This window comes from Centropristis striata, chromosome 24, assembly GCF_030273125.1.
Source record: "Centropristis striata isolate RG_2023a ecotype Rhode Island chromosome 24, C.striata_1.0, whole genome shotgun sequence".
Taxonomy (NCBI): Eukaryota; Metazoa; Chordata; class Actinopteri; order Perciformes; family Serranidae; genus Centropristis; species Centropristis striata.
The window spans coordinates 15,809,367-15,951,449 of record NC_081540.1 but is presented as its reverse complement, the minus strand read 5'-3'; the positions used below and the strand labels follow the sequence as shown (position 1 = coordinate 15,951,449).

At 38.7% G+C, this 142,083-nt stretch overlaps 1 protein-coding gene, 1 long non-coding RNA gene and 2 other non-coding genes across 4 annotated transcripts; 3 read left to right on the top strand and 1 right to left on the bottom strand.

The window, feature by feature from the left end:
- The first annotated feature begins 9,265 nt into the window (after positions 1–9,265).
- Positions 9,266–13,472, top strand: LOC131963048 (uncharacterized). Its single transcript, XR_009389996.1, has 3 exons — positions 9,266–9,377; positions 11,809–12,790; positions 13,237–13,472. It is a non-coding gene; the product is annotated as an uncharacterized LOC131963048 (long non-coding RNA).
- Positions 13,473–45,709: 32,237 nt separating this feature from the next.
- On the top strand, positions 45,710–136,644 carry LOC131963083 (CLIP-associating protein 1-like). The gene is made up of 40 exons (XM_059328219.1): positions 45,710–46,033; positions 47,246–47,630; positions 56,482–56,560; positions 57,695–57,798; positions 57,885–57,976; positions 58,086–58,161; positions 61,325–61,422; positions 63,269–63,339; positions 82,317–82,451; positions 86,326–86,408; positions 86,511–86,603; positions 88,427–88,572; positions 89,365–89,500; positions 89,618–89,688; positions 91,391–91,450; positions 94,493–94,570; positions 96,068–96,235; positions 98,474–98,520; positions 99,346–99,546; positions 102,763–102,858; positions 104,087–104,272; positions 104,600–104,704; positions 108,026–108,123; positions 109,332–109,355; positions 110,272–110,519; positions 111,307–111,370; positions 114,191–114,354; positions 115,645–115,867; positions 115,981–116,076; positions 118,667–118,819; positions 121,601–121,707; positions 123,892–124,014; positions 127,733–127,880; positions 128,728–128,965; positions 130,331–130,384; positions 131,064–131,266; positions 131,348–131,476; positions 132,340–132,546; positions 133,685–133,801; positions 135,428–136,644. Exons 2-40 carry the CDS (start codon positions 47,436–47,438, stop codon positions 135,509–135,511), a joined length of 4,800 nt encoding a protein of 1,599 aa, XP_059184202.1. The 5' UTR covers positions 45,710–46,033; positions 47,246–47,435; the 3' UTR covers positions 135,512–136,644.
- Positions 55,065–55,193, bottom strand: LOC131967589 (U4atac minor spliceosomal RNA). Its single transcript, XR_009393731.1, has one exon. It is a non-coding gene; the product is annotated as a U4atac minor spliceosomal RNA (small nuclear RNA).
- On the top strand, positions 59,497–59,625 carry LOC131967591 (U4atac minor spliceosomal RNA). The gene has a single exon (XR_009393733.1). It is a non-coding gene; the product is annotated as a U4atac minor spliceosomal RNA (small nuclear RNA).
- Positions 136,645–142,083: the final 5,439 nt, after the last annotated feature.

The following is a 142,083-nucleotide window of genomic DNA, read 5'->3' as shown; positions in this document are numbered from 1 at the left end:
TGTGAACAAAAACAATGAACAAAATAACATGCACTCCTAAAAACCAGAGGCTCAACAAGACTCTATGAAAATGTATCCTAGAAACAAAAATCACTCCAAATGAGGCTATCAAGGGCTATAAAACTAAACAGCAACGCTAAACTAATGAAAAGGTACAAACAAAAAATCACTCGTAATGGGACTAGAGCAAAAAGCAAGACAAGGGCTATACGTGGACTGTGGTTGGGGTTCATGAAACAAACAAGACACTCTAGCACAAGACAAAGGGAGACGCAGACTATTAAACACATCAGGGTAATGGGGAACAGGTGGACACAATCAGGAATCAGGGAAGACTGTCTCCCAAAGTCAAGGAAGGATCCTCAAACGGCTGAATCTGAAGGATACTACGTCATCGACATTTATCGAAGGACTGTCCCAATGTCCAGGATCCTCCAGAGGACAGAGTCCTTCTTTGCCCAAATTACAAGGATGCATGTGTGTGTCCTCCGTGTGCCCTGGGTACCCGTAATGCTTTGCGCACATCAGTCTACTGGGAGATTTAAAAATGGCGAGTGAAGAAACAGCAACGCCGGCGGCGCGATATTAATTTAAATATATACTTTTTTATATTTTGCTAAAAGATAATAAAATTCATCTTGATACATTGCCAGTTATTTGATGCCGTCACTAAAGATATTCATTGTTAATTGGTATATATGCATCACATGATGATGTACTATGCGCAAAGTTTATACGCTGCTATGCCATTCAGAAAATTATACATTTGTTTATTGTGTTAACAGACCGAAAGTCTGCTATTATCTGTTATTATTATTTATAAATAACTGTAATTGTACTGTACTTTAAAATAAAATTTAAAAAAGCACATGCTCCGCTGCTTTTATGAAAATAAGTAGTGGTCAAATTCAGCCAGGATCAGTGAAATATTCAGGTTTAATCCACTTGGATTTTTACTTGTTAAATTGTGGAGATCCAACCTGAAAGCATCTTCAATTTCCACTAATGAGTGGAAGAGTGCTGATGCCAAAGACTTGACTTTGGGATACAGCCACTCAGACCGGTGACACATGAGGAAGGGCAAGTGACCTGAAATGAGAGGAGAATTATTTTTCAAAATAAAACAGGCAGTAGTACATTTTCAAAATAACAAGGCAAAAACCCAGGACAAGATCTTGTACACTGGACTGCCATCTAGCACTGCCAGAGGTGGTGAATGCGTGGCGGCTGGGACCATGGAGCTCTCCTTGACCGGTTTGATCTGGCTTACGTTGAAGGTCCCGGAGAGTCCGAGACAAGCGAAGGCGAACTGCTGCAGGACCGATGATCTTGGTGATGGGGAATGGACCCACGAATGGAGGGGCCAGCTTCTCGAAGGGAACCCTGAGGTGGAGATCTTTGGCGGGCTGCTGTTGTGATCCACCGTTTTCTTGACCCGATCCCCTTGACCAGGGATCAGCAACCTTTACTAACAAAAGAGCCATTGTTGGCCAAAAAGACACAAAAATTTTTGGAAAGCAGCCACAAACCTTATTTGGAGCCTTATTGAAGATGAAACAGCCTACTAAGTCTTAATTAGCCTACCACCATTAACAATAGGTCATAATGAGCATTTATTAATTTGATTTTGTCATAATGTAGCCTGAACCCAAGTGCAAATTTGGTATTGAAAGCTAGCCTAGTTATGGATAACTCAAAACTACCCTTGAAGTTGACAAAATTTAGAGCTTAAAGTGCCAGGGTGCAGATTTTCGTAAGCTATGATGCACATTTCAGTTGACTAAAATAATCATTTTTTTAATGCTTTTCAATTCAATTTTCACAATTGAAGAATACAAATAGCTTTGGGCCTACACCAATGATACATTTTTAATGTAAAGGAATAACCATTTTATTTCATATAATTTTTTTTTCTTACAGCCACAGAGAGCCAATGCAGACGGCTCAGGAGCCTCAGGTTGTCAGCCGATATCTTTGGGAAATCCATGCACCTTGAAAACATCATGATCTCCGCTGTTTCCTTGGCGGAGGGCAGTTTAGGCAGAGCAATAAATCTAGCTATCTTGGAAAAACTGTCCACCTATGAGAACAGTGGTGTTACCTTGAGAAACTGGGGGCCCCGTAACGAAGTCCATGGAGATGTTGGACCATGGTCTGGAGGGGTCCATCAGCTGTTACCCGGAGGACGTCTTGTTTCCGGACCTCTGACAGATGGAGAACATTGTACTCCGAACTCCCGAATGGCAGGAAGGTAGCGAGGTGTGGGCCCAGTGGATCACCTGTGGGTGCAACTCAATGGGGAAAAACTAATTTTCTATATGCCAAGTCACCGCTCCAACCACACAGGTCAGTGGGAGGATTAGTTCTGGTTCCTTGGCAACAGGCTTGGGATCGAAGAGTCGAGACAGGGCATCAGGTTTGACGGTTTTGCGTCCCCGGCCTGTAAGAGAGAGAGAATGAAAACTGGTTTTACAAAGCGCCCACCTAGCCTGGTGAGAATTTAGTCTTTTAGCTTTTCTGATGTATTCCAGGTTCTTGTGATCAGTCCAGACAATGAATTTTTGATTGGCCCCCTCAAGCCAAAGTCTCCACTCTTCCAGAGCAGCTTTGACCGCCAGCAGTTCCCGGTTCCCGACATCATAAGGATTGTTTCCACTACCGGGTAATAGCCGGAATGAGGCAGGTTTCACTCGCTGAAATGCCCCTAAATTGAATACCAGCAGCCTGAACTGAAGTTTGAAGTCTGAACTTTTTAGTCCCTGAAGAGCAGGGTTTTTTTTCACCCCTGAAAACAGCCTGGTTACCGATTGGATAGATCACTAAGCAGGATGTGACGTAGTACTCAACATGACAACAACAAATGCCATTTGTAAAAGCCAGCAAAGCAGTGTTCCCCACGTAGCGACTTTGTTGCTAAATTTAGCGACTTTTCAGACCCCCTTAGCAACTACTCACATCCGCAATTCCGACTCCCTCCACGCCTTCAAAAACCAACTCAAAACCCACGTTTTCAAAATAGCTTACAATACCTCAACTCATAATCTCTCATCTCTGTTTAGTTGTTTTCTTCTGTATTTTGTGTTTGTGTGTGTCTAATTTCCTGTCATGTTAAGCGACTTTGAGTACCTTTAAAAGCGCTATAAAAATTTAATGTATTATTATTATTATTATTATTATTAAGAAAGCGACTGGAGACAAATACAGCGACTCCTTCTTACTCTTCTTAACGAGCCGTTAATGAGCCGGAGGCCGACTTGTTAAGAAGAGCCGCCGTTAGCAGCAGTTAGCTACAGTTACCGGACACTCTGTGCACAGTTAGCGATGCCGTCAATTCACAATCACTATGTTTATGATCAGCAGACACTCTGTCCATAATTAGCCATGCTGCTTTCAGCTGCTGACGTTGTGCACAGTTAGCGACGGCAAAAACCACACGTCACCTCCAGAGTCTCTAAATCCCTCTGGGGGCTAACTTGTAGTGGAGACACGCAGAGTGAGCGGACTTTTGAGAGGGTGTGGCCTCAGTGGCCACTTTCCCCCCAGTGGAAACACGGCTATAGTTCCGCTCTGGAACTGCACCTGAGAGGAGTTCAGAGAATGGAGAGGAGCAGCTATTGCGCTAAAGCCTCTATTGAACCGCCTGTAAAAGTTAGCCAACCCGAGGAACTGCTGAATCTTTTTGCGGCTACCAGGTGTGGGCCACTCAGCCACAGCGCTAATTTTAGCCGGGTCCATCTGCACTCTTCCAGGAGCTACGATGTAGCCCAGGAAGGAGGCAGTATCGGCATGGAACACACTCTTTTCAGCTTTGACATAGAGTTTGTTCTCCAAGAGTCTTTTCAGTACTCAGGTTACATGGTTTCGGTGGGTATCAAGATCAGGAGAGTAATCAGGATATCATCAAGGTATACATAGACAAAATAATCTAGAAAAAAAGTACATTGTTTATCATGGCTTGAAAAGCAACAGGTCCGTTGGTTAGTCGAAATGGCATGACCCAGTACTCATAATGTCCGCTTGGGGTTTTTAACCCTGTTTTCCACTCGTCACCCTCTCTTATTCTGACCAAATGAAAAGCAACAGGCAACCCCTACGATGGGCGCGGTCGGGACAGGAGAAGCAGTGGGAGCTGGAGGCTCGGGGGTTGTGGTCTTCTGGATGAGATGGTCCTGAAGTTGGGATGAGAGGTAACCCATATGATGAGCCATAGCCGTCTGAAACTCCTCAAAATGACTAAAAAAGACACAAATTGACCACAAAATGATCAAGAAAGACACACAATGACCAAAAAAGACACAAAATGACCAGAAAAGACACAAAATGACAAAAAAAACCAACACAAAATTACCAAAAAAAGACACTAAATGACCAAAAAGACTAAAACAAATTAACATATGAACACTTTAACACAGTGGAGACGGAGCTGACTTCCAAAATGATTTGGCGACCCCCAGAAATCATCTCGCAACCCCAATTGGGGTCGGGACCCCAAGGTTGAGAACAGCTGCTCTAGGGCACGCAGGGCCGCAGTCACTCCTTCCAACTCAGCTGAGTCCATACTGGCCAGAGTGTACTGGAGAATTACTTTTCAAAATAAAACAGGAAGTAGTACATTCACAACAAAAACAAGACAAAAACTCAGGACAAGACAAAACCAGAGTGAGTGTGACAGAGAGAGAGAGAGAGAGAGAGAGAGAGAGAGTGAGAGAGAGCGAGAGAGAGAGAGAGAGAGAGAGAGAGAGAGAGAAAGATAGAGCGAGCTAGAGAGAGAGAGCGAGGGAGAGAGAGCGAGAGAAAGCGAGACAGAGAGAGAGAGAGAGAGAAAGAGAGAGAGAGCCAGAGAGAGAGAGAAAGATAGAGAGAGCTAGAGAGAGAGAGCGAGGGAGAGAGAGAGCGAGAGAGAGAGAGAGAGGGAGAGAGAGAGGAGAGAGAGCGAGAGAGAAAGCGCAGGCACGAGAGAGACAGAGAGAGGGAGGGAGGGACAGAGAGAGAGAGAGAGAGAGAGAGAGAGAGAGAGAAGGCAAATTTTTTTCTGTGAAAAAGGTTCTTCAGGTTTTTCTCTTTTGGATTTTTTTTTTATTGTCATTTTAGAAACAGAACTTAATGTATATAAGTCAAGAAAAATAATTTTAAAAAAAGACTTTCATTTGTTCAGGAGATATGGTCCGAACAAGTTAAATCCAATACAGGACATTAACAGATTAGAATTGTTAAATGGGTTTAAACTGAGCCTAGTAACAAAAAATAAGCTCTTTGAAATTAGCTAGTTTTTCACATTTCTGTGTCCAGTCACAGCCACATTTTGGAGAAGTCACTTCTTGTCACAGTCACATGACCACCACACCAGGGTGATGAGTATAGGTCGCCATCGGGATTTAATGACTTAAGGTGAAGCATAAAGCTGAATATAGGAGATTCTAGAAGATTTAAAGTGTTTGTTACACGGGTGTCACCATGTCTTCTTATGGTTTTTAAATGATGATGGTGACAACATGGTTTTATTTCCTGCAGGATTACAGGTTGTTTCAGGATTTTAGTTCATCTGCTGCTCTCTCAGAAAAAAAAGATGAAACAACATAGTTTATTTCTTGCAGTGTGGAGGATATCCTGCTGCATCATGGCGTGCTTCATGTGGCTCAGTCGAACTAATAAGAGTCTAGAAACTTGGCAGAGCGACACATCTGGCTCCTCACAGCGTTCAATAAAATGAAACGACAGCAGCTTCTCCTGCAGGAGGGAGGCTACCACATTTATTCTCTCCCAACAGAAAGAGAAAACAACACACTACTCTTCAATGTTTTATCATTTGCTTGTGTTCTGTAATAAATATGTTTACATGTGCATGTGTTTATGAGTGCAACATCATCTAAAGTGAGAAAACAGCTTTTTTTTTTTTAAATACTGTTAAATGACATGTACTTATTATTAATTATTTAGTAATTAAATTAATTTGGACTACGTTAGCCCATTAATCGATTAATATTGATGTTTGTATATATATTTATAGCCTGATTTATTTATTTCATAGGCATGTTTATTTAATTTTTTTGTTGAAAGGTAGTGTAGAAATCACATGGTTTATGATAATAATAATAATAACAATAATAAAATAAATACTATATATAAAAAATAATAATAAATACTTAATTAAATAAATAAAATACATGAATGACATAAATATATATGAAATAAATGTGGCATTATGAAATAAACATCCTTTAAGTTATTTAAAAAAAGTTAAATACATTTTTTAATCACACATATTTTTTTATATAATTAATTTTAACTACGTTAACTCATTAATCGATTTATATTTATGTATGTATATATATTAATCGCCTGATTTATTGATTACATATGCATGTTTATTTGTTTATTTTGTTTAATTGTTGAAAGGTAGTGTAGAAATCACATGGTTTATGATAATAATAATAATAATAATAATAATAATAATAATAATAAATACTTAAGTAAATAAAGAATATACATGAATGACATAAATGTATATATGAAATAAATGTGGCATTATGAAATAAACATCCTTTATAAAAAAGTTGAATAAAACATTTTTTTAATTACACATATTTTTTGATAAATTAATTCTAACTACGTTAACTCATTAATCGATTTATATTTATGTATGTATATATATTAATCGCCTGATTTATTGATTACATAGGCATGTTTATTTGTTTATTTTGTTTTTTGTTGAAAGGTAGTGTAGAAATCACATGGTTTATGATAATAATAATAATAACAATAATAATAATAATATTAATAATACTAATAACACTTAAGTAAATAAAGAAATAAAATACATGAACGACATAAATATATATGAAATAAATGTGGCATTATGAAATAAACATCCTTTAAGTTTGTTAATAAAAATAAATTACACCCTTTTTTAATAATACATATTTTTTGATGAATTAATTAATTAATTAAAATTATGTTAACTCAGCAAACTATTTATATTTGCATATTAATATATAAACAATTATTAAAAATAAATAAAAGCAGTGATGCAGATAAATATACATGAAATGGCATAAGGAAATAAAAATCCTTTAAAAACTGGTGTTTATAATTAATTAATTTGAACTATGTTAACCGATTAATCTTTTCATTTTAACATTTATAGAAAAAAAAAGAAAGAAAATATATAAAAATTGCCTCATTTATTTATTTCAGGATTTATTTCATAAGCATGTTTCAAAGGCAAGAGAGGTATCGTCATTTTCAACATTAATATATATTGATTGACACAAGGAGAAGATACAGTGAAATAAATAGGAGACTAATTAAAAGTACGTGGAAAATATGGCAAATATCTGCTGAGGATGAAAGAAAAAATATTAAAAATTAAAATCAATGCTTGAAAACAAAGAACTTGTGAGTCATCTGCAGACTCTGAATCGCTCAATGCTCACAGAGACCTGACAGAAACCTCCATCTGCCAAAATAACGTGATGTACAAGTGTGAGGAAATTACAGCTGGCAAGAACAAGATCACAATATTCTGGCATATTGTTATCTCCACACAGTGTTGATGCTTCAGCTGCTGTCTGATTTGTTTGGGAGTGATTAACATCAGAGGCATCCTTAACCCTTTGATGCACAACATGGGTCTAAAGTGACCCGACAGAGTTTTTATGTTCTATGTCTTTGCAATAAATTATTTTCATCATTCAGTATTTTAGGTTTCCCTTAATCAGTTTGTTGTTGATCATCATACATCGTCATTTTATGTTTTCCTTTACTCATTTTTGAATAAAATCCCTTTTTGTGTCACTACTCTTCTAATGCACAACATGGGTCAAAAATGACCCATATCCATTTTTTTTTAACTAAGTAGCTTGCTAAGCTAACTACTTAGCTAAATTCTTGGCTAAATAGCTTACTAAGCTAAATACTTAGCTAACTTCTTGGCTAAATAGCTTACTAAGCTAAATACTTAGCTAACTTCTAGGCTAAGTAGCTTACTAAGCTAACCACTTAGCTAACTTCTAGGCTGAGAAGTTAGCTTAGTAGCTTGCTAAGCTAACTACTTTTGGCTGAGTAGTTAGCTTAGCAAGTTACTTAGCCAAGTAGTTAGCTGTGTAATAATACAAAAAAAAAATTCTTCATAAAGTATGAGAGGCAAAATGGAAATAATGATCTTTTGTTATCAAAAACAAGATATTTAAAGAATACTTGGAATATTCAATCATAAAATAAGCACACAGCAGCATTAAATTACATGGGGAATGAATGCGGGTAATTTTGGACCCATGTTGTGCATTAGAAGGGGTGTCAATATGTTGTGCATCAAAGGGTTAAGAATGCAGGAGTGACAGAAAACTATTCAATACTCTGGAGTCCATGAAAGCACCAGCACATTACTCCTTCTTCATTCTACGTCTTCATGACGTCACAATATAAAATCGAAGCACCGACGAGCCGTCAGCTTCCCTCTAAAGGATTGGCTTAAACTACATCCTAGTTTTTGATTGATGGTGATAGTAAAAAGAAGAGATTTCATATAGGGCCTATTTAGTATAAAAAGTAAAAAAAATGTTATCCTGATTTTACCTTTTTTATATAACATTTGCAACCATTTTCAACATTTGGAAACTTTAACTCACATGTGATCTCAATCAATCAATCAAACTTTATTTATGCAACACAAAGTGCTTTACAAAAAATACACACTGTGGAAGGGTGGCACAATGAAATTACATTTTAAATGTCCCACAGTCTTAAACATAATAAACAGTAGGCTGAGGTATGCATAGAACTATTTTATTTACCAAACTAATGCACAGAAGAGTGTAGTCTCCAGCATTTGGAAATTGTATCTGACTGAGTAAAATGTTTTGATTGTTTGAATGGGTTGATCTATGCTCCTGAAGACTATACTGGTGTATAACCTAGTAGTAATATATATATATATAAGTTTCGGCAAGATGAAAGCTTTGTCGCATTTCTCTTTGTTACCTTAATGAGACAGATGTATGATGATGAAGCGTAGAGTTGTGGTCGTGAACGTCATGAAACAACCGTTGTTGTTGGTTAGATGATGCCGCCGCTACCAGCTGTCAGCAGTAAACTGAGAAGGCACCCACGTGGAGGGCTAGAAAATGACCAATCATAAGAGGCCCGGGGTCAGCCTTGGCCCCGCCCCCAATGTGTCAAAAGCATAGATCAAAAGTCCTCGCTCCGCGCGAGCAGAGCTCCACCGCGAGCGAGCACGGGGGAGAATCTGCTTCACTCGGTTGCTGAATATGTGCGCTTGCGCGACTTTTGACTCAAATATGACGCCATAGTTTTGGCTTTGATGTATATCCTGTCCACTGCCGCTGGCGGGACACGGCCTCTCTGGCTTTTCGTCTGAGGTAAGACGTGTTTTGCTAGCATACTACCGTTACAATTGTGCCTTACAATGTAAGCATTTTCATATTTTAACTTTTAAACTACTGTCGAACATTTTGTGAAATGTATTTGCAAGTTATTTGAGTTTCATTTGGACGATGTTTGTCATTTTATTTTGCTAATTTATTCGCGGCTACTGGTCTTAGGTCTGAGCTAGCGCTCTCTAGCGAGCTAGCTTTAGCATCATGTCGAAGCAATTTATAAATGGTCCGTCGAGGCAGAATATCTTCACAGTTACTCCATGTTACAGTTACCATGAGGCTAACAGTTGTTTTAACAGTAGATGTGTCTGGTGTTAGCAAACACTATTGATTCTAAGAGTGCATTGCATGGTTTGACTGATTTGATGCTACTGACAGACAGCATATAATGCATTGTGAGTTGATAATCTAGGCCACAACAGTTCATGATTGCTGTGTTTTGTCTTGTGTCTATCTGGAAAGGTGTCATTATGCTAATAATAATGCAAAAAGAATTGCTAGCTTATGCTATTTTCCTTGATTAATGTTGTCTAAATGCCATTTTTAATGTAGGGTTTGTGTACAATGTTGGCCTGATTAATTTTTTTATTAACTGTGATATGTAGCTAATTGTATGTGGATTTTGATGGTAGCTTCTTGATAATAGTCCTGTTTTTTGTGAGGATGATTTGGTATTCTTATGTAATAAGGTGTAATAGTAATACCAATGTCATACTCATCAATGGCTAAATTTGAACATTCGGTGTATTTGGATAATATTAAACTGAAACTCATGTCACTTGGTAATGAGACGTTAAAAAGAAAATATAATCATGGGGATATACATTTAACCATGGAGTCAGGGCTGTAAAAAAATACTGTAATGATGAACTGGTAGTTTACTTCACCATTTAAGATTTACATTGTGTCAATGTCAATGTTACTCACTACTGTTAGCAGACTATTACCCAAACTATTACCATTTCTTTTTTCCAATTTGTCATGTCAACTGGTACCTGAAGTATGTGCTCCTGTGACTAATATTGATGTACTCTTGTGTGTGTGTGTAAGTGTGTGTGTGTGTGTGTGTGTGTGTGTGTGTGTGTGTGTGTGAGTGAGAGAGAGATTTATTGGAAGTTGAAAATGTAGGGTTAAACAGCTTTGGATAAATTCATGTGTGTGTGTGTGTGTGTGTGTGTGTGTGTGTGTGTGTGTCCTCAAGTGGTGCTGTGAAGCATTTTCGTTGTAGGCTTTAATCCTGTTTTCTTCTGATATTAATACTGCAGTACTATTTTGATAATAAGGTGTATTTGTAATACCAGAGTCATAGCCATTAATGGCTTAAATTTAGTATAGGATGCATTTGGGTACTTTTACACTGAAAGCTTTTGAAAGTATTCGCCACTATTATCAGATTATTACCTAACTATTACCATGGTGTTTCCAAGCTCTGGTGTCAATAGAATTATCAACCTATCCATTCATATTCACCTTCTTTGCAAGCTTTAATCCTGTTTTTCACCTCACAAATTTACAGTTTGACCATTTATTTACTGGAGAGTGTTTGTCAAAGACTGTTATTAACATAAACTACTTTCATAAATTGTTTTTTTTTTTTTTTTTAACCCTTGTGTGGTCCTCCCGTCAACTATATACCCATGGTCCTCAGGGGTCAAAAAGGATCCAATGACACGACTGTTTTTAGGACATGTAGAAAAAAAATATTACCAACTTTTAAAAAAAAAAATCATTTTATAATTTAAGGCAACTCATGCCCCCAAAATTAATTGATTGATATATAATTTTCATATTTTTTTTCTTTATTATTGGTCAATTTAATCAAATATTCAAAATTAGGCCTCTATTTCAAGAGAGAAAAAAGTAAAAAAAAAAACCTGGATACTTTTTTCAATAGTAATAGTGGAAAAAAATAATTCTTGATTGGAATGCACAGAGTAGGTCATGTCAACTTTTAGTGAAACTTATGTTTTGATATTTGTATATTTGAATAAAATTGACCAATAATAATGAAAAAAAATGAAAATGAAATATAATTTTTTTTGGTCATGAGTTACCTTAAAAGGTGAAAAAAAAGTTGGTAATATTTTTTTCTACATTTCCTAAAAGCAGTCTAATGTCATGAGGTCCTTTTTGACCCCTGAGGACCATGGGTGCTATAAAAATGTATAAAACACGTAAAAAATGTATGTAGAAAGTTAAAATTTATATTATCTATAAAGGATGCAGAGGGGCACATATGCTGAAATTTTTGCTATGTTTCTAGAGGTGCTATATGTGTATTTAATCCAAATTATTATATTCAGCTTCATACTGATTTTTATGAATAAGTGATACATTAATTCAGTTATTTAAAACATTAATAACACATTATTGTTACATTGCTGCAATGCTCACGGTTGTCATCCTGTTCTAGATAAACACTACTTCACCTAAGAGACTTGAGTATCCAGTTCTTCATTGACCTTCAGCATTCAGTTGTTTGTCTTCACCTTTTCAGGTAAGCAATTTTAAAAAAATGCTTCTGTAATGTTGAGAAACACTGAAATTATTATTTATAAAGAACTTTCAACCACTGTTCTGTGATGTCATGTATAGTGATATACAAATATATTTGAAGGAACGGTGTATTTGGGATAATCAATATTATTAGTATTATTCGTGTATTTATTTATTTTTAAATCAGAGAATGGGGGGAAAATAGATCCTTAGTACAAAAACTAGTAACTAGTAAAAAAAAATTGGTAACAATAATGTTCATTCATTAATTGACGCTTGGTCAAACTCTCATCTAATTAAGTATTGCTGTCTCATTAACATGTTGTATTTATTTATTTTGTAGGCTAAAACCAGAGAAGCCATCACCAAGCTGTTGTTTGTTGTCATTATGCAGATTTTTCAGCATGTGGTCCTCAATATATAGTATAGAAGTCACTGCATTTTCTGACTTTTCCAGGTTTCCTGTGTCCAGCATCTTCAAGACAGACTAAGCTAACTTTTCATATTTTTTGCACATTTATATTTAGGTTAGGAATAGGTTAGGTTTATAGTAGAGTATTTAGTTTGTATAGTTTAGCTTTTTATGCTGGTCTAGGGACAGTTAAGTTAGCAAATTAATTTAGTTCAGATCACTTACAATTGCATATTATTGTTACAATTGTGTTATTTTGTGAGTTATTGTTGTACAGGCTATTGTATATTGCAGAACCAAGTGAGACGAGGAAGACCACTGCTTCCAAGATGCCGCTCAGAAAGTGCGTTGGACAAGTCTCGACCTTGCAGATCCTGCCCCACTTAGCCCAACCACTTCCGACCATGGGGTACCTCAAAGACCTCCGTCAACCAGCCGGCTGTGGATGATGGATAACGGACCCACAACTCCTTCTCCAGTCTACAAGGTATGGGTTTGTTTTTTTCCCCATCACAGTGGACACAGACATGGCCTGATAATACAATTAGAGAGTTGGTTGGCCCCCAACCGAAGGGTTGGTGGTTCGATCCCTGACCATCGCAGCCTACATGTCGAAGTATCCTTGAGCAAGATACTGAACCCCAAATTGCTCCCGATATGCTGTGTTCATCGGTGTGTGAATGTGTGAAATTCCCAATGGTGGCAGGTGGGACCGTTTAGGGTAGCCTCTGCCACCAGTATGAATGTGTGTGTGAAAGGGTGAATGAGCGCAGTCTGTATTGTAAAGCGCTTTGAGTGGTCGCAAAGCGACTAGAAAGGCGCTATATAAGTGCAGGTCCATTTACCATTAACTACTTCCTTTGAATAATAAAATATTAATTCACAATTGAGTATTTATAATGTATGAATACATTTGGTATTGTGTGTCATCAGGTTCTGAAAATACAGACACCCCCACAGTCCAAGAACAGCTGGATGACCTCTGGACCCACTTTCCCCCGTTCACCAGTTGAAAAGATAAGCTTTTTAAAAAATTCTTTAATTGTTAATTCTGGACAAAGTGATACACAAAACATTGTCTGTATTCCATTTCAACAAACACAAACATGAAATGTATATTTAAATACATGACTTAATGCAAGTCAATCATACTAAACATCATCTTTTTTTTTTTTTTTTAAACCAACCATTGCACACATCTCCATCCAAGGAGAGGTTACATCTTGATGGTAACTTTTTAGATTAACAAAACTTTTGTGATATTTGTAATTGTTGTTGCTGGGGAGGGGGCGGAAAGGGTAAGTCTAAACATTGCATGCAAGAGACCAACACAAGCATCTCAGGGGAAAGCTATCTGTATACATAACTATCAACCTACTTGGTTGCTTCAAAATTTTATGATAGTTTTGCAAATCCTGACCCAGAGAGAACCACATCAAACAAACAAAAAAAGCAATGGTAGATTTTCAAGGCCTTTCGATGACATTAACATTATTTTCAATGACATTCATTTTGCAATTAACATTAGTTTTATCTTCTAAAACATAACTATAATGACATTCAAATGTAGATTACCACGATCACAATAGTAAACCTCAAGTCTCATTGGATAAAATGAAAAATTATTGACAGTCCTGAAATGATGGGTTAAATATCCTTGATAAGCCCGCATTAATAATATATTAATTTCAGGTGAAATATGAATTTTTTTACTTTAAATTCTAATCTCATTTAAAGAAACTGATACTATATAGTATTTTTCATATGAAATTATGTAAATTGTTCACATGGTCTCTCAGCGAGAGTCACCGGTTCACATGGTCTCTCAGCAACACAGTTGCCGGTTCGCATGGTCTCGGTGGCAGTCTCCGGTTTGCATGGTCTCAGTAGCAGTCGCAGGTTCGCATAGTCTCAGTGGCAGTCGCACGTTCGCATGGTCTCGGTGGAAGTCGGTGGAAGTTACTGGTTGGCATGGTCTAAGAGGCAGAGTTACTGGTTCACATGGTCTCAGCGACAAAGTTACTGCTTCACATGGTCTCAGCGGCAGAGTTACTGGTTCACATGGTCTCAGCGACAGAGTCACCGGTTCACATGGTCTCTCAGCGACACAGTCGCCGGTTCGCATGGTCTCGGTGGCAGTCGCCGGTTCGCATGGTCTCAGTAGCAGTCGCAGGTTCGCATGGTCTCAGTGGCAGTCGCCGGTTCGCATGGTCTTAGCGGCAGAGTTACTGGTTGGCATGGTCTAAGAGGCAGAGTTACTGGTTCACATGGTCTCAGCGACAAAGTTACTGCTTCACATGGTCTCAGCGGCAGAGTTACTGGTTCACATGGTCTCAGCGACAGAGTCACCGGTTCACATGGTCTCTCAGCGACACAGTCGCCGGTTCGCATGGTCTCGGTGGCAGTCGCCGGTTCGCATGGTCTCAGTAGCAGTCGCAGGTTCGCATGGTCTCAGTGGCAGTCGCCGGTTCGCATGGTCTTAGCGGCAGAGTTACTGGTTGGCATGGTCTAAGAGGCAGAGTTACTGGTTCACATGGTCTCAGCGACAAAGTTACTGCTTCACATGGTCTCAGCGGCAGAGTTACTGCTTCACATGGTCTCAGCGACAGAGTCACCGGTTCACATGGTCTCTCAGCGACACAGTCGCCGGTTCGCATGGTCTCGGTGGCAGTCGCCGGTTCGCATGGTCTCAGTAGCAGTCGCAGGTTCGCATGGTCTCAGTGGCAGTCGCCGGTTCGCATGGTCTTAGCGGCAGAGTTACTGGTTGGCATGGTCTAAGAGGCAGAGTTACTGGTTCACATGGTCTCAGCGACAAAGTTACTGCTTCACATGGTCTCAGCGGCAGAGTTACTGCTTCACATGGTCTCAGCGACAGAGTCACCGGTTCACATGGTCTCTCAGCGACACAGTCGCCGGTTCGCATGGTCTCGGTGGCAGTCGCCGGTTCGCATGGTCTCAGTAGCAGTCGCAGGTTCGCATGGTCTCAGTGGCAGTCGCCGGTTCGCATGGTCTTAGCGGCAGAGTTACTGGTTGGCATGGTCTAAGAGGCAGAGTTACTGGTTCACATGGTCTCAGCGACAAAGTTACTGCTTCACATGGTCTCAGCGGCAGAGTTACTGCTTCACATGGTCTCAGCGACAGAGTCACCGGTTCACATGGTCTCTCAGCGACACAGTCGCCGGTTCGCATGGTCTCGGTGGCAGTCGCCGGTTCGCATGGTCTCAGTAGCAGTCGCAGGTTCGCATGGTCTCAGTGGCAGTCGCCGGTTCGCATGGTCTTAGCGGCAGAGTTACTGGTTGGCATGGTCTAAGAGGCAGAGTTACTGGTTCACATGGTCTCAGCGACAAAGTTACTGCTTCACATGGTCTCAGCGGCAGAGTTACTGCTTCACATGGTCTCAGCGACAGAGTCACCGGTTCACATGGTCTCTCAGCGACACAGTCGCCGGTTCGCATGGTCTCGGTGGCAGTCGCCGGTTCGCATGGTCTCAGTAGCAGTCGCAGGTTCGCATGGTCTCAGTGGCAGTCGCCGGTTCGCATGGTCTTAGCGGCAGAGTTACTGGTTGGCATGGTCTAAGAGGCAGAGTTACTGGTTCACATGGTCTCAGCGACAAAGTTACTGCTTCACATGGTCTCAGCGGCAGAGTTACTGCTTCACATGGTCTCAGCGACAGAGTCACCGGTTCACATGGTCTCTCAGCGACACAGTCGCCGGTTCGCATGGTCTCGGTGGCAGTCGCCGGTTCGCATGGTCTCAGTAGCAGTCGCAGGTTCGCATGGTCTCAGTGGCAGTCGCCGGTTCGCATGGTCTTAGCGGCAGAGTTACTGGTTGGCATGGTCTAAGAGGCAGAGTTACTGGTTCACATGGTCTCAGCGACAAAGTTACTGCTTCACATGGTCTCAGCGGCAGAGTTACTGCTTCACATGGTCTCAGCGACAGAGTCACCGGTTCACATGGTCTCTCAGCGACACAGTCGCCGGTTCGCATGGTCTCGGTGGCAGTCGCCGGTTCGCATGGTCTCAGTAGCAGTCGCAGGTTCGCATGGTCTCAGTGGCAGTCGCCGGTTCGCATGGTCTTAGCGGCAGAGTTACTGGTTGGCATGGTCTAAGAGGCAGAGTTACTGGTTCACATGGTCTCAGCGACAAAGTTACTGCTTCACATGGTCTCAGCGGCAGAGTTACTGCTTCACATGGTCTCAGCGACAGAGTCACCGGTTCACATGGTCTCTCAGCGACACAGTCGCCGGTTCGCATGGTCTCGGTGGCAGTCGCCGGTTCGCATGGTCTCAGTAGCAGTCGCAGGTTCGCATGGTCTCAGTGGCAGTCGCCGGTTCGCATGGTCTTAGCGGCAGAGTTACTGGTTGGCATGGTCTAAGAGGCAGAGTTACTGGTTCACATGGTCTCAGCGACAAAGTTACTGCTTCACATGGTCTCAGCGGCAGAGTTACTGCTTCACATGGTCTCAGCGACAGAGTCACCGGTTCACATGGTCTCTCAGCGACACAGTCGCCGGTTCGCATGGTCTCGGTGGCAGTCGCCGGTTCGCATGGTCTCAGTAGCAGTCGCAGGTTCGCATGGTCTCAGTGGCAGTCGCCGGTTCGCATGGTCTTAGCGGCAGAGTTACTGGTTGGCATGGTCTAAGAGGCAGAGTTACTGGTTCACATGGTCTCAGCGACAAAGTTACTGCTTCACATGGTCTCAGCGGCAGAGTTACTGCTTCACATGGTCTCAGCGACAGAGTCACCGGTTCACATGGTCTCTCAGCGACACAGTCGCCGGTTCGCATGGTCTCGGTGGCAGTCGCCGGTTCGCATGGTCTCAGTAGCAGTCGCAGGTTCGCATGGTCTCAGTGGCAGTCGCCGGTTCGCATGGTCTTAGCGGCAGAGTTACTGGTTGGCATGGTCTAAGAGGCAGAGTTACTGGTTCACATGGTCTCAGCGACAAAGTTACTGCTTCACATGGTCTCAGCGGCAGAGTTACTGCTTCACATGGTCTCAGCGACAGAGTCACCGGTTCACATGGTCTCTCAGCGACACAGTCGCCGGTTCGCATGGTCTCGGTGGCAGTCGCCGGTTCGCATGGTCTCAGTAGCAGTCGCAGGTTCGCATGGTCTCAGTGGCAGTCGCCGGTTCGCATGGTCTTAGCGGCAGAGTTACTGGTTGGCATGGTCTAAGAGGCAGAGTTACTGGTTCACATGGTCTCAGCGACAAAGTTACTGCTTCACATGGTCTCAGCGGCAGAGTTACTGCTTCACATGGTCTCAGCGACAGAGTCACCGGTTCACATGGTCTCTCAGCGACACAGTCGCCGGTTCGCATGGTCTCGGTGGCAGTCGCCGGTTCGCATGGTCTCAGTAGCAGTCGCAGGTTCGCATGGTCTCAGTGGCAGTCGCCGGTTCGCATGGTCTTAGCGGCAGAGTTACTGGTTGGCATGGTCTAAGAGGCAGAGTTACTGGTTCACATGGTCTCAGCGACAAAGTTACTGCTTCACATGGTCTCAGCGGCAGAGTTACTGCTTCACATGGTCTCAGCGACAGAGTCACCGGTTCACATGGTCTCTCAGCGACACAGTCGCCGGTTCGCATGGTCTCGGTGGCAGTCGCCGGTTCGCATGGTCTCAGTAGCAGTCGCAGGTTCGCATGGTCTCAGTGGCAGTCGCCGGTTCGCATGGTCTTAGCGGCAGAGTTACTGGTTGGCATGGTCTAAGAGGCAGAGTTACTGGTTCACATGGTCTCAGCGACAAAGTTACTGCTTCACATGGTCTCAGCGGCAGAGTTACTGCTTCACATGGTCTCAGCGACAGAGTCACCGGTTCACATGGTCTCTCAGCGACACAGTCGCCGGTTCGCATGGTCTCGGTGGCAGTCGCCGGTTCGCATGGTCTCAGTAGCAGTCGCAGGTTCGCATGGTCTCAGTGGCAGTCGCCGGTTCGCATGGTCTTAGCGGCAGAGTTACTGGTTGGCATGGTCTAAGAGGCAGAGTTACTGGTTCACATGGTCTCAGCGACAAAGTTACTGCTTCACATGGTCTCAGCGGCAGAGTTACTGCTTCACATGGTCTCAGCGACAGAGTCACCGGTTCACATGGTCTCTCAGCGACACAGTCGCCGGTTCGCATGGTCTCGGTGGCAGTCGCCGGTTCGCATGGTCTCAGTAGCAGTCGCAGGTTCGCATGGTCTCAGTGGCAGTCGCCGGTTCGCATGGTCTTAGCGGCAGAGTTACTGGTTGGCATGGTCTAAGAGGCAGAGTTACTGGTTCACATGGTCTCAGCGACAAAGTTACTGCTTCACATGGTCTCAGCGGCAGAGTTACTGCTTCACATGGTCTCAGCGACAGAGTCACCGGTTCACATGGTCTCTCAGCGACACAGTCGCCGGTTCGCATGGTCTCGGTGGCAGTCGCCGGTTCGCATGGTCTCAGTAGCAGTCGCAGGTTCGCATGGTCTCAGTGGCAGTCGCCGGTTCGCATGGTCTTAGCGGCAGAGTTACTGGTTGGCATGGTCTAAGAGGCAGAGTTACTGGTTCACATGGTCTCAGCGACAAAGTTACTGCTTCACATGGTCTCAGCGGCAGAGTTACTGCTTCACATGGTCTCAGCGACAGAGTCACCGGTTCACATGGTCTCTCAGCGACACAGTCGCCGGTTCGCATGGTCTCGGTGGCAGTCGCCGGTTCGCATGGTCTCAGTAGCAGTCGCAGGTTCGCATGGTCTCAGTGGCAGTCGCCGGTTCGCATGGTCTTAGCGGCAGAGTTACTGGTTGGCATGGTCTAAGAGGCAGAGTTACTGGTTCACATGGTCTCAGCGACAAAGTTACTGCTTCACATGGTCTCAGCGGCAGAGTTACTGCTTCACATGGTCTCAGCGACAGAGTCACCGGTTCACATGGTCTCTCAGCGACACAGTCGCCGGTTCGCATGGTCTCGGTGGCAGTCGCCGGTTCGCATGGTCTCAGTAGCAGTCGCAGGTTCGCATGGTCTCAGTGGCAGTCGCCGGTTCGCATGGTCTTAGCGGCAGAGTTACTGGTTGGCATGGTCTAAGAGGCAGAGTTACTGGTTCACATGGTCTCAGCGACAAAGTTACTGCTTCACATGGTCTCAGCGGCAGAGTTACTGCTTCACATGGTCTCAGCGACAGAGTCACCGGTTCACATGGTCTCTCAGCGACACAGTCGCCGGTTCGCATGGTCTCGGTGGCAGTCGCCGGTTCGCATGGTCTCAGTAGCAGTCGCAGGTTCGCATGGTCTCAGTGGCAGTCGCCGGTTCGCATGGTCTTAGCGGCAGAGTTACTGGTTGGCATGGTCTAAGAGGCAGAGTTACTGGTTCACATGGTCTCAGCGACAAAGTTACTGCTTCACATGGTCTCAGCGGCAGAGTTACTGCGTTCACATGGTCTCAGCGACAGAGTCACCGGTTCACATGGTCTCTCAGCGACACAGTCGCCGGTTCGCATGGTCTCGGTGGCAGTCGCCGGTTCGCATGGTCTCAGTAGCAGTCGCAGGTTCGCATGGTCTCAGTGGCAGTCGCCGGTTCGCATGGTCTTAGCGGCAGAGTTACTGGTTGGCATGGTCTAAGAGGCAGAGTTACTGGTTCACATGGTCTCAGCGACAAAGTTACTGCTTCACATGGTCTCAGCGGCAGAGTTACTGCTTCACATGGTCTCAGCGACAGAGTCACCGGTTCACATGGTCTCTCAGCGACACAGTCGCCGGTTCGCATGGTCTCGGTGGCAGTCGCCGGTTCGCATGGTCTCAGTAGCAGTCGCAGGTTCGCATGGTCTCAGTGGCAGTCGCCGGTTCGCATGGTCTTAGCGGCAGAGTTACTGGTTGGCATGGTCTAAGAGGCAGAGTTACTGGTTCACATGGTCTCAGCGACAAAGTTACTGCTTCACATGGTCTCAGCGGCAGAGTTACTGCTTCACATGGTCTCAGCGACAGAGTCACCGGTTCACATGGTCTCTCAGCGACACAGTCGCCGGTTCGCATGGTCTCGGTGGCAGTCGCCGGTTCGCATGGTCTCAGTAGCAGTCGCAGGTTCGCATGGTCTCAGTGGCAGTCGCCGGTTCGCATGGTCTTAGCGGCAGAGTTACTGGTTGGCATGGTCTAAGAGGCAGAGTTACTGGTTCACATGGTCTCAGCGACAAAGTTACTGCTTCACATGGTCTCAGCGGCAGAGTTACTGCTTCACATGGTCTCAGCGACAGAGTCACCGGTTCACATGGTCTCTCAGCGACACAGTCGCCGGTTCGCATGGTCTCGGTGGCAGTCGCCGGTTCGCATCAGTAGCAGTCGCAGGTTCGCATGGTCTCAGTGGCAGTCGCCGGTTCGCATGGTCTTAGCGGCAGAGTTACTGGTTGGCATGGTCTAAGAGGCAGAGTTACTGGTTCACATGGTCTCAGCGACAAAGTTACTGCTTCACATGGTCTCAGCGGCAGAGTTACTGGTTCACATGGTCTCAGCGACAGAGTCACCGGTTCACATGGTCTCTCAGCGACACAGTCGCCGGTTCGCATGGTCTCGGTGGCAGTCGCCGGTTCGCATGGTCTCAGTAGCAGTCGCAGGTTCGCATGGTCTCAGTGGCAGTCGCCGGTTCGCATGGTCTTAGCGGCAGAGTTACTGGTTGGCATGGTCTAAGAGGCAGAGTTACTGGTTCACATGGTCTCAGCGACAAAGTTACTGCTTCACATGGTCTCAGCGGCAGAGTTACTGGTTCACATGGTCTCAGCGACAGAGTCACCGGTTCACATGGTCTCTCAGCGACACAGTCGCCGGTTCGCATGGTCTCGGTGGCAGTCGCAGGTTCGCATGGTCTCAGTGGCAGTCGCCGGTTCGCATGGTCTTAGCGGCAGAGTTACTGGTTGGCATGGTCTAAGAGGCAGAGTTACTGGTTCACATGGTCTCAGCGACAAAGTTACTGCTTCACATGGTCTCAGCGGCAGAGTTACTGGTTCACATGGTCTCAGCGACAGAGTCACCGGTTCACATGGTCTCTCAGCGACACAGTCGCCGGTTCGCATGGTCTCGGTGGCAGTCGCCGGTTCGCATGGTCTCAGTAGCAGTCGCAGGTTCGCATGGTCTCAGTGGCAGTCGCCGGTTCGCATGGTCTTAGCGGCAGAGTTACTGGTTGGCATGGTCTAAGAGGCAGAGTTACTGGTTCACATGGTCTCAGCGACAAAGTTACTGCTTCACATGGTCTCAGCGGCAGAGTTACTGGTTCACATGGTCTCAGCGACAGAGTCACCGGTTCACATGGTCTCTCAGCGACACAGTCGCCGGTTCGCATGGTCTCGGTGGCAGTCGCCGGTTCGCATGGTCTTAGCGGCAGAGTTACTGGTTGGCATGGTCTAAGAGGCAGAGTTACTGGTTCACCTGGTCTCAGCGACAAAGTTACTGCTTCACATGGTCTCAGCGGCAGAGTTACTGGTTCACATGGTCTCAGCGACAGAGTCACCGGTTCACATGGTCTCTCAGCGACACAGTCGCCGGTTCGCATGGTCTCGGTGGCAGTCGCCGGTTCGCATGGTCTCAGTAGCAGTCGCAGGTTCGCATGGTCTCAGTGGCAGTCGCCGGTTCGCATGGTCTTAGCGGCAGAGTTACTGGTTGGCATGGTCTAAGAGGCAGAGTTACTGGTTCACATGGTCTCAGCGACAAAGTTACTGCTTCACATGGTCTCAGCGGCAGAGTTACTGGTTCACATGGTCTCAGCGACAGAGTCACCGGTTCACATGGTCTCTCAGCGACACAGTCGCCGGTTCGCATGGTCTCGGTGGCAGTCGCCGGTTCGCATGGTCTCAGTAGCAGTCGCAGGTTCGCATGGTCTCAGTGGCAGTCGCCGGTTCGCATGGTCTTAGCGGCAGAGTTACTGGTTGGCATGGTCTAAGAGGCAGAGTTACTGGTTCACATGGTCTCAGCGACAGAGTCACCGGTTCACATGGTCTCTCAGCGACACAGTCGCCGGTTCGCATGGTCTCGGTGGCAGTCGCCGGTTCGCATGGTCTCAGTAGCAGTCGCAGGTTCGCATGGTCTTAGCGGCAGAGTTACTGGTTGGCATGGTCTAAGAGGCAGAGTTACTGGTTCACATGGTCTCAGCGACAAAGTTACTGCTTCACATGGTCTCAGCGGCAGAGTTACTGGTTCACATGGTCTCAGCGACAGAGTCACCGGTTCACATGGTCTCTCAGCGACACAGTCGCCGGTTCGCATGGTCTCGGTGGCAGTCGCCGGTTCGCATGGTCTCAGTAGCAGTCGCAGGTTCGCATGGTCTCAGTGGCAGTCGCCGGTTCGCATGGTCTTAGCGGCAGAGTTACTGGTTGGCATGGTCTAAGAGGCAGAGTTACTGGTTCACATGGTCTCAGCGACAAAGTTACTGCTTCACATGGTCTCAGCGGCAGAGTTACTGGTTAACATGGTCTCAGCGACAGAGTCACCGGTTCACATGGTCTCTCAGCGACACAGTCGCCGGTTCGCATGGTCTCGGTGGCAGTCGCCGGTTCGCATGGTCTCAGTAGCAGTCGCAGGTTCGCATGGTCTCAGTGGCAGTCGCCGGTTCGCATGGTCTTAGCGGCAGAGTTACTGGTTGGCATGGTCTAAGAGGCAGAGTTACTGGTTCACATGGTCTCAGCGACAAAGTTACTGCTTCACATGGTCTCAGCGGCAGAGTTACTGGTTCACATGGTCTCAGCGACAGAGTCACCGGTTCACATGGTCTCTCAGCGACACAGTCGCCGGTTCGCATGGTCTCGGTGGCAGTCGCCGGTTCGCATGGTCTCAGTAGCAGTCGCAGGTTCGCATGGTCTCAGTGGCAGTCGCCGGTTCGCATGGTCTTAGCGGCAGAGTTACTGGTTGGCATGGTCTAAGAGGCAGAGTTACTGGTTCACATGGTCTCAGCGACAAAGTTACTGCTTCACATGGTCTCAGCGGCAGAGTTACTGGTTCACATGGTCTCAGCGACAGAGTCACCGGTTCACATGGTCTCTCAGCGACACAGTCGCCGGTTCGCATGGTCTCGGTGGCAGTCGCCGGTTCGCATGGTCTCAGTAGCAGTCGCAGGTTCGCATGGTCTCAGTGGCAGTCGCCGGTTCGCATGGTCTTAGCGGCAGAGTTACTGGTTGGCATGGTCTAAGAGGCAGAGTTACTGGTTCACATGGTCTCAGCGACAAAGTTACTGCTTCACATGGTCTCAGCGGCAGAGTTACTGGTTCACATGGTCTCAGCGACAGAGTCACCGGTTCACATGGTCTCTCAGCGACACAGTCGCCGGTTCGCATGGTCTCGGTGGCAGTCGCCGGTTCGCATGGTCTCAGTAGCAGTCGCAGGTTCGCATGGTCTCAGTGGCAGTCGCCGGTTCGCATGGTCTTAGCGGCAGAGTTACTGGTTGGCATGGTCTAAGAGGCAGAGTTACTGGTTCACATGGTCTCAGCGACAAAGTTACTGCTTCACATGGTCTCAGCGGCAGAGTTACTGGTTCACATGGTCTCAGCGACAGAGTCACCGGTTCACATGGTCTCTCAGCGACACAGTCGCCGGTTCGCATGGTCTCGGTGGCAGTCGCCGGTTCGCATGGTCTCAGTAGCAGTCGCAGGTTCGCATGGTCTCAGTGGCAGTCGCCGGTTCGCATGGTCTTAGCGGCAGAGTTACTGGTTGGCATGGTCTAAGAGGCAGAGTTACTGGTTCACATGGTCTCAGCGACAAAGTTACTGCTTCACATGGTCTCAGCGGCAGAGTTACTGGTTCACATGGTCTCAGCGACAGAGTCACCGGTTCACATGGTCTCTCAGCGACACAGTCGCCGGTTCGCATGGTCTCGGTGGCAGTCGCCGGTTCGCATGGTCTCAGTAGCAGTCGCAGGTTCGCATGGTCTCAGTGGCAGTCGCCGGTTCGCATGGTCTTAGCGGCAGAGTTACTGGTTGGCATGGTCTAAGAGGCAGAGTTACTGGTTCACATGGTCTCAGCGACAAAGTTACTGCTTCACATGGTCTCAGCGGCAGAGTTACTGGTTCACATGGTCTCAGCGACAGAGTCACCGGTTCACATGGTCTCTCAGCGACACAGTCGCCGGTTCGCATGGTCTCGGTGGCAGTCGCCGGTTCGCATGGTCTCAGTAGCAGTCGCAGGTTCGCATGGTCTCAGTGGCAGTCGCCGGTTCGCATGGTCTTAGCGGCAGAGTTACTGGTTGGCATGGTCTAAGAGGCAGAGTTACTGGTTCACATGGTCTCAGCGACAAAGTTACTGCTTCACATGGTGTCAGCGGCAGAGTTACTGGTTCACATGGTCTCAGCGACAGAGTCACCGGTTCACATGGTCTCTCAGCGACACAGTCGCCGGTTCGCATGGTCTCGGTGGCAGTCGCCGGTTCGCATGGTCTCAGTAGCAGTCGCAGGTTCGCATGGTCTCAGTGGCAGTCGCCGGTTCGCATGGTCTTAGCGGCAGAATTACTGGTTGGCATGGTCTAAGAGGCAGAGTTACTGGTTCACATGGTCTCAGCGACAAAGTTACTGCTTCACATGGTCTCAGCGGCAGAGTTACTGCTTCACATGGTCTCAGCGACAGAGTCACCGGTTCACATGGTCTCTCAGCGACACAGTCGCCGGTTCGCATGGTCTCGGTGGCAGTCGCAGGTTCGCATGGTCTCAGTGGCAGTCGCCGGTTCGCATGGTCTTAGCGGCAGAGTTACTGGTTGGCATGGTCTAAGAGGCAGAGTTACTGGTTCACATGGTCTCAGCGACAAAGTTACTGCTTCACATGGTCTCAGCGGCAGAGTTACTGGTTCACATGGTCTCAGCGACAGAGTCACCGGTTCACATGGTCTCTCAGCGACACAGTCGCCGGTTCGCATGGTCTCGGTGGCAGTCGCCGGTTCGCATGGTCTCAGTAGCAGTCGCAGGTTCGCATGGTCTCAGTGGCAGTCGCCGGTTCGCATGGTCTTAGCGGCAGAGTTACTGGTTGGCATGGTCTAAGAGGCAGAGTTACTGGTTCACATGGTCTCAGCGACAAAGTTACTGCTTCACATGGTCTCAGCGGCAGAGTTACTGGTTCACATGGTCTCAGCGACAGAGTCACCGGTTCACATGGTCTCTCAGCGACACAGTCGCCGGTTCGCATGGTCTCGGTGGCAGTCGCCGGTTCGCATGGTCTCAGTAGCAGTCGCAGGTTCGCATGGTCTCAGTGGCAGTCGCCGGTTCGCATGGTCTTAGCGGCAGAGTTACTGGTTGGCATGGTCTAAGAGGCAGAGTTACTGGTTCACATGGTCTCAGCGACAAAGTTACTGCTTCACATGGTCTCAGCGGCAGAGTTACTGGTTCACATGGTCTCAGCGACAGAGTCACCGGTTCACATGGTCTCTCAGCGACACAGTCGCCGGTTCGCATGGTCTCGGTGGCAGTCGCCGGTTCGCATGGTCTCAGTAGCAGTCGCAGGTTCGCATGGTCTCAGTGGCAGTCGCCGGTTCGCATGGTCTTAGCGGCAGAGTTACTGGTTGGCATGGTCTAAGAGGCAGAGTTACTGGTTCACATGGTCTCAGCGACAAAGTTACTGCTTCACATGGTGTCAGCGGCAGAGTTACTGGTTCACATGGTCTCAGCGACAGAGTCACCGGTTCACATGGTCTCTCAGCGACACAGTCGCCGGTTCGCATGGTCTCGGTGGCAGTCGCCGGTTCGCATGGTCTCAGTAGCAGTCGCAGGTTCGCATGGTCTCAGTGGCAGTCGCCGGTTCGCATGGTCTTAGCGGCAGAATTACTGGTTGGCATGGTCTAAGAGGCAGAGTTACTGGTTCACATGGTCTCAGCGACAAAGTTACTGCTTCACATGGTCTCAGCGGCAGAGTTACTGCTTCACATGGTCTCAGCGACAGAGTCACCGGTTCACATGGTCTCTCAGCGACACAGTCGCCGGTTCGCATGGTCTCGGTGGCAGTCGCAGGTTCGCATGGTCTCAGTGGCAGTCGCCGGTTCGCATGGTCTTAGCGGCAGAGTTACTGGTTGGCATGGTCTAAGAGGCAGAGTTACTGGTTCACATGGTCTCAGCGACAAAGTAACTGCTTCACATGGTCTCAGCGGCAGAGTTACTGGTTCACATGGTCTCAGCGACAGAGTCACCGGTTCACATGGTCTCTCAGCGACACAGTCGCCGGTTCGCATGGTCTCGGTGGCAGTCGCCGGTTCGCATGGTCTCAGTAGCAGTCGCAGGTTCGCATGGTCTCAGTGGCAGTCGCCGGTTCGCATGGTCTTAGCGGCAGAGTTACTGGTTGGCATGGTCTAAGAGGCAGAGTTACTGGTTCACATGGTCTCAGCGACAAAGTTACTGCTTCACATGGTCTCAGCGGCAGAGTTACTGGTTCACATGGTCTCAGCGACAGAGTCACCGGTTCACATGGTCTCTCAGCGACACAGTCGCCGGTTCGCATGGTCTCGGTGGCAGTCGCCGGTTCGCATGGTCTCAGTAGCAGTCGCAGGTTCGCATGGTCTCAGTGGCAGTCGCCGGTTCGCATGGTCTTAGCGGCAGAGTTACTGGTTGGCATGGTCTAAGAGGCAGAGTTACTGGTTCACATGGTCTCAGCGACAAAGTTACTGCTTCACATGGTCTCAGCGGCAGAGTTACTGGTTCACATGGTCTCAGCGACAAAGTTACTGCTTCACATGGTCTCAGCGGCAGAGTTACTGGTTCACATGGTCTCAGCGACAGAGTCACCGGTTCACATGGTCTCTCAGCGACACAGTCGCCGGTTCGCATGGTCTCGGTGGCAGTCGCCGGTTCGCATGGTCTCAGTAGCAGTCGCAGGTTCGCATGGTCTCAGTGGCAGTCGCCGGTTCGCATGGTCTTAGCGGCAGAGTTACTGGTTGGCATGGTCTAAGAGGCAGAGTTACTGGTTCACATGGTCTCAGCGACAAAGTTACTGCTTCACATGGTCTCAGCGGCAGAGTTACTGGTTCACATGGTCTCAGCGACAGAGTCACCGGTTCACATGGTCTCTCAGCGACACAGTCGCCGGTTCGCATGGTCTCGGTGGCAGTCGCCGGTTCGCATGGTCTCAGTAGCAGTCGCAGGTTCGCATGGTCTCAGTGGCAGTCGCCGGTTCGCATGGTCTTAGCGGCAGAGTTACTGGTTGGCATGGTCTAAGAGGCAGAGTTACTGGTTCACATGGTCTCAGCGACAAAGTTACTGCTTCACATGGTCTCAGCGGCAGAGTTACTGGTTCACATGGTCTCAGCGACAGAGTCACCGGTTCACATGGTCTCTCAGCGACACAGTCGCCGGTTCGCATGGTCTCGGTGGCAGTCGCCGGTTCGCATGGTCTCAGTAGCAGTCGCAGGTTCGCATGGTCTCAGTGGCAGTCGCCGGTTCGCATGGTCTTAGCGGCAGAGTTACTGGTTGGCATGGTCTAAGAGGCAGAGTTACTGGTTCACATGGTCTCAGCGACAAAGTTACTGCTTCACATGGTCTCAGCGGCAGAGTTACTGGTTCACATGGTCTCAGCGACAGAGTCACCGGTTCACATGGTCTCTCAGCGACACAGTCGCCGGTTCGCATGGTCTCGGTGGCAGTCGCCGGTTCGCATGGTCTCAGTAGCAGTCGCAGGTTCGCATGGTCTCAGTGGCAGTCGCCGGTTCGCATGGTCTTAGCGGCAGAATTACTGGTTGGCATGGTCTAAGAGGCAGAGTTACTGGTTCACATGGTCTCAGCGACAAAGTTACTGCTTCACATGGTCTCAGCGGCAGAGTTACTGGTTCACATGGTCTCAGCGACAGAGTCACCGGTTCACATGGTCTCTCAGCGACACAGTCGCCGGTTCGCATGGTCTCGGTGGCAGTCGCCGGTTCGCATGGTCTCAGTAGCAGTCGCAGGTTCGCATGGTCTCAGTGGCAGTCGCCGGTTCGCATGGTCTTAGCGGCAGAGTTACTGGTTGGCATGGTCTAAGAGGCAGAGTTACTGGTTCACATGGTCTCAGCGACAAAGTTACTGCTTCACATGGTCTCAGCGGCAGAGTTACTGGTTCACATGGTCTCAGCGACAGAGTCACCGGTTCACATGGTCTCTCAGCGACACAGTCGCCGGTTCGCATGGTCTCGGTGGCAGTCGCCGGTTCGCATGGTCTCAGTAGCAGTCGCAGGTTCGCATGGTCTCAGTGGCAGTCGCCGGTTCGCATGGTCTTAGCGGCAGAGTTACTGGTTGGCATGGTCTAAGAGGCAGAGTTACTGGTTCACATGGTCTCAGCGACAAAGTTACTGCTTCACATGGTCTCAGCGGCAGAGTTACTGGTTCACATGGTCTCAGCGACAGAGTCACCGGTTCACATGGTCTCTCAGCGACACAGTCGCCGGTTCGCATGGTCTCGGTGGCAGTCGCCGGTTCGCATGGTCTTAGCGGCAGAGTTACTGGTTGGCATGGTCTAAGAGGCAGAGTTACTGGTTCACCTGGTCTCAGCGACAAAGTTACTGCTTCACATGGTCTCAGCGGCAGAGTTACTGGTTCACATGGTCTCAGCGACAGAGTCACCGGTTCACATGGTCTCTCAGCGACACAGTCGCCGGTTCGCATGGTCTCGGTGGCAGTCGCCGGTTCGCATGGTCTCAGTAGCAGTCGCAGGTTCGCATGGTCTCAGTGGCAGTCGCCGGTTCGCATGGTCTTAGTGGCAGAGTTACTGGTTGGCATGGTCTAAGAGGCAGAGTTACTGGTTCACATGGTCTCAGCGACAAAGTTACTGCTTCACATGGTCTCAGCGGCAGAGTTACTGGTTCACATGGTCTCAGCGACAGAGTCACCGGTTCACATGGTCTCTCAGCGACACAGTCGCCGGTTCGCATGGTCTCGGTGGCAGTCGCCGGTTCGCATGGTCTCAGTAGCAGTCGCAGGTTCGCATGGTCTCAGTGGCAGTCGCCGGTTCGCATGGTCTTAGCGGCAGAGTTACTGGTTGGCATGGTCTAAGAGGCAGAGTTACTGGTTCACATGGTCTCAGCGACAAAGTTACTGCTTCACATGGTCTCAGCGGCAGAGTTACTGGTTCACATGGTCTCAGCGACAGAGTCACCGGTTCACATGGTCTCTCAGCGACACAGTCGCCGGTTCGCATGGTCTCGGTGGCAGTCGCCGGTTCGCATGGTCTCAGTGGCAGTCGCCGGTTCGCATGGTCTTAGCGGCAGAGTTACTGGTTGGCATGGTCTAAGAGGCAGAGTTACTGGTTCACATGGTCTCAGCGACAAAGTTACTGCTTCACATGGTCTCAGCGGCAGAGTTACTGGTTCACATGGTCTCAGCGACAGAGTCACCGGTTCACATGGTCTCTCAGCGACACAGTCGCCGGTTCGCATGGTCTCGGTGGCAGTCGCCGGTTCGCATGGTCTCAGTAGCAGTCGCAGGTTCGCATGGTCTCAGTGGCAGTCGCCGGTTCGCATGGTCTTAGCGGCAGAGTTACTGGTTCACATGGTCTCAGCGACAAAGTTACTGCTTCACATGGTCTCAGCGGCAGAGTTACTGGTTCACATGGTCTCAGTGACAGAGTCACCAGTTCACATGGTCTCTCAGCGACACAGTCGCCGGTTCGCATGGTCTCGGTGGCAGTCGCCGGTTCGCATGGTCTCAGTAGCAGTAGCAGTCGCAGGTTCGCATGGTCTCAGTGGCAGTCCCCGGTTCGCATGGTCTTAGCGGCAGAGTTACTGGTTGGCATGGTCTAAGAGGCAAAGTTACTGGTTCACATGGTCTCAGCGACAAAGTTACTGCTTCACATGGTCTCAGCGGCAGAGTTACTGGTTCACATGGTCTCAGCGACAGAGTCACCGGTTCACATGGTCTCTCAGCGACACAGTCGCCGGTTCGCATGGTCTCGGTGGCAGTCGCAGGTTCGCATGGTCTCAGTGGCAGTCGCCGGTTCGCATGGTCTTAGCGGCAGAGTTACTGGTTGGCATGGTCTAAGAGGCAGAGTTACTGGTTCACATGGTCTCAGCGACAAAGTTACTGCTTCACATGGTCTCAGCGGCAGAGTTACTGGTTCACATGGTCTCAGCGACAGAGTCACCGGTTCACATGGTCTCTCAGCGACACAGTCGCCGGTTCGCATGGTCTCGGTGGCAGTCGCCGGTTCGCATGGTCTCAGTAGCAGTCGCAGGTTCGCATGGTCTCAGTGGCAGTCGCCGATTCGCATGGTCTTAGCGGCAGAGTTACTGGTTGGCATGGTCTAAGAGGCAGAGTTACTGGTTCACATGGTCTCAGCGACAAAGTTACTGCTTCACATGGTCTCAGCGGCAGAGTTACTGGTTCACATGGTCTCAGCGACAGAGTCACCGGTTCACATGGTCTCTCAGCGACACAGTCGCCGGTTCGCATGGTCTCGGTGGCAGTCGCCGGTTCGCATGGTCTTAGCGGCAGAGTTACTGGTTGGCATGGTCTAAGAGGCAGAGTTACTGGTTCACCTGGTCTCAGCGACAAAGTTACTGCTTCACATGGTCTCAGCGGCAGAGTTACTGGTTCACATGGTCTCAGCGACAGAGTCACCGGTTCACATGGTCTCTCAGCGACACAGTCGCCGGTTCGCATGGTCTCGGTGGCAGTCGCCGGTTCGCATGGTCTCAGTAGCAGTCGCAGGTTCGCATGGTCTCAGTGGCAGTCGCCGGTTCGCATGGTCTTAGCGGCAGAGTTACTGGTTGGCATGGTCTAAGAGGCAGAGTTACTGGTTCACATGGTCTCAGCGACAAAGTTACTGCTTCACATGGTCTCAGCGGCAGAGTTACTGGTTCACATGGTCTCAGCGACAGAGTCACCGGTTCACATGGTCTCTCAGCGACACAGTCGCCGGTTCGCATGGTCTCGGTGGCAGTCGCCGGTTCGCATGGTCTCAGTAGCAGTCGCAGGTTCGCATGGTCTCAGTGGCAGTCGCCGGTTCGCATGGTCTTAGCGGCAGAGTTACTGGTTCACATGGTCTCAGCGACAAAGTTACTGCTTCACATGGTCTCAGCGGCAGAGTTACTGGTTCACATGGTCTCAGTGACAGAGTCACCGGTTCACATGGTCTCTCAGCGACACAGTCGCCGGTTCGCATGGTCTCGGTGGCAGTCGCCGGTTCGCATGGTCTCAGTAGCAGTAGCAGTCGCAGGTTCGCATGGTCTCAGTGGCAGTCCCCGGTTCGCATGGTCTTAGCGGCAGAGTTACTGGTTGGCATGGTCTAAGAGGCAAAGTTACTGGTTCACATGGTCTCAGCGACAAAGTTACTGCTTCACATGGTCTCAGCGGCAGAGTTACTGGTTCACATGGTCTCAGCGACAGAGTCACCGGTTCACATGGTCTCTCAGCGACACAGTCGCCGGTTCGCATGGTCTCGGTGGCAGTCGCAGGTTCGCATGGTCTCAGTGGCAGTCGCCGGTTCGCATGGTCTTAGCGGCAGAGTTACTGGTTGGCATGGACTAAGAGGCAGAGTTACTGGTTCACATGGTCTCAGCGACAAAGTTACTGCTTCACATGGTCTCAGCGGCAGAGTTACTGGTTCACATGGTCTCAGCGACAGAGTCACCGGTTCACATGGTCTCTCAGCGACACAGTCGCCGGTTCGCATGGTCTCGGTGGCAGTCGCCGGTTCGCATGGTCTCAGTAGCAGTCGCAGGTTCGCATGGTCTCAGTGGCAGTCGCCGATTCGCATGGTCTTAGCGGCAGAGTTACTGGTTGGCATGGTCTAAGAGGCAGAGTTACTGGTTCACATGGTCTCAGCGACAAAGTTACTGCTTCACATGGTCTCAGCGGCAGAGTTACTGGTTCACATGGTCTCAGCGACAGAGTCACCGGTTCACATGGTCTCTCAGCGACACAGTCGCCGGTTCGCATGGTCTCGGTGGCAGTCGCCGGTTCGCATGGTCTTAGCGGCAGAGTTACTGGTTGGCATGGTCTAAGAGGCGGAGTTACTGGTTCACCTGGTCTCAGCGACAAAGTTACTGCTTCACATGGTCTCAGCGGCAGAGTTACTGGTTCACATGGTCTCAGCGACAGAGTCACCGGTTCACATGGTCTCTCAGCGACACAGTCGCCGGTTCGCATGGTCTCGGTGGCAGTCACCGGTTCGCATGGTCTCAGTAGCAGTCGCAGGTTCGCATGGTCTCAGTGGCAGTCGCCGGTTCGCATGGTCTTAGCGGCAGAGTTACTGGTTGGCATGGTCTAAGAGGCAGAGTTACTGGTTCACATGGTCTCAGCGACAAAGTTACTGCTTCACATGGTCTCAGCGGCAGAGTTACTGGTTCACATGGTCTCAGCGACAGAGTCACCGGTTCACATGGTCTCTCAGCGACACAGTCGCCGGTTCGCATGGTCTCGGTGGCAGTCGCCGGTTCGCATGGTCTCAGTAGCAGTCGCAGGTTCGCATGGTCTCAGTGGCAGTCGCCGGTTCGCATGGTCTTAGCGGCAGAGTTACTGGTTGGCATGGTCTAAGAGGCAGAGTTACTGGTTCACATGGTCTCAGCGACAAAGTTACTGCTTCAAATGGTCTCAGCGGCAGAGTTACTGGTTCACATGGTCTCAGCGACAGAGTCACCGGTTCACATGGTCTCTCAGCGACACAGTCGCCGGTTCGCATGGTCTCGGTGGCAGTCGCCGGTTCGCATGGTCTCAGTAGCAGTCGCAGGTTCGCATGGTCTCAGTGGCAGTCGCCGGTTCGCATGGTCTTAGCGGCAGAGTTACTGGTTGGCATGGTCTAAGAGGCAGAGTTACTGGTTCACATGGTCTCAGCGACAAAGTTACTGCTTCACATGGTCTCAGCGGCAGAGTTACTGGTTCACATGGTCTCAGCGACAGAGTCACCGGTTCACATGGTCTCTCAGCGACACAGTCGCCGGTTCGCATGGTCTCGGTGGCAGTCGCCGGTTCGCATGGTCTCAGTAGCAGTCGCAGGTTCGCATGGTCTCAGTGGCAGTCGCCGGTTCGCATGGTCTTAGCGGCAGAGTTACTGGTTCACATGGTCTCAGCGACAAAGTTACTGCTTCACATGGTCTCAGCGGCAGAGTTACTGGTTCACATGGTCTCAGTGACAGAGTCACCGGTTCACATGGTCTCTCAGCGACACAGTCGCCGGTTCGCATGGTCTCGGTGGCAGTCGCCGGTTCGCATGGTCTCAGTAGCAGTAGCAGTCGCAGGTTCGCATGGTCTCAGTGGCAGTCCCCGGTTCGCATGGTCTTAGCGGCAGAGTTACTGGTTGGCATGGTCTAAGAGGCAAAGTTACTGGTTCACATGGTCTCAGCGACAAAGTTACTGCTTCACATGGTCTCAGCGGCAGAGTTACTGGTTCACATGGTCTCAGCGACAGAGTCACCGGTTCACATGGTCTCTCAGCGACACAGTCGCCGGTTCGCATGGTCTCGGTGGCAGTCGCCGGTTCGCATGGTCTCAGTAGCAGTCGCAGGTTCGCATGGTCTCAGTGGCAGTCGCCGGTTCGCATGGTCTTAGCGGCAGAGTTACTGGTTGGCATGGTCTAAGAGGCAGAGTTACTGGTTCACATGGTCTTAGCGACAAAGTTACTGCTTCACATGGTCTCAGCGGCAGAGTTACTGGTTCACATGGTCTCAGCGACAGAGTCACCGGTTCACATGGTCTCTCAGCGACACAGTCGCCGGTTCGCATGGTCTCGTCGGCAGTCGCCGGTTCGCATGGTCTCAGTAGCAGTCGCAGGTTCGCATGGTCTCAGTGGCAGTCGCCGGTTCGCATGGTCTTAGCGGCAGAGTTACTGGTTGGCATGGTCTAAGAGGCAGAGTTACTGGTTCACATGGTCTCAGCGACAAAGTTACTGCTTCACATGGTCTCAGCGGCAGAGTTACTGCTTCACATGGTCTCAGCGACAGAGTCACCGGTTCACATGGTCTCTCAGCGACACAGTCGCCGGTTCGCATGGTCTCGGTGGCAGTCGCCGGTTCGCATGGTCTCAGTAGCAGTCGCAGGTTCGCATGGTCTCAGTGGCAGTCGCCGGTTCGCATGGTCTTAGCGGCAGAGTTACTGGTTGGCATGGTCTAAGAGGCAGAGTTACTGGTTCACATGGTCTCAGCGACAAAGTTACTGCTTCACATGGTCTCAGCGGCAGAGTTACTGGTTCACATGGTCTCAGCGACAGAGTCACCGGTTCACATGGTCTCTCAGCGACACAGTCGCCGGTTCGCATGGTCTCGGTGGCAGTCGCCGGTTCGCATGGTCTCAGTAGCAGTCGCAGGTTCGCATGGTCTCAGTGGCAGTCGCCGGTTCGCATGGTCTTAGCGGCAGAGTTACTGGTTGGCATGGTCTAAGAGGCAGAGTTACTGGTTCACTTGGTCTCAGCGACAAAGTTACTGCTTCACATGGTCTCAGCGGCAGAGTTACTGGTTCACATGGTCTCAGCGACAGAGTCACCGGTTCACATGGTCTCTCAGCGACACAGTCGCCGGTTCGCATGGTCTCGGTGGCAGTCGCCGGTTCGCATGGTCTCAGTAGCAGTCGCAGGTTCGCATGGTCTCAGTGGCAGTCGCCGGTTCGCATGGTCTTAGCGGCAGAGTTACTGGTTGGCATGGTCTAAGAGGCAGAGTTACTGGTTCACATGGTCTCAGCGGCAGAGTTACTGGTTCACATGGTCTCAGCGACAGAGTCACCGGTTCACATGGTCTCTCAGCGACACAGTCGCCGGTTTGCATGGTCTCGGTGGCAGTCGCCGGTTCGCATGGTCTCAGTAGCACCTAACCCTAACCCTAACCCTTTTAACAAAAACCTAACCCTAACCCCCCATGGTTGAGATAATCCGCCGATGTCTTTTAAATTCTCTCCATGCTTCAAGATGGAGGTCGTTCTTTGTCCCCCTCCAAACAAAGACAAACGACCCCCACCCCCACAGGTATCTGGAGATACCTAAAGGCGTCTCATTGGCTGATACCAACAGGAAATACAACTTCCAGGTTGAGACACAAAAGTCTTGTGCAGCCATCCCTTCTCTCTCTTCTCTTCTCAAGAAGACCCCTGGTCTGATCTTCCAGGAGGAAGATCAGACACCTTTCCTCTGTCTCCAGCTCTAAGGGAAGGCCGGTGAGGCCCAAACCAAGTGGGCCCACCACGACGCTTCTAAGTTTCCTGCCTGTGATCTATACTGGACATAATCACAGAAACCCTCACCAATCTTCTGGAGCCAACAACAGCAAACAACGCTACAACCACCAAAACCCAACCAGGAGCTGATTCTTCTTCAAAAGGATTTCTGCTTCTCTTTCAACTCTGGACTCTGTGGTATAGTACTGGGCAGTTAGTAAGCAAGAACAAGTTTGTTAAGCTTTAATCAATGGTGTTGATCTGTTGTGTGTTTAAGTATATTTGTTGGGATATTTTGTGTAGCTAGATCACTTGAAGTTGTATGATTAATGTTGCTCTACATATCTCAAGTTGTACATGTAAATTAACTATAACTCCTTTGATTTGCTCACACACTAATCCACATGAAATATACTTTAATTTGGCTTCCCACAACACATAGACCTTCAAGACCGCATGGTCTATTGTTCTTCAAGAACAAAAGGGCTTCTGCCATTTTGATTTATTTAAATGACCGCCTTTCGGCAGCCATTTTGTTACACATTCTTTCTCACCTACATTTCCACTGTAAATAGTCTTTTAGATTAGTTATTGTGTGTTCTGTTTGCTTTGCTTTATTTAGAATAAATATGTTTTTGGATTAATATGCTTCTCCCTTTAATGTTGCACATGAATGAGTGATTTGCTAACCTCTGCTATGGAAAGAACTCAAAATTCCTTCAACCGTTACTAAATATTAATAAGGTAATTTGATTATAATTATATTCATAATTAACAATCAATGTTCCAAATTGATAATTTGTTAACTTTATGAGACTGATTAACTATGATTTGCTATCTTTCCTCTTTCTAAGTAAAGAGGTGGTGCCCCGGAAATAACTTTAATTCATTTAAAGTATTAAATATAAATTTAGTCAATTTCTGATAGCAAAATTGATCTAAATTAGCTTTACCTCTAAATATTTTGGTACCCCTGCTGGAGGCAATGTGTATCTGAAGCAGATACCCCTACAAATGTCATGTCTGATTTCCATCAGAGGTTGATTTAACTATGGTATATGTTCCTTTTAAATTTTCATGTCCCACACCATTACTTCTACTTTGTGAAATGAATGTTGCAATTCTTCCAAGGGACAGGAGGTTACAACTGAGCAGTTAGAGAGTCACCATCACATAAATAAATATCAATTAGAGCCATTGTGTTTGAGCGAACCTCTCATTCCCGGGGTCTGAAGAATTCAATATGTTCTTGTGGCTACCACCACGGGGAGCCTGTTGTCCAGGGCAGCTATTCTCAAACTTGGGGTCCCGACCCCAATTGGGGTCGCGAGATGATTTCTGGGGGTCGCCAAATCATTTTGGAAGTCAGCGCTGTCTCCACTGTGTTAAAGTGTTCATGTGTTTTAGTCTTTTTGGTAATTTTGTGTCTTTTTTGGTAATTTTGTGTCTTTTTTGGGGGGTAATTTTGTGTATTTTTTTAGGTAATTTTGTGTCTTTTCTGTTCATTTTGTGTCTATTTGTGGTCATTTTTGGTCATTTTGTAGTCAATTTGAGTCCCTTTTTGCTTAATTTTATGTAATTTTTTGGTCATTTTATGTCTTTTTATGTCTTTTTTATCATTTTGTGTCATTTTGAGGCCAATTTGATTATTTTTTGGGTAATTTTGTGACAAATCCCAAAGTATCAAGTTATTCCTTTCCAAGGAGTCTCTGGCTCGAAGCTGACTGTTACACACTCAGGAGGTCAGAATGGACCTTTAAACTTATAGCAAAGGACTTAGATTAAAACTAACAATAAAATATAAAAAATATATACAACTGAGTTTGTATGATCTGAACTGTGAGATTCTGTTCAGTGAGGGGGGGTCACAGACAACATGCATGTTAAATTTGGGGTCGCGACTCAAAAAGGTTGAGAACTACTGGTCCAGGGTATGGTAAATTACACAGCTATCTTTTTTTGCTGAGTATTTTTATTTTTTTTTGTAATACTTGGAATCAAACACAGCGTCTCTGTGTTTGGAAAATAAAGCTTCACCATGTTAGTATGGTAACATTATGCAATGTTATGAAATGATGACTAAATTTACCATTGCATCAAGTTAACGCTACACTCGGCCCAAATTAACGTGTTCATCTGTGTGTAATTACAATAATGTCTGTGTAATTAAAAAGCGTCACATTTAAGCAGGGGTTCAGAAATAACGGAGTTTTGTTATTAAGAATCTGACTGAAATATTCGGTCACGTAAAATTTGACGGCACAGGACCCCAGACTTTATCTTTTTTATTTAATATCATTATCAAAGCAGGCATTTGAATATTAAAACACTCCAGAAACCAACTGATTGTGATCGACTTTAGTTAACACATAACATTAAGTCTAAATTTCAGGAGGAACTGTGCAAAGCATGATAACGTTTACTAACAGGATATATTGAGAGTAGTCAATGCTGTTCAATGTGTTTCGTTATCCTAAACAATAATCAGTATATTAAAACTGAAATGAAAATAAAGCCCGTCCGTTGTAACACATATTTTACTTGCATCTCTATTTGTCTGTGTAAAGTTTTCCTCTGCAGGTGATGCAGACAGGGTGGACCTCTGATGCTCCACATGAGAAGACACAACTGGACTCAAACACATCAACAACTTCTCAATATCTGAAGTTACATATTGATGATTTTATGTATGTGTAATTTGACTTAAATCTTTTGCTGCTGTAGTGTTTTTACGTTTTTGCATTATATCATATTATTAAAAGCACCCATTTATCAGCGTCCTTATTGTATTCTCACATTTTTAAAATTAGACATATATCACCTGGAATAAGAGTTGAACATAAATGCTTAATGTGCTATCTGTCTTGTATTATATCAGATATTTTAAATTAACATTTTCACACAGCAATAAAGACATTAGCTCAAATGTAAAAATAATTTATCGAAATGCATAAAAAACAACAAGGTGGAGAATATTTAAGTCTAGAAAAGTTCTCCATGATGGTGAACAGCTTGACCCTCTGACCTCCCCCATGCTGCTGCTGCCGTCATGGTGGAAGAAGAAGACATCTGGGCAGCTCTTCCTCAAAGAAGGGGAGAAGGTCTTTCCACCACAGTCCACCAGCAGACACTGATGTCCAGCAGCTCACTGGACACAGAGCTGTCACCAATGATTCACACTGACTATGGAAGGAAAATAAATGAGAGTATTAAATGCTTCAGGTAAAACAATATATATATAGATATATGTATGACAAAAAGCTATGAAGAGTGCCTAAATAATGTTGAAAACACTAGTGGGTTACATGTGAAGGATAAAATGGAAGAAGGGATCCACACCTCAAAAATATAAAACATTATTCAAACTTATTCTATTTTGTAGTCCTTTGAAGACACATAATGTGATCATAATGTCAGCTGTCTAAAGTCAAGTTACCAGGACTGGAAGTTAAATTTATTGACAAATGTACTGAAATAAGTAAATATAAATATAAAATGGCCTTTCTGTCTTAATTGATATTCCAGATAATAATCCCAGACAGTCTGTCAGTGTCACATCATAAAGGTAAATGCATACTGTTTAATAGCGCTGTGGGGGATTATCATTTTACACGTTAACCGATACGCCCTGACACATCTACACTGAGAAACAACCCGCAGATTTTCTAATGTAATAAGTTTGTTTTAATCATACCTGAGTAGAAGTTTTTAATAAGCAAAAAATATATAATTATGTGCCAGTATCAATCCAACATCTACGGTAAGAATACTAACCTAATTACATCTCACTGTCAATATTGACATGTGGGTGTGTTCCGGGCTGGACCCTAATCACGTGTGTGAAATTTGGGACAGATTGGACAATGTATGGTCAAGTTATACAGTCTTGTGTGTTATGGCGAGACGCCATATTTTGCCGCCATGCCACGCCCACATATTTTGAAGATCAGTAAAGGTGTTGATAAGTTGTGTTCCCCAAGGCCCAATCTGTTGGAGGAGTTATGTAAAGTATGCGACGTGGTCAATGAATGAAAGGGGTCGTGGATCAAGCATAAGGGGCGGGGCTTTATGAAATATTATGATTGAGGAGTGTTAAGGGCTGCACTCTGATGAAGCATGTGAAGTTTGGAGCAGATGGGACAAAGAATGGAAAAGTTATAACGATCTCGTGTTTTATGGCGAGATGCCATATTTTGGCGCCATGCCACGCCCACATATTGTGAGGGTCAGTAAAGGTGTTGATAAGTTGTGTTCCCCAAAGCCTTGTGATGGTACTGACCAAGTTTGAAGTCAATGGGATTAAATCTGTTGGAGAAGTTATGTAAAGTATGCAAAGTGGTCATTTTATGAAAGGGAGCGTGGATAAAGCATAAGGGGCGGGGCTTTATGAAAAAATTGTGATGTAGAAGTGTTAAGGGCTGTACTCTGATGAAGCATGAGAAATTTGGAGCAGATGGGACAAAGAATGGAAAAGTTATAACGATCAACCATCACAAGGCCTTTGGGATCAAAAGTTATTCAAATCTTTACCGAAAGTCACACTATGTGGGCGTGGCATGGCGCCAAAATATGGCGTCTCGCCATAAAACACGAGATTGTTATAACTTTTCCATTCTTTGTCCCATCTGCTCCAAATTTCTCATGCTTCATCAGAGTACAGCCCTTAACATTTCTACATCACAATTATTTCATAAAGCCCCGCCCCTTATGCTTTATCCACGCCCCCTTTCATAAAATGACCATGTTGCATATTTTAATGAACTCCTCTTAGAGATTTAACCTGATTGACTTCAAAGTTGGTCAGTACCATCACAAGGCCTTTGGGATCAAAAGTTATCAACACCTTTACTGACCGTCACACTATGTGAGAGTGGCATGGCGGCAAATTATGCCGTCTCGCCACAACACACAAGACCGTATAACTTGACCATACATTGTCCAATCTGTCCCAAATTTCTCATATGTGATGAGGGTCCAGCCCTGAACACACCCACATATCAATATTGACACTCAGTCAGAGCGCCCCCCGCTAACAACAGGTAGTCGCATGTTTTATAATTAGCCCTAGCAGTAGGCTTCACGCAGAGACACGAAATTTGGTACACACATGAATCATGTGGAGACACACCAAAAAGCCTCTTGGACCCATACCTCAAACCCAACTGAAAGTCTGCCATCTTGGTTTGAATTTGGCACAATTCATCGTTTTTTCCCATTTCCACCTCGCATACTTTAACGAACTCCTCCGACAAATTTCACCCCATGGACTTCAAACTTGGTCAGTATCACAAGGGCTTTGTACTTTGGGAGCAAAAGTTATTGAAAGCTTTACCGACTGTCACACTATGTGGGCGTGGCATGGCGGCAAAATATGGCATCTTGCCACAAAACTACACATCCTTATAACTTTTACATACTTTGTCCCATCTGGTCCAAACTTCTCATGCTTCATCAGAGTCCAGCCCTTAACACTTCTAAATAACAATATTTCATAAAGCCCCGCCCCTTATGCTTAATCCACAACCCCTTTCATAAAATGACCACGTTGCATATTTTACCATATCGATCCAAGATGGCCGACTTCCTGTACGTTTTAGGGTATGGGTTCTTGAGACTTCCACTAGAATATGTAAATTTCACGTGAGATTGACGTTTATTCCAAAAATGGTGAGTTTTTGAATATGATAAAGCTTCCAAATTAGCGATTCATTTTTGGGAAGGACAGACCAATAACAATAGGGGCCTCGCACTGTTAGTGCTCGGTCCCTAATAATAAGTGGACCAATTACAATAGGGTCCTCGCACCTTCGGTGCTCGGTCCGTAATAATAATAAACGGACCAATTACAATAGGGTCCTTGCACCGTTAGTGCTTGGTCCCTAATTAACTCGTTATCATGAGAAAAAAATATATGAATGCATGGCCATTCACCTAATAAGGTAAGATATCTATCTACCCACCCTAGAAGAAGCAGCAAAAACGATGTAAGACAACCTGTTTTTGTCTAGGGCAGGGATTCCCAAAGTGTGGTGCATGCACCCCTCGGGGTGCGCGAGATGAAAAATGTAATGCCGGTCTGATAATAACACAATTACATTTTTTCCCCCACACAATAAAGAAGTGTAAATTAACATTTCCTTTGTAAAATGTAAAATCAAAAACTGTAATATTACTTAATAAATAAATGCAGGCTATTCAAAATGCACTTCATCTTCAAATGAAGTGTAGAAGAAGTTGTCTTCTTCCATTTTTCCAACCTGTGTTATGATTGATGATTATGATTAATGATTATGATGATGATACGATTATGACGGGTTGTTTAGCTCCACGCTCATTTAAACTTGCTGCAATTTTTGTTCAACGCGGCTCAAAATATTATAAAATCTTCCCCAATTTATGTGCTTTCTGCCTCTGATCCTGAGCCTGTCATCATCCTCTTTGCTCTTAAAAGTGTAAGCTTGCGCATAACTTTGTTGCATTTTATTGAAACTGTGTTCAGGTTAATTCAAATGCGAGACCGCATTGTTGTGATGGTGATTATTTTATTATATGTGTTCTCATTTAAGCATGATTAAACATGCAGCCTTTAATGTGGCTATAAAAAAGCTTATTGCATTTTGTTTTTTTTGAAGGTGTGGGGGATTGGGGGTGCGTCAACACAGTTGGGACATAGAAGGGGGTGAGCGGCTAAAAACGTTTGGGAACCGCTGAGTTATAGTAAACTGTTTTCAGTTAAGATGTCTGTGTTGTAGGAGGGGGGGGGGGGGCTTTGGTAGTTAAGCAATCAGGTGGCCAGGTGGAGTCGACCAATCAGAGCAGAGCAACCAACTGAAATGAACTGACAGTGGAGACAGTTCCGCTACACTGAGCAGCCAGAGGTTGACAAACTGGAAATTCTGGCCTCGAACAGAAAGCATTTTTGGCAAAACCATAATACCTATCATTGATCCGACTTCACTTTGAGCGTCCTGAGTTCTTCCTGAACGTCTGCCTATGTTTTTTTTAAGAAAAATGAAAAAATAGCTTTGTTAGAGCGATCTAAAAAAACTGTTATATCTCCTTTTTTCAGAAATCATCCTGCGTTTTTAATATGGCAGCCAATGAGGCAGTTGGTGCGTGTTGGTGGCGCTTCTGTGCGTCCTACGCCCAAACTACAACTCTGACAGCTTTATAGGATTGTGAGTAAGAGGACAAATTTGCCTACGTTTCTATGTATGAATTATTTCTGTAGAGTGAAATTTGCGGCCTGGAGCGCAGTTTTCAAATTTATTTTGAAACTTTCTCTCCCTCTACACTCTGCTTGATGACATCACCACTCTAGACTCTCCATAGGGTTACATTGGGGGGATTTTTTGACGTGTTTTTACCCAATAATTTGAAAACTGTTTGTCGAAACCCTTAGAAAAGTCATAGCACACTTGTCATGGGCGAGCCGGTCGGTTTGATACCTTTTTTGTGTATGTGTGGCCAAAACTCTGGGAGTAAGAAATAAGCCCGGTGAATAGTAGTGAGTATGCTTTTGCAAGCAAGCACACAAAATAATAAAAATAGACCCGGTGAATAGTAGTTTGTGTGCTGTTGCAAGCAAGCACACAAAATAACACCAGTTAACTCTGACCGGGGCTAAAGGTTTTGTTGAGCCGGAACATGAACACAGAGCCTGGTTGAGCCTCCTCCGCACTAAAGCTCTCAGGTCTACTGTTCATGTAATAACTGCGCCACCCTGTGGCTAAACATCAGCACTGAAGCCATAACTTCACAAATTCTCATTTTCAATGACTATTATGTTTATAATGTCTGTGAGGTTCTCGCTGCAGCTGCTGCCCATTCGTCACTATGCTGACAAGTTGCCAGTGACAACGGGTTGCCATGGTGATAAGATAAACAACGTAAAAGTACTTCAGAAGCGACCAGCAGCACCGGCGACCGGGCTGTATAACATGTGGTCAGATAGCCTTCCCAAACTTCAGGCTCCTCCGCCGGCATTAGTTATGATTATAATTAATAATCAATAATAATTATGTTAATAAATGTGAACCATGCATGGTTCAGAGAACAGTAGCCTATACTAGTGTATGATGATACTTTTTAAAAAGTGTTTTATGCTCAATAATAAGTACTTATTAATACGGGACTTTTATTTTGACAGGACTTTTATTTTCGCGCTTCCGATGTGTTCGACGTCATATCAATAAATGAGAAACGAAAAAAGGAAAAAAGGAATTTGCAAAAAACAAATAATGGCCGTTATTTCATTTTGGTTTTTTGGTTATTTCGTTTTCTGATGCTGATAGCATCGGTCGGTTTTCAGTTTTCAGAATTAAGTTTTACACAACCAGGCCAAATACCAGATTAATATGGAAAGAATATAACTGCATGATATTCACAGAACTGTGCGCTGTGGATTTAAAAAATAAATAAATAGGGCCTTTGGATATAGACTGTACAGTAAAATATTGCCAGAAGGTGACGCCGTTCTGCGGCTTCCTTCACTGCAGCTCTACTGTATCTGCCGTTGGACCTATGCGTGGAACAAATGGCAAATAAAAAAAGGAAATAATAAAAAACGTATTTTTTCATTAATAAATTAGAGCTAAGTTCATTAACTTTGTAATACTTAGTATTAATATTTTTAAGTAAATTAAGAAATATAATAAATGAAGCATATACTTACATATGAAATAAATGTGGCATTAGGAAATAAAAACCCTGCAACTCCTATAAAAAATGTAAACAAAAAAACAAAACGTATGTATTATAATATATTTTAATTTGTACATTTACATTATATTTAATGGTATATATTAATTCATAATAATACCATTAATTAATTAATTTGTTTTTTAATTTCTTAATGGATTAGTATAGTAGGCTTTTTTATTATTATTATTTTTTTACGGTTTTCAGAATTTTTAAAAAACATTTTTTTGACCAATTGAAAATTCAAATTCTCAACGAGGATAATAATAGTAATAATACAAAAGAAAATTGTGTACAATACAAGTGCAAAAAAAGGGATTAGGGGATTCAAGAAACAAAAAGACGCATATTATCAGGCATTCAGTATAAAAAATGGAACAGCAAAATAATAAAATAAAAATAAATTATAATTCCGAACATCAGGAGACGGGCAAAGTCCAGACTTAATTAATGGCATATTTGCTTTTTACCTTTTCAAGGGATGAGAAAAATAATTTAAATTCATGAATAAAACCAGAGAAGGAAGGCTTAGAATTTCTCCACTTTGCACAATGAATATGATATTTACCCAAAAGTACTATTATGTTCATGGGGTCTGAAACAGATAAGCCTAATGATCCATATAAAAAAATATGATCTAATTCAAATGGCGGCACATTATTAATTTTCAAAGTAATCCAATTTTTTATGTTACACCAAAAATATTTTGTGATATGGCATAAGAAAAACAGATGTTCTAGAGTTTAATTTTCTCTATTACAAAAGTAACATTGATCCACAAAGTAACACTGCCACAGGATATATTTTATTTATAACTTTAAAATGTGTTTCTTTGACTTTTGGTAAAATAGACAATTTTATAAATTTCGAGTTAGAATAATAGGCTTGTTTATAATTCATTTATTTTGTATCATTTATTTATATTTTTATTGTATTTATTTGGTTGTAGTTTCGCGGCCCTGCCGAAAGATGTCGCCGTTCTGTGGCTTCCTTTCCCTGCAGCTCTACGTGTCTGCCCTTGGAAAAATGGCAAATGAAAAAAGGAAAAAAACAAAAAAACGTATTTCTTAATTTTTTTTCGTTAATACATTTGAACTAAGTTCACAAACTTTATAATAATTAACATTATTTTTTTTTAGTGAATTAAGAAATACAATAAATGTAGGATACAAGTATGAAATAAATGTGGCATTAAGAAATAAAAACCCTCCAATTCCTATAAAAAAAATAAAAAATACATATTCATTATGATTCATTTTAATTTGTACATTTACATTATATGTAATGATATATATTAATAATTTGTTTTCATTTCTTAATGGATTAGTATAAAAGGCTTGTTTATAATTAATTCAGGTTTTTCCTCTTTTGGATTTTTTTTAAATTGTCATTTTAGAAACCGAAATTGACAAAAAAAATCTAAATGTATATATGTCTAGAAAAACAATCTAAAATTCTATATAGTTCTAGAAAACACAGTATATTTTTTTATTTTTCGACTATTTGGGTTATAATTATATATACTTATAAATATACTCGCATAACCCAACGCCACTGATGGATAAGCTGTTTTTATAAGACAGTTCAATTAAAAAACAAACAATTTTTTAATTATTTTGTATTACATTTTTTAAATTGTATTTATTGTTTTGTAGTTGCGCGGCCCTGCCGACAGATGTCGCCGTTCTGTGGCTTCCTTTCCCTGCAGCTCTACGGTGTCCGCCATGGGACATGTAATGATTCGCAAAAGGCAAATAATGATTTTCTCGTATTTTAATGATATGAATGTGTTGTGGGTGGTAAGCTGCCGTGTTTTCACACTACAAATGGCTTGAGAATTAAAAGCCAAGTAGTTTAAAGTAGCACAAAACAGCGAGTTATTTCTGGACTGTAATGAGAAGTAACGGTAGTTTGTGGCCGGAGGCAGCGACGCCACTTAGGACTTTTCTCTGGGAACGATAAGGTCCATCCGGTGAATGACTCTCTACCGGTCACTGGATCAATAAGTCATTAATGAAGCCGCTACTAACAGGTGAGTGACGGCAGAGCTAACGGGCCTGATCCGTGGCTGCTGCTAACTTAACTTAGCCCGCTAAGCTAACACTAGCCTCCATGTATTTAGGAGAAAAGCTTGCTAGTAGCGAGCTAAGTGTGCTAGCAGTAGAAGCTAACAGCTACATAAAGTATTTTGACGTTCCGCTGCACCGTTAAGTCACTTAATGGCCGCTTAGCTCAACTTAACTCTAAGCAGTCTTTTTGGGCTATTTTGTCCATGTTTGAATCATGTTCATCCTGCCTGTATACACCACTTAAAAATGTTTTAATGCCATGTTGGTATATATTTTTTCAGCACAACCTCACCTATATGACCTAATAATAATTGATTTATTATTCTGACTTACTGGATCAACATTTTGAACCAAAAAGAAACAAAGAAAAACCAACATAAATGTGATCTTGTGTTTGTGTGTGATCCTGTTATCCAACTGTGGTTTTTATTCTAGTGGGACTCTATTTTATTTGTGTCTTGTGTGTTTAGAGTAACAATTTTGGTCATTTTTTTTTGTTGTTGTTTATTTTCTGTCTTTTTTCAGTCTTTTTTTGGTCATTTTGTGTCTTCTTTAGTCATTTTGTGTCTTTTGTGTTTTTTTGGTCTTTCTGTCTTCTCATTGTGTGTTTTTTTTTGTAATTTTGTGTCTTTTTTTAGTCATTTTGTATTTTTTTGATCATTTTGTGTTTTTTTTAGTCATTTTCTGTCTTTTAGTCCTTTAGTCTAACATAAAACATGATTTTGAATCTTTTTTAACTTTCAAATAACTATCATGCTCAATGAAGAATTTTAAATGTTGCAAATGTGAACAAAGGTGTCAAATCTAACATATAACAGGGTTCCATCCAGTTCTATCATTTTATACTAAATATATTTGAGATTGTCTCCAGTTTTACTTGGTATATCATCATCAAACTGAAACTGGCCTCATGGAGTTTACAGCCAGAACTTTAGAGGTAAATTTACAGTAGGGCTCCACGCTGCTTTGTTTTCTAGTCTGGATGTGAGGAAGAAGTCATGATTTGGAGCTTTTGGAGACTCCAGAGGGTTAAAGTGGCCCTGCTGTCTTTAATTCTCAGCTAAAACATTTACAGTCACATAAACATCATCAATATAACTGCTAACTGTCAGTTTCAGTGTGCTGCTTTGTAAACTTCAGCTTCTTGTCGTGTGTTTTGCTACATTTGGTTGCAGGAGAATGAATGTCCGGAGCAGAGCTTCACTGCAGGATGTCACGGTGCTCATTTCGGCTCATTCAGCAACGTTAGTAGCCGCCTCTTAAACATAGAAGCGGTTTGTAGACGGTCCAGGTATCCTGCAGCTGTATTTACATAACGTGAGGGGAAAGGCCAGCGGAGACTCTGCTGTGTCCCCAATCTGAGTCATGCAGGTGAGCATGGAGTATCTGGTGGAGCAGGTGATGCAGAAGGACCTGGGGAAGAGGCTCCAGGTGGGCCAGGACATCATGGAGCTCATCCTGGACGAGGAGAAGAGCCCCGACATGGAGCAGGACCAGAGCATGCTGGACAGGATGGTGGACTCAGTGGCCAGCTCCTGGGTCAACTCCAGCAACTTCAAGGTGAGGACACTTTTAATGTCCCTGTCACTGTTGTGGAGGACAGAAGGTCAAAATCTAAATTAATATTATAAAACAAGAATAACCGTCTTAGTACGTACATTAATATGCCATTAAATGTATCAAGAACAGTATTAAAATAAAATAATAAATGTCGAGATAAATCCCAAAATATGCCATTAAATGTATCAAAAATAGTATTAAATGAATGAATGAATATTATTGTAAATGCATGAAAATTCTATTAAATGTACAAAAAATAGTGTTGAAAATAAAGCAATTGATGTCTCAATAAAAACATGAATATGCTATTAAATGTATCAAAAATAGTATTAAAATTAATGAATAAATATAATGGTAAATGCATTAAAATTCCATTAAATGTACAAAAAATAGTGTTGAAAATGAAGCAATTGATGTCTCAATAAATACGTGAATATGTCATTAAATGTATCAAAAATAGTATTAAAATTAATGAATTAATATCATGGTAGATACATTAAAATTCCATTAAATGTATCAAGAATAGTATTAAAATAAAATAACAAATGTCTAGATGAATCCATAAATATGCCATTAAATGTATCAAGAATAGTATTAAAATAAAATAATAAATGTCTCCAATAAATACATTTAGGGAAATAAATATGGGGAAAATATAAAGGTAAATTAATATGGATATAAATAAATATATCTGATATTTATTATTGATAAATAAAAGAAAAAAGGAAAGTGAATAGAGGGGGGAGTAATGCAAAGTTTAACAGATAAATACAATTTAAAAATGCAATTATTAAGCCTTCATTTATTTTAGGTTATTTAATGGCATATTCATCATTCATTCATATTATCAAGTCATTTGATTTATTTTTGGTGATTTGAATCCTGTAGCTGGGTGAAATGGAAAAAATGAACACACGGCCTCTCTCTTTTTAAAAATAACTGTAGAGACGCTCTTGAACAAGACACTTTACTCTCAGCTGTTACATTACAGCTGCTTGGCCCATGATTCTGGTTGTGCTGGAACACATTAATAAAGCTTCTATAATATAAAAATGTTCATATAAAAATTACATATTAAATTATTTTTAGGAACTTTTAAATTGAATTTTTCAATAGAACATTCCTATTATAGGACAATACAAAAACAAAACAAATGAAAAAAAATACATAGAAACAATCTTGGTTGATGTTTTCCAAACATATTCCATTTAAAATGATATAAATCAGAAAAGTAGCAGATTTCAGAGAAATTAATACTTAGGTAAATGATATATATATATATTTATTTTTAATGATATATATATATATATAACATAGAAAGAATTACACATTTTTTTAAAAAGCTATAAAAAATAAAACAAATTAAAAAAAATACATATAAAATACAAAAAAATAAAATAATCAAGAAAAATAAAAGAATACATTAATATAAATGTCATATTTTTTTCCAACTAACTGTCCAAACATTGAATTTAAAATTATATAAATCAGAAAAGTAGCAAATTTCAGAGGAATTAATACTAAGGTAAATGAATAGAAATATCACTTAATGTCACCTGTTATTAATGAATTAATGCCTATATTTATTTTTTAATAAAAAATATATATTTTGTGTGTATATATTTATATATATATATATGGAGAAGATAGAAAGAATAACAATTAGTAAGAAACAATCTTGGTATTTTCCAAACATATTTAATTTAAAATGATATACAACTAAGGTAAATTAATAGAAATATCACATTTAAATGTCACATTTTATTTACAAATCAATGCCTATATTTATTTTTTTAATAATATATATATATATATAAGATAGATACAATTACAATTTATTTTTCAAAAGCTATCAAAAATAAAATAAAATACATTTAAACTGTGTCTGTATATATTTTTAAATTAAATATTTTTCACATTTTATCTGTGATGGTTTATTTAATGGCTATACATCAGAAATACAATACATTTAAATCATGTGTCTATATATCTTTTTAATATATTTAATTAGTTGTGTATTTTATCTCTAATTGTTAAAATATTTTTTTGTGTATTTTGATCTGATTTACCTTGCACTGTCTCATTTTGACTTTAAAGCGACTGAATCCAGTTTAAAGTGGCAGCACTCAGATTAGATTATAATGTATTAAAATCGGGGCTGTAATTTATGACTGTTTTCATTGTTGATTAATCGATTGTGCTGTAAAATCTCACAGAATAGTGAAAAAATGTTTAAGAAGTTGTAGGATCCGTGAAGCATGGCAGCAGGTGTGGAGGGCCACAGTAGCTGTCAGTCAGGATGATGGGATCACTGCAGGAGGAGCTTCATGGGTTAAACCAGCTGATTCCTGCAAGTGTCGGGGACAACTGTCCTCAGGGAATGCTTCATTTGTCCCCTGATAGACTGACCTATATCTGCCTGATTCTCATGAACATGCTACAGCTCATAGCAAAAATCCAAGAGCATTGAATACATATTTTCTTTGACCCTTTATAACACATACAATCTAAAGTCACTGTTTACTATGAATTTATAGTCTATTTAAATAATTTTAAGGTATTTTCTGACATCTTTAGAGACACTGTGAGCAAAATTCATTACCGTAACACATTTTTAAATAAAAAACAACAAATAATTTTTTTTTTTTTTTTCTTTGGCAAGCACTTAAATATGCTCAAAGGTAGCTGGTATCACCAAAATGTATTTTATGAAAATACACACATTTTATTTCAAACGATTCTATCATCACCTTAACATTTAACCATTTTTTTTCATCAATTTTCATTCAGATTTGTTCTTTATACATTGTTAAAAACCATTATCAGGGTTCGTACGGGTGCTTGAAATCCTTGGAAATGCTTGAATTTAAATGTTGTATTTTCAAGGTTTGAAAAGGATTTTGGATAAAGTGCTTGTAAATGCTTGAAATTCTTACTGTATTTCTCTTGCAATCTGACTATATCCATCTCTAGACTATAGATAATCCCATGTTCAATGTAAAAATAATGAGTAGCCTATCTGAAATGTAGAGCGTTCCTCCTAAAAGTGTAACACCATCGCTGTTGGTATGGTTGAGTGAAATCTCCCCCTTTTAGTATGTAAGTACTCATCTAAAACATGCAATTTACAACAGGTGTAAGATACTGGAAAAGCTTGAAAATGGACCTGGAAAGTCCTTGAAAAATGCTTGAATTTGACCACTAAAGCTAATGTGTACGAACCCTGCATTATGTTTGATTATATTCTGTTAAATTATACATTTTTAAACAAATGTGTATTCATTTTTATAAAGTTTATTAAATATTTATTGCATATAAGTGTGGGGAAACCATGACATTTTTATCTGGACGCATTACGGTAATGAATTTGGGAATCCAAAATATGTTTAAAAATATAGAAAGTATTATTTTAACACAAAACAATGAATTGTGCCTCATTATGGCTATATTGTTCATTCATATAAAAGTGAAATATATTAATTTAATAAAGTATGTCCTTATAATCTTCACAGACATATCTTAGTCTGACTTCATGAGAATCTCCCTACTGCCTGTATGCTGCAGCATCCTGTCTCTCCTTTGCTTTCCGTCCATGAACGTCTGTGTGTAAATTATGCAGAAATCAGGCTGCTGCTGCTGATTAATCAATACAGGGTGTGGTGGTGTTCCTCCACAGCATCACAGAGCTGATCTCACTTTATGTGCTTTTTAACGTCATGCTAATAAATACAGTAGGGGGAATCAAACCCTGATACCTGCAGGATTTTTGAAGCTTTATTAGAGATTTTTCTATCATTCCTGCTGATTAATTTCTAGCTTTGTCTGAGTCTTCTAAAATGTCAATTTATTTTTCCTCCTTGGCATAAGAAATGTCTCCATTTCCTCACTGTGTCCTTGTTTTTCACTGCAATATATAAAATATATCAGTTCTGAACCTCAATTAAAATGAGGGCTGCAACTAACGATTATTTTCATAACGATTAATCGATTAATTGTTTGGTCAATAAAATGTATAAAAAATATCAATCAGTGTTTCCCAAACCACAAGATGACTTCCTCAAATCTCTTGTTTTGTCCACAAACCAAAGAGATATTCAGTTTATTGTCATAAAGGAACAAAGAAACCAGAAATATTCACATTGAAGAAGCTGAAATCAGAGAATTTGGACTTGTTGTCTTTAAAAAAAACTGCTCAGACCAATTATTCCACTATCAAAATAGTTGATGATTAATTCAATAGTCGATTATTGTTCGACTAATCGAATAATTGTTGCAGCTCTACATGCTAATAAATACAGTAGGGGGAATCAAACCCTGATACCTGCAGGATTTTTGAAGCTTTATTAGAGATTTTTCTATCATTCCTGCTGATTAATTTCTAGCTTTGTCTGAGTCTTCTAAAATGTCAATTTATTTTTCCTCCTTGACATAAGAAATGTCTCCATTTCCTCACTGTGTCCTTGTTTTTCACTGCAATATATAAAATATATCAGTGCTGGACCTCAATTAAAATGGCACAATCATGGATAGAACTCAAAAAGTCTTAAGTGCAAAAATGTATAGTACATTTAGAGTTATTTTCATCTTTTCAACCTCTCTGAATATTTGTCCCATGACTGTTCTTCTCTGCAGAATCAGTCATGGCTTTCATTCTGCATTAAATTGTAGAAAAAAAGGTTGATTTAGTGCCTTTCAAAGGGTCATTCAGTTTATTTTTCAAGGCAAAAAGTTGTGAAATTTGAACATCTACAGTTTCTCTAATCTGATATGGTAATACTGATGATACTAGAGGTGTGAATCAGCAGAGGCCCCATGATATGATTTTATCCCCATACTTGAGTCGCAATACGATATTATTGCGATTTTAAGCATTCCGCAATATGGTGAATATTGCGATACGATATATTGAGATTTAACAGTTTGACTGCATTTTGTGTCCACAAAATTCAATTCAATCAAGAATTGTTTTGTCCAATAAGAGTAAACCAACAAAGTATTCAGTCAAAACTGAACTCAACTGATATCAAACATGTATGGACAACAACAACTGCAGTATTTTATCAAACTTTTCTCAACTTTAAGCTTCACTGCTCTGAATATTTTTGAATGAAACATCAAAATTAGCCTTTAAAATTTGTAGCGTTATTTCAACAACAACTTTCCTTAGATCCTCTAGTTTCATATGATACCAGTATCTCCAGTATATTCCTTAAAGTGAGCTTGATACGGCCTCCGGAGAAAAACAAAAATGGCGAAAATACTGACGGCCCACCGGAACGCTAAATATTGGTACTTGGCAGCCGTGAATCGATATGATATCGCCACACAAAATATTGCAGTACTATGCTGTATCAATCTCACAGTTCAGATCATACAGACTAAGTTGATACGTTGAATTTTGGACGAATAATGAAGCGGAGAACAACTAAAACATCTCCCTGTCTATGCATTTATGTATTTTTTTTTATATTTTATTGTTAGTTTTAATCTAAGTGCTTTGCTGTAAGTTTAAAGGTCCATTCTGACCTCCTGAGTGTGTGACAGTCAGCTTCAAGCCAGAGACTCCTTGGAAAGTAACAACTTGATACTTTGGGATTTGTCAGAAAAGACACAAAATGACCCAAAAAAGATTCAAATTGACCACAAAATGATCAAAAAAAGACACAAAATGAACCAAAAAAGACGCAAAATGACCAAAAAATGACATAAAATTAAGCAAAAAAGGACTCAAAAATGACCACAAAATGAACCAAAAAAGTTACAAAATGACCAAAAAAATGACATAAAATTAAGAAAAAAAGGACTCAAAAATGACCACAAAAAGACACAAATTGACCAAAGAAGACACAAATTGACCAAAGAAGACACAAAATGAACCAAAAAAGAAACAAAATGACCAAAAAAGACACAAAATGACCCAAAAAGGAAACAAAATGACCTAAAAATACACAAATTGACCAATAAATGATCTAAAAAAGACACAAAATGACCAGAAAAGACAAAAAATTACACAAAATGACTAAAACACATTAACACATGAACACTTTAACACAGTGGAGACAGAGCTGACTTCCAGAATGATTTGGCGACCCCCCAGAAATCATCTCGTGACCCCAATTGGGGTCAGTACCCCAAGGTTGAGAATAGCTGCTACAGAAAGCTCTAAAACAGTTTTTTATTGGTTTTAGTTTTTTGTAATGGGGTATTTGTTGGGTGGGAGATTAAAAGAGGTCACAGTAAGACATTTTCACTATAATTTTAGTTAGTTTTAGTTAGTTTTGTAATCACACAATACAGTTTCAGTGAGATATCGGGTTTTTTAAACTCTCTCTGCTGGTTAAAAACGTGTTCCGGTCCTCACTATGTAGGAAGTACAAGAACACACACACACACACACACACACACATACATAATAACACAACCAATCATCATACTGCTCATGTGCTGCCCTGGAAACGCAGCATGCGGTCCAGTTGGTGGCTGCAGGTCTGTAATGGGGACGAGGCTCCCAGGCGAACTTGTTGCCGTGGTGCTGTGAGCTTAATTTCCCAGCACCATTAGCCCAGTTTCCTTCCTGTGTGACTGAGGCAGCAGAGCTTCAGTGTGTGCAGGGTTAGGTGCCTCCTGTCTGCCCAAGTGAACATGTGTCTAATGGCTCTTGTTAATTGATTGGAGGGCCTAAATTTACCAGCTATTGATAAAACCAGACAGCTTAATGGCAGCTGCTGACAGTAAAAGTCAGCAGTTACATGAGAGGCAGTTAGCTGAACTGTCTGAGGAGTCTTTATTCACCTTTTAGAGGGACATAAACGTCCTCATAAATAATCTAAACACCCTTCATCATGTCACGCTAGGAGAGCTGCAACTAATGATTATTTACTTTAATTATCAATTTATCTGCAGATCAGTTTTTGTTACTTGTTGTTTGATCAATGAAATGTTGATATAACCCTAACCCTAATGTATATATAAAATACAAAAAAAAAAAAGTTCACAGGAATTAATACTAAGATAAATTAATAGAACTATCAATAAATGAATTAATGCCTATATTTATTTTTTAATAATAATAATAATGATAATTATATATATATATATATATATATATATATATATATATATATATATATATATATATGAGGGAATTACAATATAAAAGCAATCAAAAATACAATACATTTAAATTGTGTATATATCTTTTTAATATATTTAATTAGTTGTGTCTCATCTCTAATTACAATTATTTTTTGTGTATTTTTATCAGATTTATCTTGAACTGTCTCGTTTTGACTTTAAAGTGAGTGAATCCAGTTTAAAGTGGCAGCAGGCAGAAAAGATGTAACAGCACCTGTTGTCCAGCAGATGGCAGCAGAGTGCACGTGGTCGTCTAACGAGTGTTTCTTTTACATCTAGTATCTCTTATTGTTTAAGAGAGTTTCCAAAAATTGCATCGTGGCCTGAGCACGGGGCTCAGGTGATGCGTATGTGTTGATATGGTGTCAGCAGGGGAACTCTCACTATACGTTCATTGAGTCTCCCATACCACCCCATGACAAGGAAAGCTATCGTGTCTGGAGCCGACAGCTGACTGTAACATGTTGCTACCATCTTCACTCATGGTTTATGTTTTACTTCACCATTTTTCTCCTTAGGATGAAAGATTAGGTTATATTACTTTGGTTTTATTGCAAAAAAACAAATTTTTCCGATTAACTTCCGTTGCTTTAAATGAAAACTCCTGCTTTGTTCAAATTACCCATAATGCTTTGCAGCCTGCATTCAAACCCAGTGCTCCTCTTCTGATCCGATGTGCTTTTAATGCTTTTATTTTGGATTTGTATTGATTGTGATGCACTTGATGAGTGTGTTTGTAGTTTTCCTGTTTATGTTTGTGTCTCAGGTGGTTTTGCTGGGGATTTATTTGTGTTTTACATTTGTATTATTTCCGTTATTAATTAATTACTGTTGTGGAGGACAGGAGGTCAAAATCTAAATTAATATTAAAAAACATGAATAACTGTCTCAGGGCGTACATTAATATGCCATTAAATGTATCAAGAATAGTATTAAAATAAAATTATAAATGTCTCAATAAATACATAAATATGTCATTAAATGTAACAAAATAGTATTAATAAATGCTTTACATTTGTATTATTTCCCTTATTAATTAATTAAATATATATTGTAATTTATAACCAATATGAAAGTTGGTCCCATGACACTCTTTAAATGACAGGCACCAGATTATCATTATTAGGAAGAAATGCAAAGAGAATTTGGTGAAAAAACAAACAATACAAACGGAGAGAAACAAAATAAATAAGTACATTTAGGGAAATAAATAGGGGGAAAATACAAAAGTAAATTAATATAGATATAAATAAATATTTCTGATTTTTTTAAAATAGAGAGGGGAAGTAATGCAACGTTTAATAGATAAATAAAATTTTAAAATGCAATTATTAAGCCTTCATTTATTTTAGTTATATAATGGCATATTCATTTAGTTATCAAGTCATTTTTATTTTTATTTTTGGTGATTTGAATCCTGTAGCTGGGTGAAATGGTAAAAAATGAACACACGGCCTGTCTCTTTTTAAAAAATAACTGTAGAAACGCTCTTGAACAAGACACTTGCAAAAAAATAATCTTTTTGATTAATTTCTGTTGCTTTAAATGAAAAATCCTGCTTTGTTCAAATTACCCATAATGCTTTGCAGCCTGCATTCAAACCCAGTGCTCCTCTTCTGATCCGATGTGCTTTTAATGCTTTTATTTTGGATTTGTATTGATTGTGATACACTTGCTGAGTGTGTTTGTTGTTTTCTTGTTTGTGTTTGTGTCTCAGGTGGTTTTGCTGGGGATGGACATCCTCTCAGCGCTTGTTAGCCGGCTGCAGGAGAGGTTCAGAACCCAAGTTGGAACAGGTCAGTTGAATTATTTCTAAATCATAACAGAGAAAATATGTCTTCTTAGATTTTATTCTCTGACTTTTTTCATTTATTTATTTACACATAATACAATAATAAAGTTTTAAAGGGAGAAAAAATCACCTTAAAAGCAACTTTTTAATTTAAACTGCCACAGGAACAGAATGACATACATTGTTATTTATTTATTTATTCATTCAGACTTCTTTTTAAACATGCAAAGCAACAGAACCCCTACATGATAATAAAAAGAAGTCGGAATATTACAAGAGCAATGTCGCAGTTTTAAAAATGTAATTTTTTTTTCTTCAGAAATATCTCAGATGATTGAATAATTAGTGGAAATGATTATTTTCTGTTCCAAACAATATTGTCTTGTATCTAAACTTATTTTTCTTCAAATATTATTTTAAATAAATTATGACTTATGACTTTATTTTCTTGAACTATAATGCAACTTTATATTACCGTTTTTCCCCCCTGAAATAATATTACTGTTATTTATTTATTTAAACATGCAAAGCAACACAACCACTACATGATAATAAAGATAAACATTTTAAAAAAGAAAAATGCATACAAAAATAATAATCAAAAAATTAATTGAGTTATAAAACAGTTATAAATGAACAGATTTGGTCACTGCTCAGGCTGTTTGTTTTGTTTTTCGCCTGTCAGGTCAATATAGTTATATTATTAAAACAATAATAATAGGATGGTAATAATTCAATATAGAGCTGCAACAATTATTCGATTAATCAAACAATAATCAATTATTAAATTAATCGTCAACTATTTTAATAATCCAATAATTGGTTTGAGCAGTTTTTTAAAGACAATAAGTCCAAATTCTCTGATTTCAGCTTCTTCAATGTGAATATTTCTGGTTTCTTTGTTCCTTCATGTCAATAAACTGAATATCTCTTTGGTTTGTGGACAAAACAAGAGATTTGAGGACATCATCTTGTGGTTTGGGAAACACTGATTGATATTTTTATACATTTTATTGACCAAACAACTAATCGATTAATCCTTCACATAATCGACAGATTAATCCATATTGAAAATAATCGTTAGTTGCAGCCCTAATTCAATAATATTGTAAACTTAAATTCCTCTGTGTCCCCTCAGTCCTGCCGAGCCTCATCGATCGGTTAGGAGACGCCAAGGACCAAGTCCGGGACCAGGACCAGGCGCTGCTCCTGAAGATCATGGACCAGGCTGCCAACCCACAGGTCTTCATCCAGTCATTAGTCTTTTCTGGCGCTGTGCAGGTCCAGACTGAATGCAGATATGTGAGCTGCTGTTCTTCTTCTTTCAGTACGTGTGGGAGCGAATGATGGGAGGCTTCAAACACAAGAACAACAGGACCAGAGAAGGACTCTGTCTCTGTCTCATTTCAACACTCAATGTGTGAGTGAAAATAATATTTAATATTAACACTTGGGGACATCAGGGACTTTTAAAAAAAAACTTTAATCATAATTTTCTTAGGTTTAAATCCCTCTCTTTGTGTTTGCAGGTTTGGATCTCAAAGTCTGACGCTCAGTAAGATCGTTCCTCACATCTGTAACCTGCTCGGAGATCCAACAAGTCAGGTACAAGCTGCAGCCTCCCACCTGGCCTTCTACTGCCCCCTGCTGGTCACATACACACATTACAGCCTAGCAGCAAAATCACTTTTTTGTAGTACACTGCAAAAAAAGCGTGTCTAAAAACAAGATAAAACACTAAATCTGAGGGAAATGATCTTGCTGCATGGACAGATCATTTAAATCTAGAAATAAGCTTAAAATAAGAAATTAACTCTTAAAACAAGATAAATTATATAACACTACTTAATCTAAAGTTTTTTTTTTATCTTGGTAAAAAACAAATAATCTGCAGCACACTCTGCTCGGGCCAGTTCATCGCTGCTTGCAGCTTTAATTTATCTTGTTTTAAGAGTTAATTTCTTATTTTAAGCGTTCAACATGCTTATTCCTAGATTTAATAATCTTAATTTAAGAAATCTTGTCAATTGAAATTATCTGTCCATGCAGCAAGATCATTTCCCTCAGATTTAGTGTTTTTATCTGGTTTTTAGACATTTTTTGCAGAGTAGAAAAAACCTTCAGATACCCTCCCGTTGGTGCTCTGCGTCTAAGTTCGTCTTGTCCTGATTGGCTGCAGAGGTCTGTCATCACCGGAATCCCACTTCCTGTTGAGGACAGGAAGCCGTTCCCCTGAACTTCCCTTCCTGAAGCCAAACACACTCCAAGCACTTGTCTCCTCGTGGGTTTAGAAACTATCATCACCTAAATGATGAGTGCAGGAACCACTTTAATAGTTTCATCCGTCCTCCGAAAATCAGTTCACAAACATGTCAGTGGTTACTGGAGGCAGTTTTCCAGTATTATTTTTTGCACTCAGGTTTAAATTTTATTTAGAGATTCTTTACTTTGCATTTATACAAACAGGGCGGACCACAAAGGAAGGCAATGATGCTGTGTGAGTGCATGAAGAAATCTAGAAAAGCTTAAAATGTAGGGAAATACTCAGAGACTTGGAGAAATTATATGTATTAATTATAACATTTGTTATATTAATGTTATATTTAATATGAATAAAATAATATTAATAGTTTGATTTATTTATTTAAATTGTTATTCTTATTATTAAATAGTAAATGGACAGCACTTTTATAGCGCTTTTATCCAAAGTGCTTTACACTACAGACTGCGCTCATTCACCCGTTCACACACACATTCATACTGGTGTTAGGGGCTACCAGGGCACACTGCCTCCACCTGCCACCATTGGGGCTTCATTCACATACTGATCAACGCAGCATCGGGAGCCATACAACACAGTGCTTGTTCTGACAAAAACATAAACCATGAGTGAAGATGGTAGCAACATGTTACAGTCAGCTGTCGGCTCCAGACACGATAACTTTCCTTGTCATGGGGTGGTATGGGAGACTCAATGAACGTATAGTGAGAGTTCCCCTGCTGTCACCATATCAACACATACGCATCACCTGAGCCCCGTGCTCAGGCCACGATGCAATTTTTGGAAACTCTCTTAAACAATAAGAGAAATGCCATGTAAGAGAAATACACGATTAACGACAACGAGCACTCTGCTGCCATCTGCTGGACAACAGGTGCTGTTACATCTGATCTGCGTGTTGCCACTTTAAACTGGATTCACTCACTTTAAAGTCATACGAGACAAAAATATAGAAATACACAAAAAATAATTGTAATAATTAGATATAAAAGACACAACTAATTAAATATATTAAAGAGATATAGACACACAATTAAAATGTATTGTATTTCTGATGTATAGCCATTTATATATAAAATTAAAAAATAAATGCAGCCATTAATTCATCAAAAACGTGACAATTGATATTTATTATATTAATTTACCTTAGTATTAATTCCTCTGAAATTTTTATATTTTTTGTATTTTACATGTATTTTTTTTTATTTGTTTTGTTTTTGTGTTGTCCTATGATAGGAATGTTCTATTGAAAAAATCCATTTAAAAGTTCCTAAAAATAATAAAAAAATCAACTATTATATCAACATTTCATTGATTAAACAACAAGTAACAAAAACTGATCTGCAGATAAATCGATAATTAACATTAATAATCATTAGTTGCCAAAAACACAAACCATGAGTGAAGATGGTAGCAACATGTTACAGTCAACTGTCGGCTCCAGACACGGTAACTTTCCTTGTCATGGGGTGTTCCACCATTAGGAATTCATTCATACACCGATGAACGCAGCATCGGAAGCCATTTGGGGTTCAGTATCTTGCTCAACATACTTTGACATGTAGGCTGCCATGGTCAGGGATTGAACCGCCAACCTTCCGAACAATGGGTAACCGATCTACCAATTGAGCCACAGCCGATTGGAAAAAACTAAAGCTGTTAGCAAATAAACAAACATAATGTCTCGAAATCCAGGCAGTGAATTATTTATCAATACAAATTTGAAGTTTTAATTTATACGAATTGGTTTATTTATGTAGCAGAAAATGCTTCTCGACTAAAAATAACAAAGTGAGACCTTTTCTTTCATGTTCAGACGTTCTTTAGTAAAAAATAAAGAAGAGCAAAAACCATACAGTGTGTGCATTCATGCCGAGGTTCCACATGCTGGCTAACAACAAACTCTGACGTAATCACGTACGTTACCTCTGCTCCTAGAGCATCTTGGGAAATGAAGTCTTTTTTTTAATGTAACTCCAAATCAATGAAATGAAATGTCTCTTTATTTTTTAATTGTTTTTTATTTTATTTAAAGGGGACAGTGCAATTTCATAAAACACACGATTTCACATGGTTAAAAAAGCCAGAGTTAGCCAGAAGGCTAGTTTTCATCTGTAGTCCCCTGGCCATGAAAACAAAAAACAAATAAACAAAAAGAACAAACAAAAAAAAAACACGTACAATACACAAAATACATATCCAAACACTTACGATACAATTAAGAAAAAATACAACATCACATACGACATCACAACATAACATTTTATCTTTTTCTAATCACATATTACACACATGAACTGTTTTTAATAATATTACTGTTAACTTATATTTTAACCTGTATTCACTCATTTATTCTTTTATTCAGACAAATAAATTCTCAACAATTTAACAGTACAGCAAGAGCACAAATTCATCAAATGTGATTTTCAAGGAAAATCTGTATTTGATTGACAGTTTGTGTTGACGTGTTGTTTGCTCATGCTGCAGGTGCGTGACGGCGCCATGAACTGCCTCATCGAGATCTACCGCCACGTCGGAGAACGAGTGAGGATGGATCTGGGAAAGAAGGGTCTGCCTCAGTCACGGTGCGTTCAAACCAGAAAACGCTCTCTGTGAAAATGTGTGACGAACTTTGTGACTTGTTGAGATGACCAGACCGTTGGTATTATAGTCAAGGAAAAGTAACGAAATAACAAAAACTAAAATTGAAAACACATTTTCGTTAACTGAAATACTAACTAACTAACTGAATCTGTATTTTGTGGTTACAAAACTAGCTAAAAACTAACTAAAATTATACTGAGAATGTCCTTCCTTTTTTCGTCTTTGTCAACTTTTTTCATTCGTAAACCTTTTTGGTTGATATGAAATCTATTTCATCTATCTGGTTTTATGACTTAATAAACTTATTGGGGCTGAGATGGATCAGACAAAGGAAACATTTATTATGACTTTTTTAATCTCCCACCCAACAAAAACCCCATTACAAAAAACTAAAACTAATAAAAACTAAACTAAAACTAAGCATTTTCCAAAAAGTAAAAACTAATTAAAACTAGCAAACTCACTCTAAAAACTGACTAAAACTTTTGAAACCTTTTCAAAAAATTTGAAAACAAAAATTTCACAACATAATAAATTATACATAAAATATAACTAAATATATATGTATATATATACATTACATAAAACTAAAAGTAATGAAAAAACCAAAACGATTATAACCTTGGTTATGACTACACAATAACAGAAAGTCTGATTATTACTTGGGTTTAAGGAGGGACTGTGATACTTAAGAGGACAGCCAGCACCAATCACAAATAATGGCATGAAAAATTAGTCATAATTAATGAAAAAAAAAAAAATTCAGTAAAAACAAGTCATAATGTTACTTGAATAATGTCACAATTGAATTTAAAGTAGTTATTATATTTCAAGAAAAACAAGTCGCAGTGTTATGAATATAAGGTTGTGATTTGATAAATAATAATAATATTTGTCATAATAATGTCATAGTTAAAGGAAATTCATATGAGAATACATTTGTAATATACTGAAAATAAAGTAAAGATGAATAATGAATAATCTCACAATTAAATAAATAAAAAATAGTCATGATATTTCAATAAAAATAAGATGTAATATTACAAGAGTAATGTCGCAGTTTAATAAAAAAAAATTGTCTTAATATTTAAAGAAAAAGAAGTCGGAATATTACAAGAGTATCGCAGTTTTTAAAAAAAAAATTTTTTCTTCAGAAATATCTCAGATGATTAAATAATGAGTGGAAATGATTATTTTCTAATCCACAAAATATTGTCTTGTAGACTTGTACTATCACAACTTATTTTTCTTCAAATATAATTTTAAATAAATAATGACTTAATTTTTGATATATTAAAACTTTATTTTCTTGAACTATAATTACTTTATTTTTTTATTAAATTGCGACTTTATTCTTATTATATTAGTTTTTTTCCCTGAAATAATATTACCGTTTTTTCCCTAAATATTCTGACTTTATTGTCATTAAATTATGACTTTATTGTTGTATTATCATGGCTTGTCTTATTTTTTGCCTATATATTTTTTAACATTACGTTTTAGAGAAAAGGCTCAAAGATGTCCTCAGAGAAAACATATTTGTTTTATCGTTGTTCCATTTTCTTTAATTTACATTTTAATTTCTAATCCTACAAATTGACACAAAAGCTTCTCTGTCACTTTATGACAACATTTTAAAACAGCAGGAGATGAAGATTGATATCTCTCAAGGAGTCAACAAATGATAAGAAGTGTTTGTTCTAATAATAGTAACGCTGCCGGAGTATTTTTGGATGCAGAGAGCAAAGACTGCTCCCTGTGGAGTGTCTGGAATGAGCCAGCTTGGTGTTTTTTATAACTTTCTGTGCCCTCCCTCCCTCTGTGCAGGCTCAACGTCATCTTCAGTAAATTTGATGAAGTGCAGAGGTCGGGGAACATGGTGCTGTCACCTGTGTCAGGTAAGATCCCGCCTCCACCTCCACAGCACAGCATCTTGACATGGTTATGTTTGTGTGTGTGGCTCTGGTTTTCATGGCAGCATCGTTTTGTTTTGCTCCGGCTGGTTTGTTGTTGAGAGAGGCCTGCGGACACCAACATGTGACACTGTGGATTAAAACATGGCACAGCTGAAACATTTGACTTTCAGTTCCAGATTGTTCCAATGAAATGTTTCATTTGCAATGTAAAAACAAAACTTTGCAACCTTTTTTGGCTCATGTATTCACCTCTTTTTCAACTGGGTATGAGATCCAGGCTGTAAATCTGCTCAGGATTTCTAGGCTGATACCTTTTATCTATCCTCTAACATTATTGATTTACTAGTGCAGTACCTGTAGGAAGTATGTATTCTGATTGTGGCAGATTAAGTAGATTTTTCAACTCTGGCCAAATGAAGTTGTGTGTGAAAGTGGGATGTACAATGAGGTGTAATACTCCTGCGTAGTGTTAATATATGAACCCAATTAGCTGATATACTATATTGCATGTAAGTATCTCATATCTAATGATTATGGGCATTACGCGAAGCAACATGAATGTTATCCCTGAATTACATAGTAATGCAACATAAGAAGTGAATAAAGATAACTCTCCGCTTAGCATGCTAATTGCGAATGACAGAATTTGCACATTACATGCAGACCACTACAACGTCTGCAACTCCATAAAACACTTACTTTTCATAAGGTACCACACCATCCAGCACATACACATTGAACATTGATAGGCTGTTTACACAGAGCAGAGAGGAGAGGACAGGAGAGGCTGGAAAAATCACAATACTTCAACATGTACAATATGTGAGGAAAACTTTTGATAATTTTGTGGGGTTTTTTGGTCATTTTGTGTCCTTTTTTTAAATTGTGTGTCATTTGTTAGTCATTTCGTGTCTTTTATTTTTGTGTCTTTTTTTGGTCATTTTTTCCTCATTTTTTTGTCATGTTGTATCTTTTTTTAGTCATTTGTGTCTTTTTTGGTCCATTTTACAACATTCGTGTTTATCAGACTATAGTGCAGTGCCCGTAGGAAGTATATATTTGTCTGCAACTCCATAAAACACTTACTTTTCATAAGGTACCACACCATCCAGCACATACACATCGAACAATGATATTCGCTGGAAACTAACTTCGCTAAAACTCCTAAAGATAGGTAGGCTAAATAGACTTCCAGATGAGATGAGTCAGGGTGTAAATCCAGAGTGAATTGTGTTACTGACCAGATGTAGGCCTATCACACAATGGGGCTGTAACTGTTTTAACAAACATCTCATGTCCTGTTGGATTTATTCAAACATTGATTGAAATTATACTGACACATTTTTCTTTTTTACATTAATAGACTTTTACCATTACCATTAAATTAAACAAAAAAAGATTAAATGAATGAATGATTAAACCACACAAAATCAAGTTAAACTGTTCTTGGCATCGATTTTTCCCATGCTGACACTATTAGAAGCCAATCACAAAGAGGTTGAAATGACGGTAAAACTTTTGACCAGCAGGGGTTTGTGAGCCCATGAAGCCTCAATTGATTAACTTTTTGTTGAACAAATTGGATGTAAAGCTTCAAGGATTCATGGCTTTTCATCTGGCCGTCACTATCAGTAGGCTTGGTAGCATTGCTAGGTTATTTTTTTTTTTTACAATTGTTACAGTTCTGAGGATTTACATCAGCCTGAATGACTGTTAGTGAATTCAGCTCTGGTAATGAAACGTAACGAGCACCTCGATCATGGTTGCCTTCATACAAGCACAGGAATGACAATTATAAAAAGCCAAAGCACTGTGCAGTGGGCAGACACATTAAAAACACCAGAAATCATAGAGAGATTTGGGATTTTCGGAAAAATGGCGTAACGTAACAGCAAATTATAGTAGTTTACTCTCTTCGCTGCAGTGCATCATGGGATAAAATCAATGTTAGCTCCGCTCCGGTCTGTTTGTATGACTCTTAATCTGACTTTAGGATCAGCAAAATGGAGAGAAAGTATATATCGGGCCCCTGGACCATATTTTATGAAAGGAAAGGAGATTTTGATGCCCCATAATCCTCTTCTTCTTCTTCTTCTTTGGGATTTGTTAGCATTACTGCCACCTCCTGGACTGGAGTGTGGAGCAGCAGATTAGCAGAGAAAAAAAAAGAATATACTGTTTTATGCTGTTAAATTACAGTTTCTTATTGTTAACTGAGCATCAACTGTAAATTTACATGTCAGCATGAATATTTAACAGTTTACTATTATTATAAAACACAGTTGTATACTGTTCAGTATTTAACTGTAAATCCACTGTAAATTTACAGCAATTCATTACAAATACTGTTTAATGTTGTTAAAGTACAGTTATCCACTGTTATAATTAATTGACCGATTTAACTGTTAATTTACACGTGAGGGGTGAATATTTAAAAGTATTTTACAATTATTAAAAAATACAGTAGATCACTGTTGTAAATACACATCAATTTGTTACAGTGAATCCTCTGATCATTACAAATTAAGTTACATATAATTTAAGAAAATGTTCATTTTGGGGAAATATATACTTTACATTTCTACCATATTTCTTCAAATTTATTTGCTTGAAGCATCAGGGAGAAAATCATTTTTTCCATTACAAAAATTTCACAAATTATATCATACCATTGTCCTATAGAGTGTCTGTCTCAAGTCATTTCCTTGTAATGGCAAGTAGAAATTGTCTCACTCTGTGATCAGCCTTTATAGAGATGAAGGGTGTTTCCACAGCCCAATACCAAGAATGAGACGGGTCTCACTCGCCGAAACGCCCCTAATTTGAATATGAGCCGTCCTGAGCGGTCTTTTGACGGGACTTTTTCAGCCTGGTTGCTGATTGGATAGAATGCTAAGCAGGATGAGACGTAGTACTCGACGCCACAACAACACGCACCATTTGTAAAAGCTGGTGAAGAAGTGTTGCCAACTTATATTATACTTATATTTAGCGACTTTTCAGATCCCCTTAGCGACTATTTTCAAAAAAACGACTCGCGACAAACCCAGCGACTTTTTCTGGTGTTATTGGAGACTTTTGGAGACTCGTTCTTACCGGCCGTTAAGAAGAGCCGCGGGGGCCGGTGGCTCTTTGAGAAGAGTAAGAACGACTCGAAGCACCACAGTCCTCCTGCAGCAGTCTCTCCCAGCTGCAGTCACAGAGGAGGGGATGTTAACCCTTCAGCATCCAGTCTGCAAATTGGTAATAGGCTAACAGTTAGCTCTGTTATAGTACAGTGTGTATGTGCTGCTGCTGCAGGAGGTGTTCACTTAGCGATCTCTGTTCATTTACAACAAGCATTCAGCAGAGACGCTGTGCATAATTAGCCATGCTGCTTTGTTTATGATCAACTGCTGATGTCGCGCACAGTTAGCGATGGCGGCTACAGTTGAGTCTCCCGTAAGCGATTTCGACAATCGAAAACCATACGTCACCTCCAGAGTCTCTAAATCCCTCTGGGGGCCTTTTTGTAATGGAGACACGCAGAGTGAGTGGACATTTGAGGGGGCGTGGCCTGAGACTTTCCCGGTGGACACTCTTCCCCCTAAAGGAAACACGGTTATGGATTAAACTGTTGAGGACAAAAATCAGCTGATCGGTCTGAGGGAAATGATGTTCATCCCTCAGTCACTATGAGCCTGTTCCAGCTGGGAAGCCCTGCTCTTGGTTTCGTCCGGTCTCAGTGGGGCGTGTTCGCCATCTTTCAGTCAGAGTGCAACCTGAGCCGGGTTCTTTGTGCTCCGGGAGGCGATGCAGGAAAAGTGACCCTGCAGAAGTGGGACAGAAAGGTTTGATTTCTGCAGAGAAAACCACATCCACAGTGATTAGCAGAGAGTGCGTACGAACTGAATTTGTCCTCTTTAATTTGACATTTAAACTCCGGCTGAGTGACGTCACATTGATCACATTGATCTTTTAGCGTTTTAATTTATTGTCTGTCAGTCCGGAGCTGATAGGCCTCATCGCTGTGGTCACAAGGCTCAGCTTTCACCTCAGTGGGCCCCTCAGCTTAAAAATAAAAAGACAAGACCTCCTTCCTCTGGGAAACAACATGGATTTGTCACTTAAATAATCTGACATGAAGGGAGGAGCTTTTTCATGCTTCCTTTGTCGTTTAAAAGTGTTTTTATGAAGAAACGGGTTGCACTGTCAAGAATCACACTATCAGACTATAAATTACAGCATTGCTCTCTTACACTGTGACATGTTTTATTTTAAGAACACTGTAAGAAAATAAGGCAAAATAAATGGCATAAATTCTGGCAGCAAAAGTTGCAATTTACCATCAAATAACAGTAAAAAGCTATTTTACAGATTATTTCTTTAAAAATGCAGATATCTGTTTTTAATAAAATATATCCGTAGAATAACTAAAGTTTTTTTTGTAACTTTAATATGACTGTTAATGTTAACTTTTGCTGCCACACTTTTTACTTGTTATTTTGCAATTTCTTTTTACTTTTTTTTTTTTTTTACATGAAATTAAAACTTTTACTGTAAGAAAACAAAAAGTTGCCTTGATTTTACATTTTTTTACATTTTACGGCAATATGATGTGATTTTTTTTAAATTTTCTTACATCCACTGTGATTAAACATTCAAGAGTAGGGCGTTCCCAGTGGCACACCTGGTACCACTGAGGCCCAGTCCTCGTAAGCGGGCGGCCCGGGTTCAAATCTGGCTCGGAGCCCTTTCCCGCATGTCTTCCCCTCTTTCTCCCCCTTTCACTCTCAATATCTCTACTGTCAATAAAAGCTACAAAATACCCCCCCAAAAAACAAAAAAAAAACATTCAAGACTAATAAGCAATTGAATAATACTGTCATTATACATAATAATATTATAATGACATAATAATATTATAATGTCTTATTTTAAACTACACTTTTTTTAAACTACACTTTCATTTTTATGGTTAATATTTGTAATAAAAGTAATTTACCTTTTTTATGGCATTTGCACTTCACGTAGAAAAAAACAAGAAAATATATATATATATATTTACCACAAATGTTTTGTATTATTTTACAGGGCTTTTTCTTGTTTTTTCTACTTAAGTGCAAATGTATATATAAATATAAATATAAATATATATATATATCATTTTTTTTTACAGTGTAGAGAGAAACTAACTAACACAAGCAGAAACAGGAAATGTTGCAAATCATGATACAAAGCATGAGACTGAGAATAGATTCACAAGATTCAAGAAAAAAAGAAGAAGAAAGAACAAGAGGAAAAGCAGCCACCGGCAGCCCAGGGCTTTTATTTTGTAGGAGTGGTGTCAGCTGTCGTCAGTACAGTCACAAGACCAGGTTAGAGAGGAAGGGAGGAGGCAGCAGCAGTGATCAGCTCCGGCTCGGTGTCTCCTGCAGCAGCTCCACAGGGGAACGTATCATCTCCGGGACCCTGCAGGTAAATTTATCACACACAGGAAGAAAATCACTTTTCTTTTAAAGTTAAAGACCTGCTGTAAACCTGTGAAAGGCTCAGGGAATATCTCGTTGTCTGTCTTTGCGGCTGAAGCAGAAACTGGTAATTACTTGACTCTCATTGTGCTCATAAGCCTGGATAATTGCACTGGGATCATAATTGGGAAGTAAATGCCACAAGTAACTGGAGCTCAGTGATGCGTGCACTCTCACTCTGCTCTCGTCCGGAGCTCAGCAGATGACGTGCACTGCCCAAAATATTTAATATTTATTTATAGTTTAAGTTTCAGGAACAAAGCTTGAGGAACAGAAGAATAACTTCAGTCTACGTTCTTGTCAGTGTTGCAGGATTTCTGTGTTGTTGTGCAGCTCAACTGAAATTCCAAAGAAAGTGATGTATATATTTTTTTTCAAAACGTTATTTATTGAGTTTTTTCAAAAAGTAATACACAATGAACAAAACAACAGACAGTCATAAAACCCCATTCTCCCTCTCATAACCAACAATCTTTTTGGAGGAAAATAAATACTTGAGTTAATAAAAAAAAAAAAAAAAATTAAAAAGGGGGAATAATAATAATAATAATAATAAAAATAAAGAAATAATAAAATAATAATACTGATGATATATGATGTATATTTATTTCTTTTTTTGCTATAATTTTTCCTATAACTGTTGGAAATCTTTGAAAACACTTGAATTTTTTCAATTACTTTTTTTGATTTTGCAACATTGTACAACAAGTGACAATACTGATAAAGTTGAAACGACATAAACAGACATTAACACAAGACAAGAAACAGGCGTTAAGATTTATATATGGAGTTTTTTGTTGTTATTGTTAATAAAATAAGAAAAACAAGAGAACAAAAATAATTATGAAAAAAATAGAATATGGAAAAGTATTTTTTAAAAATGAAATAAAATAAATAATAATATTGTATTTTTTTTTTTTCAGTTTTTCCTCCCCTGACATTAATTTTAAAGTGATGTTTTCAAGTTTTGAAAAGTGCTTGAAACTATGGTGACACATTTTGAAACTTTGTTGTGTTTTAATTTGCTGTCAAGAAACATAACTTTGGTTGTTTTACAGCACAGCAACATCTAATTTAATGTGAGGAAGAAGTAAAAATCTGTATATAAATATGTAATTTATTACAACTGTAGGTTGCTAGAAAAACTGGTGTATGCAAATAGTGGCTTATCCTTGTGTTTTTTTCATATAGACTGTTTATTGATTGATTTGCCAGAAAACTTATTATATCATGATTTATGTCGGAATCAAGATATGAAATCACTTTTATCAGGACAGCAGATTGTGAACTATAATACTGATGTAGCTCTTGTAAATCCAATGTATCATGAAGCCATTTTACCCCTTGAGAGTGATTTTAAATTGCCTTTAAAGCAAAGCTATAATTGGGGAAATATGTTGCCGTGTCATCGTTCAAGTTAAAATCCTCACAGCTGCATTTTGCACCAAGATTTCCTGCTTTTAATAGAGTTATAATAATCCAAATTTGATTAAATTACAGCCTAAATAACTTTCTCCAGCCCGGCAGAAAACAGATGGTTTTGTTTCAGAGCTAAAGTGATAAAAACAACTATTCATGAAACAAAGCTTTCAAGTCAGTTCCTCCCCAGATGTCCGTGTAATAAATACTTTTATTAAAGACAACCAGCCTGAAGGTACAGGAACAATATTTGCACTATTTGGAGGCTGTTATGTCACTGGTTTAAAATGCCAGAAAACTTTCTGGAGCTCAAGAACACGTGTTTAAATGGCTTGTTTTGTGGAAAAAACAAAAATGAACTGGCAAATATTCACATCTGAGGAGCTGCAAATAGTGCGTTTTTGGGGTTTTTTTCTTCAAAGAGTTGACTTTTTGTTTTATTTCTCTCTCTTGTACAAATCAGTTGTTCAACAGAAAGAGAACTTTAGTTTTTAGAGAATGCTGATTAATTAACAGCAATCTGTGTGACATTTAAAAGTTTTTTTATTTAATTTTGCATATACACAAATTAGGCTTTGATAGACATCATTACATCACAGTATATGTCGCCACTTTCGACAAGCATAACAACAACAATGGCGGACTACATTGTCTCTTTACGAATGTTGCTCTTGACTTTCCGAGTGTGCATTGTCACCAAACACAACTGGTACAACGCATTGTGCTGCTTGTCTTAAATGCTATAGACAGCAATTATGTTCTTATTAACACTGAACGTAAGAAGTTAATGTTAGACTTTGTTGTAAGCTAACCCTTGCCCTTGCCCACTATCGCTAGCCCGCTAACTCCAGCCCGCTATCTCGAGCCCGCTAACTCTAGCCCGCTATCTCTAGCCCGCCAACTCTAGCCCGGTATCTCGAGCCAGCTCACTCTAGCCCGCTATCTCTACCCTGCTATCTCAAGCCCGCTAACTGTAGCCCGCTAACTGTAGCCCGCTATCTCGAGCCCGCTAACTTTAGCCCACTATCTCTAGCCCACTATCTCTAGCCCGCTATCTCTAGCCTGCTATCTCTAGCCTGCTAACTCTAACCCGCTATCTTGAGCCTAGTAACTTTAGCCCACTAACTCTAGCCCACTATCTCTAGCCCGCTAACTCTAGCTCGTATTGATCACATTACAGTTAAACAAATAGAATAAAATGAATGACACATTTCAGTTGGTTTTGTTGGTCACGATAATCCCGTCCCCAGCCCCTGACATAAATAGCTTGCGGTTCGAGACCTGCAAAGAGTTGGCTCTGGAACCAGTTTTCCTGGCTGAGAGACATTTCTTTGGCTGTTGAAATGCTAAGAACTGGTTTTAACTGGAGATTAGGCACCAGCTCTGAACTGGCCCTCGAAATACCTTGGTGGAAAAGGGGTAAAATAAACATGTATCCAGTTCTGAGGGATTTAATAGACCTGGATCCAGCCCTGAATGCTTTGATAGATCTGTATCCAGCACTAACAGCTTTGATAGAACTGGCTCCATCTCTCAGGGCTTTGATAGACCTGGCTCCATCTCTCAGGGCTTTGATAGACCTAGATCCATCTCTCAGGGCTTTGATAGACCTGGATCCATCTCTTAGGGCTTTGATAGACCTGGATCCATCTTCAAGGCTTTGATAGACCTGGATCCATCTTTCAGGGCTTTGATAGACCTGGATCCATCTCTGAAGGCTTTGATAGACCTCTATCCAGCACTAACAGCTTTGATAGACCTGGCTCCATCTCTCAGGGCTTTGATAGACCTGGATCCATCTTTCAGGGCTTTGATAGACCTGGACCCAGCTCTGATGGCTTTGGTAGACCTGGTTCCAGCCCTAAGGACTTTGATAGACCTGGATCCAGCTCTGAGGGCTTTGATAGACCTGTATCTAGCTCTGAGGGCTTTTATAGACCTGTATCTAGCTCTAAGGCCTGATAGACCTGTGTGAGTGCGTCACTTGGCCTCAGGAGGTCCTGCAGTGAGGTGTGGAGAGACGAGGACAGGTACTTGGGTTGCACAGTTGGAAAGCTCCTGAATAATGAACAGTGTGCACCAGTGAGCCTCTCTCTTACTGCTGGTTTATTTCAGACCCTCTAATAGACTCTCTCCTATCTGAAACCCACAACAGTTTTCCACTGACACAGAACAGGAAAACTGCTCTCCACACAAACTGAAGGAGAGCAAACAGGAAAAGGTTAACTCCAAACAGGAAGTGAGACAGACTGACCCTAAAAATCTAACAAGTAAACAAAATGTATGTGAACAATCCAGGGTTTCCAGAATCCAGAATCCAGGTTTTAACATAGAAAGAAACTGTAAAAACAGGCATACCATCAGAGATTGAACTCTCTGACGGTCCTTGAACGGATCATTGCTGATGAAAGTTTCAAACAAACAACAAAGTGAAGCTTAAAACTGTGATATTTCTGTCAAAATCAGTCCGAGACCCTTTTAAAAACATTAAATTCTGCTCCTCAGAGACATTGTGAAGCCATGATATGATTGATTCTGCTGAGACCAACGATCATGTGACAAATATTCACTGAATATTTGTTTACACAGATCAGAGACGAGAGGACAGGAGAGGCTGGAAACATGGAAATAGTTCAATATATAGAATATATGGAGCAAACTGTTTCCCCCCTCAACGTTCATGGCACTTGTGGGCACTTGGAAAATGTTTTTGTATATTTAAATATTTAGGCTTTTTTTATGATTTATGTCATAACTGTGTTATTCTGCACAAAAGATATGTTTGAGTTGTTTTGACTGAGAGTACCTCTCTTATCCCTCTTGCTGTAACTCCGGTCTCCTGTTCTGTCTGAATGTGTGAATCGAGCCCAGTGAATCTGTGGGAACGTCACTCCCTCTGTTGTTCCGGCTGCTTGTCATGTGTCAGGGGCGTTTTCCTCTTCATTCATTCAGAGATGAAAAGGCTTGTGTGCACAGGTTCGGCGGTCACCTGTTAGCTGCGGATGAATTATGATTTCATGCTTTTGCTGGTCTCAAAAGTGAATGAAAAACCATTGAACGAGAAGGTGTGTCCAAACTTTTGACAGTTACAGTAAGTCAGTGCGTTTACATGCACAGTTTAATCGAGCTATGCTTTAAAATCGATATTGCCGTCTAATCGGACTTCTGTCCTTGTACCAGTTTACATGCAACGGAGGAAATCTAATAACGGGTGACCTCCTCCTCAACACTGGGTGTTGATATGCTTTGTTTCAGCAGGTTGATATGGTGCCCTTTCTGTTGACCTCAGTTTGACACTTTGTGCCGTCGCTACTGACCGGCTAATGTGACCGGCTAATGTGTGACCAGCTAATGCGACCGGCCAATGCACAACCAGCTAATGTGACCGGCTAATGTGCGACCGGCTAATGCGACCGGCTAATGTATGACCGGATGGAGAGCTGCAGGTAGAGATACAGACATAGATTTTGAACTCGTTACCTGCTGTGAGCTTGTCTTCAGAGGACGGAAGCTGCCAAAATAAAAAATAAATTCAATAAATAAATCATTTATGCCATTTAGTGTACAAAAAATAATATTAGAAAACACTATCTTTACACATTATGGCACTTAATTAATGCCAACATTTATTTTCAATATTACTTTTGGTACCTTCAATGGCATTCTATTCATGAAATTATTTATTGTTTATTATTGTTTTTTTAATCAGCTTCCGTCCTCCTTACTCTTCTTCCTAAAACTGGTAAAGCTTCTCTCCCACGCTTCCTCCATTCTTCATCACCTCAGTGACGCAGCACTTCTCCTCCCCTCTCACTCTCCTCCCGCTCATTTTGTGAATTTGCGTTGGGGCGATCAGCTGTCAGACTCCATCGGGCTCCGAGCTCCAAACAGCTTTGAGACGCTGCCAGGAGGGAAACTTGTGACCTGGCGTCCAGAGGAGGGGCACAATTACTCACAGCCTGTAATCACCGTCACCATTATTAGTCTTTTATTTCTCCCAGCTATGACAAAGTTGTGAAAGTTAGATGTGAAACACAATTACCTTGTTGTGAAACCTCCTGTATGGTGTCTTCTGTGACTCTGGAGGAGCTTTATCATGCATATGTATGTATGTAGAGCAATACCCAGGCTTTCCAGGTTCATTATTTTACTCACTGTGGCGTGCAACTGCAATATAAATTCTATATAAACTCTTAAGTCTTGCAGCTCGATGGAAACAGCACAATCATGGATAGAAGTTGGAATAACTCAAATATATAGTTTTTGTGCAGACTAAAAGTTGTGAATTGTAAAAATGAATTTTTATTTACAATATTTTTCCTACTTTTCTATACCGAGAATATAGAGATGTTTACAGAGTTAAAAAAATCATAGACAAAAACAAATTGTTAAAAAAAAAAGGTAAAACATCTGGCAGTAGACGACTCAGTTATTTAACAGATAATTTCTTTAAAAATACAGATGATATACAGTAAATATCTGTGTATATATATATATATATATATATATCTGTGTATATATATTTAACATTTTTACATTCAAGTCTTACTGTAAGAAAACAGAAGCTTGTCTATATTTTACATGCAGCAATATGATGTATATTTTCTGTATTTTTACATATAATTCACTGTAATTTAACATTCAAGACCATTAGGCAATTGAATATACTGTAAAAAATATATAACGTCCCATTATATTAATTTACAGATTGCAACTTCCATTTTTATAGTTAATATTTGTTAGAAATAAAAAACAACACCTTTTTTCAAGGCATTTGCACTTAATGTAGAAAAAGCTAGAACAACCCTTTAAAATATAATACAGGAAATTTCTGGAAAATAACATGGACATGGACAAACATTTGTGGGGTAACAGCGTCCTCTTGTGGAGAGATGTTTACTTTCAGCTGATATGAAGGTGCATTTAAAAGTCTACACACTCGCTTTGTCTCTTTTTCCATAAATGTAACACTTATTATAGATAGATGACTTGCAACAGTCAGTCTTTTTCTTATATTTGCCTGATTCCAGATCAGTCGTCAGGGTAGAAAGTTTACTTACAGAAATAACTGTAAATTGCTTTATTTCGTCATGTATTTTCCTAAACATTTGTCGATCACCTGCAAAAAAAAATCCCCAAACAGTGCAGGGTTAACATGATGCCTAACTGAGTTACAAATTAAACAAAATGGCAATTCAATCATTGTTTTATCTAACTTATAGTTAGTTTAGTGCCCATTTTTTTTAATCTAATAATGAAAGCTCATTATGAGAAATGCTTTTGAATTTGTATTTAGTTAATTTTGCATTTTACCAGCTTATCTTATTAGCTAGTGGAAACAAATTGAGGATATGAGTAACTGTTTTTATAAATTCACAAAGTACTCAGTAGTGTAGTGGATGCAAAGGTATTAGCTTATTTTCCAAGCTCCGGTGTCGGAGTTCTGGCTGGTTCCGATTGTAGAATAGATAGTAGATAGGGTCACGAAACTACGAGACGTTACTCCACAAAACTCCAACTTAAATCTAGAACCATTCCTTAAACATTTAGTCAGGCAGCTCCTCTGGTGTAGCCTGGGTATAGCCATGCTGCCTTGCACGCTCGATTTCATTTGGAACTGCAACTGGATCCAACATGGCTGCAGCAGACGCCAAGCTCTCTTTGGATCTAGCTGTAGACAGTGTTCTAGATAGTTTAGAGCCAAAGTTTAATTTAAAAGAAGAACAAAGTTTGGCTTTACACTGCTTTATCAACACCAAAAAGGATGTTTTAGCTTTGCTTCCAACAGGATTTGGAAAAATATATGTTTGAAGAGTGTGCATATGTGGAGTGTCCTTCTTCCAAACGGCATAAATAAGGTACATCACTCAGCATATATTTTGACCCAATAACAATAGATGTGGTTTTTCTCACGTTCAATATCAATTTGTTTTCAGTAACCCGTTCTGCCACTAACCTTAAATCATGCTGTAACTTATTATTTAATCATACTGCGGACATTTCAGCTGAATATATTGTCCATAACATTTCTAGTTTTATCCAACACCAGTGGGAAATCGTTTACAAAAATAGAAAATAATAACGGCCCAAGGCAACTCCCTTGAGGAACCCCACAGTCAACATATTTAATATCAGACAAACTGCCATTAAAAAAAACAGTTTGACTTCTGTTTGTCAAAAGATCTCCATCAATTTTATGGCTGACAGACTAAAACCGTACTGCTTGAGTTTTTCTACTAACAGAAAACAACATCATGTCAATAACATCAAATGCAGCACTAAAATCAAGCATAACGACACCCACTCATTTTCCATTGTCTATGTCTGAGCGCCATTCATCAGTCATATGGGTCAATGCTGTACATGTGGAGTGTCCCGGCCTAAAGGCATGTTGAAAGATATCAGTCGTCTTCTGTCGGTCTACATACGTGATCTGGTATAACCTCAGAAAACTGAACAGTGACTCCTTGGAGTGTCTGTTAGTCCAACCAAACGCTGAACAAGGACATTTTTACTGAACAAAACGTTCAAATAAACTGTCATTAAGTGAAAATACAGTGAAAGGGTCAAAGTTATGAGACCAAACCGCTAAACGTCCTTTTTTAAAATCTATATAACGTTATATATAACTTTGCTCTGCTTCTCTCCTGATGACGGCTCTCGTTGTCAGTGACCTGTCAATCAAAGGTAGCCACGCCCCAAATCATACGATTCTTTATCCTCTATTTTCTTCTAAATGGGGCCATTATTATAACTATTAACATCAGGAACGAACTGATGATTTTTTACTAATGATTGAGACCATAGTGTTGTCCTGAAAAAAATGTCTGAGGTAATAAATCAAGTGAGAAGTTTTCTCATTTTTCACTGAAATGAATGGGCAGATTTTTTCTGCAGCCAAACTTAGCACCCCCTGCTGGAATTTTCGGTGAATTGCAGGCTTAAGGCACTTCCTGGTTGGCCTCCGTGCTCAGACACGGAGATTGCCGCCTGGGTATAACTGATACGATTGGCTACGTACAGATGCTTATGATAGACATTCATAGTGCCCAATAAATGGCTCTGAACGATCGTAAACCACGCCTCCTCTACGGAAAAATGAATAGGTGGTCTCCAGACTATATCTCATTAGTGATATAGTCTGACGTTAGCCAGGCTACCTCTGGTCCCTCACAGCGTCACCAACCCCCTCTTTTTGTCATTGTTTTTGTTTTAGCGACCCCTGGCAGTAGAAAATTTACTGACTGAGCATTTAGACCAAAGCTGAAATATGAATTATAATAAGAAAAACCTGTGTGCAGAATGATGTGTCTTCTCACATGGCGTGGCCGTGACCTTGCTTTGATAAAAACACTAGTGATGTATGAACTGTGGTGGAGGCTTGCCGGTTCCCTCCCCTATCTCTCCTGAGTCATGATGACACTGTAGCTGACCGACCCCTCCCATTGGTCCCTCCTCCTCATCCCCCCTTCATCACTTCCATCCTGGTCCTGACTAGAGGACGAAGGCAGAGAGGAGGATCGTATCGAAGCACATGCTCCCTAACAGGAGAGGGGGAGGCGAGCTTTCTCCCCTCTTCTCTCTCCTCGACACAAGATATGAAGAGCACAGAGGACTGCAGGGACCACCTGACTGACTGTCTAACTGTCTGTCTGTCGGCATGCTGAGGAAACTGGTCTGCAGGCGGATTTGCTCCTGTAAGCTGCTGCTCTTCCTCCGGATGTTGAAACGGAGAGATAGTGGAGGGTGATGAATGGAGGCGACACAAGCTGAATGAGGAGGAGGTTAAATCCAGGAGGAATGCGTCTGGAGTGTAAACACAGCAGGGTGGTTTGTTGGCCTGGTTGTTGTGTGGAAGGAGCACAGGAGGTGTCTGTCTGAGATAAAAGGTCAGGAGGTCCGTCTGCTGCAGGAATCGGGAGAATTAGTTTCACATTTTGTTGTGAAATGTGGACGAAAGATATCTGGGAGATATCCTGATTTTGTGGCTTGTTTTGGCTGTTTCTGATGCATGTTGAGGTCTCTTACTCTCTCTAAAGAACATCATTTCGTGCTGAACAGTGTTTATTTCAATATTGTGATACGGCTGGGCGATATGGACCAAATGTCATTTCCCGATATATTTAGGCTGAATATCGATATATATTGTGATATTTTTATCGCAAAGTGAGAGCAAATGTTCAGTCAAAGTCAAATATGACATGTCACAAGTAGTTTTTATTGAAACTGTTTATATAATTGAACATAGATAATGTATAACAACAGGAGAACCTTTTTCCCAAATCAAAGCTCCATAAAGTGCACATTTAAATAAAAAGTATCTTCAATAAAAGCTGCAGCTTGCCTGGAGCAAGGATCACAGTGCAAATTTGACCTATATCAATATATGCCATATGGTCTAATTCCATATCACATTTAAAAATATATCGATATATCTTTTGTATCGATATATCGCCCAGCCCTATATTGTGATGAGACTAGATAGGCTTGGGCGATATCTGTTTTTTTAATACCATCATACCTTTCTGACATTTCACCAGGGGTGCCATATAAAATGTGTGTAAACACTCTTAATTTATCAGGTCAATCATGGCTAGAGGTGGGAACAGCTCAAATATGTCTTTTTGCAGAATAACACACTTATAATGAGTTATCATGACATGATGAGAAATCATAAAAAAGAAAAAGTTGAATTTCTCTGATAAATTATTTTTTAAAGATTGGGATAAATAGAATTTATGTATAAACACTTTTCCAATTGTCACGAATGTTGGACAAAAAAACATATTCCACATATTCTACAAATTGAACTATTTCCGTATTTCCAGCCTCTCCTGTCCTCTCCTCTCTGCTCTGTTTAAACAGATTTTCAGTGAATATTTGTCACTTAAACTTGCAACAACTCTATCTCAAGCTTTTTTCTTTTTTTTCAGGTAAATCTGTACTTTCTTAATAAGACTTTAATGAGTTTTTGTACGGGGAATGAAACTTACGTCTGTTACCCACAGTTTGAAATGATTGCAAATTGACTAAGTGGTATCGTATAATCATGAAACATAAACTGATATAGGACGAGATAAAAAAGAAAAGCTATATATTTTTCATAACATTACATTTTTATCATCACAGTAAATTCCCAAGAGCATGCCTACAATGAGATTAAAGTCATTGTTAAACACACACACAAGATGCAGTAAAATCAACAACATTGCAACAACAATATTCTTATTTTAATTTAATTAGAAATCATTTCCGAAATGTTTGTATTTCATATTCTAATGCACGTTGCAGATTTCCTTTTGTGTGAACATGCATCCTGCTTTTCTCTCCCACTGTGTTGTGTTGATGTTAAACCAGAGCTGACAGTTGTGCTCACACACACACACACACACACACACACACACACACACACACACACACACACAGTCACCTTGTGTTGGTGTTAAGAGGTGTTGCACCGTGCTTTGATCCTGCAAGGAGGGAAAAACTGCAACCTGATGGCACATGACTGATGTGTTGGCTCAGTGCCCGCTGCTGCATGTGTGTATGTGTGTGTGCAGCGTGTGTGTGTGTCAACTTTGAATAATGGAAGAGGATTGATTGCGGCGCTCACGTGGCGCTCGGTTGTCCACCACAGGGACCTTTCCACAGGGCGGTGCCTTTCTGATTGTTATTGTTCTGGATTTATTTACTGAGCAGTTAAAGTCACTGTAAGAACGTCCAACAAATGATCTACAGGGAACTGATCCTGAAAATGTAAATTACTTTTATCGTGAGGTTTTGCTGTTTTTAATACTCTTGTGGGACATGAAACTGTTGTATGACGGCGAATTTGGGCCATTGTAAATGAGAGTGATAAAAATACTGAAGCCAGAGGTGGGGGGTAATGGAATTGTGAAGTTGGAATGTTGCCCCCCGTCCTAACTCCATAATTATTATTATTTTTATTTTTAAAATCCCAGATTAAAGTGGTACATTTATGAGAGAGTAAAACTCATTCTCTGAGATGAGTGTGTGAAAACTCACAAATCTTAGACAATATTCAAGCAAATTCACAGGAAAATGTTTGTGAGTTTTCTTACTTGTAAATTTAATCTATTTTTCTCAGAGAATATCACCGTTTTTTCTCACTAAGTGTGTTTCCACTACAGCCCAATATCTGGAATGAGGCGGGTCTCACCCACCGAAACGCCCCTAATTTGAATGTAAGCCGTCCGGAGCGGACTTTGACGGGACTTTTTTTTGTCCCTGTAGAAAAAAGCCTGTTTGCTGATTGGATAGAACTAAGCAGGATGTGACATAGTACTCGACGCCACAACAACACGCGCCATTTTGTAGCGACTTTTCAGACCCTCTTAGCGACTATTTTTCATAAAAGCGACTGGTGACAAATCCAGCTACTTTTTCTGCTGTTATCGGAGACTTTTGGAGACTCGTTCTTACTCCGGCGGCTCGTTAAGAAGATTAAGAACGAGTCGAAGTTGCACAGTCCTCCTGCAGCAGTCCCTCCCAGCTGCAAAGCCAGAGGGGATGTTAACCCCTTAGCATCCAGTCTGCACATTGCTAATAGGCTAACAGTTAGCTCTGTAGGAGGTGTTCACTTAGTGATCTCTGTTTGTTTACAACAAGCAACGGACACTCTGTGCACAGTTAGCGATGCCGGTTAATTCACCATCACTATGTTTATGATCAGCAGAGACACTGTGCATAATTAGCCATGCTGCTTTGTTTATGATCAGCTGCTGACATTGTGCACAGTTAGCTACGGCGGCCACAGTTGAGTCTCCCGTGTTTAATCCGTCGCGATGATCAAAAACCATATGGGTGATTCTCATGAAGCCAGTCTAAGTTCTGTCTGTGAAGATTATAAGGACATAATTTATCATACTAAATATATTTCACTTTTATATGAATGAACAATATAGCCATAATGAGGCACAATTCATTGTTTTGTGTTAAAATAATATTTTCTATATTTTTAAACATATTTTTGACTCACAAATTCATTACTGTAATGCGTCCAGATAAAAATGTCATGGTTTCCCCAAACTTATACACAATAAATATTTAATAAACTTTATAAAAATAAATATACATTTGTTTAAAAATGTATAATTTGACAGAATATAATCAAACTTAATGGTTTTTAACAATGTATAAAGAACAAAATCTGAATAAAAAATTGATGAGAATAAATGGTTAAATGTTACGGTAATGATAGAATCATTTGCATTAAAATATGTGTATATTTTAATAAAATACATTTAGGTGATACCAGCTACCCTTGAGCATATTTAAGTGTTTACCAAAGAAGTAAAAAAAATTTTTTTTCATTGTTTTTTATTTCTATTCAAAAATGTGTTACGGTAATGAATTTTGCTCACAGTGTCTCTAAAAATGTCAGAAAATACCTTAACATTTTAAAAATAGATTATAAATTCTTATTAAACAATGACTTTAGATTGTATATGTTATAAAGGGTCAAAGAAAATATGTATTCAATGCTCTTGGATTTTTGCTATGAGCTGTACCATGTTCATGAGAATCACCTCCAGAGTCTCTAAATCCCTCTGGGGGCCTTTTTGTAATGGAGACACGCAGAGTGAGCGGACATTAGAGAGGGCGTGGCCTGAGACTTCCCCGGTGGCCACTCTTCCCCCTAAAAGGAAAACACGGCTAATAGTGGGACTTTAGAAAAAAGTGCATTTTATTTAGTTATTGGTCTTAAAATCAGGGTGAGAATAGAAGCACAGAGTGATTTTCCTCCTCCTGCCTGGAACACTGGAGTGTTTGTTGACTTTGTTGTCTGGGCGTTGTGTCTCTGACCTTCGCGCTCCTCGCTGTCCTTTGCTTGTTATGTTGGTGATATAGGAATGTGAGTTATGTCCTCTGGATCAGCTGAATATTGCTAAAAGTTAAAATGCAGGAATGTCCGAGTCCGCCTGCCTGCTCTGCATCGCTTGGAGGCTCTTTGTGGAGCTGACTGGAGACTCGTTGTTCACTCTCCTCTCTGCTCCTCCTTCCTTCCAGACAAAAACTTTGAGGACGATGACTCAGGGGACGGCGGCCGCTCCTCATCCTCGTCCAAAGGCGCCTCGCTGTCCGGGAAGAAGACGGTGAGCATGGGTTCCTTCCGACGCCCCGCCTCCAGCACCAAGTCCTCAGGTCAGCGTCCAGTCCGCCGCCTCACGTCTCACTGACTCGTCCGCACAGCAAGAGTGATTGTGGAAAGAGAGTTTTTGATAAAAAAAATTTCAACTTGTTGAACGAAATTCAACCCTTTAACAAGAAAAATATTTCAAAAATACATAAACAAACGAATAAAAAATAATACATATATTTTAAAATAATAATAATAAACAAAAAATATATAACTTTATGTATTTTCTTATTATACATGAAGGCAAAAAACATTACATTCTGGAAACTGTTCATTTTAATCCCCTTATCAGTCTTTATAAAAGGGTATAAAGGGTTAAAATTCTGAAAAGGATTTAATGGTTGGTAGTTTTGAACAAGTCTGAAGTTGTATAAGAGATTTATATTAAAAAATCAGAGAAAAATATTGATGTATGGTGATTTAATAGCAGTTGTTGTGAGGGTCACCAGAGGGTAGTATATGCACCAATGGAGTATAAAAGACATGTAAGGGTTAATAACAATGGATTTAAAACATTTTACTAAAAAAAGTCCCTGCAAAAATTCATGCCTCAAGCTGTAACACAACCAAAGTGGTCAACAAATGAAAAAAAAAATAAGAGAAATGTCCTAGGAGCGCACCAAGGGTTATTAAAGTTAACGAAAACTAACAAAATAACGAAAACTAGAGTTGAAAAAACATTTTCGTTAACTGAAATCAAAATAAAAACGAGAGTTTTTTTAACAAACGATAACTAACTCAAACTGTATTTTGTGGTTACAAAACTCACGAAATTATAATGAAAATGTCCTTCGTTTTCGTCTTTGTCAACTTTTTTCATACGTAAACATTTTGGTTGATATGAAATCTATTTCATCTATCTGGTTTTATGACTTAATAAACTTATCAGGGCTGAGATGGATGAGACTAAACTAAAACTTAGCATTTTCAAAAAATAAAAACGAATTAATACTAGCAAACTCACTCTAAAAACTGATTAAAACTAACTGAATTGGAAAACAAAAAATCACAACGAAATTAAAACTAAAACTAATGAAAAATCCAAAACTATTTTAACCTTGGAGAGCACAAGGGTTAAAATGTCATAATTTACATTTAAACATTTGTTCACAGCAGCATTTAAACGCTGACTGCTCCTTTTGTCTTATTTTCACTTTGCAGCTCAAAGCAAACATCTTTAAATTCTTCACATGGTTAACATAGTTTAAAGACTTTCATGAAGCTTCAGAGACAACAAAAGTATTTTATCCACTTCACTCTTCTGCTGCGTTTTCACACTGAACGGACACCTGAGCTGTGAAAGAGGTCTCTGTCAACTGAAATATCCAGGAAAGATAATTTCATTGCCTCGATAGCTATTCAATTAGAGCTGCAAGTAGGGCTGGGCGATATGGACCAAAAGTCATATCCCGATATATTTAGGCTGAATATCGATATACAATATATATCCTGATATTTAGCGCAAAGTGAGAGCAATTGTTCAGTCAAAGTCAAATATGACATGTCACAAGTAGTTTCATTGAAACCGTTGATTTAAGTGAACATAAATACTGTAGATGTTTTTTTTAAATCAAAGCTCCATAAAGTGCACATTTAAAAAATATCTTCAATAAAAATAGCCTATGAAATTAAAAAGGCCAATCTTTTTCTGAAATAAATATATTTATATGAGAAAAGAATAACGAACATTACAAAAGAACTAAATATTGACAAACCCTAGTAAGGGCATTTATATATATATATATATATATTTTTAAAACTATATCGATATATGCAATATGGTCTAATTCCATATCACATTTAAAAATATATCGATATATTTTTTATATCGATATATCGCCCAGCCCTAGCTGCAAGATATGGAGAAAATATCTAATTGCATTTATTTAGATGAAAACCATATAAATATAATAATAATAACAACATTGTTATAATAATAATCATAATAATAATAATTATAATAATAATAATCAAAGAAGAAGGGCAAAAACAAAACAACACATTCAAACACCTGAAATTCACATCACCTACTGAACAACACAGACAGAATAAAATAAAACAAAGAAACATTGAATAAATAAAAATCATAATACATATCCATACATATAAACATATAAAAACAAAAAAATGAATTAAAATAGTTTTAATAACATTTAAGTAAATATATGAATTATATATTATATATATAATTATATACAATTGTATATATATATATATATATATATATTAAATACAATTTAAAATATAAAAATTACTTATTGGTGGATAAAAATAAAAATTACCATGTGGGTCATGATATTGGAGGGAATGATCATTTTCACATCATTATTCTAAATCTTACTGAAAAATATATTAAAATGATAATGGTGGTTCTTTTTACAAGGATCTGCAGCAAACAAAGATTTTTCTGCACTTTGAAAATCTTACCAGGACATTTCTGCAGCGCCACAATACTTCATTAAGAATTTAAACTATATTGCGCTTCCTGCAGTTTGGATATTATACTACTTTTTAATTATATAATGTTATTTACAATATTATTATTCATATTTTTATTATATTATTATAATAAAAAAGTATTTTTTTATACTTTATTGCAAGGCTTCTTACCTTCACAAACATAATCAGTCATTTCGTTTTCTTTGCAATATTGTACCTTGCATTTTTTTTCCTTTTTTCCAGGTATATATTCACAAAGTAAATAACAAACCATGAGGTAAACAGACAATCATATGAGGCAAACTGGTATTTCCCAAATGAGGATATCAAAGAAAAGAAATAAACAAACAAAAAAATAAAGATAAATAAATAATAAATAATAGAATAAACTAAAATAAACTAATGGGAAAATAAGGGGTGGTGCATGTATGCGTGTTCATGTATCTGTGTGTGTGTGTATGCATGTGAGTGTTAGTGTTGGGGTGGGGACCATTTAGTTCATCTCCTTAATTTTATTAAATATTTCCACAGTTTTTATCAGCCTTTCTTTACAGTATAACTTATTCCAAATATGTATTTGTTCCCTATTTCTAAAAGTTAGTCTTTCCATTTCTAAACTTTGTTCTGCAGTTAATATAAATTTAAATAAATACCTAACCAATGTTGTACCTGCAAATGCTCTGTAAACTCAAAAATGTACTTTAGGATTTCCTTAACTCCTTCCCAGTATGTTGTTAATACTGGGCATGTAAAAAGCATATGCATATAATACGCCCCTTCTCCGCATCTTCGCCAACATCCCTCATCTAATCCGGGGAAGCATTTCTTGAGTTCTCAGGTGTGGAAAAAAATCTCATACTCACTTTCTATGAAAACTCCCTCCAGTATTTTGATTGTGAGATTCTGAAGTTTTAGTAACACTTTACAACAACCATCATTTATAGATGGTAAATAGACCATTTATAAATGGTAAACAGGTAGTTTATTAATGTTTAATCATCATTTATAAACTATATATAGGCCATTTAGAATGGTGAACAGAAAATGTAATAATGTTGAACTATAATTTATAAATGCCAAATAGATTTCTTTACCATAAACAAACATAATCATTACTTTATTAATAGCTTTACACTCATTATAACATTTTAACACCATATTAAGTATGTAAATGATTTCAAAATGATTCGTATACCTTTAAGAAATTGCTTGAAAACATTTAAAGATTAAATATGAATGGAATTTTGTAAATGGTTAATAATAATTGGTTTATAAACCATCTATAAACATTACTTAGATGGTTATTGTTAAGTGTTACCGAAGTTTTCACCTAATGCTCTTCTCCACTCTTCTGTTGTTATGTTGATTTTTAAATATTTTCCCCGTCTTTTATCAAAGTATATTTGAATGATTTATTTGTTGCTGTGCTCTTGTCTGTAGGGAGGGATGGTTCCAGTTCTGCTGCTGGAGCTGTGGACGTGGAGGACTTCATCCAGGCCTTTGAGGATGTTCCAACAGTGCAGGTGTGTTTATTACACATGTTTTTGTTTTTTTTAAATATAGAATTTCTAATATCACCATGCAGCATTCTTATCCGTCTTTAATCTTACCCTTTCCTCCATCAGATCTACTCCAACAGGGAGGTGGAGGAGGCCATGGCCAAGATTCGAGATGTGCTGTCGGACGATAAGAGGGACTGGGAGCTCCGCGTGGCAGCTGTGAGACCTCTCTGTAATCTCTCTTTGTGTGAAGAACGAAATCTGCCAGGAAAAAAAATACAAATAATATGATAAATAAATTACATTGCAATATTTATTTATTAATTCAGATCAGAATCGGATTCAGATTCAACCTTTATTGTCATTGCACAGAGTAACAAGTACTAGGACAAAAAAAAAAAGGCATTAACCCGTCCAAACGAATACTTAAAACACACATACAATATGACAGAGTCGGACAGGACAGAGATGAAAGAAAATAAACACAGCACAATGTGAGGAAAGGAAAGGAGGAAAAAAAAATGAAAAAATGAATAAGTCATTAATGTTTTTCTGGTCACACTTTACAATAACCATCTAAGTTATGTTTATAGAGGGTTAATAAACCAAATATTAACCATTTAGAAATACTACAATTAAGTCTGCGTATTTAATCTTTATAGATGTTTTACAACCATTTTCTTAAAGCTATATAAATAATTTGGAAATCATTAACAAATGCTTCAAATAGTGTTTAAAATGTTATGAATGCGACTATAAACCATTAATAAATAGTCCATTAATAAATATTATTAATTAGAATTGAATTGTTTGTTTTTTAATGGTAAAGAAACTATTAACTTACATTAATAAACTATCTATTTACCATTTATAAATGATGATTTAACATTAATAATCTATATTTACCATTTATGAATTATGATTTAACATTAATAAACTATCTATTTACCATTTATATACATTTTGGTTATTGTGAAGTGTTACCGTATTTATTTTTGCATTTATATTTTAAATATATTTGGAAAATTAAATAGCACAGTAAATAAATAGGAGAATTAATATGAAGGTTAATAAGTAAGGAAGATTTATGTCACATTTGATCAATTAATAAATAGTATTTTTGGGGGGGGCACATTGCGATATTGATTTATTAATCAGGCCATTTTTTAAATGTATTTGTTATTTTGGAATTTATATTAAATCAAAGGGAAAATTTAATACAACAATAAAACAAACTTGTTTAAATGAATTAATCGATATAATCATTTTCAATTTTGGTATCATCTATTCTCCCTATTAACAATTTAACAAAAGTCATTTCTTTATTTTTGCATTTATATTATATCCATTTATATTTAATAAAAGGGAAAATTAAATAGATACAAAGTTGAGTATAAAGAAAAAACTACTTAATAGAGTTTATTTTGGCAGCTTCCGTCCTCCCTAACCTTGAGCATCAGTTAGATTAAAATGTCTTGTTGCTGATTCTAAATTTTACTGAAAAATATATTAAAATGATAATGGTGGTTCTTTTTACAAGGATCTGCAGCAAACAAAGATTTTTCTGCACTTTGAAAATATTACCCGGACATTTCTGCAGCGCCACAATACTTCATTAAGAATTTAAACTACATTGCGCTTCCTGCAGTTTGGATATTATACTACTTTTTAATTACATAATGTTATTTATAATATTATTATTCATATTTTTATTATATTATTATAATAAAAAAGTATATATTTTTTTATACTTTATTCCAAGGCTTCTTACCTTCACAAACATAATCAGTCATTTCATTTTCTTTGCAATATTGTACCTTGCATTTTTTTTCCTTTTTTCCAGGTATATATTCACAAAGTAAATAACAAACCATAAGGTAAACAGACAATCATATATACGAGGCAAACTGGTATTTCCCAAATGAGGATCTCAAAGAAAAGAAATAAACAAACAAACAAATAAAGATAAATAAATAATAAATAATAGGACAATCAGTTAGATTAAAATGTCTTGTTGCTGATCCCTGATTGTGCTCCTGCAGCTGAAGAAGGTGCGTTCGCTGCTGTTGGCCGGTGCAGCAGAGTTTGACGGCTTCCCTCAGCAGCTGCGTCTCATGGAGGCGGCGTTCAAACTCTCCGCCAAGGACCTCCGCTCTCAGGTGGTGAGAGAGGCCTGCCTCACTCTGGGGTAAGACAGTCTCCCAACAGATTATCTGACATCATCATATCTGTGATGTGTTCAACCCTTTAACCCCTTTTTGTATTGATCTAGTAATTGTTGAACACATTTTAAAAAAAATACAAACCACATTCTCTTACAAAGTTAAAACTATTAGTATACCAGCATTTGTCATTTTGTTAAAATGGAATTAGTTGTGATGTCAAATTTTTCCACATATTTATTCTATATAATTACCATATTTACTTGGAAATCATCTCAGAAAGTGATAAAAACTACATGCTTAATTAATTATTTCAGCATATTTATGATGGAATAACATTAAATATTTATATTCACAGCAATGAGTGATCAGAAGTTATGATTTCATAGCACATAATTCATTATAATGACATTAGCTTGATATCGCTAAGCTAACCATAAAGTGCCAAATCAACCGTTTGGTTGCGATAGTTTTAAAAAAATTATTATACATTCATTACAGTTTTTTGTGGAATAATTTAACATTATTCTGTTCAGTAAGGCATCTGACAGTAGGATATGTAAAAAACAAAATTACCTATCTTTCAGAATTTCACCAAAAACAGGCCAGATGTATGGAGTGATTTTCTTGTGTCCGATTTTAGAAAAACATTCCTCAGCCAAGTGGTTGAAATGGCTCAATCAGGTTGTTTTCAGTGAATCACTCACTCTCATTCATTGAGATATGGTTACCGAAAATGTGCTCTACCATAATGTTGAGCAGGCAGTTAAAGTGTAACTGAGTGTCCGCTCTGCGCTGCTCTGCTCTCCCGTCTCCAGCCACCTGTCGTCGGTGCTCGGCAGTCGCTTCGACCACGCTGCAGAGGCCATCATGCCCATCCTCCTCAACCTGGTCCCCAACAGTGCCAAAATCATGGCCACCTCCGGCATCGCTGCCGTCCGCCTCATTCTTAGAGTATGTACCGCTTGACAATCTGCTTCCTGTTTAAAACCACAGAAATGTTTAAAATGGAAATGTATTGGTGTGAATGTAACTGGCATGTTTTGACACCAGTTTGTTGTTGCTTTGCAGCACACACACTACCCACGTCTCATCCCCATCATCACCAGCAACTGTATCTCCAAATCTGTGGCTGTCAGAAGGTGAGACACCCCATATTTCATCTTATTGAGTGTGTTTGAAAGAGCACACAATATGCTATTCACCAGGCTTATTCTTATTCTTCTGTGTCTTCCATGTTTTTTTCGGGTCGACTACTCCTTCCAGAGTTTTGGTCACAAATACACTAAAATTAGAGATATTCCGATACCATTTTTTCCCTCTTGATACCGATTCCAATACTTGTGCTGTGGTTATCAGTCGATACCGAGTACCGATCCGTTACCAGTATGTTATAAAAAAAAAATCATACTTCACCTGCATGACTGTGATATGATTATCATTTTGGTAAGGCCTGGCTCAGGTTAAACCCTTTGTAAAACATGAATAAATACAGCAGATTCAAGACATTTGTTTTTACATTTATTTTTAAATAAAACAGTATACAAAACAGTAGTGCAACAGCAACTAAAATAAATAAATCTGGGGGTCCGGGGGAAAATTTTTGCCCTAAAAGCCTAAATTTGGTGCCTCTCGCACATTCTAATGCCACTATTCCTATGTTCTTGTAAAGGAGAATAAGGGTTCTTCTATTTTTTATTTAAGGCATCATATTTTGACAGTCTTCTTGCAAATTCTGTGGTGGACTCTGCTAACACATCCATGTGCTCTTATTTTGAAAGCTACATGTGTTTGCTTTTATTTGGAAGGCGGGTCTAACACGTTCTTACCGTAACACCGTATGGTGTTTAAAACAACTCTAAATGGCTCATGGCTCGACCATGACAAGTATGCTATGACTTTTCTAAGGGTTTCAGCAAACGGTTTTCAAATTATTCAGCAAAAACACGCAAAAAAATCCCCCCAATGTTACCCTATGGAGAGGCTAGGTGGATGACATCATCACTAGAGTGGAGAGGGAGAAAAAAATTGTCAAAAAATGAATTTGGAAACTGCACTCGAGGCCGCATATACCACTCTACAGAATTTATTCATAGAAACGTAGGAAAATTTGTCCTCTCACTCACAATCCTCTGGTAAAGCTGTCAGAGTTATAGTTTGGGCGTAGGACGCACAGATGATCCACCAACACCACCCACAGCCTCATAGACTGCCATTTTAAAAAGGCGGGAAAATTTCTGGAGGAAAGCAGAGTACGCAAGCACACTCAAAATTTTTCTAGTTATATTTTTATTCTGTTGTATTTATTTCATTTTTTAATTGTTATTTTATGTATATATTTTATTATTTGTATTTATTTTGTATTTATATTTTATCATACTAATGTTTTTTCTTAATACTTTGATTGTTTTATGTATTTATTTGTATTTTATTTAGTTCAGGCATTATGTATTTTTTTATTTTATTGAAATATAAGTATTTCTATTTTTTTATTATTTATTTTGTCTGTATTATTCATTTTCATTAAGATTGTTTGTGTATTTTCTAATTATGTATTTTGTATTTACTTTTATTACATGTTCTTTTTAAATGAATATTCTATTTTATTATGTGTAATTTTGTATTAATGTTTTATTCATTTCTAATGAGTAATTTAGATTTTTCTTTTTTTAAATGTATTTAATGTTTTATACATTTTATTTATGCATTTTTATTTTATTTTAACTTTTATTTGTAGGTCCCTACACTTTAAAGTTGTGAAATTAAATATAAATTTACCCCACTAATCCACACAGTTATTCCTGTGTGGTCGAATCACACTTTAACTTTTCTTCTGTTTTTCAGGCGCTGCTTCGAGTTCTTGGACCTGATGCTGCAGGAGTGGCAGACAAGCTCTTTGGAGAGGTGGGAAACAGCTGATTATGTATAATAATGATAATAATAATAATAATAATAAAATGGTGTTGCTTCAAGGCATTTTTGCTCCTTTTAAATGTTATGGGGACCATTTGTCTCAGCAGAATCAATCATGGTGTCGCTGAGGAGCAGAATTTATTGTTTAGTCCTCCTGTCAACTACACACCCATGGTCCTCAAGGTCAAAAAGGACCCCATGACACAAGACTGGTTTAAGGACATGTAGAAAAAAATAATTAACAACTTTTTTTTTCAACTTTTATAGCAACTCATGACCAAAAAATGTATATATAATTTTCATATTTTTTTCATTATGATTGGTCAATTTTAGTCAAATATAGAACATTAGGCCTCATTTCAAGAGAACAAAAAGTAATGAAAGCTTAATTTTTTTTTCAGTAGCTTTAGTGAGATAATAATTTCTTGATGGGAATGCACAGAGTAGGTTATGTCAACTTTTAGTCAAACTTGTTTCAACATGTCAACATGTTTTGAAAGCATTTTTCATTTTTAGATGACAGCAAAAAAAAGTTTAAAAAGATCACACCCATGGTCCTCAGGGGTCAAAAAGGACCCCATGACATTAGACTGGTTTTAGGACATGTAGAGAAAAATTATTAACAACTTTTTTTTGCTGTAAAAATGTATAAAACACGTAAAAATGTATGAAGAAAGAAATTTAAAAATTAAGTTTATATTATCTATAAAGGATGCAGAGGGGCACATATGCTGAAAATTTCAAGCAATTCTATGAAAGTGAACCTATATTAATGGTATATTTGGGGTCAAAAAGGACCGCAGGACCATAGGTTAACAGGATCTGGTTAGTGCAAACCTATTTTTGAACATGTTTTAAATTACATATAAGAAAGATCACAATTTTCAGCTTCGTTTTGGTATTTTTTTTGTAATGGAGACCATCATAACCAAATATCCGTTCAAAGACCGTCGGAAAGTTTAAACTCAGACCATAATGCTCGTTGTACAGATTCTTTCTACGATAAATGGTGGATTTTTGGTGATCTCTTAAAGCAAACATGCGTGTGGTGTTGAAAGGGTTAAAGTTCTCCTCGCTGGTTTGTCAGGAAATGTGACACCGGCCAGGTCAGGGTCTGTCTCAGCCGGGGATCACTGTCTCTGTCTCGTTGTGTTTCTGCCTGGCTGCTTCCTGCCGCCACTGCTGCCAGGGAGAAACTGGAGCTGCCCCCCGATACCAGGGGAGCTCTCTGGTTCTCATCCATCACTGACTGTGTGTGTGTGTGTGTGTGTGTGTGTGTGTGTGTGTGTGTTAGACTACTAAATGTGACCTGAGTTTTAAATCCTGACTAAAGGTTTTGGTCTGATTTTGGGATGTCCAAAAACGTCGATTTTTGTCAAAATTGGTCAAATTTCAAAATGCCTTAAAGTGCTTAAAATGGGTCAATTTTAGTCTGTTGATGAATGTGGAAACATAATGTGACCAGAAATAATGGGAAAAAAACATATTATGGGATGTCCAAAAATGACACTGCCCCCACCACCCCCCATTTGTCGATTTTTGTCAGAATTGGTCAAATTTCGAAATGTCTAAAAATGCTTAAAATGGGTCACTTATTGTCTGTTGATACATGTGGAAGTATAATATGACCATAAATGACAGGGAAAAAAAAAAATTTAAGGGATGTCCAAAAATGACACCGTCCCCCCCGCGCCTGTCGATTTTTGTCAGAATTGGTCAAATTTAAAAATGACTTAAAATGCTTAAAATGGGTCACTTATAGTCTGTTGATACATGTGTAAGCATAATATGACCAGAAATGACAGAAAAATCAGGGTGTCCCGGTGGCTCACATTGGTAGAGCGCTTGCCATGTAGGCTGAGGCCTTGCTGCGGCGGAGCCGGGTTCGAATCCGGCCTGAGCTCCCTTTGCCGCATGTCTTCCCCTCTGTCACCCCCTTTCACTCTGTCACTGTCAATAAAGCGTAAAAATGCCTAAAAAAAAGAAATGACAGAAAAATCATATTATGGGATGGCTATAAATGACACCACCCCCACCACCAGCCTGTTGATTTTTGTCAGAATTGGTCAAATTTAAAAATGTCTTAAAATGATTGAAATGGGTCACTTATAGTCTATTGATACACGTGGAAGCATAATATGACAAGAAATGAGAGAAGAAAACCATATTATGGGATGTCCAAAAATGACACCGCCCCCACCACCTGTCGATTTTTGTCAAAATTGGTCAAATTTCAACATGCCTAAAAATGCTTAAAATGGGTCAATTATAGTCTGTTGATACATGTGGTACCATAATATGACCATAATATGACCATAAATGACGGGGAAAAAAACATATTATGGGATGTCCAAAAATGACACCGCCCCCCAAACACCCCTCGTCTGTCGATTTTTGTCAAAATTGGTCAAAATTCAAAAGGCCTAAAAACGCTTAAAAACTGCAGACTTTAAAACTTCTGATCATAAATAAATCAAACAGCCTTGTTTCACACTGGTCACATGGTGACATGGACATCCCATAATATCAAATAAATTATTGATTAGTGTTAGTGGACCTAATGGAGTCCAGACCGCAGAACAGATGGGAGGGTTCTGACTCATACAATAGGTCGCTGACATCACAAGGCCATGATTTTTATTAATATTTAATATTTGTTTTCCCTTACCCTTAAAACCTGTCCGGAGCCTTAAAAATGAATATTGTAATAATAATAATAATAATAATAATAATCATAGTAATGATAATGATATTTATAAAATGAGCAACACAAAAGCAACCTACCTGAAACACCAATTGAATAATACAGACAAAATAAAATAACACATACAAACATTAAAGAAAAAAAAAACGTAAAAATAAAATAAATAATTGATAAAATGAAATTGTTAAAAAAAAAAAATATATATATATATATATATATACATATATATATATAACTGTCCTCAGTTTACAGTGCGTGTTGGCAGGGAAAAGAGATGTTTGAATATTGTTTAAATTCATATTTTCTTCTTTCTTTTCCTGCCTTTGTAGACATGGAACAGTTTTAATGGAGACGATAAAGAAAGGAATCCATGACGCAGATGCTGAGGCTCGCTCTGTGGCCAGAAAGTAAGTTCAACTCTTTTGTTTTACTGCAAATTATGTTTTACAATGAGCAATATTATGAATCTCTTCCGATGTAAATCTACTCCTGTAGATCATTTGTTGTAGCTGCAGCTTGACAGTCGAGAAACAAACCAACAAACAAACTTTTATTTTTATTTTGTTTTTGGCATTTATGTTTTCTATTTTTTATGCATTTTATTTACTTTTTTTAAATCATTTATTTTCATTTTGTGTTTGGCATGTATACTTTCTATTTTTTATGCAATTTATTAACATATTTTATTACTTAAGTATAATTTATTTAATTTTTTGTGGCATTTATATTTTTATTTTATTTATGCATTTTATTTACATACATTTTGTTTTGGGCATTTATATTTTCTGTTTCATTTATATCCATTTATTTATTTATGGCATTTATATTTTCTATTTCATTTATATCCATTTATTTATTTATTTATTTATGGCATTCCTATTTTCTTTTTTATTCATGCATTTTATTTACATTTTTTAAAATAATTTATTTTAATTTTATTTTTGGCATTCATACATTTTATTTGTGCAATTTATTAAAATATTTTAGTACTTAAGTATAATTTATTTCCATTTTGTTTAGGGCCTTTATATTTTCTATTTCATTTGTATCCTGGCAATTTTGACAACTGCACTCAGTTAATGGGTGAGCTGGCCAAACACAAAGCACTCAATACTTTTAAATTATTAGCACATTCGTATTCCATACACCGCACAATTCCGAATGGCTCTTTTACAGTACAACAAAGTCCCGTACACCGCTCGCTTTATATCTGTTGTAGTTCCCAGCATTGATTCTTCAGCAAGAGTCAATGCAGCCCTATCTTCCTGCTCTATACACCACATCAGGACAGAGCCCCCTGATCTACATGTTCCCCTCAATCATGGTGTTATCAAAGTTAAGTTCACAGAGTGAGTTCCCACAATGCCTTGCGTCTTGAATATCAAGTAGGTCGCCGCCTACTTCATGACCCACCATGCAGGAAACACCAAATTTCCTTCACAATCCATTTATTCGTTAATGGCATTTATATTTTCTTTTTACTTTTTAAAAAATATTTAATTTTATACTTGTATAATTAAGTTTAATTTAAATGTAATTAATTTCCATCTTTGTTGGTGTTTTAGGTGGTTCAAAGTGCAATATGGTTTTGTGTTATTTATATCTGTGTGTAATCTTACACATGTAGCATGGAAAAAAAGAAAGAGAAGCGTAGTATTAAGATGTGCTCATGTTGCCAAGGTTTTTTTCATAGTTTTTTCCTCCTTTCCTCTCCTCACGTTGTGCAGTATTTCTTTTCTTTCATCTCTGTCTCCCTCTCCTGTCCACCTCCGTCATATTGTATGTGTGTTTTAAGTATACGTTTGGACGGGTTGATGGCTAATCTCGTTGTCCTAGTACTTGTTACTCTGTGCAATGACAATAAAGGCTTCTGATTCTGAAGATATTTCTTTGGGTGGTTTCAGGTGCTACTGGAGCTTCCACAGTCACTTCCGGCGGGAGGCGGAGCTCCTGTTCCAGGGCCTGGAATCGTCCTATCAGAAGGCTCTGCAGGCTCACCTGAGGAGCGGAGACAGCCTGATGTCGCTGCCCGCCTCCGACCGCTCCTCCTCGTCCTCCCAGGAGAGCCTCAAGTGAGATGCTTCTTCCTCCTATCTGATGCCATTATTGATTTACTGGGAACATGAGAAGGATGTGAAGTCCTCGATTCCACTTCTCGTCCTAGTTTTTTAGGTGTAAAAGAGAGGAACACGTGTGAGGATGGAACACCAAAGAACTATACTTTGGTGAAATTTGACTTTCAATCAAAATTCACTGTTAAAAAATGTAAAAACAGGCATTATCTTCTCCTTGAGAATCATATATGACAAACAAAACAAAGCTTCAAAGAGAAAACACAGCAGGTTTTTAAAACTAACATGATGATAAACGGAAGCTGCAAGCTGCTTCTCGGCCGATTTTTTATCATTTTATTTTGCTGAAGTATAACCCTCTGAACCAAGGTTATAATAGTGTTGGATTTTTCAATAGTTTTAGTTTTAATTTCGTTGTGTTCTTTTGTTTTCAAATTCAGTTAGTTTTAATTAGTTTTTAGAGTGAGTTTGCTAGTTTTAATTCTTTTTTATTTTTGGGAAAATGCTTAGTTTTAGTTTAGTTTTTATTAGTTTTAGTTTTGTTGTAATGGGCTGTGTTGGGTGCCAGATTAAAAAAAGTCACATTAAATATTTCCTTTATTTCCTTTGTCTGATCCATCTCAGCCCCAATAAGTTTATTAAGTCATAAAACCAGATAGATGAAATAGATTTCATATCAACCAAAAAGGTTTACGTATGAAAAAAGTTGACAAAGACCAAAACGAAGGACATTTTCACTATAGTTTTAGTTAGTTTTAGTTACTTTTGTAACCACATAATACAGTTTCAGTTAGTTATCGGTTTTTTTTTTTAAAACTCTCCTTTTTATTTTCATTTCAGTTAACGAAAATGTTCTTTCAATTCTAGTTTTCGTTGTTTCATTAGTATTCGTTAACTATAATAACCTTTCTCTGAACCTCACCATCTCGCTGTAAAAGTATGTTTTCTTTTAAAAATCACCAAAAATAACAGGCATTAACCCATAAGAACCCAGACCTATTCATCCTTAAAGGAAAATGATGGGGGATATACCACAGAACAAGTTGACCACATAGAACACATTTATAATGTTTTTTTTTTTTTTAAATCTGTGATGTGACATTAGCCGTTTATGGTATTTATGTTTATAATATTTCTTATTTTAAAATAAGAAAAAACTCAGACACATTTTCTGCTTACAGAAACACAAATTTGCCTTTTTCTCCACAACATTTATCAAAATTAATTAATAGTGCTGTTTAACATTAACATTCGGTTTGTTTTGAAGTAACAAAATAATTATAAATTAATAAATAAAAACAAATAACCATTTGCCTTTTTGTTTGCATCTCCATAACATATATCATAATTGCATAATTGTGACTTTAATTTGTTCAGGAAATATGGTCAGAACAAGTCAAATGCAGTACAGGACATTAATGGATTAGAATTGTTAAATGGGTTTAAACTTAATCTAGTAACAAAAAATAAGCTCTTTGAAATTAGCTACTTTTTCCACATTTCTGTTTCCAGTCACACACACATTTTGGAGAAGTCACTTCTTGTCACAGTCACATGACCACCACACCAGGGTGTTGAGTATGTGTCGCTTAGGGATTTAATGAGTTTTAAATGAGATTTAAAGTGTTTGTTACACACCATGGCTTCTTATGGGTTATAGTCAGTTTGAACTTTCTGTTTTTTGAACAGATCATAGATTAAGATTAGATTAAGTAACCAAAACAAATCTTAAAATTGTGATATTTCTGTCCAAATGTCTTTATTGTATTTGTGTCATTTAAAACGTCGCCCAAAATAAACCATTTGGAATGACAATGATGCATAAAAAAGTAGTATTATATATCACAATATCACAAATACCTAAAATATCTTTATTACAGAGTAGTTTATGTCTGTTATTTGTCTGGTTTGACATCATCATAAAATAATATTTCATGAGTTTCCTTCTACTCTCCTTGTTGGAATGAATATATTCTCTCTGTCTGAGCTCAGCACTGATCTTTGTGCCATTTATGTCACGCATGATGAGAAATATTTTAAACATTTTGTTTCAAGCTGTGCTATTTTTATTCACAACAGTATCACCTCATATCCACAAAAGTAGTTTTTCTATTTTAGTTGTAGTGGATATCACATCACAGCAACGTGACACTTATTACTATATTCTTAAGGTATTAACCAGTTTATTTGTATTTTCCATAGTTTTCTTAAATAACAGATATTGTTTTGTCTCCACAGTCGACCCCTGTCTGTAAAAAGCACCTTTGGAAGCAGCTCAGCGAGATGTAGGTCACTTTGTTCTTTATTTCATTCACAACATCATTTTATAAGCAATAAAATCTTTAGCTGCAAGACTGAAAATCGCAGCAAGAGATGAGATGAGGAATCAAGTAGAAATAAATATATATATATATATGTGTGTGTGTGTGTGTATATATATATATATATATATATATATATATATATATATATATGCAAAACATGAATGGAAATTTGATATTTTTACATTTATGTAGGTATTTCTGTATAATGTATTCATTCATTTTTATATTTATTTCTACATTTATTTCCTGGGGGAAATGACATTTTCTAGTTTATCTTTCTTCTGATTTTCTGAATCTCTTTATTTTTGCCTTATTTTTATTTAATTATTTTTATTCTCAAACATTTTATCCTGCAATTTGGTGCCACATCAGCTTTTGGAAATTTAAACATCCATAAAATTGCATTTTCTAGTTAATTTTTACTTTTTCGCGGTTTAATTTTCTTGTTTTCATTCATCTTAAATATATATAGAATCCAGAAAATTGCAATTTCAAGTTTATTTGTTACATTTTTAATTGCATTATTTCAATTTTATTTCATATTCATTTCTTCTTCTTCTTCTTCTTCTTCTTCTTCTTCTTCTTCTTCTTCTTCTTCTTCTTCTCCTTTTTTAAAAAATTAATTTACCTTTTTAATGTATTTTTACACATTTATCACGGCTAGTTTATATGTACATTTTAAAATATACTAAAAGTGAGTTTGGTAAATAATACAATCTGTCCTGCAGTTTCATGCAGTAATATATAGAAACTGAAGCATAAAGCTGTTGGATCCTCTTCCTTCAGCCAAAGCGTCCCACAGCAGGACTCCTGCTGCAGCCTCCTCTCCCGGCTCCCTGCAGCGATCTCGCAGCGATGTGGACGTCAACGCGGCGGCCACGGCCACAGCTCGCACCAGGATGCCCGCCGTGTCCTCCGCCATGTCGCCGGCAGCTTCACCCTTCAGCTCGGCCTCAGCGCTCCCTCCTGGATCCTACGCCTCTCTGGGTAAGACCAACCACATGTGTCCAATCCATTTTCCAATACAGACTGTGGTGTTCACACAGTTACACGACAGTAAAAAATACATTGACTGTTCTTGCTACAAACAGCATCAACAGCTGTTAGAGCTCTACTAACTGAGTAGTAGATGCAGTGTCAGCAGGCAATTTTTGCTAATTTCTTCTTCTTTTTTTTTTCATTTTATTTATTTATGTTTTTCTATTTTTCACTTTGCTATATTTACTTTTTTATTTGATATACTTAAAATATTTATGTTTGCATTATAAATGTATTTGCTTTGCTTAGATTTTTTTTTTTTCAGAAGATTTAATATAATTTGCCCTAAAGAATAGCTTTCTGTTTTTTTGTTCTGCAAATTCTAAGCAATGTCTTTAATAATTTATTACTTGTTACTTTGTATTTACTTTTATTTTATTTTATTTATTTTTTTATTTTGTTTAATATAATTATTTATTTTTGAATACATTTTTATTGTATTTTATTTTAATTTAGTTTTTGGCAGTTTGTCTTTCTTTTTGTTATAAATGCATTTTACTTGCATATGTTTTAAATTTTTGTATTTTATTTCAATTTTGTTTTTGTTATTTATAGTTTCTGTTTTATTAATGCATTTTACTTGCATATTTTTAAAGTATTTTTTTTTTTTAATTTTATGTTTGCATGTTTTAGTTTCATTTCATTTTTTTATAGTGCAGTGCGGTTTTGTTATTTGAATCCATGTGTGAGATTAATGAAGCATAGAAAAAACTATTTATTTGTAGTTTTTTTGTACAAAAGCTTCTGCATAATTTCTTTTAAAGAATAGCTCATTTTATGTCTTTGTTCTGCAGATTCAAACCAATATCTTCAAGTATTTAATTTATTTATAATAATAATAATAATAATAACAATACCTTTACTTATATAGCACCTTTAAAAACAGTGTTCACAAAGTGCTTTGACGGAGCAAGCATGAATAAAACTCATGTAAAAATAAGAAACCAACAAAGAAGAAAAAGAATTTTATATATATATATATATATATATATATATATATATATATAAAATTGTAATGTGCTGTCTTCTGGTAAAACCAGTAAGAAGCCTCGCTGCTGCATTTTGAACCAATTGGAGGCAAGGCAGTGATTTGTGGTTTATGCCGGAAAGAAGTGAGTCGCAATAATCTAATCTGGAGAATATCAGTGTATGTATTACTTTTTCCAAATTGGAGCGGGAAATTATTTTTTTGATCCTGGATATGGTTTTGAATTTAAGGAAACAGGACTGAACTACTTTATTGATATGTTTTTCGAGGTTGAGGTTTGAGTCAAAAACGACAATAGGACTTCAGATTTTGAGTTATTTAGTTTCAGGAGATTTTGTGCCATCCAGCAGTTTATATCGCTAAAACAGTCTAAAACAGCAGCTAGGCTTCTTGGGTCAGTAGGTTTCAAGGGGAGGCATATCTGTGTGTCATCTGCATAACAATGGAAAGAAACATTGTGACGTTCAATATTCTGGCCAAAAGGGAGCATATAAACAGAGAATAAAATTGGACCTAAAATAGCACCTTGCGGTACACCACAGGTAATGGGAGTTGACGAAGAGGAATAATTACCTGTCTTTGTGTTCCTTCAAATAATTTCCCACTGCAAAAAACAGAAGGTCAGATGACTGGAAGTTCCCAGTAAAGTCACCTTAAATTCATGACATTTTTATGTTCTCTATTGTGTTGTTTTTGTCAAAGAAGTTCTAAATTCCTGCTCTTTATGGATTTCATCAAGAAGTATAATATTCTGAGACATATAATCAGACAACTCTCACAGAGCCAGTGAAGTGCTGTGCATCCAGACTCTTTGTGAATCATATCTGAAGCATAACCTGTTGACCCCTGACCCTTGTTGTGTCTCTCCTGGGCTCCGCCTGTCAGACGGCTCGTGGTGTGTGAATGCAGATGGTAAGCTGTGTGCTGTGTGTCTCCATGTGTGGGTGGGGGAGCCTCTTCAGTGTGTGTTTTACCCCCCATCAGTACTGTGACGGTGCTCATTTGTGATGGAGTTGTCGGTGCATGGACTGCATGGTGACTCCTGGATCAGTCTGTCTTCAAATGTTTGTTCAAAATGTTCTTTCTTCTTGACTTTGTTGTTTGTTGATTGTTGCTGTTACATTAGGAAATGAATAATACTTTTCCTTTTAGGATATTTATTTTATTTTTACTCTCTGTTGTATTTTTATTTTATTTAATTGTATATATTTCTTCATCATCTTTATATCTTTTATTTAATTTAAATTATTTTTATTTTGTTAATTATTATTGTTGTTATTATTATTATTAATATATGTTTATTTTTGATTATTGTCACCATATTTTTTTAAAAATTTTGTTTTATTTTGCTAATGTAAAATTATTATTCTTGATTTGTTATTGTTGATTTAAAGTCTCTTTTTTTCTTTACCTCTTAAAATTTGTTCTGTTTTATTTTAAATGTATTTTTTTTAAATGTCCTAATTTTTGTTCTTTTTTTATTAATTTATTTATTGTCATTATTTCTGTATATTAAATTAAGTATTTTTCAATATGATATTTATTATCATTAACTATCTCTATCTTTGAATGTATTTGTACACATTTTATCCAGGAAATTGCATTTAATATATATATAGGTATTTTAAAAAAAATCTGTTTTAAATCTTTTTTTATTTTTATGTTTTATATATTAGTAATTTTTTTAGTGTAGCTTTTCATTTAAAAAAAAAAATTTATTTAGATCTTTTCTCGTCTTTATTGTTTGTTCTCATATCTTTTTTATTCTCGCTATTGTCTTTTTCTTCCTTTTACATAAAGTTACTATCTCTCTATCTCTCCATGTATAGCAGTATTTACCTCTGTGCATTTGAAACTTAGAAACTGAGCTGCGGATCGATGTATGCTCTAAAAATTTAAACAACAAAACTGTGGGGAAAAAGAGAAAAGGTAAAAAGAACAAGAGTGGAGATTTGTTCTTTGTGTCTTTTATTGAAAAATGAGTCGTAGGACTAAATGTCTTTCATCTGTCTTCTGTCACATTTCCCTCCCGATGAGTTTAACTGTAATTTCACTGTTTCTGCATGAGAGACGTGTAGAAAATGTCGAGTTGGAAACCAACAGCTGTCCTGATGTTAGGAGTGTTTTTTAACTTTGATGTGTGATGTGTTTTGTTTTCTGTTTTTCTGTTTCTGCAGGTCGAGTAAGAACCCGGAGGACGAGTTCAGGAAACGGTCCGTCAGTGACAGACAGCCGGGGGAGGAGTCGAGGGAAAGTCGTCTCACAGTCTCAACGTGAGCTGCTTCTCACTCTGATCTTATTCACAACCCACCTTTAACCCGGATACATTCTCAATATCTCCAATAGTTTTTCAGATTGTACTGAAATAAACACTGAGACTTCTGATTAGAGCAGTGATTCCCAACCTTTTTCTTGAGGGACTCACATTTTTACATTTTACGTATGTAAGAGGTTACATTTACACTTATATGCTAAATTACTTACTTATGAAAAAAGCAGACATATATCCATATCACATTTAAAAATATATCGATAGATTTTTTTATATCGATATATCGCCCAGCCCTACATTCAAACTTGAATGAATCCTTGCCATGTGTTGTGAGCTTGTAGATAGGCTTTTCTCAAATTTATAGGTATAGATGTATATATTTAAAGCATTAGATTTATTACACCCCTTAAAATCAAGAGGGCTTCGCGACCCCCGTGGATCTTTGGCGCCCCCCTGAGCGGGTCGGGCCCCCCCGGTTGGGAATCACTGGATTAGAGTACTGATTATATGACCTGTTTATTCCTTATTTAGTAAACCATCACTTGACAAGTAAGTTGTGCAGCACTAGTCTATTTTATGTATTTTATGTATTTATTTAAATTTTACCGTTGTATGTTTACATTTAATTAGATTTATTACATTTTTGTCGGTACAGCATCAGATCAGAATCAGAAGCCTTTATTGTCATTGCACAGACTAACAAGTACTAGTACAATGAGATTTGCCATCAACCCGTCCAAACGTATACTTAAAACACACATACAATATGACAGAGGTGGATAGGACAGGGAGAAAATTTGCATATCTGTGTATGTGTGGGAGTTCGAGTGCGTAAGCCTGAGACCCGCCTTTGCCCTGCACCTAATAAGTCCCCGTCTCAGCTCGCTGGAATGTCAAAAAGCGATAACATAGCGGTTGCTATGGAGACAGTCTTGCTTAGGCCCCAGACAGCAGCAGACAGTCAACAGGTGTCTGTAGGAGGTTGAGGGGGAAAGTAGAGAAGATCGGTCTCGCTGCAGTGCACATCCAGGGGAATTTATTATCCAGTAACAGCCTTGAGCCAGAGCTGTTTAGGGGAGGCCAGATGAGATTGGAATTTGGGCTTAGGCGAAAGTGGCAGCATGCAGATCTCCGGATTGATCCAGTCGCTTTTCCAGGGCCGTCAATCTCTCTAATTAGATTTATTACATTTATGTTGGTACAGCATGGTAATGTCTTCCATGTTTCAGCCGGCAGCAGGTCAGGTTCTCCCGGCCGACTGCTGAGCTCCACCTACGGCAGGATCCCGAGGACGAACATGGGCACCGCCACCCCCGCTAGCAGCGCCTCCACGCCCCCGATCGACAAGAGCCGACCCCGGGGTCACCGCAGCCAGGGCTGCAGCCGAGAGACCAGCCCCACCAGATCAGGCTCAGGTAAGGACAGGGTTCCACCTCAGGGCCGGAAAAGAAAAGACAAATTAATTCATAATAACAGTCCCTGTAAATCTGTAGTATAGGAAAAATGGCCTTTTGAGTGCTAATTTCACTGGAAATTACTGCAACAACATTCCAGTTCCTTCTCCTGGTACTAACAGTGACCCTGCAGCCTCCCTCAGTCTGACTCTCACTTCTCTCCTGCCTGACTAACTGTCTATGCAGAGCTTCAGGTGTGTCAGTGTGTGGCTGGATGTGCTGCAAGCTAAACTCTCCCCCTGCACTGCTCTCTGTCTGTCTCTCTGTCTGTCTGTCGCGCTCCTCCAGCCCGGAGCCGGATCCCCCGGCCGAGCATGAGTCAGGGCTGCAGCCGCGAAACCAGTCGCGAGAGCAGCCGTGACACCAGCCCCGCCAGGGGTTTCTCCCCCCTGGGTGAGTACTGAAGACCCCCACCCCCCAAAGACCTCCACACCACAGCTCAGAAAACAACTCCTGCAGAGTTTCAAAAGTTAATAGAAAAACCATGAAATTCAGAAGACTTCTTGTAAAGAGTAGTTTTCATGAAAATCCGTAAACAAAACTTGGTATTTCACCTGGGTGGACGTGTTTTTTTTTTTAAATTTTGATTCGAGGACAATAAGAAGTGGAATTTACGATGGCATAAAATCTCCAGTATAATCAAAGCTGTGCTGTGCAGGAGATTATTAACACCTGTAGGATGAAGATTAGGTTAACAAACAAAAAGTGACCCAAAGAAAGATGTCAAGAATGTGCATCAGGCAGACGAAACCCGAAAAAGAAAAAAATTAGCCTCGTAAACAAAAAAAGTGGTCCAAAACATTCTGAAAATAATTTACTTTTTTTTTTTTTTTTTTTTAAAGAGAATGGGTTCTGTGTTTTTTTTTAATTTTCAAGTTAATACAGTCATTTTATTTATTTATATTTTTATATATATGTGTGTGTGTGTGTGTGTGTGTATATATATATTAAATATATATATATATAACATTTTTTAAAATATATTTATATTTAATTATAATTCGTTTTTTGGCATTTATATTTTCTTTTGTATGGATGCATTTTTCTTACATTTTTTTAGTAGTTATTTTAAATCCAGGTTTTAATTTAATTTGATTTAATTTATTACATTTCTGTTGGGGTTTTAAGCGTGAAACCCTGGGTGAAATACCAACTACCCTGTCTTCCCTTCTTACTCTGCATCTGTCTGCCTAAATGACTGTTTTTCCTGCTGGATTCTGTGCATGCTCTGTATTTCAAAGTCTTCTGTTGAACTAATCTTCTACTTAAAAAGCTGCAGAAAGGCAGGTGTCTGTTTAGTGTTTTCTCCTCTAACTTTACGTCCTCCTGCAGCGACTCGCCGTCACTCCCGCTCCACCAGCGCCCTGCCCTCTGCAGAGTGCTACTCAGGTGACCAGTGACGTTCTCTCAGGAGGCAGATTCACCCAGTCAGCCAGACACAAAAATGCTCCTTATTCAGTTATCTGGCTGACTCCCTGCATGGCCCAACTCCACCTCTTGTAGAGGGCGGGATACAGGGCTTTAAAGCATTTAATTTGCAGCTTCATAATGATCATTTTTATGCGACGTAATGGACGTAATAGCTTTGTGATTAACCCCCTGAACCCCAAAGTGCCCACAAGTGTCACCAATATTTAGTTTTCTCCACATATTAAATTTTTTTTTCAATGTTTCCAGCCTCTCTTGTCGTCTCCTCTCAGCTTTGTGTAAACAGCCTGCAGTCATTCATGGCTTTACACTTTACAAAAAAACGAATTATTGCCTTAATCTGGCTATAACTGGACAACTGAAGTGCATATAAACTTGTTAGTCCGACTGATGTCGGAGTTCTCCAACTCTGATTAGGACACCCAGATAATGTGATTGGAATAGGATTTTCACCGGCATGTATGACAAGACAACGCATGTGAGCATGCTCCACATGCTCCACCCCCCACGCTGGCATATGACCCCGGAACAAAAACATCCAGGAAAGCAGGTCGAACATTAGGCGGTTGCACATTAGCCGGTCCCAAATTAGCCGGTAGCACATTAGCCGGTTGCACATTAGCCAGTCGCACATTAGCCGGTCCTTCATTAGCCAGTCCTTCATTAGCCGTTCACATTAGCCGGTCCTTCATTACCCGGTCACATTAGCCAGTTGCATATTGGCCGGTCACATTAGCTGGTTGCACATTAGCCAGTCGCACATTAGCCGGTCCTTCATTAGCCGGTCACATTAGCAGGTCACATTAACCGGTCAATGGTCAGTAGCGACGGCACAAAGTGTCGAACTGAGGTCAACCAGAAAGGGCGCCATATTAACCCACTGAAACAACGCATATCACCACCCAGTGTTGAGGAAGAGGACACGTTCCTGTCAGTTATTAGATTTTCTCAGCTGCATGTAAACTGGGACAAGGAGTGTTGTTGAGGAGAAACTATTTCATGTTTTTAAAAGGATCGGTTAAGTGATGACAGCTGATTGTTGGACACAGTTTTAAATGAGACATAACTAAATCTGAGCCCAAAATATTGACATTTCATAAAAAATACTTTTTTTTTCCTGACGAAAGCATTCAAACATTATCTTTCCAAGGAGGTCAGAAATATTTCTGCTTTCACAGTTTGTGGCTGTGATAAAGGGTGTACATTCCTTTATTATACATTTTTTTCCATAAGGTTGTGGGGTTCAGAAGGTTTAGCAATGCTTGATTTGATTTTATGTTTTACATTTTATTTCTATTTTTGTTGGTTAAAGATTTTGCTGGCTGCTCTCTGCTTAAATATTTTGCAAAAGAAAAAGTTTCAGCTTTTTTTGCTGTATGCTTTGGGTTTGATGTAATATCCAGATGTGTTCTTCTAAAACTGATGAAAGATTTTAGCTATGATTGAAAACATTCAAATGTAATTTAATGTTTTAAAGAACAAAACCCAACTTACACAATGAAGTTAGAAAATGCATCCGACAAAATCTACAAATCACAGCACCTCAACACTCCTCACACCCAAAATCACATTATTAATCTGACTTTATGACGACACATGACCAAATTTAACATAAGTAGAAAAAAATAAATACATACGTGGATAAATAGAGAAATAAATGTATATATATATATATATATATATATAAACATGCAACAAATGACAGGACATCTCTATTTTTATATATATTTAATCATTTATTTTGTTATTTCTGTAGTTATTTCTTCATTTTTTGTATATTAAGTTTATTTCCACATGTATTTATTTATTTATTTATAAATGTATTTTTATGTATTATATTTTCTACATGTATTTTTTTACATTTATTGTGCTTCAGAGTGAAGTTTTGACATTGTTTGGTGACATTTTGACATTATTGGGTGATAAGTTTCACAGAAATAGATGAGTAAATTTATGAATATAAAAATAAATAAATGTAGAAAATACATGTGGAAATAACTAAATAAATAGATGGAAATGTAGAAAACAGAAATACCTAAATAATAAAATGAATGTAAAAATACAGAATTTCCTTTTTTTTTATATATATATATTTTTCTTATATTTAATTTATTTATTTATCTATCTATTAATTTGCTTTTTTTTCTACTCTACTTTTTGTTCTTCATAGAATTATGGTCCTCTTCATGTATTATTTTTTAAACTTTTTGTTTTGGCTGTTTCCAAAATGCACTTTCACTGTCTCCCATATTCACCCTGGTTACACACTTTTTTCACGTTTTTCAGACCGGCTGTCCCACCAGGCTCGGATCTCGGCCTCCGTAAATGCCATGAGAATCCTCAACACCGGCACCGACGTTGAGGCCGCTGTCGCTGACGCTCTGGTAAGAACATAAGTGGAACAAAAATGTGTAGCATATTTTTATTCATCTTTACCTCTTTAAATGTGAAGGGTTATTTCCCAATCCTTTTAAAGATTTGTGCAGAATGGAAAATCTGGAAAATCAAGAAGTGTACAAAAAATGGCCTAAAGTTGCAATAAAAATAGCATACGATAGCATAAATCTGGTGATAATCTTAAAGGGTGTTTCCACTACTGCCCAATACCCGGAATGAGGCGGGTCTCACTCGCCGAAACGCCCCTAATTTGAGTATGAGCTGTCTGGAGCGGTCTTTTGTCGGGACTTTTTTTCTCCCCTGAAAAAAGCCTGGTTGCTGATTGGAGAGAATGCTAAGTGGGATATGAAATAGTACTTGACGCCACAACAACTATTTGTAAAAGCCACCGAAGTAGTGTTGCCAACTTAGCTACTTTGTTGCTATATCCAGCGTCTTTTTCTGGTGTTATTGAAGACTTTTGGAGACTCGTTCTCGAACGAGTCGAAGCGGCACAGTCCTCCTGCAGCAGTCTCTCCCAGCTGCAGAGCCAGAGGGGATGTTGACCCCTTAGCGTCCAGTCTGCAAATTGCTAATAGGCTAACAGTTAGCTCTGTAGCAGTACAGTGTGTATGTGCTGCTGCTGCAGGAGGTGTTCACTTAGTGATCTCTGTTTGTTTACAACAAGCACCAGACACTCTGTGCACAGTTAGTGATGCCAGTTAATTCACGATCACTATGTTTATGATCTGCGGAGACGCTGTGCATAATTAGCCATGCTGGTTTGTTTATGATCAGCCGCTGACATTGTGCAAAGTTAGCGACGTCGGCCCCAGTTGCGTCTCCCGTGTTTAATCCGTCACGACGATACGTCACCTCCAGAGTCTCTAAATCCCTCTGGGGGCCTTTTTGTAATGGAGACATGCAGAGTGAGCGGACTTTTGAGGGGGCGTGGCCTGAGACTTTCCCGGTGGACACTCTTCCCTCTAAAGGAAACACAGCTTTTGTGTTTGTTAAAGTCTCATTAAAGCGTTTATGTCACAACAGTCGTGTTCTTTCTCTTCTTTTTCTATGATAAAATGGTTGAAAACATTTGTGCATTTTCTCTAGAATACCACCAGATTTATCCTTTAATATGAGAAAAAATGTCAATGATGCAATGATGTTGTAAGTAATCCCCTCTGTGCTCTTTCTTCTTGGACTCTGTAAATTTCAGCTGTTAGGAGACTCGAGGAGTAAGGTACAAATAACAAGTGACCCTTTCTGTCTCTGCATGCACTGCATGAGCTTTAACATTAAACATTTTACTTTCCTAACACGGGTGAGTGAGCGGGTCGGGTCTCTGACCCTCTTTTTGGACTTAAACAAGCGTCATGCTCCAGTGTCTGTATCGGTTCTTTCTCGTCCCAGAGTTTAAGAGCAGCAAAGGAGAAACCAAACGTCCTGTGCAGTGAACTGTAAACAAAACAAAAAACAAGTAGATGACAGTAAAAATGACACTTACCGTTAAATACCAGTAAACAACCTTAAGTCATTTTACAGATAATTTGTATTAAAATACGGATACTATACACGTAATATCTGTATTAAAAAATACATATCTGTAGAATAACTAAAGTTTTTTTACTTTAATATGACAGTAAGTCATTGGCAACTTTGCTGCCAGACTTTGTACGTTTTTTTTAAACATTTCTTGTAACATTGTTTTTGCATAACATTTTAACTTAAACTGTAAGAAAACAGAAAGTTGCCTTTATTTTACAGTTAGCAATCTGATGTGTATTTTTATATTTTTAATAGAATTCACTGTATTTTAACATTTAAGACTATTAAGCATTTTAGTACATAGAATTCACTTGTTTCTGGTAAACTTGTGAGTTTTTTTCTGGTCATTTTGTAAAAAATGTTTGCCTTGTAAATTTGTGAAAGTTTTTTATCTTAAATTTGTTGTCTTTTTTATCTAAAATGGCCCTAATTACACCATCGGAACAGGGCACCCCTAGTTTTTTCTCTTATGATCCCTGAAATGACGTGTCATCAGAAACCTGCATGCCTCTGTCTCTGTAGCTGCATGGTAGATCTTCTCAGAGTGTTAGATCTGGATTAGACTCCTGACTTTCTGTCTGTAACCCCGATGACGTCTCTTCCCCTCTCAGCGGAGGCCAGTGAGGCGGCGCTTCGAGTCGCCGGGGATGTACTCGGACGACGACGCCAACAGTGACGCCTCCAGCGCCTGCTCCGAGCGATCGTACAGCTCAAGAAATGGTGGCATGCAGCCGCACTATCTGCGCCAGACGGAGGACGTGGCCGAGGTGCTGAACCACTGCGCCAGCGCCAACTGGTCCGAGAGGAAGGAGGGGCTGCTGGGGCTGCAGAACCTGCTCAAGAGCCAGAGGATGCTCAGGTGGGCCCCCTGCATCTCTGTCAGCAAATTATCATTTAGAAAAAAATTACCCTGACACCATCAGGAAGCCACTTTCTTCATCATAGTGTGTTTCTTCTTCAAGCATTGTTTGAGAACTTTGTGGGAGAATATTTGTGTTTTGATGAAATCTGTAATCAGATTTTACAATAATATATACACAATACGATGGTATTCTGGTAAATTTGTGAGTTTTTTTCTAGTAAATAACAGATTTTTTTCCTTAATTTGTGAGTTGTTTTTCTAGTAAATTGGTGATTTTTTTCTCGTAAATTTGAGAGGTTTTTTTCTTGTAAGTTAGTGAGATTTTTCTAGTAAATTAGTGAGTTTTTTCCTAGTAAATTAGTGAGTTTTTTCTAGTAAATTAGTGAGATTTTTTCTAGTAAATTTGTGAGTTTTTTTCTAGTAAATTAGTGAGTTTTTTCTAGTAAATTAGTGAGTTTTTTCTAGTAAATTAGTGAGTTTTTTTCTTGTAATTTAGTGAGTTTTTTTCTAGTAAATTACAGATTTTTTTTCTCATAAATAATTGAGTTTTTTTCTAGTAAATTACAGATTTTTTTTCCTGTTCATTTGTGAGTTCAGTGTGAGAAAGTAAACAAAATCCTGCATCCACTTTTCCTTTATTTGAACAAAAGGGGACTAAATAAGCCATATAATATCATAAATTGCTTTTTTGAATCTAAATTTTAAAGTTGACGTCTCAGAAGAAACTACTGTATATAAATATTGTTGTGTAAAAGATAAATCTGCTTCTTGTGTTCTCCGTCAGCCGTGTGGAGCTGAAGAGGCTTTGTGAGATCTTCACCAGAATGTTTGCAGACCCTCACAGCAAGGTGAGAGCCGGCAGACGGCCTGTCACACACAGCGTGATTCCTGGGAGGAAAACCTTCCTGCAGAGCTGCTGGTTAAAGATGATTTGAGTGAATTCTTTGCTCACGTGTCTGAACTAACTACAGGACAAACTAACAGAGTGTGTTTTTTTTTGTTGCATGCCTCGTCGCTGCTGTGGACTCTAACAAACACCAGAGAGTAAGTGTTTACTCACCGTACTCACAACAGCAAAACTGTCCTGTACTGTGTGTTTACTGTGGACCGATTATATACAGGGCCAACAGGGCACAGGGGCCCCTTGGTCCTCATCTGTAGAGTGTGATTTAAAGAGACTGCAGAGACAGGACGACTACAAAGAGATGGAAAGTGACTGAAGGAGAAACTAAATGACCAAAAGAGACGTATAATAACCACAAGGAGCACAAATTTACTACCAAGAGAAACAACCACAAACATAAAGGCTGTTTCCACTACAGCTTAATACCTGGAATGAGGTGGGTGTCACTCGCCGAAACGCCCCTAATTTGAATACGAGCTGTCCTGAGTGGTCTTTTGTCAGGAATTTTGTCGTCCCTGTAGAAGAGCAGGGCTGTTTTTCTCCCCTGAAAAAAGCCTGGTTGCTGATTTGATAGAACGCTAAGCAGGATGTGACGTAGTACTCGACACCACAACAACACCCGCCATTTGTAAAAGCCGGCGAAGCAGTGTTACCAATTTAGCTACTTTATTGCTATATTTAGCTACTTTTCAGACCCCCTTAGCGACTGGAGACAAATCCAGCGACTTCTTCTGGTGTTATTCGAGACGAGAAGGAGCCGCGGGGGCCGGCGGCTTGTTAAGAAGAGTAAGAAAGAGTCAAAGCGACTCAGTCCTCCTGCAGCAGTCTCTCCCAGCTGCAACTGGAGCTGGAAGGGATGTTAACCCCTTAGCGTCCCGTCTGCAAATTGCTAATAGGCTAACAGTTAGCTCTGTAGCAGTACAGTGTGTATGTGCTGCTGCTACAGGAGGTGTTCACTTAGCGATGTCTATTTGTTTACAACAAGCACCGGACACTCTGTGCACAGTTAGCGATGCCGGTTGATTCACAATCACTATGTTTATGATCAGCAGAGACGCTGTGCATAATTAGCCATATTGCTTTCTTTATGATCAGCTGCTGACTTTGCGCACAGTTAGCTATGGCGGCCACAGTTGCTCCCATGTTTAATCCGTTGCATATGTGATCACGGTCGAAACTGTCGCAACGAATACGCGACGATGGAAAACCATACCTCAACTCCAGAGTCTCTAAATCCCTCTGGGACTTTCCTGGTGGCCACTCTTCACCCTAAAGGAAACACGGCTATAAAGACACAAAATGATTACAAAGAGACACTAAATCACCAGAAAGAGATAAAAAAAAAGGATTACTGAGTAACGAAATATACCTTAAATCAGTGATTCGCAACCACTGTTCCGCGGCACACAAGTGTGCTGTAAGAAATCATCAGGTGTGCCCTGTAAGATTATTCAAATTCACCTGATTGGAAGTCTAAGTGAGAGGCAGAACAATTAAATGCTCTTCCAACAGAGAGCAGTGTATCAGTGAATCTCGCGAATTCACACATAATCAAGTGATATAACCGGAAGAGAATCAACATCTCCTCATGAATCACTGGAGACAAATCCAGCGACTCCGTCTTAGCGAGCGCTAACGAACAAGCCGGCCGACCTCGTTAGCGGTAGTTAGCTACAGTTAGCTCTGTAGCAGTACAGTGTGTATGCTACTGCTTCAGGAGGTGTTCATTTTGCGATCTCTGTTTGTTTACAACAAGCACCGGAGTGAGCGGTGTCAGTGGGGTGAAAAGGCGAGTGAAAACCTTTAACCTGTTGACTTCAGGTCTGTCCCCGCCCATCATCACGTCTTCAAGTTTTGAAATACGATCCGCCGTTAACCTGAGGTACTTTATTTTGAAAATATACCGGATGTTTTATTTTGTGTCTGTGCACGACTTCCTGGCCCGAACGATCTGCTCTGTGTTGAATTGATGCGCCGAGCTCCGTCGTCCGACAAAAATAGAAGCTCTGCGCAAGTGTTGAGAGGGCTGACGGATGGCCATGCGACGTCGGAATCTGAATCGTGTATGTGCAAAGTCGCCACTGGCTGGCTTGCAGTCTGTTTTGGGTCACTTTTGCCGGTTCCTAGGCCAGATAAAGGAGGAGGGTTGGAATTGTGACAGATATCACATGTAGTTCTAACCTAAACTTCTTTTTGACATTTTTGTTTGGTGTGCCGTGTGATTTTTCTAATGTAAAATATGTGCCGTGGCACAAAAGAGGTTGGGAAACACTGCCTTAAATGACCAAAAGAGTCATAAAATGACCACAAAGAGACACAGTCAACTGACAAAAAATGACCATAAAGAGACAAAAAATTACAGCAAAGGAACATTAAATGACTACAGAGACAAAAATGACAAACAAACACATAAAATGACCTGGAAGGGACACAACATTTTAAAAAAAGACCCAAAGTCAACAAAGAGATGAAAAATGACCAAAAAGAGACAACGAATGACCAAGAAGAGACACAAAATGTAAAAAGGAAGACACAAGAGACCACAAGGAGACAAAAACAATCACAAAGAGACATAAAACGACCACAAAGAGACAAAAAAGACCTAACAAAGACTCAAAGTTACCAAAGGGAGACACAAAGTGACCATGCAACAAAATGTGTATCAACAAAGTATGTGTGTCATTTTTTGTTCTTTTGCATTTCTGTGTCCCCGTTGTTAAACCTGTGAGACGGACACAGTGATGAGTCTTGCGTCCTCTCTCAGGTGTTCAGCATGTTCCTGGAGACACTGGTGGACTTCATCATGCTGCACAGGGACGACTTGCAGGACTGGCTCTTCGTTCTGCTCACTCAGCTGCTGAAGAAGATGGGTGCTGACCTGCTGGGCTCCGTCCAGGCCAAAGTCCAGAAGGCCCTGGACGTCACCAGGTGGGCTGCCGGGCTTCAGTCTCTACCTCTTAAAAAAACCCTAGGAAACTATTTATATGTCTATAAAAAAAGCTCCTCCAGTACTTATATTTCCTGCTTTATCATTTGCACATTTTGCTTTATTCAAAATTAGCAAGCTGAAAAACATTATAAATATTTCTCATGAAAACATAGGCTGAAAAATTAAAACAGACTGCATTTAATAATATGGAAATATAAAAGGAGAAAATAAAAGCATAAGTAAGTATAAAAATAAATAAATAAATAGTACATTTTAAAAATATGGAAATATAAACAGGAATAAATGAGTCAATTTAAAAATTGTAGAAAAATAAAAAGGTATAAATAAAAGCTAAAGTTAATATTAATTATGTCGGAATAAAAAAATGCATTAATAAAAGAATAAATAAGTCAATTGAAATATAAAGAGAAATAAAAAAATATTAAATAATTATATAAATGTCACATTTATTTGTTTATTTATATCTGTACATATGTATTCATATATATTTAAAATGTATGTTCATTTTTGCATACAAATTACTGTTTGTTTTTGTTCTGTATTTTTTTTGGAAATATTTTTAATATAATGCAGTTTGTTTATTTTTCTCACTTCTTGTGTGCTTATTGTTTCCCTGGTTTGCCCCTTGTTTTCATAAAAATAAATAAACTTTAATTAAAAAAAATGTATGCAGTACATGAAAAAGATATATTAATATGTATTTTTAAAATATAAACAGAAATAAATTTACAAATAAGATAAAAAATAAAAGTTGTAACACCTCAAAGGGCTCATGGCAACAACAGAGATCAAGTTAGAAATTAAGTCAATTGGTATTTATAAATCCCGCGTTGCACACTTATTTATTCCAAATAAACAAGCTGTGAAATATTGTAAATATTTGTAACGAAAACATGGACAAAACAGTTAGAACAGTATGGAAAATATAATTATAATCATCATTCCTGCTGTGTTTTAAATAGAAAAGGAATACATGATTCTTTCAAAGACTGTTGTTAATTTGAAAACACAACTAGAATTTCTGTTTTTATAGTGTCTGGGTACAATAAATTCTGTGATTTTTTGTGATTTTTAAACAAAGAAAACATGCCTTTCAAACCCAAATGTGGGTTTTTGTACTTTTTATTTGTGCAACAATTGAAAAAAAAGCTTAAATCCCAGATGTTCTCTGTCATATTGTATGTGTGTTTTAAGAATACGTTTGGACAGGTTGATGGCTAATTTCGTTGTTCTAGTATTCTAGTAGTGTTTCCTCTGTGTCTGCACAGAGAGTCGTTCCCGTACGAGCAGCAGTTCAACATCCTGATGCGTTTCATCGTGGATCAGACGCAGACGCCCAACCTGAAGGTGAAGGTGGCGATCCTGCGCTACATCGAGGCCCTCGCCCGCCAGATGGACCCGGCCGACTTCGTCAACTCCAGCGAGACGCGCCTCGCTGTGTCGCGCATCATCACCTGGACCACCGAGCCCAAGAGCTCCGACGTTCGCAAGGTAGGAGGGCGGGGCGGCCACCTCCATTTTCCTCTCTTTCATTTCTTTCCAATTGTTTCTTTATTTGTATGTTTGGTTTCATTTTTTTGTTTTCTCGTCCACCGCGCCCCCAGACCCTTCATAACTGGGCAGGGGAGGAGTTCTCAGGCCGACCCAGCACCGTGGCCTCTCTGCCAGGAGAGGGCAACCTGGAGGAGAGGTGCAAGCAGGTAGAACCTCCACCAAACTGCACGAGCAGAGAGTTTAACCGCCTGAAACAGTCAGAAAATAGTCAGAAACCATCCGAAAACAGCTGCAAGCAGTCAAAAAACTGTCAGAAACAGGCAAAGTAGACAGGGACTGTCGGACAACAGCCAGAAGCTGTCAGAAACAGCTGGGAAACAGCTATAAACAGGCAGAGAAAGACAGAAAACAGCCAGAAACAGGCAAAGTAGACAGAAACTGTCAGACAACAGCCAGAAAACAGGCAGAAACTGCCAGAAAACGGTCGGAAACAGCCAGAAGCTATCTGAAAACTGTCAGAAAAAGCCAGTAAACAGCCAGAAGCTATCTGAAAACTGTCAGAAAAAGCCAGTAAACAGCCATAAACATTCAGAAACAGGCAGAGAAAAAAGGAAACAGTCAGAAACAGGCAGAGAAAAAAGGAAACAGTCAGAAACAGGCAAAGTAGACAGAAACTGTCGGACAATAGCCAGAGAACAGGCAGAGACTGTCAGAAAACGGTTAGAAACAGCCAGAAGCTGTCAGAAAACTGTCAGAAGCAGCCAGTAAACAGCCATAAACATTCAGAAACAGGCAGAGAAAGACAGAAAACAGTCAGAAACAAGCAAAGTAGACAGAGACTGTCGGACAACAGCCAGAAGCTGTCAGAAACAGCTAGGAAACAGCTATAAACAGGCAGAGAAAGACATAAAACAGCCAGAAACAGGCAAAGTAGACAGAAACTGTCGGACAACAGCCAGAAAACAGGCAGAAAACGGTCAGAAACAGCCAGAAGCTGTCAGAAAACTGTCAGAAACAGCCAGTAAACAGCCATAAACATTCAGAAACAGGCAGAGGAAGACAGAAAACAGTCAGAAAACAGACACAAACAGACAGATAGTCAGAAAACAGCCAGAGACAGCTAGAAATCAGTCAGAAATCAGTCAGATGATCAGAAACAAGCAGAAAACTGCCGGGAACAGGCAGGCAGCAGCTGGATGTCTGTGTGAAGGCTTTTCAGCACTAACTGCTCTTAACCTGCAGAGACTCACGTGTCCCTCTGAACCCCAACAAGCCGTTTCAAGGCGTTTTTCTTTTATTATTATTTCTTTTACATTTTACTCACTGTGACCTTGTTTTTCACTGCAATATATAAAATCCATAAGTCCTGGATCTCTATGGAATCAGTACAATCATTGCCAGAAGTGTGAACAACTAGAACATGTCTTTTGTGCAGAATAACACAGTTATAATGACATAAATCATAAAAAAAAGATAATTTCTCTGATAAATTATTTTGTGAAAATTGTGAAAAAAGTTCTTCAACACTTCCATTTCAAAGTGACCACAATTGTCACGAATCTTTGAAAGAATGTAATGTTTTTAACAGGATCTAGTTGGTGCAAACGCTTTGTTTTGGTCACATTTTTTAATGAAACTTTCAAGTTGAAAGTTCAAACTGTGACACTGTGGCCTGTTGTTGGAGCGCATCTGCAATCTGTGCATGAGGAGTTTTTCTCTGAGACTAAACACAACAAACATGTTTCTGTTCTGCATGACTTTGTGCAGTTTGTATTTAACTTTTGTTCATTAACATGAATTATCTTTGGGAGGACTTTGAGTGCAAACTGCTCGTTCTTGCTTTTGCTTGACTTACTTTTGGTTTTTGTTTTGAATGAACACGCTGCACGTTTACTGCAACAAACAAACAAACAAACAAACAAACAAGCAAACAAACAAGCTTCTTAACATCATATTTACCTTCAAGTTCAGACTCTGCCGACAGGGTCTCCCATTTCTGCTTTTTCTCTTTTCTTGTTTCATTTGTTTCCAAAGAATGAGTATATCTATTTTATTGAATTTGCTAAAGATGTATTTCTCTCAGAAGGTTTAACTGTTGTCTGGCTTTCAGAATTTAAAGTCTTGTCTGGAGAAATATTCACATTTAAAGTGTTTCTGTGAGTTTTTGTTGCTGCACTACAAACTTTGAAATACATCTGTTAATTACGTTCTATAGCATGTATTTAAAATAATGTAACACACAACAAGTTAATTAAAATAAAAAATAAATATATCTGTAAAAGAATAAGAAATGAATGTGTGAATATAAAAAGGATTTATAATTAAAAATAGTAAATAGGAATACAATTAAATTAAATTAAAAAATAAATAAATCCATTTAAAAATATGGAAAAATATAAATTGGAACAAATAAATGAATAAATAACTAAAAAAGAAAAAGGAAATATAACATAATTGAAATCATTTGAATTTATCCTCACATTTAAGTTGTATTAAATGTTTTTATATATTCCAATTTTTCATAAAAATTACTTTCTATTTAAAACAATATACATTTAGTATTTTATTACTTGTCCTTTCTGTTTCCATATTTCATTTCGTTTTCCTATTTTCCTTTTATAAAAATGTATAAATTATATAAACAGAGTTATGTGCACACAATAAATTAACAAATGAATATGAAAATAAAAAAAACTTTCAACTGATACCACAAACGGCTCATGGCAACAAACAGAGACATGACAATGATGAAGTTAATTAATGTGACTGTGTGTGTGTGTGTGTGTGTGTGTGCAGGCGGCCCAGGTGGTGCTGATCGCCCTGTTTGAGCTGAACACGCCTGAGTTCACCATGCTGCTGGGTGCTCTGCCCAAAACCTTCCAGGACGGGACCACCAAGCTGCTGCACAACCACCTGAGGAACGCTAGCGCCAGCAGCGGCATCAGCGTGGTAACACACACACACATACACACACGTTACCGTTTCCTCTACTATTATCACAACAGAAGTCATTTAAGGTTATCTTTCCTATAGAACAGCTCTATATCTTGTCCTTTTATGAAACAAACTAAACAGCCTTATGTTATTTATTTTATTTATTCTCGTCTGCTCTCTGTATTGCGCGCAGCGGAGTTCCGCCCCGATGCGTGCAAACACGTGCAATTTTCCAGTAATTAAGACTGTTTCCACTACAGCCGCGGATCGTTAAGAAGAGTAAGAATGAGTCGAAGTGGCACAGTCCTCCTGCAGCAGTCTCTCCCAGCTGCAGAGCCGGAGGGGCAGGGTGGGAATTTCAGACAGCAACATGGCCGTCGTTGCCCCGCACTTTGGCATTGATGCCCTGTGAAAAAATGTTCAATTTACGGCCAAGATGGCCTTTGCGGCCCTGTCAAAGTCCCAGTATAAAACACAACGCTAGTGAGGCGTGGTGGGCTTAGGGCATGATACAGACATCCTAGTGGTCCGTCCTTCAAACATGCGCATCAACATATGGCTCATTTGAATCTTCAAATGAGCCATGTGTTGATGCGCAGCACAGGTAAGCTAGCGGGACAAGCTGTTTTGATGTGTTGTAACTGAAGTATGTGGTAGTATTTGACATGGCTTAACATTTACGTTTTTATAGAAAGTACTATTGATAGGTAATTACCATTGTATTAGCCTATTTAAAGTCGACTCGTTAATTTTACATTTTAGCGTCATGTAAACTAGCGATAGCTAGCTAGTTGGGATAGCGCTAACGTCTTCCCTACCTCAGGGACAAGGGCTCGACATTTAGCTGATGTAAATTTCACCTCAGCAGGTTCCTTTTTTTATGGCAGGGAAGAGGCATTTCTCTTTCCTTACTCTTAGATGAACTCAGGCAGGAGATTCATTTTGCCATCTTTTCAAAACAGGTTCATTTGTCATTTTCCAAAAAGGTTCTTTCAAATATATTTAATATATTATGCACTGCACTGTGTCAGGAGAAAGTGTATCTCTGATACTTGCTGTTGTCTTTCTCTTGCAGTATTTGTCTGTACCTTCTCACTTCTATGGCCAGGCTCTAACACTGTTTCAGCCTCTCTCTCTCACTCACATTATCTCTCACATTCTCTCTCTCTCACACACACATTCTATTTCTCTCTCTCTCTCTCTCTCTCTCTCTCTCTCTCTCTCTCTCTCTCTCCCATACTCACAGTCTCTCTTAATGCAATGTTTTACAATATGATAATTTTTTCAATGTTTTTGAATTAAAACAAATGTTTTAATACATAATTAATGTTTCTTGGTGAATGTAAATGTGAATGTAAATGATTTAACCAAATTGCCTTTGTGCCCTGTCATGTGGCCTTTGTGCCCTTAAAAAAATGTGAACGGGCAGGTCAAATGGCCTTGCCCCTAAAATGACGAAATTCCAAGCCTGCGGAGGGGATGTTAACCCCTTAGCGTCCAGTCAGCAAATTGCTATTAGGCTAACAGTTAGCTCTGTAGCAGTACAGTGTGTATGTGCTGCTGCTGCAGGAGGTGTTCACTTAGCGATCTCTGTTTGTTTACAACAAGCATCAGACACTCTGTGCACAGTTAGTGATGTCGTTAATTCACCATCACTATGTTTATGATCAGCGGAGACTCTGTGCATAATTAGCCATGCTGCTTTGTTTATGATCAGCTGCTGACGTTGTGCACAGTTAGCAGCGGTGAGCACAGTTGTGTCTCCCGTGTTTAATCCGTCGCATATGTGATCACGGATCACGGTTGAAACTGTTGCTAAGCAATTATGCGATGATCAAAAAACCATACATCACCTTCGGAAATCCCTCTGGGGGCCTTTTTGTAATGGAGACACGCAGAGTGAGTGGACATTTGAGAGGGCGTGGCCTGAGACTCTACCGGTGGCCACTCTTCCCCCTAAAGATAATACGCCTATTTCTCAGACTGTGGCGGCCCGCTATATGCTAATTTGCCGCGCTAAAGTCACATTTCAAGCTACTTAAAGTACTGCTACTGCATTGTGTTGCCGCTGCTCAGCAGAGTATATGTCACCCGCCAGTCACTCATTCCCCCAACCCCCCCCACCTCTCCTCCTCCGAGACATGTGCGCACATTCACACGCATACACACACACTGAATATACCGAGCTGGTTTACCGAGGTCCAAACACACTGTTGCATACGCCGTTTGGTAGCCGTGAGCTAATGTTTTTTTAACATTAGCTCACGGCTACCAAACAATTAATGTTGCTTTAATCACAAAAAGCTGAACTGTGAATAACGATCTGAAATATTTCCTGTCGCTAAACACATGCAGCTTTCAGAATAAGAGCACAGTGTGTTAACAGAATCCACCACAGAATTTACAAGAAGACTGTCAAAATAAGATGCCTTAAATAAAACATAAAACAACCCTTATTGTCTTTACAATAATTAATAAAATATGCGATCATTAAGATCAGTGTATATGATGGAATAGTGGCATTAGAATGTGTCAGTGGCACCAAATTTGGCTTTTTATTAAAAACTAATTCTCCGGGGGCATAAAGATTCTATGTCACGGTATCTCCCGACTGTGAAAAATGTTGTGTGAGGTATTTGCTGTTTGTGTTTAGCTCTCACAGTGCACAAGATTGATGCATTTAAGACTGTAAACCTAAGGGAAACACTGCACGTATTCAACACATTCTGCTTTCACTTCCACATGTTCTTTTGCCGTTGTCTCTGAAGCCGGTTTTGTGTTTTTGCTGGTTTACAGGCGTCTCCCAGTAACTCGTCGGGTCGGACTCCTCCGCGGCAGCCGAGCAGCCGCAGCAGCCCGCTCACCTCCCCCACAAATTGCTCCCACGGCGGCCTTTCTCCCAGGTACGCAACAGAAACGCTCCCTCTGCACGACTGCACCTTCAATACCAACCACAGGAAAACAACTGCCCACTAATTCATTGATCGATTCATCATCAAAGTCATTTTTCACGCAGAACTGAGAGAAAAATCTGTTTTTTAGCTTTGCACATTTTCTGCTTTTTTTTTTAGTTTCATGTCATATTAAATTTGTATTTTAGACTGACAAAACCAGACATTTAAAGACATCTTGGACAATAACAAACTAGGATGAACATTTTTCAACCCTTTTTAGTTTTGGTCCATTTTGACTCCTTTTCATTCTTGTATATGCCCCTTAAAAAATGTTTACCATGCCTTGATGGTATCATTTTCTTCAGCACAACCTCCCCTATACGAGATGATTATTATTTTTTTCATTTTCAGTATTTAAACATTTTCCCTATATTTTTTCTGTTAAATGTTTTTTTCCCCTGTTAAAGTTTATCATTTTACCCCATAAAAGTGTTTTTTTTTCTTGGTTATTTTTTTTTGTTGTTGTTGTTTTTTTCATGTTACAATTTTAGATTTAATTAATTAATTCAAGTATTCTTCATTTCTCTCATTAAAGTATTTTTTCCCCTATATTTTTTCTGTTAAAGATTTGTTTTTTTAGTTTAGTTTTAGTTTATAATTTTACCCCCAAAAACTTTTTTTTTAAAATTATTTTTACATTTTTTGTTTTATGTTACAATTTTGGATTTAATTAATTAATTCAAGTATTCTCCATTTTTCCCATTAACATTTTTTTCCCCCTGTAAAGTTAAATGAGGTAAAATGAAGAGAAGTTCGATATTTTATTCTAAATATATTTGACCTTATCTCCGGTTTACTTGGCATGATCGATGACTTCAGAGGATTAATATTTGATATTTTATAGCCCAAACATATAATCAATTCATCTAGAAAATAGTTGTTAGATGCAGGTTTGAAAGGGTGTACTTGCATTATAATCTTGATATATTATCATTAAATCAGTGGCATAAATTGGTCTTACAATAATATTGTTTATTGTGATAATTTCTGTGTTATTTACTAACAGAAATATTTATTGTGACATCATGAGTTTTGTAAAAATCTTCTGATCTTTTTGGTGGCAAGAAACAAACGCTTTATTTCTAGAAACTCATGACACATTTAGACTCACTCCAGAGTCAAGCATTTATGAAGGGACGGAAAAAGTCATAAGTAGAAATAATTTAATAAGCAGATAAATAAATGTAGAAATAAACTAAAAAGAATATAACTAAATGCACAAAAGACATGACATTTTTATATATTTTTTTAATTTTAGAATGTATTTAGGTATTTCCGTATTTCTGACCTGTAGTTATTTTGTTATTTTTTCATTTATTTCTAGATTTTCATTTATTAATTAAGTTATTTCTGCCTTTATTCATTTATTTCCACATGGCTTTTGTCACCCAATTGTGCTTCTTAAATAAATAGATGTAGAAATAAAAAAATAAATGTAGAAATAAATAAATATAGGAATTAATACATTATAAATATATACATTTATAAAAAACATATATGTGGAAATGTAAAAATGAGATAATAAAAATAACTAAATAAATACATGAAAATGTTATATTTTTTTAAATTTTAAAATGTATTTAGGTATTTCTGTATTTCTGTCTATAGTTATTTAGTTATTTTTTCATTCATTTCTAGATTTTCATTTGTTTATTTAGTTATTTCTACCTTTATTTATTTCCACATGACTTTTGTCATGTGTGCTTCTTAAAAATACACGTACAAAAAAAAATGTAGAAAACTTAGAATCAGAATCAGAAAATAAATAAATAAATAAATACATGAAAAAAATGTTTAAATAAATGAATGAATAAAAAAATAGAGAAATACCTAAATGAATAATAAAATAATAAAACAAAGAATTTCCTTGTATTTTTTGCATTTATTTAGATCTTTTTTTATTAATTTCTACAGTCATCATTAATTTATTCATAAATTCATTTATTTCTACCTATGTTGCTTCACACCTTTAATGATTTCCTGCTGATAATAACATTTGACAGCTGAGGGTTTGGTTTCACTGCTCCTCTTTATTTTCTCACATCTCTATCTCTCTGGGCTGCTCTCCTCCTCTTCTTCCTCCTCCTCCCTCCCCTCCCCCCTCTCCTCCTCTTCCTCCCCGACTGGTTGCAGTCGGCTGTGGGGTTGGAGTGCAGACGGGCTCTCCAAGTTACCCCCTCCACCCTTCCCCTCCCCTCTTCCTCCTCCCACTGCCCACTCCTCCGTCAAGGCAGTGCGGCGAGCTTTCTCACCCAGGTAACCTCACCCCTCTTTGTCCTCCTGCTCCTCCTCCTTCTCCTCCATGTTATGGGGTTTCACAGTAGAGTCACAGAGAGCAACATGGAATAACAAGCAGAACAATCTAAACCAGTGGTCCTTGTGAAATATTTTTTTCAGCCAAGTACCCCCTAACCAGGGCAAAGCATTTTTAGTTAAAAAAAAAAAAAAAAAAAAAAGAGCGCTGTGCCATCAGTGTCTGATTTATTCAACTTTAGAACTGATAAACACATACAAAATTCAAACATTTGAAAAAAAATAAAATAATATTTCAAACATTTTAAATGTTTAAATGTTTAAATGTAAATCACTAAAATGTAGTGATTCAAACTAAAGTAGTAAAAACAGTGACCATATAACCATTTAGAACTATAAAATGAACCATTTAAAACTCCATAAATGTGCAAAACATTACTCATTTGTAGTGGTCTCTCTTGAACTATTTAGGGTAGGTTGCAACTTGTGGACGTAAATCCAATTAAAACATAATCTTCAAGATACAGACGGAATTTTGGCCTTCTTTGCCACTTGTCCCTCAGTGTTTTCAAAAGAATTGCTGCTACGCTTCAGCCACGACTCCATCTTTGAGTTTTCAAGTGATTGACAGATGATGCCAGGTGGCATATGACAGGTTGGGTCCAACCATCCTGGTAGGGGGGAGACTCTGGGTTTTTAGGGTCATGAAATTGAATAGCCTACTGAATATGAAATTCATTTTATGAATGTATACTTATATTTTCCTAAAATATGTATTAAATAATTATTTTTAAAGGATTTTTGCATGGATGCTACTTTTTAAATGTATATTTTAAAATCTTACGTACCCCCTGGGGTACGCATACCCCTATTTGAGTATTTAATTATTTTATTTTTTGTCCTTGGGTCAATTCACATTTAATGTATGTATGTTTTTATTTTTTATTTTTTTGATTACAGTTGTTCCTATTTTAGTTGATTGATTAGATTTAAATATTTTATTAATGTCTTCAGTATCAGTCAGTTCCTGACCATTTAATCAAATTAAATGAAATAAATATCTAACAGTGTTTTTAAATCATCCCAGGCATAATCTTCTGCATTATATGTTCTGTTAATTTTTTATAAATATATATTGGTGTACATCAGACAACATACACCAAATCCAATAAACACTGATATTTCTGTCATAACGTGGCCAATATTGCTTAACCCTCTGGGCCCACTCTGGGCCATATTTGTCATTTTTCACTTTTGATTTGGCAATAATTTTGGCTGTGATACTGAAAATGACATGATTTTTGGTAGGATTTTTTTCTTGATATATTTTGAAATTCAAATTTCACTTTTTGTAATGGGTCTATAATACACTGTGTACAAATTTACTACCCTTTCAGACGCTTCGTGCTGAAAATGTCCCACATTTTAAATCTGACACTACACAAAAACTAAAAATGCATCAAAAATTTTGTTCTTAATCTTTGACATATTCAAGGCTGTGATAAAAACCAATGCCCCAGCCAAAAATTATTTATTATATGGTAAATAACTAACATTGTGCAATCAAACTGGCATTTAAAGGGCTAAAATCCTGAAAATCTTTGAATGGTTGGTAGTTCTGAGCAGGGCGGAAGTTGTTTAAGAGGTTTATGCAGAAAAAAATATGAATCTGTAAAGTTTTTATAGTGTTTTTTTGGAAGTGAACATATTCAGCTTGAAGGGTCTGAATGGGTAGTAAATTAGAGTGGGCCCAGAGGGTTAAATTGGCTTATTTTCTGTAGTTTGTATTTATTATTTTACTAATTTGGCTTTTTATTATTTTTATATTTCAGCGCCACTTTTATCCAAGTTTCTTATTTGTGTTTCCTGGTAGCTTGGATTTTTCTTTTTTTTTTACTCTGCAATATTGTAGGTAAGATTTCCACCTCAGTGTATGTGCAAGTTAGGATATATAAGTTGAACAAATTAATGAATTAGGGAACGGTAGAACTACGTAGCATGACCTAAAAATTATAAAATTGTTAGATTTATTTCGATACTGATAGATAAAATAATATCTTTTAAAATATTTTCGTGCACAAACTTCTGTATCCCCTAATAATCTTTTCCACTGAAGAATATTAAGTAACATTAATATATATGATAAAAAGAAGCCATTTGAGGCATTCGTTTTCTTGTTAAAGCTGAGCTTCAAAAAACTTTAAAAGTGGAAGAGAAACAACTTCACATTTTATTTTTCACTCAGTTGTCACGCAGCTGTTTTTGTTGTACTGTGAAACCTCTGATAGTGTTTGTGCCTCCATCTGCTCCAGTTAGCCTTCACCTTCCATTCGTTTGGTTTCTCTTTTGAGCTGAAAGGTGAGAAAATGTGTCTGTGCTCGACTCACCCGTCTGTCTCGACCCGCATCAGTTTGTCAACATGCACGGCTACAGTATGAACGTGCACGTGCACCAGAATGTAATACATCTATAGGGCTCAAATATGAGCTCAAATATGTGCCACCAGAAACTGAATTTGAATTATTTATATTTGAATTTGAATTGCTTAACTTGAATAATTGCATTAAAAAACTGAATTTGAATCACATAATTTGAATTTGTATATTTCAATTTGAATCATTGCATTGAAAAACTGAATCTGAATTGTAATTTGAAATTTAATTTATTCGTTTGGAACTGAACATTCAGTTCTCACAATTCAAATTCAGTTCTCACAATTCAATTTCAATTTTCTGCTACGAACATCCGGGTAGCAATCGAGTGCAGATACACAGAGCGCCTCTTCAGCCAATCAGCACCTCCGTTTTCTGTGCTCGATTGCTCTGCCTCAACTACGCGGATGTTCGTTGCAGAAAATTGAAATTGAATTTTGCGAACTGAATTTCAATTGTGAGAACTGAAACTAATAAATTCAATTTCAAATTACAATTCAGATTCAGTTTTCAATGCAATGATTCAAATTATACAATGCAAATTCAAATTATGTGATTCACATTCAGTTTTTTAATGCAATTATTCAAGTTAAGCAATTCAAATTCAAATATAAATAATTCAAATTCAGTTTCTGGTGGCACATCTTTCAGCTCATACTCAAATTCTGACTCCTCGGTGTTGCCTGTTTCCTATTCTTGGACAAAATGTGAAAAAGTTGATAATGGTAACCAAAAAAGAGCTGAAATTAAATATAAATAAAAGTATAGCATAAAATCTGTCACGATTCACTTTTTGTCCACTTGTCCAAGTGTCCCCGATCATTCTTCACAAGCTTTAAACAGCAGAAGTGCAGATCCACGAGCATCGAATGTCTGAAGGAGTCCTGGATCACCACTTTCTTACTCTGGCAGCAAAAGTTCTGTCATATAATAGTAAACAACTAAGTTATTTTACAGATAATTTATTTAAAAAATATGGATAATATACAGTTAATATCTTATTAAAAAATGTATGTATCTTTGGAATAACTGAAGTTTTTTTTTACTTTAATTTGACTTTTGCTCACAGACGTTTTCCCCCTTTTTTACATTTGAGTTTTTACTGTAGGAAAACAGAAAGTTGCCCTAATTTAACATTCAGCAATATCCTTTCTTTATGTCAGGCTTGTAAGGTGAAGTCTCACAGAGAAGATTTTTTTAGGAATCATTTTGGAGTCTTTGTAGAGATCCAAACGGCAGAAGCAGCTTCTGAACACTTGTGATTGTTTTATTTTATTTTTTTCTAACAGCATGCTGGAGTACGACAGTGAAAACCTGAACTCGGAGGAGATCTACAGCTCTCTCCGCGGCGTCACCGAGGCCATCCAGAATTTCAGCTTCCGCAGCCAGGAGGACCTGATGGAGCCGCTGAGGCGGGACGGCAAGAGGGACGGCATGGTGAGAACAGACTTCTATACTGTCCTACAAAGTCTAACTGCAGGAACTACATTTTTGGTCGAAATTGAGTTATAACTAAAAATGAACTCCTTGATGTCTGTTTTATCTTGTGACAAAGTTTTAGATTTAAATTTTGCTTTATTTCTGAGAAATGATGATGTAAAAATTACAGTAACTAGAAAATCCACTGCGATACAGTGTCGCCTTGTATTTCTTCATTGTGTTGAATAATGAAGACAAGAATAATAGAAACTACAAATTTTTTTTGATAGGGGAATTATTATCTAGAGAGTGATTAGATAAAAAAGTAAAATAAAATCATATAAAGACTAAAATGTAACATTACTTCATAATATTGAGTCTAAAAATACACAAATCTTTGAATAGAGTTGTTAAACAACATTGTAGTTACTTCACTGTGTTTATGCATTACTATCAGAACCTTTTACAGCAATGCAATACCAGAGTGCAGTAACTAAATTTTGGGGGTCAAAGGTCAAATAAATCGTCATGATTTTTGAGCATAATAATTCCATCATCAATACATGTAGAAATAAGTGTCATATCACTTATCGACCTATAACCCATTTGGCTGGCGAAGAAAAAAAGTTTTTAAAAAAGCTTTAAAGCTGTTTTTCTCATTTTACCCTTTGCATAGTTACTGCAGTTAGACTTTGTAGGGCAGTATAGCCCTAAAATGTTTGTTCTTAGTTATATTGTATGTGTGTTTTAAGTATACGTTTGGACGGGTTGTTGGCTAATTTCGTTGTCCTGGTACTTATTACTCTGTGCAGATATTTTATGTTTTGATTTAGTGTTGTGCTGACAATGTTTTGTTGTTTTTCAGTCCGGAGTAGCTGCGTCCTCAGACTCAGACCCCCGGCTTGCTGGTGACGTGGTTGGGGGAGGACGTACGGCGCTGGACAACAAGACGTCGCTGCTGAACACTCCCTCGCCACGCTCCTTCTCCGGCCCGCGCTTCAGAGACTACAACCCGTACAACTACACGGACAGCATCAGCACGCTGGACAAGGCCGCCCTGAAGGAGGCGCTGTACGAGGACACAGTGGAGCAGCTGCGAGACGGTGAGTCCACAGGTCACACCTTATGGACTCAAATCAAATCAAATCAAAATGACTTTATTTATCCCCGAGGGTAAATTCAGTTAGTCTGGTAGAATCTCTGTTAGAATGAGACAGCCTGATGGCTGTAGGAGAGAAGGATCTTTTGTATCTCTCCGTCCTTCAACAGAGAGAGAGGAGCTGTCCACTGCTGTTTTTTTGGTCCATAAAGGTTTTGTGTAGCGAATGATCCGGGTATTTCAAGATGGCCTGGAACATCTCTGTGTGTGATGCTGCCTCCCCAGCAGACTGCAGCATAAAACAACACACTACCACCACAGACTGATAAAACATCTGCAGCATCTTATTACAAATGTCCAGAGATCTGAGCTTCAAGAAGAAAAAGAGGCGGCTCTGCCCCTATTTGTAGAGAGTGTCTGTGTTTAGGGACCAGTCCAACTTATTATCCAGGTATACACCCAGATACTGATAACTTGGCACCACCTCCATGTCCACCCCACAGGCCCACAGGTATTCACTGGCTGAAGGGGGGCTTGAACCTGAGGAAACCTATGATCATTTCCTTAGTCTTTGATAGTTCTTGTGAGTCCAGTCACTGAAGGCTTTTATCAGATCCCTATATTCAGATTCCTGTCCATTCCTGATACACGCCACAATAGCAGTGTCGTCCGAGTACTTCTGGATGTGGCAGGACTCAGAGTTGTATTTGAAGTCCCCTGTGTACAGTGTGAACAGGAATGGAGCCAGAACAGTGCCTTGTGGAGCCCCTCTGCTGCTCATTAATGTCCCAGAAACACAGTTCCCCAACCTGACATACTGTGGTCTTCCTGTGGTCTTCCAGGAAATAAGGATATAAGAATGCCATAAAAAAAGTTTACTATTAAAGAATAAGGAAAAAAGAAATTTTAAATTGGACATAACAAAGAATTAAAAATTAAATTTTTAAAAATGTTTATGAAAGGAATTAGTCTATAAATAAATGGGGGAAAAAGTGGAAATATGAAAACAAATCAAACAAAAAAATTATAAGCATTTTCATATTAATTTATTTTTTATTTAGTTCTGCATGTATTATTTATATTCATTATTTGCATATAAATTACTCTATTTAAAGTAAAAACATTTTTTTATATTAAAGACTTTTACTTATTCCTTTATATCTTGGTATTTGACTTATATTTCCACTTTTTTTTAATTCTTCATATTTACTGATTTTTTTATTTGTTCCTCTCTATTTTTCCACCTTTATTTTCTTTTATAGATTTTTTTAAAGGCTTTCCTATGACTCCATAACACCTTAGCTGAATTTTTTTTTATGGTTTTTAGTTTTTCGCATTATGTCTTTAAACCAAAATGTTTGCTTTTCAGGCAGCAGACAAGAATGTGGCGAAAACAAGATCATGAACCCAAAAAGCTTCCCAGGTAAAGGCATTAATGAGTCATTTCTGCAAAATCCTCTGTCTGTTTTAGAGAAAAACTATTGACATCCCCTCTGGAGCCAGAGGGGATGTTAACCCCTTAGGGTCCAGTCTGCAAATTGCTAATAGGCTAACAGTTAGCTCTGTAGCAGTACAGTGTGTATGTGTTGCTGCTTCAGGAGGTGTTCACTTAGTGATCTCTGTTTGTTTACAACAAGGACAAGGACACTTTGTGCACAGTTAGTGATGCTGGTTAATTCACGATCACTGTGTTTATGACCAGAAGACCCGTGCATAATTAGCCATGTTGCTTTGTTTATGATCAGCTGCTGATGTTGTGCACAGTTAGCGACAGCGGCCACAGTTGCGTCTCCCGTGTTTAATCTGTTGCAACAATTGAAAACCATACGTATCGCAACTGTCGCTTAGCGAATACGTGACGATGGAAAACCATACATCACCTCCAGAGTCTCTTAAATCCCTCTGGGGGCCTTTTTGTAATGGAGACATGCAGAGTAAGTGGAAATTTGAGAGGGCGTGGCCTGAGACTTTCTCAGTGGCCACTCGTCCCCCGAAAGGAAACACGGCTTTAGACTGAATGGAAACTTTGAACGGGTAAAGAAATGAAAAAATAAACAACTCGCACACAATCTGAATCCACACTGTTGACCCTCCTCTTGCAGCAAGCCCCGCCGAGCAGCTGCAGCTGGTCGGGGAGCTGCTGAAGGAGCTCTCCCAAAGCCAGGGAGGGGAGCGGGGCCCCGAGGAGCGCCGGGGGACTCTGCTGGAGCTGCTGAAGGTGGCCCGGGAGGACAGCCTGGTGGTGTGGGAGGAACACTTCAAGACCATGCTGCTGCTGCTGCTGGAGACGCTGGGAGACAAAGACGTAAGGCCTGACACCTGTCTTCTTCCTCTGTAAACTTCTGTGTGACTGTAAGTGGTTTCACGCTGACCGTTCCTCCCTCAGCACACGATCCGAGCGCTGGCTCTGCGAGTCCTGAAGGAGATCCTGAGGAACCAGCCGGCTCGCTTCAAGAACTACGCTGAGCTCACCATCATGAAGACGCTGGAGGCTCACAAAGACTCGCACAAGGAGGTGAGGAGGATTTATAAAAAATCTAAGGAATAACATAAGACAATACAACAACTATAAGCATTTTCATAAATTGCTTTTAAATTTAAAATTTGAATTTTATTTTCGTCATTTATTTCTTTCAAATTTTGTTTTGATATAATGTTTATTTTTATATCTTTTATTTTATTTATTATCATTTACCTTTTTTAAATTTTAAATTAAAATTTTATTTTTTGTCATTTATTTCTTTCAAATTTCATTTTTGATATGTTTATTTTTTATAACTTTTATTTTATTTATTACCATTTACCTTTGTTCACTTTTTTAAATATTGTATTGCTTCTCCAATTTTTTTTTTGCTTTTATGAAAATAAGTAAGAAAAAATAAGTATCTTGAAAAAATATATTAATATATATGCATAAATAAATAAAAATATATTTTTAAAATATATATATAAATGTATTTATTCCCTATGAAGTAGTTGATCTGTTTCTTTATATATTTTTGATTATTTTTGTTTATTTATTTTTAGCTCTTCTTCTACTTATCTCTTCTTTCTCTATTGTTTTTGCTTTTCCCCATTTCTTTTTTGCTTTTATAAAATAAATTAGTAAAATAAAAAAAACAGAGTAATTCATATGCAAAAATAAATAAATATGTATGAATTAGTTTATTACATATAAATACTCTATTTGTTTCTGTATATATGTTTTGTATTTATTTATTTTTAGGTCTTTACTTTGTCTTCCCTGTTGCTTTAACAAAACAAGAGAACAAAAAACAAAACTGAAAATACTTGTATTTTATGTGTCAGTATTTACAGTTTTTTAAGGCATGTGGGATTTAGAATCACGATCTCTTCTCCCCCTTGTGGTGGCTGCAGGTAGTGCGTGCAGCCGAGGAGGCGGCCTCCACGCTGGCGGCCTCCATCCACCCGGAGCAGTGCATTAAGGTGCTGTGTCCCATCGTGCAGACGGCAGACTACCCCATCAACCTGGCCGCCATTAAGATGCAGACGAGGGCCATCGAGCGCATCACCAAGGAGCCGCTGCACCAGCTGCTGTCTGACATCATCCCTGGACTCCTGCAGGTGAGACGCCGTGTGGACACACATAGACTGTTTATGAATAATGGACATCACCCATTGGTTTGTGGCCCGTTGGAAGCATCGAGTTCAGCGTCACATTCGTCGCCATCTTGTGTCGTCATCTTGTTTCTGATACGGGGAGCAGACCATATCTGGACTGTGGAGGAGGAGAGGGATCTGATCACTGACTACAGCCTCTCTACACCTCAACCTGACTGAGAGAAGCTGCTGCTAATTCATGTTAGCATTAACTGGAGCATTAACTGGGATGTTAGTTTTGGCTAGCAAAAAACAAAAACAAAATGTTTGTTACTGACCTCAGAAAACTGAGCAGTGACTCCTTGGAGTGTCTGTTAGTCCAACCAAACGCTGAACAAGACATTTTTACTGAACAAAACGTTCAAATAAACTGTCATTAAGTGAAAATACAGTGAAAGGGTCAAAGTTATGAGACCAAACCGCTAAACGTCCTCTTTTCTATCCATATAACGTTATATATAACTTTATTGACACGTTGCCATGGATACGAATTGTTCTGCTTCTCTCCTGATGACGGCTCGCCTTGTTAGTGACCTGTCAATCAAAGGTAGCCACGCCCCAAATCATACCATTCTTTATCTTCTATTTTCTTCTAAATGGGGCCATTATTAGAACAATTAGCATCAAATTGTCTTGATGATGATTTTTTTTTTACTAGTGATTGAGACCATAGTGTTGTCCTAAAAAAAATTCTGAGGTAATAAATCAAGTGAGAAGTTTTCAAATTTTGTATTGAAATGAATAGACAGATTTTTTTTGCAGCCAAACTTAGGTAGAATGCAGCTTAAGGCACTTCCTGGTTTGCCTCCTTGCTCAGACCAGGAGTTTGCCACCTGGTTTCTAGCTTGGAAATGTCACATTTGAACTTCATTTCCCAGGTTTACTGGCGTGCAGAAGCACAGCTGTTCTCCATTAAGTGTCCTAAGGGACGAACAATGAATGTTTCGCGACTAAATCCTCGTTTTCTTCGATAAATATGGCACCATATATCCTGGAATCAAAGGTAATTTGTGAATGCAGTTTAAGGCACTTCCTGGTTTGCCTTCTTGCTCAGACCCGGAGGTTGCCGCCTGGTTTGACGCAGCACCATCTTCTGTTTCAGGGCTACGACAACACAGAGAGCAGTGTGAGGAAGGCCAGCGTCTTCTGCCTGGTGGCCATCTACTCTGTCATTGGAGAGGAGCTGAAGCCATACCTGGCTCAGCTGACCGGCAGCAAGGTACAGTCTGGATTTTTTATCTGTGACCTGCTCAGAAACATCCTTCAAGTGGTTTTAACAGCAGCTGAAGTCAGTTTATTTGTGGTCAAACATTCATCCATTCGTTAATCCTCTGACTGTTTGCGACTTTAAAGGACTGTTGGTAAGCCAGGCTGCACTGAGAATCCATTTCACCACATCTATAGCTAGTTAAATGTCTCATATAGAATATTTATAAAATCCTTATAAATGTCCTGCAGCTATGTGGAATCAGCAAGGCTAAGTCTGAAAAACTCAATGTCTTTTGTCCGGAATAACACAGTTATAATGACATACAACCAAAAAAAGGTTGAATTTCTCTAATAAATATTTCTTTTTAAATGGGAATAAAATAGAATCTATACATAAACTTTTCCAAGTGTCACAATTGTTGGGGGGAAAAAACTTTCCTCCACATATACTACATATTGAACTATTTCCATATTTCCAGCCTCTCCTGTCCTCTCCTCTCTGCTCTGTGTAAACAAATTTTCAGTGAATATTTGTCAGGTGACCATTGGTTACCGTGTGGTTAGTGCAAATGTTTATTTTTGGACAGGTTTTAAATGACACAGAGAATAAAGTGATTTTGAAAGAAATTTCACAATTTTAAGCATCGTTTTGGTTACAGAAACATAATGGTTACGATGTTCTATTCAAGGACTGTCTGAAAGTTCAATTTCTGGTGATAATGCCTGTTTTTATAGTTGAAAAAAATTGTGATTTTTTTTTGGCAATCCTTAAAAACAACAACATACTTTTCAAACTTGTTTATTTTATTTCTATTTTTAAAAACAAATGTTTTCCTTTTTTATGATTTATGACATTATAACTGTGTTATTCTGCAAAAAATACATGTTTGAGTTGTTCCCACTTCTATCCATGATTGTGATGTTTCCATAGAGCTGTAGGACTTATAGATTTTATATGTTGCAGTGAAAAACGATGCCACAGTGAGTAAAATGGTTTAAAAAAAAAGAGCTGCTGGTTGGGGTTCAGAAAGCTTCATCATAGTTTGAGTTTGACTCGCCCTCTAACCCTCCTGCTCAGTCAGAGTCAGATTTTCCATTATTGTAATTGCACGGAGTAACAAGTACTAGGACAGGGGTCGACAAGCTTTACTAAAAAAAGGGAAATTTTCGGACAAAAAAAGAGAAATAATGCAAGTGCAAATGAGGCTAGACCCCATAATAAATATCTCAGGAGATGTGGAATCGAAAGCTTGTCGAGCTAGAGAAACTCAAAACTAGACTTGAAGTTCGAGAAATGTAGATGTTAAGGTGCAGGGCTGTAGAAGCTTTAATATTGTTTTTAGGGAAAACAGAAATAACTGTTCATGTCGTATGATTTTGTTGTCACAGCCACAGGGAGCCACTGCAGATGGCCTAAAGAGCCACATGTGACTCCGTAGACTCAGGTTGCCTACCCCTGTCCTCGGGCAATAAAATTAGCCATCAACCCGTCCAAACGTACACTTAAAACACACATACAATATTACAGAGATGGACAGGACAGGGAGACAGAGATGGAAGAAAAGAAATACAGCATAACTTGAGGAGAGGAAAGGAGGAAAAAACAATGAAAAAAACCTGCTGTTTCCTCCTGCAGATGAAGCTGCTCAACCTGTACATCAAGAGGGCCCAGACCTCCACCAGCAACAGCAGCAGTTCCTCCGACATCTCCTCCTACTAACCATTCGCCTCCGTCGCCTGCGTAACACCTTCCATTCCATCCGCCGACACAAACAGGATCATGATTATCTTCCCTTTTCATTCCTTCAGCCACTGACGTGGTCTTTGGGACCATCTTACTGTAAAGGTGGCAGCTCTGATCCAGAACCAGGACCATCTCCTTCCTCCCCCTCACACTAAAGCTTGTCATGAGCCTTAAAACTTTCTGTCCCTGCGCTGCGCGGTGGAACCATGGTGATCTTAGAAGCGTTTGTCTCCTCCTGAAATATATTTCAGACCGTCTCCTCACACTTATAAGAGCTGAAACCTGTGGCTATCAGTATTTTTATTCATTTTAGTACCTTTAATCCACTTCTCTAAACTCTTTCTTTTGCTTTGACACATCAAACCTTATTGTATATTGAATGTAAAGAGCTTTGAATGGATCCTCCTTCCTGAACTACTGCCTCATTGAAACCCGCTGGATCAATCTTAAAGACGTTTGGGATGTTTTTTTATTTAATCTGAACGAAGAAAGTGTTCCAGAAAGTGGCACTGTGGTCTTTAAAAGGCTGAACTCCAGGGTCCATGTGGAGATTAATACGTCAGAGATAATTAGCTTTCATTCAGAAGAACAGAAGAAGTCTAATTCCAAAAAACACTGAGTGTGATCATTCATTAATCCTTTTTCACAGATATTTAAATCAAAAACAGACATATTTAATGTTAAACTAATAAGGTGTACTGTAAATATACACAAATCCTGAATATTATGCAGCAAAATGTTTCAAAAAAGTTGTTACAGGTGAATGTTTACCTCTGACACGGGCACTAACACACCCCTATACGTCACAGGTGCCCCATACATCACAGGTGTGGCACTAACACACCCCCATATGCCACAGGTGTAGCACTAACACACCCCCATACATCATAGGTGTGACAGTTACCCACAATGCCACGGGCACTAACACACCCCCATACATTCACAGGCGAGCCGGGCCTCCCAGTACCTGACTTTGTCTCCTAGTCACTGACTTTGTCTCCTAGTCCCTAACTTTGTCTCCTTGTCCCTGACTTTGTCTCCTAGTCCCTTTTTTGTTTCTCCTAGTCCCTGATTTATCTCCTAGTCCCTTTTTGTTTCTCCTAGTCCCTGACTTGTCTCCTAGTCCTTGACTTGTCTCCTAGTCCCTTTTTGTTTCTCCTAGTCCCTGACTTGTCTTCTAGTCCCTGACTTGTCTCCTAGTCCCTTTTTTGTTTCTCCTAGTCCCTGACTTGTCTTCTAGTCCCTGACTTGTCTCCTAGTCCCTTTTTTGTGTCTCCTAGTCCCTGACTTGTCTCCTAGTCCCTTTTTGTTTCTCCTAGTCCCTGACTTGTCTCCTAGTCCTTGACTTGTCTCCTAGTCCCTTTTTGTTTCTCCTAGTCCCTGACTTGTCTCCTAGTCCTTGATTTGTCTCCAAATCCCTTTTTGTTTCTCTGTCCCAACTTTTTTGGAATGTGTTGCTGCAATACATTCAGAATGAATTTATATTTACAATAAACAATGAGGTTTCAACATTAATTATATGAAATAGAATATATGTGAGAAAATAGACTGATCACATTGAGTTGCATCTGTGTTTCACACACAGAATGATGGTTGTCGTGGTTTTTAAAAGATGTGAACTGCAGGTTCATATTAGTTTACATTAAAGAATCATTTGGCGGGCCAAAGATTTTATTTTGGGCCCAAACACCAGCAGAAGATATCAACAAATCATTTACTGGCTTGAAGAAATGAAGGACTTTATTTTTTTTCTGTGTGACACTTATTAGTTAAATTCTCATTTGAAATATATAATAGGTATAAAAAAAGAAAGAAAATTTAAAAATATCATTTTTTCTTCTTCTTTTTCTCTTTAGTTATCAGAAACAAAAATGTCCATTGCAGCAATATTTAAATGAAATTAAAGCACAAGAAGCTTAAGATACAACAAGTTCTAAATACTAAAGTAAGATAAAAGTCAAAACATGAACCAAAATAAATAATAAATATAGTAAATAAATACATTCATAAGGAACCAAAAAACCACTTAAATGAACTAAATGCAAAGAAAGAGAAAGCTGTCAGAAATACACTGTTCACTTCCACACTATAAATATTATTGAGTATTGTTAAGGTAATTATAATATATTTAATAAAATATAAAAATGATCATCTAATTCTGTTCATGTAGAAATTACATTTATTTGTGATTATGCTTCATAAAAGCATGTTTCTTTATTATGTATGCCACAAATAGAAACCTCAATTATTATTATAATATAATTATTACAATTAAATTGCAAATATTTGTCAGAAAAATGACAATTACCAGTTTCACCCTGATATTTATTTTTCTATTAATGCATTCAATTGGAAATTATAAAATGTTTTTTTTTTTTTTTCATCTTACAGTGGGACCAAACACATTTATGCAAAATAATTAAAATATGATCTTTTAAAGATGCTTCAATGTGCAGAAAAGTATTTATAGAATTAATGTAATTAAAAGAAAACAGTTGGACAGAATGGTTAATTTACATTTATTTAATTAATATTGATTGATTTAAATGGAAATTAAACTGATAAGTGTTCCATGGACATCTATAGATATATATGAATTTTTACAATCATGCGGTGGATTTTTAATCAATTTTTAGGACTGAGAGTTGAGAATAACAATCTAATTATTTTGAAGAAATTGATAAGCGCAGTGAAAGTTACTGTCTTACAGGCTGTTAGGTCAACACTGCTGTGATTTGTTGAGTTTCATTCCAAAATACTGTAAAATACATATTTATGTTGAATATTACAGTTAAAAAAAACGTAATCTGAAGGTCAAAATCAAGCATCAGTTTAACTGTTTACAGTGTGTTCGTGTTTTTTGGGGAATGTACGTCACTTGGACCTTTAAAATGTGAAATCTGACAGAGAATCTGACAATCTGAACGATTGGATGAACTGACGACGCGATAAAAGTGCAGAAAAACAAGAGAAAGTTTGATCTTCGGACATTAGCAATAAACTGAGAAATCCAGCGTGGATTATTTAACGTCTAAGCACTGTAAATCTCCGTTAATGTGTTCTTTCTCTCAGACGTTTTTTTAAAGTGCACCTATAATGAAATGTTACTGCTGCTTATTATTATTATAACACTAACAAACGCGCCTAATAACTCCAGTGTGTGTGTGTGTGTGTGTGCGTGTGCGTGTGTGTGTGTGCGTGCGAGACTTACTGACTGAACACTGAAAATCTTTAAAAATACTCCGACTTGTTCAATTTTTCTCGTGCTAAACTCGAGTCATATTAAAGGAACAGTTTGGGAATTAAGCTAGAAAGTCATAATATTGATGCTACTCTAGTCTATTAGCTTAGCTTAGCATTAAAGGCCTGGTTCTATTTTATTTGATGAATCACATCCGGGTAGTTGAGGCAGAGCAATCAAGCGTAGAAAACGGAGGTGCTGATTGGCCGAAGAGGCGCTATGGCAACCAGGTGGCAACAAATGTTACAAAACAAAACAGAGGTGCTGATAGGCCGAAGAGGCGCTATGGCAACCAGGTGGCAACAAATGTTACAAAAGAAAACGAAGGTGCTGATTGGCCGAAGAGGCGCTCTGTGTATCTGTGCTCGATTGCTCTGCCTCAACTACCCGGATGTTCGTCACAGAAAAATGAAATTTAATTTTGCGAACTGAATTTGAATTGTGAGAACTGAATGTTTATTTCTAAACTAATAAAATCAATTTCAATTTATAATTCAGATTCAGTTTTTCAATGCAATGATTCAAATTGAACAATACAAATTCAAATTCAGTTTTTAATGCAATTATTCGAGTTAAGCAATTCAAATTTGAATATAAATAATTAAAATTCAGTTTCTGGAGGCACATATTTCAGCCCATAAGTTGCTCTCCCGCTGCATCAATCTGTTTTTTTTTTGCATTCAAGTGTCAAGTGTTACGGATGAAACAAAGCAGGCTAGCTGTTCAACCTTTATGCTAAGCTAAGCTAATCAGCTGGTGGCTTCATGTACAAAAATGAGACAAGTATCAATCTAAATACCTACAAAATAATGAAGAGACATATTAAAATGTGTTTTGAACACAGCAGAAAGTGAAGGATGGCGTTCCTGAAGATTTCCAGCCTTATTTTATCTCGGACTGTTAAATGTACTGTACCAGTGCCCGTTGTCACATTTCTCAGTGAGAGAATTTGGCAACAAAACAATGAGCTTTTAACTCTGGACTGAATGTTAGTCGTCCAGCATGGCGTCCAGTGATCCAGTGTTAATCCAAGTCATTTCCCTTTACTCTTTTTACAGTGGGATTTAAAAACTGTGGAGGACGGAAGCTGCCAAAATCCCAAATAAATAAATTAGGTAATGAATAAATTAATAGTCCATTAAATGTACCAAACATAGTATTCCAAATAAATGCAGGCATTAATTAAATTAATAAAATTAGACATTGATGGCGATATCTTTTTTTATTTTGTTATCTGTTTAATAACCTTTGTATTCATTCAATTTCATATTTAAATTTAAAAAAAAAATGTAAAAAAAAATACAATGGAAATATGAATAAATAAATCACTTCTTTAATACATTAATATGCCATTAAATGAACCAAACATAGTATTTAAAATGAATGCAGCCATTCATTAATTATTTTTAAAAAGTGACATAATTTGATATTTCTCTTTTTATTTGCCTCTTTATTTATTTACCTTTATATTATTATATTCTCATATTTATTCAATTTCATATTTTTAAAAAAGAAATCAATAAATAAAATGGATCAGTAAATGACTTGATTAATAAATCAAAATTCAATGAAATGTTACAAACACAGTATTTAAAATAAATACAGCCACTTATTAATTAATACATTGTGATATAAATTGCCTCTTTATTTATTTACCTTTGTATTTATTTATTATTTAAGTTCCTGTTTAAAAACAAAATAAATCCATAAAAACAGATAAATAAGTAGAGACAATAAGCGAGAGAAATATCATTTATTTATCAAGTAATTAATTCCTATATTTATTTTTAATATAATATCTGCTACATTTAATGGCATATTGATTTATAAATCAAGTCGTTGATTTGATTATTTATTTACTTTTTGTATTTTGCCAGCTTCCTTCCTTGTTCTAAACTCCATCCGATGGGTTTCTCCACAGGAATCTGCGTCAAATGTAATAAATTTGACAAAAATCAAAAGCTCCGGCTGTAAAATCTCCGTGTGATTTCCTGCTTGTGTGCCTTTGGCCGCTCCACCACTAACTCACCTACTAACACACACTGCTCCTCACACTGATGAAAGACATGCAGTGCTGTAAATACGCTTGTGGTGAAACGGAGATATTCTCCATCGACACCACTCACAATGCATGGCTCCTGTTTGTTTTTAGTTGATTAGTTTTATTTCATGCTACCCACAATATTTATGTTTTATTTCCCTGTGTATGACTGTATATATTTACATGTTTGGTTCTCTTCCACCTGTGATAGACTTTGCAGAACTTGAAATAAACTATCAGACTTCTATTCTCCTGTCTTTGTCCTTCTTTATGACAATAAAACACTATTTGTTTTTCTTGTCCTCTATCATTTATTAGTCACGCTTTTTGATATTCTTATGAAATAAGTTATTTAGATATCAATGCACATTTGCATATTTTCTTGCTTTTGTAAAGAATGTCTAATATGTTGAGCTAAAAAAAGTAACTAATCAACAACTTTTTATCATGACTTTGACTTTTTTCTTCTAATTTTGACCTTTTTTTCATGATTTCAACTTTTTTTTGTCATTTTGACTTTTTTCTCGTAACATCAACTTTTTTCTTTTCATTTTGACATTTTTTGTGACTTCAACTTTTTTCCGATTATTTTTTCAATTTTTCTCGTGATTTCAACTTTTTTCTTCTCATTTTGACTTTTCTCGTGACTTCAACTTTCTTTTCATTATTTTGACTATCTTCTCGTTATTTTGACTTTTTCTCGGATTTCAACTTTTTTTGTCATTTTTACTTTTTTCTCGTGACTTCAACTTTTTTCTTCCCATTTGACTTTTTTCTCATGACTCAAACTTTTTTGTCATTATTTTGACTATTTTCTCGTTATTTTGACTTTTTATCGTGACTTTGACTTTTTTCTTCTAATTTTGACCCTTTTTCACGATTGTGACTTTTTTTTTGTCATTTTGATAATTAAGAAATTGGTTACAAATTCAACAGATTTGTCACAATGAGTAAAATAACAAAGAACATTTTTTTGGTGAATAGGTATGAGACACTAAGAAAGTTAGATAGATGATTACTCAAGTCCATCCAAAAATCCTGCACAACATTAAGCTACATTCACAAAATACATGAGCAATAGATTCCTCCTCATCACAGAAGACACATTTACTATCCATATCCATAAACTTAGATAGCATTGCATTGCAAGGGTAGATTTTGTGTAAAATGTTAAAGTGTATTTCTTTAATCTTATTAGAGATGCATCAATTAACATCATCAATTAACTCATCCCAGTAGAATTTTCCTCTTGGAGAACATTTCTTT

Excerpts from the sequence above, each read along its gene's own strand:
- LOC131963083 (XM_059328219.1), top strand. The coding sequence starts at position 47,436 with ATGCAGGTGAGCATGGAGTATCTGGTGGAGCAGGTGATGCAGAAGGAC. Across the intron at positions 114,355-115,644 it reads AAGGCCCTGGACGTCACCAG|AGAGTCGTTCCCGTACGAGC; the intron begins GTGGGCTGCCGG and ends GTGTCTGCACAG. Across the intron at positions 115,868-115,980 it reads AGAGCTCCGACGTTCGCAAG|ACCCTTCATAACTGGGCAGG; the intron begins GTAGGAGGGCGG and ends CCGCGCCCCCAG.